A 144,179-nucleotide genomic window follows, 5' to 3' on the forward strand; every position below is an offset into this window, starting at 1 on the left:
GGTGTGTGTGTGTGAGTATAGCCCTCCCGGTCACACTTCCCCCTATCAGTAACTTCCTGGCACTCCGTAACGGCGTTGACTCGCCCCCTGCCTTTGCACTGTGCTGCCACCACGCCCACTCCCCCATCCCCTCCCTCAGTGCACTGGAGCTGAAGGTAATTACCCCTCTGCCCACCCACCACACTCCTTCCCCCCGCCCACCACCCTCCTTCCCCCCACCTTCATCTGGGCCCCCCTGGAGTTGGTGTTTGAAGGATTTCTGTGGTGCTGCACACTGCTGTTGATCAGCCTGCCTGGTTTGTACGGCAGCTCTATCTGTTCTTCTTATCCACCTCCCCGGTGGTGTAGGGCTTTAACGTTCTGCTGACTGCACCCACCATATATTTTCAGGCAAGGGTGTGGTGCTGGAAAAGCGCAGCAGGTCAGGCAGTGTCCGAGGGGCTGCGAAATCAACGTTTCGGGCAAAAGCCCTTCGTCGTTATGTTCTCAGGCGACTCAGCTCGATGTGTGAATTTGCTGCTATTTGTGGGGGTGGTGAGCTGTCTATAAGACCATGAGACCTAGGAGTGGAAGTAAGGCCATTCGGCCCATCAAGTCCACTCCGCCATTCAATCATGGCTGGGCATTTCAACTCCACTTACCCGCATTCTCCCCGTAGCCCTTAATTCCTTGTGTCAAGAGTCTGACAGCTCATCACATCTACTTGATGTCTCAAGGAATTAAGGGCAACGGGGAGAATGCGGGTAAGTTGAGTTGAAATGCCCATCAGCCATGATTGAATGGCGGAGTGGACTCGATGGGCCGAATGGCCTGCCTTCCACTCCTCTGTCTTAAGGACAGCAGGCTGTTGTCTCCTCATACTCTGTTTCTAACTCTCTCTCTTGTCTTTCAGTTACAGATACTGTAAAAACAAGCCTTACCCCAAGTCCCGCTTCTGTCGGGGTGTCCCAGGTGTGTATTCAGCTTCCCCCACCCACATCAGTCTGTTATCTTACATTCAGCACAAGTGGAACTGATTCGATTTGCAATCCAGGGGCGTGGGTGTGCCTCCTACCTCAGGAGGGGTGTTGGGTGGGGGTGGAGGGGACGGTGGGTGTAGAAAATGCCAGCATCGTGACTTTAATAGTTTGGACTCGAAGACCCATGAGGCCACTTTGCGGTTAATGGTTCACTTCTGTTTGTTTGTTTTCCCCTCCCACCCTCTCCCCGCTCTAGATCCCAAGATCCGGATTTTCGATCTGGGTCGTAAGAAGGCGAAGGTGGATGAGTTCCCACTGTGTGGCCACATGGTGTCTGATGAGTATGAGCAGCTGTCTTCAGAAGGTAAGTGTTTCCCCTTCCCTCGTGGGATGAGGGTGTCTGTGGCTAGGCCGACGTGAGGACTGTAGCTGCTGGAGATTAGAGTCGAGAGCGTGGTGCTGGAAAAGCACAGTGAGTCAGGCAGCATCCGAGGAGCAGAGGAATTGACGTTTGGGGCAGAAGCCCTTCACCATGCTGCTTGACTTGTCTCTGGCTAGGCGAAGGTTTATTAGCCATTCCTACCTGAGCAGTGAAGAGTCGACCACATTCCTTCGGCGCTGGAGTTGGGAAGGATGGCAGTGCCATGAAGAACGGCGATGCACGAGAGAGATCTTTCTTGATGGTGGAAATTGGATTTATGGTCATTGTTAGACTCTTAATTTTGGATATTTACTTAATTCGGATACTACCATCTGTTGTAGCAGGTTTCAAACTTGGGCCCCTAGAACATTACCTGGGTCTCTGGGTGAGTGTGCCACTGGGGTCTTCATGTGTGCCAACCTAAGGGAGGCGTCTGAGTTCAGGATGGTGCTCCTGCAGAGTGGAGCCTCCTCTGCACTGATACCAGGGTCCGGACCCCAGCAGCTTGCTCATGGCTTGGGGGGGGCGGGGGTGGTGGTATTTGTATTTGGGGTTTTGCACTGTGTACCTTGTGGTTCTCACCGTTTTCTCTGTCCCCCCACAAGCTCTGGAAGCTGCCCGTATTTGTGCCAACAAGTACATGGTGAAGACCTGTGGTAAAGATGGCTTCCACATCCGGATGCGCCTCCATCCGTTCCATGTGATCCGCATCAACAAGATGTTGTCGTGTGCCGGCGCTGATCGGTGAGGGGTTGACCGTCTGCCGTCTCTTCCTGGGTCTGGCCAACTTATTGTGGGAGGGCAGCAAGTGCTACAGAAGGGCCATGGAGCATTGGCAAGGGGGGGGGGGGGGGGGGAAGAGAAAGACTGGCACTGGAGGCTGTACAGGGAATGTTCTCCTGGCGGATTGCTGGGATGGAGGGTGGTCCCAGTGACTGGGTGGGTGCTGAATGACCCCTCCTTCCTGTGTGACAGATTTGATCTTACTTTGAGGATAGTTGTGAAATGGTTTCTCTCTAACCCATTCCCTCCCCCCTCCACCCTGTGCTTCCTACAGGCTGCAGACTGGGATGCGAGGAGCCTTTGGCAAGCCCCAGGGCACAGTTGCCCGGGTGAACATTGGGCAGGTTATCATGTCAGTAAGGACCAAGACCCAGCACAAGGAGCATGTCATTGAGGCCCTGCGCAGAGCCAAATTCAAGTTTCCCGGTCGTCAGAAGGTAAGGGTGAGGTTTCCGGGGTCAGGGGGCTGAGCTGATGGGGATGGCTCCCCTTCTCTTCCCCACGTAGCTGGGCCCAGCTCCCTCTTTGCAGTTAATTAAGCCGACCGACTCCTCCTTTTGTGGAAGTCTTGGTGTGCAATGGCTGCATACAGTAAAGCCCTCTCTGGTTGTGTATGTGTTCTGTTGGTCTGTACAGAGCACACTAAGGGACCTTTGAGACAGATGGTCATCTGGTACCTTGTCCTGACCGTGCACCATCCTTGCTGGATTAATGCTGCTGAACAGTCGCGATGATGCAAGTGTGAGCGACTGACGGTGTCTGTGTGTGTGTCCAGTATCTCTCCTCCCCCCCCACCAATCGCTGACCCTCGTTTCTCTGTTCTCCTCAGATCCACATCTCGAAGAAGTGGGGTTTCACCAAGTTTAATGCGGAGAATTTTGACGACATGGTGGCGGAGAAGCGACTGGTCCCTGATGGGTGTGGGGTGAAGTATGTGCCGGAGCGTGGACCCTTAAATGTCTGGCGAGCCCTGCACGCAGTCTGAGCTCTCGCTTTTACCATTAAAAGGAGTATCTTGATCCCCAGAACCCTGGTGTCTGAGTCTATGCTGTGGGTTGGAGATGATGTGTCTGGGTCTGTCTCCCGTGTGTTCTCCAAGGGAGGGGTTAGGATGGAGAAGAGAGTTAGGGTGTGGGGGTGCAGACTGTCGCAGTGGGGGCATTTGGGTGTGAGTCACCTCACCAGGTGATGTGGTGGATCTGATCTGACTGACCCTCTACCTCCAATAAACGCACAACGTGTATGGGATCTACCTCCGTGACTCTCCCCCACCCCATCTCTGCGTTGGGATCGACCTATGTTCCCCACCTTCCAGGTGATCTTGTGCCTGCTCTGAGGTTGTAATCCTGAGAGTGGACTAATCTGTGCAGCAGCTACGTACCAAATCAACCCCGCCTTCTACATCAATAAACGTTGTTTTAGTTTTACTTTTAATCATCCAAGGAGCAGAGTCCATTCTCCTTTGTGTCATGGTCTTGTGTTCCTCTTGATATTCTCGAACTGCCCAGGCGAGGGGCAGGATCAGATGTTTCCTTGCTTACAGAATGGCCATCAGCAAAGGCGCTCCCCACAGCCCCTACATTGCCAGGTGAATGAGAGTAGCGAAGAAAGCTTTGACTGTTGGTGTCATGGTAGAGACTCTGGGTAATTGTCGCCTGCGGGTCAGAGTTCACTGTGGTCAGTTCGGTCCAGTTTAATCTCCACCTCCACTGGGTAGTGGTCACTCACCTCCCCAGCCTGTGGGATTGAAACAGGAGGGACTGGTTTAAAACCGGTTGGTCACACTCACTCAGTCAGTGTAGAGGTTGTTGAAGTCTGTTATGTCCTCACCTGGCTCTCGGACAGTCTAAACTCTGCCTGGAAATGGAATGCCTTGGCTGACCCAGGCACGATAGCGCTGTAAAACCTGGAGCCGTGCACAATCATCCTGCAGATAAGGGGAAGGAGGTGGAAACCAGTCAGAAAGGGCAGTTAGGTCTCCCCATCTGGTTCACACGAGGTCATTCAGCTCTCGGAGCTCCATACAATCGTGGCGCAGCTATCGGCAAAGAGACTAGTCTTAGAGGAGGTCCCATAAGGTCCACTTTGGCTGATCCTGGGGTTGGATGGACCCTCCGAGGAGACTATGTTGGTCCATTGGGTCTGTACGGAGTTTGGATGACCTGAGGTGTGTCCTTATCGAAAGACAAATTCTTAAAGAGCTTGAAAAAGGGTGGGGGAGCCGGTTGTGTGGTATGTTTTGGGGGCTCTGTATCCCAGCAAGGATGTGTTGGAGGGAGTCTGGAGGAGGTTAACGAAAGGTTCTCTCCCTGTGGAATGGGGGAAAGTGAAGATGGGTTTGCTGGTGGGGTTGGTGTTGGTGCTGTTGTGATGAAGAGGGGGCTAGAATGAAGGGTGAAGGCTGGCATGGACTGGATGGACTCTGTCATCATCAGTACCTGTGCTTGGTGCCCCCAGGAGCTCCCTAATTGCCATCCCTCAGCCCGTTTCCCCCCTTGTACCCCTGCCCCCATCACCATTCTTCCCTCCCTCTTGTGTTCCAACCCACCACTCTGTCCGACCTGTCGTACGCGCAGTGGGTCCTCTTGCAGACGGTAGTGTCTTCCTCATCACCGATAAGCCAATGGAAGCTGGGATCGCTGCGCACTCTGATAGTTTCCCAGTCGCTGTGAGAGACGTAGTTACAGCCTGCATTCAGATCCCCCAGCAGCATCACGTCCTGGGGTGGGGGAAGAGATGACAATCACGTTGGGTTGGGTGGATGGGGGAAGAGGGGACATGGTTTTGGGAGATGTGAGGGAGAGGGGATGGGGTCACGTCTTTGGCGGGGGGGGGTGGGGGCGAGGGAGTGGGGTCAGGTCAGGGGTAGGGTTGCGTCAGGGGATGGTGGGGGGAGAGGGGGGAACGGGGTCATGTCGGAGAATGTGTGCAGCCCTTGTCCACACTCCTGCCTTGAATGCCCATCTCCTGACCTTACCTCAATGCCCCACTTCTTCCTGACCTCCAGGAAGACGTTGTAAAGTTCCTCCATCTCCTGCACAGCATCACTGGGTGCAGTGTGTAGACCAACCAGGGCAAAGTCTTTAATCACTGAGGAGACAGAAATGATTAAGGGTTGTAACTAACGGCACAGGTCAGACAGCTCAGGGACAGGCCCTTTGACCCACTGTCCTTTGGCCGTTTGATCTATACACATGCCACTCTCTGGAAGATGTTGCCTCTCAGGCCCCTTTTTAGATCTTTACCCTCCCACCTTAAACCTACACCCTATAGGACATAGAAAAATACAGCGCAGTACAGGCCCTTCGGCCCTCGATGTTGCGCCGACCGAAGCCTATCTAACCTACACTAGCCCAATAACCTCCATGTGCTTATCCAATGCCCACTTGAATAACCATAAAGAGGGAGAGTCCACCACTGATACTGGCAGGGCATTCCATGAACACTCAACCCGCTGCGTAAAGAATCTACCCCTAACATCTGTCCTATACCTACCACCCTTAATTTAAAGCTGTGTCCTCTAGTAACAGCTGACTCCATTAGTGGTAAAAGGTTCTCACTGTCAACCCTATCTAAACCCCTAATCATTTTTGATTAGATTACTTAGTGTGGAAACAGGCCCTTCGGCCCAACAAGTCCTCACCGAAGTGCAACCCACCCATACCCCTACATTTACCCTTACCTAACACTACGGGCAGTTTAGCATGGCCAATTCACCTGACCCGCACATCTTTGGGCTGTGGGAGGAAACCGGAGCACCCGGAGGAAACCCAACAGACACGGGGAGAATGTGCAAACTCCACACAGACAGTCGCCTGAGGCGGGAATTGAACCTGGGTCTCTGGCGCTGTGAGGCAGCAGTGCTAACCACTGTGCCACCGTGCTGCCCTAATCTTGTACACCTCTATCAAATCTCCCCTAAACCTTCTTTTCTCCAATGAGAACAGCCCCAAGTGCCTCAGCCTTTCCTCATACGATCTTCCTACCATGCCAGGCAACATCCTGGTAAACCTCCTCTGCACCCGTTCCAGTGCTTCCACATCCTTCCTATAGTATGGTGACCAAAACTGCACACAATACTCCAGATGCGGCCGCATCAGAGTCTTCTACAACTGCAACATGACCTCAGGACTCCGGAACTCAATTCCTCTACCAGTAAAGCCCAGTACACCATATGCCTTCACAGCGCTAAATTTGAAAAACTGTAGATTTGAATTACCTGACCCTGGGGAAAAGGCTTTGGCTATTTACCCTATGTATGCCCCTCATGATTTTATAAATCTTTAAGGTCACTTCCCCATAGCACCCAGGGGAATAATTCCTAGCTGATCCAGCTTCTCGAACTCAAGACCTGGAAATCTTGCAGTTTAATAAAACCTTCCTATAACTGGGTGACCAGAATTGTCCATGATACTCAAAAGTGGCCTTAACATTGTCATGTACAGCTGTAACATGACATCTCCAACTCCTGAACTCAATGCTCTGACCAATGAAGACACATACCAATTGCCCTGCCTACCTGTGACGCCACTTTCAAGGAGCCATTAACTGTGTAAGTCCAGCTCTGGTTTGACTTGCCAAAACACAACACCTCCCATTTCGGGTGGCATGGTGGCTCAGTGATTAGCACTGCTGCCTCCCAGCACCTGGGACCCAGGGTCGATTCCAGACTGGTGACTGTGTGGAGTTTGCCCGTTATCCCCATGTCTGCATGGGTTCCTGCCACCATCCAAAGTTCTGCAGGTCAGGTGAGTTGGGCATGCTAAATTGAAGGGAGGAGTTAAATACAGGGTAGGAAAACTGGTCTGGGTGGGTTATTCTTTGGAGGGTCAGTGTGGACTTGGGCTGAAGGGCCTGTTTCTATACTAATCTAATAAACATTTATCTAAATTAACCTCCATCTGCCATTCTGCCCATTGGTTCAGTCGATTAAGATTCCATTGTGATCTTGGATATCTTCACTGTAAACTGCACAAGTCGTTATATTGTCACCTACAAATTTATTAACCATATCTCCTGTATTCTCATCCAGCAGTGGACCCAGCACCGATACCTGCGGCACACTGCTGGTCACAGGGCTCCCGTCTGCATGACAACTCTCCATCGCCAACCTCTGTCTCCTATTGTCAAACCAGTTTTGTACCCAATTGGCTAACTCTCTGGATCTACTCTTACTAACCAGTACTTCATGTAGGACCTTGTCAAAGACCTGGGCACTGCTGCCTCACAGTGCCAGAAACCTGGGTTCACCATGTCTGTGTGGGTTTCCTCCCACAATCCAAAACAAGTGCCGGTCAGGGTGAATCGGCCATGGGAAATTACCTGTAGTGTTAGGTACATCAGTCAGAGGGAAATGGGAGGGTCGGTGTGGACTGGTTGGGCCGAAGGGCCTGTTTCCACACTAATTAATCTAATCTAAAACCTTGCTCAAGTCTCCGATAACAGTACCTATCACTCTGCCTTCATCTATCTTGGTCACCTCCTCAAAAAAAAACCTCAAATCAAGTCAGTGAGATATGATGACTATCCTGAGTCGCTCTTGCCTTTCCAAGTACATGTAGGTCCTGCCTGAGAATTCTCTCCAACAATTTGTTCCCCACAGATGTCAGACTCATGGGTCTTGGTTCCCTGGTGTTTCTTTGCAGACTTTATTTTTTGAAATAAATAGTGATACAATATTTGCCACTTTCCAGTCCCCTGGCACCTTACTGGTTGTTGGTGCCAATATCTCTTCTTTCTTTCCTAATTCCTGCAATGGCCTGGGATTTGGACGCATCCTGAGCATTTCTTTAAGACAGTGCCCTGCAGTGCAACTGAGCTACAGGGTTAGAAGTTGCTCATTTGCAGAGGGCCCGTACGGAGGTGAGACTGACCATGTCTTGTGCACAGGGAGTATTCTCTGATGGATCCCAAGCTGTATCTCCCCAGGTGAGAAAGGGGTCACATCACAATTAGCTGCTGTCTGGAAAGCAGTCTGTAATCCTTACCGGTTCTTGGCGAATGGAACACAACAACGAATGGAGCTCGAGCGAAGATGGCTGCGTTGCCTTTCTTGTCTTCATACTGGTAACTGTCTGTGATCTTCACCACGTCTGACCTTTGGAAAGCAGAGGCAATGAGTTGAGGATCAAATGCCTTCAAAGTCTCTGGCCCTCCTGACCTGTAGTTCCCCGGGAGTAAAGGCCAGTGTTCCCTTTGGCTTCTCTCTTTGCACTGCGTTGAGTCTCCCAGGTCCCACCATACCCTCAAGCTTAATGGATTGCTTCCGGTCAGCTGCCGCTAGCAGAGGTAGACTGTCGATGGGTTCCAGCACACAACTGGGAAGCTCGTTCAGCTAATTCCTGGAGTGTGGGGCTTGCCCTGTTAGGAGACATGACAGAATGGGACCCCTCCACCTTCCCTGGAAGAGTGGGGTGGGGGAGGGTGGTCTTCCCCTGCCCTCAGGAGGGGATTGAGAATGGAGGCTAAGGAAGTGGGATGGTAGAGTAAAGGCTACAAAAATAAGATTAGGCCATTTGGTTCATCAAGCCTGCTGATGGATCATGGCCAGTATGTTTCTCAACCCCATTCTCCTGCCCCCACCCCCATAATCCTCTAGCCCTAGCAGGGGAGGGTGGGAGTGGACTCTTGTTCTGATGTCTGGTGATGGAGGCCGCATGGCCCATCTCGATTGGTGTGTTCCCACCCAACGCCCCCCGCTTAGTGAGTGTTCAGTGCTGTCAGGTACCTGTAGACAAAAACGTACTGCTCCTTGTATTGGCTACGCCCCAGCCTCCTGCTCGCTGTGTAAGTGTAATGGTGTCCCACATTCAACCTGTGGAGAGAATGGGAAGGCAATGAGTTAGCCCGACCCTCCCGGGGTGCAGATCTCTCCCAGGCCCAGTGGGCAAAATTCCAAATAGCACCATGGTTCAGGACACTGGCCTGACTCAATATGCAGCTGCTCAGGAGACTAACCAGATAAACTGTTACGTTGGCATATCTCCTGACCCATCCCAACCCTCCCTGGGAGTGTCAATCAGACCAAAGGGGGCACAGGCCCCCTGTCAGCAGATGTCAGGTTAGTTTTTGAGGGGGTGAGGGGTTACGGGGAGGAGGGAACAATTCCAACCCACTGCATGCACTCCTCCTAAGCCCACACCCAGTGATGGGATGGGAATCTGGGGGATTGGCTGAGACATTGCGAAAGGAGGAGTGCAGGGCAATGGGAGGTGATGGAGATAGGGAGGGGTTGTAGGGGCTGGAGGAGGGGACGGAGATGGGGAGGGGGTGCAGAGACTGGTGGGGGACGATGGCGATAGGTACTCGGAAGCTATGGAACTTGTGGGGAGTGGTACCTGGAAGAGTAGCTGGTGTGCAGTGGAACGCTTGCATATTGAGGGCGTGTGCGAGGCCTTCTGCAGTCAATGAGCTGAGATGGAGTTTGTGGGTGGCAGCGTTGAATGGGGTTGATGGAGGTGGGAGGGGGTGGGACCGGCAACAGATATGACATCCAGGTGGGGTGAAGCAAAACACCAAGGCTGTGATATAACATTGTTCAGGAATAGGGTTAGGGTCAGTGTGAGGCTGCGATATAACACTGTTCAGGAATAGGGTTAGGGTCAGCGTGAGGCTGCGATATAACATTGTTCAGGAATAGGGTTAGGGTCAGTGTGAGGCTGCGATATAACACTGTTCAGGAATAGGGTTAGGGTCAGCGTGAGGCTGCGATATAACACGGTTCAGGAATAGGGTTAGGGTCAGTGTGAGGCTGCGATATGACGTTGTTCAGGAATAGGGTTAGGGTCAGTGTGAGGCTGCGATATTACACTGTTCAGGAATAGGGTTAGGGTCAGTGTGAGGCTGCGATATAACACAGTTCAGGAATAGGGTTAGGGTCAGTGTGAGGCTGCGATATAACAGTGTTCAGGAATAGGGTTAGGGTCAGTGTGAGGCTGCGATATAACGTTCAGGAATAGGGTTAGGGTCAGTGTGAGGCTGCGATATAACATGGTTCAGGAATGGGGTTAGGGTCAGCGTGAGGCTGAGATATGACGTTGTTCAGGAATAGGGTTAGGGTCAGTGTGAGGCTGCGATATAACGTTGTTCAGGAATAGGGTTAGGGTCAGTGTGAGGCTGCGATATAACATGGTTCAGGAATAGGGTTAGGGTCAGTGTGAGGCTGCGATATAACACTTCAGGAATAGGGTTAGGGTCAGTGTGAGGCTGTGATATAACAGTGTTCAGGAATAGGGTTAGGGTCAGCGTGAGGCTGCGATATAACATTGTTCAGGAATAGGGTTAGGGTCAGCGTGAGGCTGAGATATGACGTTGTTCAGGAATAGGGTTAGGGTCAGTGTGAGGCTGCGATATAACACTGTTCAGGAATAGGGTTAGGGTCAGTGTGAGGCTGCGATATAACATTGTTCAGGAATAGGGTTAGGGTCAGCGTGAGGCTGAGATATGACGTTGTTCAGGAATAGGGTTAGGGTCAGTGTGAGGCTGCGATATTACACTGTTCAGGAATGGGGTTAGGGTCAGCGTGAGGCTGCGATATAACGTTGTTCAGGAATAGGGTTAGGGTCAGTGTGAGGCTGCGATATAACATGGTTCAGGAATAGGGTTAGGGTCAGTGTGAGGCTGCGATATAACATGGTTCAGGAATAGGGTTAGGGTCAGTGTGAGGCTGCGATATAACACCGTTCAGGACTAGGGTTAGGGTCAGTGTGAGGCTGCGATATAACACTGTTCAGGAATAGGGTTAGGGTCAGTGTGAGGCTGCGATGTAACAGTGTTCAGGAATAGGGTTAGGGTCTGTGAGGCTGCGATATAACGTTCTTCAGGAATAGGGTTAGGGTCAGTGTGAGGCTGCGATATAACATGGTTCAGGAATAGGGTTAGGGTCAGTGTGAGGCTGCGATATAACATGGTTCAGGAATAGGGTTAGGGTCAGTGTGAGGCTGCGATATAACACCGTTCAGGACTAGGGTTAGGGTCAGTGTGAGGCTGCGATATAACACTGTTCAGGAATAGGGTTAGGGTCAGTGTGAGGCTGCGATGTAACAGTGTTCAGGAATAGGGTTAGGGTCTGTGAGGCTGCGATATAACGTTCTTCAGGAATAGGGTTAGGGTCAGTGTGAGGCTGCGATATAACATGGTTCAGGACTAGGGTTAGGGTCAGTGTGAGGCTGCGATATAACACTGTTCAGGAATAGGGTTAGGGTCAGTGTGAGGCTGCGATGTAACAGTGTTCAGGAATAGGGTTAGGGTCTGTGAGGCTGCGATATAACGTTCTTCAGGAATAGGGTTAGGGTCAGTGTGAGGCTGCGATATAACATGGTTCAGGAATAGGGTTAGGGTCAGTGTGAGGCTGCGATATAACATGGTTCAGGAATAGGGTTAGGGTCAGTGTGAGGCTGCGATATAACACCGTTCAGGACTAGGGTTAGGGTCAGTGTGAGGCTGCGATATAACACTGTTCAGGAATAGGGTTAGGGTCAGTGTGAGGCTGCGATGTAACAGTGTTCAGGAATAGGGTTAGGGTCTGTGAGGCTGCGATATAACGTTCTTCAGGAATAGGGTTAGGGTCAGTGTGAGGCTGCGATATAACATGGTTCAGGAATAGGGTTAGGGTCAGCGTGAGGCTGAGATATGACGTTGTTCAGGAATGGGGTTAGGGTCAGTGTGAGGCTGCGATATAACGTTGTTCAGGAATAGGGTTAGGGTCAGTGTGAGGCTGCGATATAACGTTCAGGACTAGGGTTAGGGTCAGTGTGAGGCTGCGATATAACATTGTTCAGGAATAGGGTTAGGGTCAGTGTGAGTCTGCGATATAACATGGTTCAGGAATAGGGTTAGGGTCAGCGTGAGGCTGAGATATGACGTTGTTCAGGAATAGGGTTAGGGTCAGTGTGAGGCTGCGATATAACATTGTTCAGGAATAGGGTTAGGGTCAGTGTGAGGCTGCGATATAACGTTCAGGAATGGGGTTAGGGTCAGTGTGAGGCCGCGATATAACATGGTTCAGGAATAGGGTTAGGGTCAGTGTGAGGCTGCGATATAACGTTCAGGAATAGGGTTAGGGTCAGTGTGAGGCTGCGATATAACATGGTTCAGGAATAGGGTTAGGGTCAGCGTGAGGCTGAGATATGACGTTGTTCAGGAATAGGGTTAGGGTCAGTGTGAGGCTGCGATATGACGTTGTTCAGGAATAGGGTTAGGGTCAGTGTGAGGCTGCGATATAACATGGTTCAGGAATAGGGTTAGGGTCAGTGTGAGGCTGCGATATAACACTTCAGGAATAGGGTTAGGGTCAGTGTGAGGCTGTGATATAACATTGTTCAGGAATAGGGTTAGGGTCAGTGTGAGGCTGCGATATAACGTTCAGGACTAGGGTTAGGGTCAGTGTGAGGCTGCGATATAACATTGTTCAGGAATAGGGTTAGGGTCAGCGTGAGGCTGAGATATGACGTTGTTCAGGAATAGGGTTAAGGTCAGTGTGAGGCTGCGATATTACACTGTTCAGGAATGGGGTTAGGGTCAGCGTGAGGCTGCGATATAACGTTGTTCAGGAATAGGGTTAGGGTCAGTGTGAGGCTGCGATATAACATGGTTCAGGAATAGGGTTAGGGTCAGTGTGAGGCTGCGATATAACATGGTTCAGGAATAGGGTTAGGGTCAGTGTGAGGCTGCGATATAACACCGTTCAGGACTAGGGTTAGGGTCAGTGTGAGGCTGCGATATAACACTGTTCAGGAATAGGGTTAGGGTCAGTGTGAGGCTGCGATGTAACAGTGTTCAGGAATAGGGTTAGGGTCTGTGAGGCTGCGATATAACGTTCTTCAGGAATAGGGTTAGGGTCAGTGTGAGGCTGCGATATAACATGGTTCAGGAATAGGGTTAGGGTAAGTGTGAGGCTGCGATATAACATGGTTCAGGAATAGGGTTAGGGTCAGTGTGAGGCTGCGATATAACACGTTCAGGAATAGGGTTAGGGTCAGTGTGAGGCTGCGATGTAACAGTGTTCAGGAATAGGGTTAGGGTCTGTGAGGCTGCGATATAACGTTCTTCAGGAATAGGGTTAGGGTCAGTGTGAGGCTGCGATATAACATTGTTCAGGAATAGGGTTAGGGTCAGTGTGAGGCTGCGATATAACGTTGTTCAGGAATAGGGTTAGGGTCAGGGTGAGGCTGAGATATGACGTTGTTCAGGAATGGGGTTAGGGTCAGTGTGAGGCTGCGATATAACGTTGTTCAGGAATAGGGTTAGGGTCAGTGTGAGGCTGCGATATAACGTTCAGGACTAGGGTTAGGGTCAGTGTGAGGCTGCGATATAACATTGTTCAGGAATAGGGTTAGGGTCAGTGTGAGGCTGCGATATAACATGGTTCAGGAATAGGGTTAGGGTCAGCGTGAGGCTGAGATATGACGTTGTTCAGGAATAGGGTTAGGGTCAGTGTGAGGCTGCGATATAACATTGTTCAGGAATAGGGTTAGGGTCAGTGTGAGGCTGCGATATAACGTTCAGGAATGGGGTTAGGGTCAGTGTGAGGCCGCGATATAACATGGTTCAGGAATAGGGTTAGGGTCAGTGTGAGGCTGCGATATAACGTTCAGGAATAGGGTTAGGGTCAGTGTGAGGCTGCGATATAACATGGTTCAGGAATAGGGTTAGGGTCAGCGTGAGGCTGAGATATGACGTTGTTCAGGAATAGGGTTAGGGTCAGTGTGAGGCTGCGATATGACGTTGTTCAGGAATAGGGTTAGGGTCAGTGTGAGGCTGCGATATAACATGGTTCAGGAATAGGGTTAGGGTCAGTGTGAGGCTGCGATATAACACTGTTCAGGAATAGGGTTAGGGTCAGTGTGAGGCTGCGATATAACATTGTTCAGGAATAGGGTTAGGGTCAGCGTGAGGCTGAGATATGACGTTGTTCAGGAATAGGGTTAGGGTCAGTGTGAGGCTGCGATATAACACTGTTCAGGAATAGGGTTAGGGTCAGTGTGAGGCTGCGATATAACGTTCAGGACTAGGGTTAGGGTCAGTGTGAGGCTGCGATATAACATTGTTCAGGAATAGGGTTAGGGTCAGCGTGAGGCTGAGATATGACGTTGTTCAGGAATGGGGTTAGGGTCAGTGTGAGGCTGCGATATAACATGGTTCAGGAATAGGGTTAGGGTCAGCGTGAGGCTGAGATATGACGTTGTTCAGGAATAGGGTTAGGGTCAGTGTGAGGCTGCGATATAACATTGTTCAGGAATAGGGTTAGGGTCAGTGTGAGGCTGCGATATAACATTGTTCAGGAATAGGGTTAGGGTCAGTGTGAGGCTGCGATATAACGTTGTTCAGGAATAGGGTTAGGGTCAGCGTGAGGCTGGAATATGACGTTGTTCAGGAATGGGGTTAGGGTCAGTGTGAGGCTGCGATATAACGTTGTTCAGGAATAGGGTTAGGGTCAGTGTGAGGCTGCGATATAACATTGTTCAGGAATAGGGTTAGGGTCAGTGTGAGGCTGCGATATAACGTTGTTCAGGAATAGGGTTAGGGTCAGCGTGAGGCTGAGATATGACGTTGTTCAGGAATGGGGTTAGGGTCAGTGTGAGGCTGCGATATAACGTTGTTCAGGAATAGGGTTAGGGTCAGTGTGAGGCTGCGATATAACGTTCAGGACTAGGGTTAGGGTCAGTGTGAGGCTGCGATATAACATTGTTCAGGAATAGGGTTAGGGTCAGTGTGAGGCTGCGATATAACATGGTTCAGGAATAGGGTTAGGGTCAGCGTGAGGCTGAGATATGACGTTGTTCAGGAATAGGGTTAGGGTCAGTGTGAGGCTGCGATATAACGTTGTTCAGGAATAGGGTTAGGGTCAGTGTGAGGCTGCGATATAACATGGTGCAGGAATAGGGTTAGGGTCAGTGTGAGGCTGCGATATAACGTTCAGGAATAGGATTAGGGTCAGTGTGAGGCTGCGATATAACATTGTTCAGGAATAGGGTTAGGGTCAGTGTGAGGCTGCGATATAACGTTGTTCAGTAATAGGGTTAGGGTCAGCGTGAGGCTGAGATATGACGTTGTTCAGGAATAGGGTTAGGGTCAGTGTGAGGCTGCGATATAACGTTGTTCAGGAATAGGGTTAGGGTCAGTGTGAGGCTGCGATATAACAGTGTTCAGGAATAGGGTTAGGGTCAGTGTGAGGCTGCGATATAACATGGTTCAGGAATAGGGTTAGGGTCAGTGTGAGGCTTCGATATAACACTGTTCAGGAATAGGGTTAGGGTCAGTGTGAGGCTGCGATATAACATTGTTCAGGAATAGGGTTAGGGTCAGTGTGAGGCTTCGATATAACACTGTTCAGGAATAGGGTTAAGGTCAGTGTGAGGCTGCGATATGACGTTCAGGAATAGGGTTAGGGTCAGCGTGAGGCTGAGATATGACGTTGTTCAGGAATAGGGTTAGGGTCAGTGTGATGCTGCAATATAACAGTGTTCAGGAATAGGGTTAGGGTCAGTGTGAGGCTGCGATATAACGTTCAGGAATGGGGTTAGGGTCAGTGTGAGGCCGCGATATAACATGGTTCAGGAATAGGGTTAGGGTCAGTGTGAGGCTGCGATATAACGTTCAGGAATAGGGTTAGGGTCAGTGTGAGGCTGCGATATAACATGGTTCAGGAATAGGGTTAGGGTCAGCGTGAGGCTGAGATATGACGTTGTTCAGGAATAGGGTTAGGGTCAGTGTGAGGCTGCGATATAACAGTGTTCAGGAATAGGGTTAGGGTCAGTGTGAGGCTGCGATATAACGTTCAGGAATGGGGTTAGGGTCAGTGTGAGGCCGCGATATAACATGGTTCAGGAATAGGGTTAGGGTCAGTGTGAGGCTGCGATATAACGTTCAGGAATAGGGTTAGGGTCAGTGTGAGGCTGCGATATGACGTTGTTCAGGAATAGGGTTAGGGTCAGTGTGAGGCTGCGATATGACGTTGTTCAGGAATAGGGTTAGGGTCAGTGTGAGGCTGCGATATAACATGGTTCAGGAATAGGGTTAGGGTCAGTGTGAGGCTGCGATATAACACTGTTCAGGAATAGGGTTAGGGTCAGTGTGAGGCTGCGATATAACATTGTTCAGGAATAGGGTTAGGGTCAGTGTGAGGCTGCGATATAACACTTCAGGAATAGGGTTAGGGTCAGTGTGAGGCTGTGATATAACATTGTTCAGGAATAGGGTTAGGGTCAGCGTGAGGCTGAGATATGACGTTGTTCAGGAATAGGGTTAGGGTCAGTGTGAGGCTGCGATATAACACTGTTCAGGAATAGGGTTAGGGTCAGTGTGAGGCTGCGATATAACGTTCAGGACTAGGGTTAGGGTCAGTGTGAGGCTGCGATATAACATTGTTCAGGAATAGGGTTAGGGTCAGCGTGAGGCTGAGATATGACGTTGTTCAGGAATGGGGTTAGGGTCAGTGTGAGGCTGCGATATAACATGGTTCAGGAATAGGGTTAGGGTCAGTGAGGCTGAGATATGACGTTGTTCAGGAATAGGGTTAGGGTCAGTGTGAGGCTGCGATATAACAGTGTTCAGGAATAGGGTTAGGGTCAGTGTGAGGCTGCGATATAACGTTCAGGAATGGGGTTAGGGTCAGCGTGAGGCTGCGATATAACGTTGTTCAGGAATAGGGTTAGGGTCAGTGTGAGGCTGCGATATAACATGGTTCAGGAATAGGGTTAGGGTCAGTGTGAGGCTGCGATATAACATGTTCAGGAATAGGGTTAGGGTCAGTGTGAGGCTGCGATATAACACCGTTCAGGACTAGGGTTAGGGTCAGTGTGAGGCTGCGATATAACACTGTTCAGGAATAGGGTTAGGGTCAGTGTGAGGCTGCGATGTAACAGTGTTCAGGAATAGGGTTAGGGTCTGTGAGGCTGCGATATAACGTTCTTCAGGAATAGGGTTAGGGTCAGTGTGAGGCTGCGATATAACATGGTCAGGAATAGGGTTAGGGTCAGTGTGAGGCTGCGATATAACGTTGTTCAGGAATAGGGTTAGGGTCAGTGTGAGGCTGCGATATAACGTTCAGGACTAGGGTTAGGGTCAGTGTGAGGCTGCGATATAACACTGTTCAGGAATAGGGTTAGGGTCAGTGTGAGGCTGCGATATAATGTTGTTCAGGAATAGGGTTAGGGTCAGCGTGAGGCTGAGATATGACGTTGTTCAGGAATAGGGTTAGGGTCAGTGTGAGGCTGCGATATAACATGGTTCAGGAATAGGGTTAGGGTCAGTGTGAGGCTGCGATATAACAGTGTTCAGGAATAGGGTTAGGGTCAGTGTGAGGCTGCGATATAACGTTAAGGAATAGGGTTAGGGTCAGTGTGAGGCTGCGATATGACGTTGTTCAGGAATAGGGTTAGGGTCAGTGTGAGGCTGAGATATAACGTTGTTCAGGAATAGGGTTAGGGTCAGTGTGAGGCTGCGATATAACGTTCAGGAATAGGGTTAGGGTCAGTGTGAGGCTGCGATATAACACTGTTCAGGAATAGGGTTAGGGTCAGTGTGAGGCTGCGATATAACAGTGTTCAGGAATAGGGTTAGGGTCAGTGTGAGGCTGCGATATAACATTGTTCAGGAATGGGGTTAGGGTCAGTGTGAGGCTGCGATATAACACTGTTCTGGAATAGGGTTAGGGTCAGTGTGAGGCTGCGATATAACACTGTTCAGGAATAGGGTTAGGGTCAGTGTGAGGCTGCGATATAACGTTGTTCAGGAATAGGGTTAGGGTCAGCGTGACGCTGAGATATGACGTTGTTCAGGAATAGGGTTAGGGTCAGTGTGAGGCTGCGATATAACATGTTCAGGAATAGGGTTAGGGTCAGTGTGAGGCTGCGATATAACACTGTTCAGGAATAGGGTTAGGGTCAGTGTGAGGCTGCGATATAACAGTGTTCAGGAATAGGGTTAGGGTCAGTGTGAGGCTGCGATATAACATTGTTCAGGAATAGGGTTAGGGTCAGCGTGAGGCTGAGATATGACGTTGTTCAGGAATAGGGTTAGGGTCAGTGTGAGGCTGCGATATAACACTGTTCAGGAATAGGGTTAGGGTCAGTGTGAGGCTGCGATATAACACTGTTCAGGAATAGGGTTAGGGTCAGTGTGAGGCTGCGATATAACACTGTTCAGGAATAGGGTTAGGGTCAGTGTGAGGCTGCGATATAACACTGTTCAGGAATAGGGTTAGGGTCAGTGTGAGGCTGCGATATAACATTGTTCAGGAATAGGGTTAGGGTCAGTGTGAGGCTGCGATATAACGTGTTCAGGAATAGGGTTAGGGTCAGTGTGAGGCTGCGATATAACGTTGTTCAGGAATAGGGTTAGGGTCAGTGTGAGGCTGCGATATAACATGGTTCAGGAATGGGGTTAGGGTCAGTGTGAGGCTGAGATATGACGTTGTTCAGGAATAGGGTTAGGGTCAGTGTGAGGCTGCGATATAACATGTTCAGGAATAGGGTTAGGGTCAGTGTGAGGCTGCGATATAACACTTCAGGAATAGGGTTAGGGTCAGTGTGAGGCTGTGATATAACAGTGTTCAGGAATAGGGTTAGGGTCAGCGTGAGGCTGCGATATAACATTGTTCAGGAATAGGGTTAGGGTCAGCGTGAGGCTGAGATATGACGTTGTTCAGGAATAGGGTTAGGGTCAGTGTGAGGCTGCGATATAACACTGTTCAGGAATAGGGTTAGGGTCAGTGTGAGGCTGCGATATAACATTGTTCAGGAATAGGGTTAGGGTCAGTGTGAGGCTGAGATATAACGTTGTTCAGGAATAGGGTTAGGGTCAGTGTGAGGCTGCGATATTACACTGTTCAGGAATGGGGTTAGGGTCAGCGTGAGGCTGCGATATAACGTTGTTCAGGAATAGGGTTAGGGTCAGTGTGAGGCTGCGATATAACATGTTCAGGAATAGGGTTAGGGTCAGTGTGAGGCTGCGATATAACATGGTTCAGGAATAGGGTTAGGGTCAGTGTGAGGCTGCGATATAACACTGTTCAGGACTAGGGTTAGGGTCAGTGTGAGGCTGCGATATAACATGTTCAGGAATAGGGTTAGGGTCAGTGTGAGGCTGCGATGTAACAGTGTTCAGGAATAGGGTTAGGGTCTGTGAGGCTGCGATATAACGTTCTTCAGGAATAGGGTTAGGGTCAGTGTGAGGCTGCGATATAACATGTTCAGGAATAGGGTTAGGGTCAGTGTGAGGCTGCGATATAACATGGTTCAGGAATAGGGTTAGGGTCAGTGTGAGGCTGCGATATAACACCGTTCAGGACTAGGGTTAGGGTCAGTGTGAGGCTGCGATATAACACTGTTCAGGAATAGGGTTAGGGTCAGTGTGAGGCTGCGATGTAACAGTGTTCAGGAATAGGGTTAGGGTCTGTGAGGCTGCGATATAACGTTCTTCAGGAATAGGGTTAGGGTCAGTGTGAGGCTGCGATATAACATGGTTCAGGAATAGGGTTAGGGTCAGTGTGAGGCTGCGATATAACATTGTTCAGGAATAGGGTTAGGGTCAGTGTGAGGCTGCGATATAACGTTGTTCAGGAATAGGGTTAGGGTCAGCGTGAGGCTGAGATATGACGTTGTTCAGGAATAGGGTTAGGGTCAGTGTGAGGCTGCGATATAACGTTGTTCAGGAATAGGGTTAGGGTCAGTGTGAGGCTGCGATATAACGTTCAGGACTAGGGTTAGGGTCAGTGTGAGGCTGCGATATAACATTGTTCAGGAATAGGGTTAGGGTCAGTGTGAGTCTGCGATATAACATGGTTCAGGAATAGGGTTAGGGTCAGCGTGAGGCTGAGATATAACGTTGTTCAGGAATAGGGTTAGGGTCAGTGTGAGGCTGCGATATAACATTGTTCAGGAATAGGGTTAGGGTCAGTGTGAGGCTGCGATATAACGTTCAGGAATGGGGTTAGGGTCAGTGTGAGGCCGCGATATAACATGGTTCAGGAATAGGGTTAGGGTCAGTGTGAGGCTGCGATATAACGTTCAGGAATAGGGTTAGGGTCAGTGTGAGGCTGCGATATAACATGGTTCAGGAATAGGGTTAGGGTCAGCGTGAGGCTGAGATATGACGTTGTTCAGGAATAGGGTTAGGGTCAGTGTGAGGCTGCGATATGACGTTGTTCAGGAATAGGGTTAGGGTCAGTGTGAGGCTGCGATATAACATGGTTCAGGAATAGGGTTAGGGTCAGTGTGAGGCTGCGATATAACACTTCAGGAATAGGGTTAGGGTCAGTGTGAGGCTGCGATATAACAGTGTTCAGGAATAGGGTTAGGGTCAGTGTGAGGCTGCGATATAACATTGTTCAGGAATAGGGTTAGGGTCAGTGTGAGGCTGAGATATAACGTTGTTCAGGAATAGGGTTAGGGTCAGTGTGAGGCTGCGATATAACACTGTTCAGGAATAGGGTTAGGGTCAGTGTGAGGCTGCGATATAACATTGTTCAGGAATAGGGTTAGGGTCAGCGTGAGGCTGAGATATGACGTTGTTCAGGAATAGGGTTAGGGTCAGTGTGAGGCTGCGATATTACACTTCAGGAATGGGGTTAGGGTCAGCGTGAGGCTGCGATATAACGTTGTTCAAGAATAGGGTTAGGGTCAGTGTGAGGCTGCGATATAACATGGTTCAGGAATAGGGTTAGGGTCAGTGTGAGGCTGCGATATAACATGGTTCAGGAATAGGGTTAGGGTCAGTGTGAGGCTGCGATATAACACCGTTCAGGACTAGGGTTAGGGTCAGTGTGAGGCTGCGATATAACACTGTTCAGGAATAGGGTTAGGGTCAGTGTGAGGCTGCGATGTAACAGTGTTCAGGAATAGGGTTAGGGTCTGTGAGGCTGCGATATAACGTTCTTCAGGAATAGGGTTAGGGTCAGTGTGAGGCTGCGATATAACATGGTTCAGGAATAGGGTTAGGGTCAGTGTGAGGCTGCGATATAACATGGTTCAGGAATAGGGTTAGGGTCAGTGTGAGGCTGCGATATAACACCGTTCAGGACTAGGGTTAGGGTCAGTGTGAGGCTGCGATGTAACAGTGTTCAGGAATAGGGTTAGGGTCTGTGAGGCTGCGATATAACGTTCTTCAGGAATAGGGTTAGGATCAGTGTGAGGCTGCGATATAACATGGTTCAGGAATAGGGTTAGGGTCAGTGTGAGGCTGCGATATAACATGGTTCAGGAATAGGGTTAGGGTCAGTGTGAGGCTGCGATATAACGTTGTTCAGGAATAGGGTTAGGGTCAGCGTGAGGCTGAGATATGACGTTGTTCAGGAATGGGGTTAGGGTCAGTGTGAGGCTGCGATATAACGTTGTTCAGGAATAGGGTTAGGGTCAGTGTGAGGCTGCGATATAACGTTCAGGACTAGGGTTAGGGTCAGTGTGAGGCTGCGATATAACGTTGTTCAGGAATAGGGTTAGGGTCAGTGTGAGGCTGCGATATAACATGGTTCAGGAATAGGGTTAGGGTCAGCGTGAGGCTGAGATATGACGTTGTTCAGGAATAGGGTTAGGGTCAGTGTGAGGCTGCGATATAACATTGTTCAGGAATAGGGTTAGGGTCAGTGTGAGGCTGCGATATAACGTTCAGGAATGGGGTTAGGGTCAGTGTGAGGCCGCGATATAACATGGTTCAGGAATAGGGTTAGGGTCAGTGTGAGGCTGCGATATAACGTTCAGGAATAGGGTTAGGGTCAGTGTGAGGCTGCGATATAACATGGTTCAGGAATAGGGTTAGGGTCAGCGTGAGGCTGAGATATGACGTTGTTCAGGAATAGGGTTAGGGTCAGTGTGAGGCTGCGATATGACGTTGTTCAGGAATAGGGTTAGGGTCAGTGTGAGGCTGCGATATAACATGGTTCAGGAATAGGGTTAGGGTCAGTGTGAGGCTGCGATATAACACTGTTCAGGAATAGGGTTAGGGTCAGTGTGAGGCTGCGATATAACATTGTTCAGGAATAGGGTTAGGGTCAGCGTGAGGCTGAGATATGACGTTGTTCAGGAATAGGGTTAGGGTCAGTGTGAGGCTGCGATATAACATTGTTCAGGAATAGGGTTACGGTCAGTGTGAGGCTGCGATATAACGTTCAGGACTAGGGTTAGGGTCAGTGTGAGGCTGCGATATAACATTGTTCAGGAATAGGGTTAGGGTCAGCGTGAGGCTGAGATATGACGTTGTTCAGGAATGGGGTTAGGGTCAGTGTGAGGCTGCGATATAACATGGTTCAGGAATAGGGTTAGGGTCAGTGTGAGGCTGAGATATGACGTTGTTCAGGAATAGGGTTAGGGTCAGTGTGAGGCTGCGATATAACATTGTTCAGGAATAGGGTTAGGGTCAGTGTGAGGCTGCGATATAACATTGTTCAGGAATAGGGTTAGGGTCAGTGTGAGGCTGCGATATAACGTTGTTCAGGAATAGGGTTAGGGTCAGCGTGAGGCTGGAATATGACGTTGTTCAGGAATGGGTTAGGGTCAGTGTGAGGCTGCGATATACCGTTGTTCAGGAATAGGGTTAGGGTCAGTGTGAGGCTGCGATATAACATTGTTCAGGAATAGGGTTAGGGTCAGTGTGAGGCTGCGATATAACGTTGTTCAGGAATAGGGTTAGGGTCAGTGTGAGGCTGAGATATGACGTTGTTCAGGATTTGGGTTAGGGTCAGTGTGAGGCTGCGATATAACGTTGTTCAGGAATAGGGTTAGGGTCAGTGTGAGGCTGCGATATAACGTTCAGGACTAGGGTTAGGGTCAGTGTGAGGCTGCGATATAACATTGTTCAGGAATAGGGTTAGGGTCAGTGTGAGGCTGCGATATAACATGGTTCAGGAATAGGGTTAGGGTCAGCGTGAGGCTGAGATATGACGTTGTTCAGGAATAGGGTTAGGGTCAGTGTGAGGCTGCGATATAACGTTGTTCAGGAATAGGGTTAGGGTCAGTGTGAGGCTGCGATATAACATGGTGCAGGAATAGGGTTAGGGTCAGTGTGAGGCTGCGATATAACGTTCAGGAATAGGATTAGGGTCAGTGTGAGGCTGCGATATAACATTGTTCAGGAATAGGGTTAGGGTCAGTGTGAGGCTGCGATATAACGTTGTTCAGTAATAGGGTTAGGGTCAGCGTGAGGCTGAGATATGACGTTGTTCAGGAATAGGGTTAGGGTCAGTGTGAGGCTGCGATATAACGTTGTTCAGGAATAGGGTTAGGGTCAGTGTGAGGCTGCGATATAACAGTGTTCAGGAATAGGGTTAGGGTCAGTGTGAGGCTGCGATATAACATGGTTCAGGAATAGGGTTAGGGTCAGTGTGAGGCTTCGATATAACACTGTTCAGGAATAGGGTTAGGGTCAGTGTGAGGCTGCGATATAACATTGTTCAGGAATAGGGTTAGGGTCAGTGTGAGGCTTCGATATAACATTGTTCAGGAATAGGGTTAAGGTCAGTGTGAGGCTGCGATATAACGTTCAGGAATAGGGTTAGGGTCAGTGTGAGGCTGCGATAACACGTTGTTCAGGAATAGGGTTAGGGTCAGTGTGATGCTGCAATATAACAGTGTTCAGGAATAGGGTTAGGGTCAGTGTGAGGCTGCGATATAACGTTCAGGAATGGGGTTAGGGTCAGTGTGAGGCTGCGATATAACGTGGTTCAGGAATAGGGTTAGGGTCAGTGTGAGGCTGCGATATAACGTTCAGGAATAGGGTTAGGGTCAGTGTGAGGCTGCGATATAACATGGTTCAGGAATAGGGTTAGGGTCAGCGTGAGGCTGAGATATAACGTTGTTCAGGAATAGGGTTAGGGTCAGTGTGAGGCTGCGATATAACATGTTCAGGAATAGGGTTAGGGTCAGTGTGAGGCTGCGATATAACATTGTTCAGGAATAGGGTTAGGGTCAGTGTGAGGCTGCGATATAACATGTTCAGGAATAGGGTTAGGGTCAGTGTGAGGCTGCGATATAACATGTTCAGGAATAGGGTTAGGGTCAGTGTGAGGCTGCGATATAACACGTTCAGGAATAGGGTTAGGGTCAGTGTGAGGCTGAGATATAACATTGTTCAGGAATAGGGTTAGGGTCAGTGTGAGGCTGCGATATAACATGTTCAGGAATAGGGTTAGGGTCAGTGTGAGGCTGCGATATAACGTGTTCAGGAATAGGGTTAGGGTCAGTGTGAGGCTGCGATATAACATGGTTCAGGAATAGGGTTAGGGTCAGTGTGAGGCTGCGATATAACATGGTTCAGGAATAGGGTTAGGGTCAGTGTGAGGCTGAGATATAACACTGTTCAGGACTAGGGTTAGGGTCAGTGTGAGGCTGCGATATAACACTGTTCAGGAATAGGGTTAGGGTCAGTGTGAGGCTGCGATATAACATTGTTCAGGAATAGGGTTAGGGTCAGTGTGAGGCTGCGATATAACATGTTCAGGAATAGGGTTAGGGTCAGTGTGAGGCTGCGATATAACTGTTCAGGAATAGGGTTAGGGTCAGTGTGAGGCTGCGATATAACGTTGTTCAGGAATAGGGTTAGGGTCAGTGTGAGGCTGCGATATAACATGTTCAGGAATAGGGTTAGGGTCAGTGTGAGGCTGCGATATAACGTTGTTCAGGAATAGGGTTAGGGTCAGTGTGAGGCTGCGATATAACACGTTCAGGAATAGGGTTAGGGTCAGTGTGAGGCTGCGATATAACATGTTCAGGAATAGGGTTAGGGTCAGTGTGAGGCTGCGATATAACATGTTCAGGAATAGGGTTAGGGTCAGTGTGAGGCTGCGATATAACGTTGTTCAGGAATAGGGTTAGGGTCAGTGTGAGGCTGCGATATAACGTTGTTCAGGAATAGGGTTAGGGTCAGTGTGAGGCTGCGATATAACGTTCAGGACTAGGGTTAGGGTCAGTGTGAGGCTGCGATATAACATGTTCAGGAATAGGGTTAGGGTCAGTGTGAGGCTGCGATATAACATGGTTCAGGAATAGGGTTAGGGTCAGTGTGAGGCTGCGATATAACATTGCTCAGGAATAGGGTTAGGGTCAGTGTGAGGCTGCGATATAACGTTGTTCAGGAATAGGGTTAGGGTCAGTGTGAGGCTGAGATATAACGTTGTTCAGGAATAGGGTTAGGGTCAGTGTGAGGCTGCGAAATAACGTTGTTCAGGAATAGGGTTAGGGTCAGTGTGAGGCTGCGATATAACATTGTTCAGGAATAGGGTTAGGGTCAGTGTGAGGCTGCGATATAACGTTGTTCAGGAATAGGGTTAGGGTCAGTGTGAGGCTGAGATATAACGTTGTTCAGGAATGGGGTTAGGGTCAGTGTGAGGCTGCGATATAACGTTGTTCAGGAATAGGGTTAGGGTCAGTGTGAGGCTGCGATATAACATGGTTCAGGAATAGGGTTAGGGTCAGTGTGAGGCTGCGATATAACATTGTTCAGGAATAGGGTTAGGGTCAGTGTGAGGCTGCGATATAACGTTGTTCAGGAATAGGGTTAGGGTCAGTGTGAGGCTGAGATATAACATTGTTCAGGAATGGGGTTAGGGTCAGTGTGAGGCTGCGATATAACGTTGTTCAGGAATAGGGTTAGGGTCAGTGTGAGGCTGCGATATAACGTTCAGGACTAGGGTTAGGGTCAGTGTGAGGCTGCGATATAACATTGTTCAGGAATAGGGTTAGGGTCAGTGTGAGGCTGCGATATAACATGTTCAGGAATAGGGTTAGGGTCAGTGTGAGGCTGAGATATGACGTTGTTCAGGAATAGGGTTAGGGTCAGTGTGAGGCTGCGATATAACATTGTTCAGGAATAGGGTTAGGGTCAGTGTGAGGCTGCGATATAACGTTCAGGAATGGGGTTAGGGTCAGTGTGAGGCCGCGATATAACATGGTTCAGGAATAGGGTTAGGGTCAGTGTGAGGCTGCGATATAACGTTCAGGAATAGGGTTAGGGTCAGTGTGAGGCTGCGATATAACATGGTTCAGGAATAGGGTTAGGGTCAGTGTGAGGCTGAGATATGACGTTGTTCAGGAATAGGGTTAGGGTCAGTGTGAGGCTGCGATATGACGTTGTTCAGGAATAGGGTTAGGGTCAGTGTGAGGCTGCGATATAACATGGTTCAGGAATAGGGTTAGGGTCAGTGTGAGGCTGCGATATAACACTTCAGGAATAGGGTTAGGGTCAGTTTGAGGCTGCGATATAACAGTGTTCAGGAATAGGGTTAGGGTCAGTGTGAGGCTGCGATATAACATTGTTCAGGAATAGGGTTAGGGTCAGCGTGAGGCTGAGATATGACGTTGTTCAGGAATAGGGTTAGGGTCAGTGTGAGGCTGCGATATAACATTGTTCAGGAATAGGGTTAGGGTCAGTGTGAGGCTGCGATATAACATTGTTCAGGAATAGGGTTAGGGTCAGTGTGAGGCTGAGATATGACGTTGTTCAGGAATAGGGTTAGGGTCAGTGTGAGGCTGCGATATTACACTGTTCAGGAATGGGGTTAGGGTCAGTGTGAGGCTGCGATATAACGTTGTTCAGGAATAGGGTTAGGGTCAGTGTGAGGCTGCGATATAACATGGTTCAGGAATAGGGTTAGGGTCAGTGTGAGGCTGCGATATAACATGTTCAGGAATAGGGTTAGGGTCAGTGTGAGGCTGCGATATAACACCGTTCAGGACTAGGGTTAGGGTCAGTGTGAGGCTGCGATATAACACTGTTCAGGAATAGGGTTAGGGTCAGTGTGAGGCTGCGATGTAACACTGTTCAGGAATAGGGTTAGGGTCTGTGAGGCTGCGATATAACGTTCTTCAGGAATAGGGTTAGGGTCAGTGTGAGGCTGCGATATAACATGGTTCAGGAATAGGGTTAGGGTCAGTGTGAGGCTGCGATATAACATGGTTCAGGAATAGGGTTAGGGTCAGTGTGAGGCTGCGATATAACACGTTCAGGAATAGGGTTAGGGTCAGTGTGAGGCTGCGATATAACACTGTTCAGGAATAGGATTAGGGTCAGTGTGAGGCTGCGATGTAACAGTGTTCAGGAATAGGGTTAGGGTCAGTGTGAGGCTGCGATATAACGTTCTTCAGGAATAGGGTTAGGGTCAGTGTGAGGCTGCGATATAACATGGTTCAGGAATAGGGTTAGGGTCAGTGTGAGGCTGCGATATAACATTGTTCAGGAATAGGGTTAGGGTCAGTGTGAGGCTGCGATATAACGTTGTTCAGGAATAGGGTTAGGGTCAGTGTGAGGCTGAGATATAACGTTGTTCAGGAATGGGGTTAGGGTCAGTGTGAGGCTGCGATATAACATGTTCAGGAATAGGGTTAGGGTCAGTGTGAGGCTGCGATATAACGTTCAGGACTAGGGTTAGGGTCAGTGTGAGGCTGCGATATAACATTGTTCAGGAATAGGGTTAGGGTCAGTGTGAGGCTGCGATATAACATGGTTCAGGAATAGGGTTAGGGTCAGCGTGAGGCTGAGATATGACGTTGTTCAGGAATAGGGTTAGGGTCAGTGTGAGGCTGCGATATAACATTGTTCAGGAATAGGGTTAGGGTCAGTGTGAGGCTGCGATATAACATTGTTCAGGAATAGGGTTAGGGTCAGTGTGAGGCTGCGATATAACGTTGTTCAGGAATAGGGTTAGGGTCAGCGTGAGGCTGAGATATGACGTTGTTCAGGAATGGGGTTAGGGTCAGTGTGAGGCTGCGATATAACGTTGTTCAGGAATAGGGTTAGGGTCAGTGTGAGGCTGCGATATAACGTTCAGGACTAGGGTTAGGGTCAGTGTGAGGCTGCGATATAACATTGTTCAGGAATAGGGTTAGGGTCAGTGTGAGGCTGCGATATAACATGGTTCAGGAATAGGGTTAGGGTCAGCGTTAGGCTGAGATATGACGTTGTTCAGGAATAGGGTTAGGGTCAGTGTGAGGCTGCGATATAACATTGTTCAGGAATAGGGTTAGGGTCAGTGTGAGGCTGCGATATAACGTTCAGGAATAGGGTTAAGGTCAGTGTGAGGCTGCGATATAACATGTTCAGGAATAGGGTTAGGGTCAGTGTGAGGCTGCGATATAACGTTCAGGAATAGGGTTAGGGTCAGTGTGAGGCTGCGATATAACATGTTCAGGAATAGGGTTAGGGTCAGCGTGAGGCTGAGATATGACGTTGTTCAGGAATAGGGTTAGGGTCAGTGTGAGGCTGCGATATGACGTTGTTCAGGAATAGGGTTAGGGTCAGTGTGAGGCTGCGATATAACATGGTTCAGGAATAGGGTTAGGGTCAGTGTGAGGCTGCGATATAACACTGTTCACGAATAGGGTTAGGGTCAGTGTGAGGCTGCGATATAACATTGTTCAGGAATAGGGTTAGGGTCAGTGTGAGGCTGAGATATGACGTTGTTCAGGACTAGGGTTAGGGTCAGTGTGAGGCTGCGATATAACATTGTTCAGGAATAGGGTTAGGGTCAGTGTGAGGCTGAGATATAACGTTGTTCAGGAATGGGGTTAGGGTCAGTGTGAGGCTGCGATATAACATGGTTCAGGAATAGGGTTAGGGTCAGTGTGAGGCTGAGATATAACATTGTTCAGGAATAGGGTTAGGGTCAGTGTGAGGCTGCGATATAACATTGTTCAGGAATAGGGTTAGGGTCAGCGTGAGGCTGGAATATGACGTTGTTCAGGAATGGGGTTAGGGTCAGTGTGAGGCTGCGATATAACGTTGTTCAGGAATAGGGTTAGGGTCAGTGTGAGGCTGCGATATAACATTGTTCAGGAATAGGGTTAGGGTCAGTGTGAGGCTGCGATATAACGTTGTTCAGGAATAGGGTTAGGGTCAGCGTGAGGCTGAGATATGACGTTGTTCAGGAATGGGTTAGGGTCAGTGTGAGGCTGCGATATAACGTTGTTCAGGAATAGGGTTAGGGTCAGTGTGAGGCTGCGATATAACGTTCAGGACTAGGGTTAGGGTCAGTGTGAGGCTGCGATATAACATTGTTCAGGAATAGGGTTAGGGTCAGTGTGAGGCTGCGATATAACATGGTTCAGGAATAGGGTAAGGTCAGCGTGAGGCTGAGATATGACGTTGTTCAGGAATAGGGTTAGGGTCAGTGTGAGGCTGCGATATAACGTTGTTCAGGAATAGGGTTAGGGTCAGTGTGAGGCTGCGATATAACGTTCAGGAATAGGGTTAGGGTCAGTGTGAGGCTGCGATATAACATTGTTCAGGAATAGGGTTAGGGTCAGTGTGAGGCTGCGATATAACGTTGTTCAGTAATAGGGTTAGGGTCAGCGTGAGGCTGAGATATGACGTTGTTCAGGAATAGGGTTAGGGTCAGTGTGAGGCTGCGATATAACGTTGTTCAGGAATAGGGTTAGGGTCAGTGTGAGGCTGCGATATAACAGTGTTCAGGAATAGGGTTAGGGTCAGTGTGAGGCTGCGATATAACATGGTTCAGGAATAGGGTTAGGGTCAGTGTGAGGCTTCGATATAACACTGTTCAGGAATAGGGTTAGGGTCAGTGTGAGGCTGCGATATTACATTGTTCAGGAATAGGGTTAGGGTCAGTGTGAGGCTTCGATATAACACTGTTCAGGAATAGGGTTAAGGTCAGTGTGAGGCTGCGATATAACGTTCAGGAATAGGGTTAGGGTCAGCGTGAGGCTGAGATATGACGTTGTTCAGGAATAGGGTTAGGGTCAGTGTGATGCTGCAATATAACAGTGTTCAGGAATAGGGTTAGGGTCAGTGTGAGGCTGCGATATAACGTTCAGGAATAGGGTTAGGGTCAGTGTGAGGCTGCGATATAACATGGTTCAGGAATAGGGTTAGGGTCAGTGTGAGGCTGAGATATGACGTTGTTCAGGAATAGGGTTAGGGTCAGTGTGATGCTGCAATATAACAGTGTTCAGGAATAGGGTTAGGGTCAGTGTGAGGCTGCGATATAACGTTCAGGAATGGGGTTAGGGTCAGTGTGAGGCCGCGATATAACATGGTTCAGGAATAGGGTTAGGGTCAGTGTGAGGCTGCGATATAACGTTCAGGAATAGGGTTAGGGTCAGTGTGAGGCTGCGATATAACATGGTTCAGGAATAGGGTTAGGGTCAGCGTGAGGCTGAGATATGACGTTGTTCAGGAATAGGGTTAGGGTCAGTGTGAGGCTGCGATATGACGTTGTTCAGGAATAGGGTTAGGGTCAGTGTGAGGCTGCGATATAACATGGTTCAGGAATAGGGTTAGGGTCAGTGTGAGGCTGCGATATAACACTGTTCAGGAATAGGGTTAGGGTCAGTGTGAGGCTGCGATATAACATTGTTCAGGAATAGGGTTAGGGTCAGTGTGAGGCTGCGATACAACACTTCAGGAATAGGGTTAGGGTCAGTGTGAGGCTGTGATATAACATTGTTCAGGAATAGGGTTAGGGTCAGCGTGAGGCTGAGATATGACGTTGTTCAGGAATAGGGTTAGGGTCAGTGTGAGGCTGCGATATAACACTGTTCAGGAATAGGGTTACGGTCAGTGTGAGGCTGCGATATAACGTTCAGGACTAGGGTTAGGGTCAGTGTGAGGCTGTGATATAACATTGTTCAGGAATAGGGTTAGGGTCAGCGTGAGGCTGAGATATGACGTTGTTCAGGAATGGGGTTAGGGTCAGTGTGAGGCTGCGATATAACATGGTTCAGGAATAGGGTTAGGGTCAGCGTGAGGCTGAGATATGACGTTGTTCAGGAATAGGGCTAGGGTCAGTGTGAGGCTGCGATATAACAGTGTTCAGGAATAGGGTTAGGGTCAGTGTGAGGCTGCGATATAACGTTCAGGAATGGGGTTAGGGTCAGCGTGAGGCTGCGATATAACGTTGTTCAGGAATAGGGTTAGGGTCAGTGTGAGGCTGCGATATAACATGGTTCAGGAATAGGGTTAGGGTCAGTGTGAGGCTGCGATATAACATGTTCAGGAATAGGGTTAGGGTCAGTGTGAGGCTGCGATATAACACCGTTCAGGACTAGGGTTAGGGTCAGTGTGAGGCTGCGATATAACACTGTTCAGGAATAGGGTTAGGGTCAGTGTGAGGCTGCGATGTAACAGTGTTCAGGAATAGGGTTAGGGTCTGTGAGGCTGCGATATAACGTTCTTCAGGAATAGGGTTAGGGTCAGTGTGAGGCTGCGATATAACATGGTTCAGGAATAGGGTTAGGGTCAGTGTGAGGCTGCGATATAACGTTATTCAGGAATAGGGTTAGGGTCAGTGTGAGGCTGCGATATAACGTTCAGGACTAGGGTTAGGGTCAGTGTGAGGCTGCGATATAACATTGTTCAGGAATAGGGTTAGGGTCAGTGTGAGGCTGCGATATAACATGGTTCAGGAATAGGGTTAGGGTCAGTGTGAGGCTGCGATATAACATTGCTCAGGAATAGGGTTAGGGTCAGTGTGAGGCTGCGATATAACGTTGTTCAGGAATAGGGTTAGGGTCAGTGTGAGGCTGCGATATAACGTTGTTCAGGAATAGGGTTAGTGTCAGCGTGAGGCTGAGATATGACGTTGTTCAGGAATGGGGTTAGGGTCAGTGTGAGGCTGCGAAATAACGTTGTTCAGGAATAGGGTTAGGGTCAGTGTGAGGCTGCGATATAACATTGTTCAGGAATAGGGTTAGGGTCAGTGTGAGGCTGCGATATAACGTTGTTCAGGAATAGGGTTAGGGTCAGCGTGAGGCTGAGATATGACGTTGTTCAGGAATGGGGTTAGGGTCAGTGTGAGGCTGCGATATAACGTTGTTCAGGAATAGGGTTAGGGTCAGTGTGAGGCTGCGATATAACATTGTTCAGGAATAGGGTTAGGGTCAGTGTGAGGCTGCGATATAACGTTGTTCAGGAATAGGGTTAGGGTCAGCGTGAGGCTGAGATATGACGTTGTTCAGGAATAGGGTTAGGGTCAGTGTGAGGCTTCGATATAACACTGTTCAGGAATAGGGTTAGGGTCAGTGTGAGGCTGCGATATAACCTTGTTCAGGAATAGGGTTAAGGTCAGTGTGAGGCTGCGATATAACGTTCAGGAATAGGGTTAGGGTCAGTGTGAGGCTGCGATATAACATGGTTCAGGAATAGGGTTAGGGTCAGCGTGAGGCTGAGATATGACGTTCAGGAATAGGGTTAGGGTCAGTGTGAGGCTGCGATATAACGTTGTTCAGGAATAGGGTTAGGGTCAGTGTGAGGCTGCGATATAACATGGTTCAGGAATAGGGTTCAGGTCAGTGTGAGGCTGCGATATAACACTGTTCAGGAATAGGGTTAGGGTCAGTGTGAGGCTGCGATATAACATTGTTCAGGAATAGGGTTAGGGTCAGTGTGAGGCTCGATATAACACTGTTCAGGAATAGGGTTAGGGTCAGTGTGAAGCTGCGATATAACATTGTTCAGGAATAGGGTTAGGGTCAGTGTGAGGCTGCGATATAACATGTTCAGGAATAGGGTTAGGGTCAGTGTGAGGCTGCGATATAACATGGTTCAGGAATAGGGTTAGGGTCAGTGTGAGGCTGCGATATAACATGGTTCAGGAATAGGGTTAGGGTCAGTGTGAGGCTGCGATATAACACTGTTCAGGAATGGGGTTAGGGTCAGTGTGAGGCTGCGATATAACGTTCAGGAATAAGGTTAGGGTCAGTGTGAGCCTGCGATATAACACGGTTCAGGAATAGGGTTAGGGTCAGTGTGAGGCTGCGATCTAACACTGTTCAGGAATAGGGTTAGGGTCAGTGTGAGGCTGCGATATAACACTGCTCAGGAATAGGGTTAGGGTCAGTGTGAGGCTGCGATATAACATTGTTCAGGAATAGGGTTAGGGTCAGTGTGAGGCTGCGATATGACTTTCAGGAATGGGGTTAGGGTCAGCGTGAGGCTGCGATATAACACTGTTCAGGAATAGGGTTAGGGTCAGTGTGAGGCTGCGATATAACATGGTTCAGGAATAGGGTTAGGGTCAGTGTGAGGCTGCGATATAACACGGTTCAGGAATAGGGTTAGGGTCAGTGTGTAGCTGCGATATGACGTTCAGGAATAGGGTTAGGGTCAGTGTGAGGCTGCGATATAACACGGTTCACGAATAGGGTTAGGGTCAGTGTGAGGCTGCGATATGACGTTCAGGAATGGGGTTAGGGTCAGTGTGAGGCTGCGATATAACATTGTTCCGGAATAGGGTTAGGGTCAGTGTGAGGCTGCGATATGACGTTCAGGAATAGGGTTAGGGTCAGTGTGAGGCTGCGATATAACTTTGTTCTGGAATGGGGTTAGGGTCAGTGTGAGGCTGCGATATGACGTTCAGGAATGGGGTTAGGGTCAGTGTGAGGCTGCGATATAACATTGTTCAGGAATAGGGTTAGAGTCAGTGTGAGGCTGCGATATGACGTTCAGGAATGGGGTTAGGGTCAGTGTGAGGCTGCGATATAACACTGTTCAGGAATAGGGTTAGGGTCAGCGTGAGGCTGCGATATAACACTGTTCAGGAATAGGGTTAGGGTCAGTGTGAGGCTGCGATATAACACTGTTCAGGAATGGGGTTAGGGTCAGTGTGAGGCTGCGATATAACACTGCTCAGGAATAGGGTTAGGGACAGTGTGAGGCTGCGATATAACATTGTTCAGGAATAGGGTTAGGGTCAGTGTGGGGCTGCGATATGACGTTCAGGAATGGGGTTCTGGTCAGCGTGAGGCTGCGATATAACACTGTTCAGGAATAGGGTTAGGGTCAGTGTGAGGCTGCGATATCACGTTGTTCAGGAATAGGGTTAGGGTCAGTGTGAGGCTGCGATATAACGTTGTTCAGGAATATGGTTAGGGTCAGTGTGAGGCTGCGATATGACGTTCAGGAATAGGGTTAGGGTCAGTGTGAGGCTGCGATATAACACGGTTCACGAATAGGGTTAGGGTCAGTGTGAGGCTGCGATATAACACGGTTCAGGAGTAGGGTTAGGGTCAGTGTGATGCTGCGATATGACGTTCAGGAATGGGGTTAGGGTCAGTGTGAGGCTGCGATATAACATTGTTCAGGAATAGGGTTAGGGTCAGTGTGAGGCTGCGATATGACGTTCAGGAATAGGGTTAGGGTCAGTGTGAGGCTGCGATATAACTTTGTTCAGGAATGGGGTTAGGGTCAGCGTGAGGCTGCGATATAACACTGTTCAGGAATAGGGTTAGGGTCAGTGTGAGGCTGCGATATAACACTGTTCAGGAATGGGGTTAGGGTCAGTGTGAGGCTGCGATATAACGTTGTTCAGGAATAGGGTTAGGGTCAGTGTGAGGCTGCGATATAACACTGTTCAGGAATAGGGTTAGGGTCAGTGTGAGGCTGCGATATAACACTGTTCAGGAATAGGGCTGGGGTCGGCGTGAGGCTGCGATATAACACTGTTCAGGAATAGGGTTAGGGTCAGCGTGAGGCTGCGATATAACACTGTTCAGGAATAGGGTTAGGGTCAGTGTGAGGCTGAGATATGACGTTGTTCAGGAATAGGGTTAGGGTCAGTGTGAGGCTGCGATATAACATGGTTCAGGAATAGGGTTAGGGTCAGTGTGAGGCTGCGATATAACACTGTTCAGGAATAGGGTTAGGGTCAGTGTGAGGCTGCGATATAACACTGTTCAGGAATAGGGCTGGGGTCGGCGTGAGGCTGCGATATAACACTGTTCAGGAATAGGGTTAGGGTCGGCGTGAAGCTGCGATATAACACTGTTCAGGAATAGGGTTAGGGTCAGCGTGAGGCTGCCATGTAACACTGTTCAGGAATATGGTTAGGGTCAGTGTGAGGCTGCGATATAACACTGTTCAGGAATGGGGTTAGGGTCAGTGTGAGGCTGCGATATAACGTTGTTCAGGAATAGGGTTAGGGTCAGTGTGAGGCTGCGATATAACACTGTTCAGGAATAGGGTTAGGGTCGGCGTGAGGCTGCGATATAACACTGTTCAGGAATAGGGTTAGGGTCAGTGTGAGGCTGCGATATAACACTGTTCAGGAATAGGGTTAGGGTCGGCGTGAGGCTGCGATATAACACTGTTCAGGAATAGGGTTAGGATCGGCGTGAAGCTGCGATATAACACTGTTCAGGAATATGGTTAGGGTCAGTGTGAGGCTGCGATATAACACTGTTCAGGAATAGGGTTAGAGTCAGCGTGAGGCTGCGATATAACACTGTTCAGGAATAGGGTTAGGGTCAGCGTGAGGCTGCGATATAACACTGTTCAGGAATAGGGTTAGGGTCAGCGTGAGGCGGCGATATAACATTGTTCAGGAATAGGGTTAGGGTCAGTGTGAGGCTGCGATATAACGTTCAGGAATAGGGTTAGGGTCAGTGTGAGGCTGCGACATAACACTGTTCAGGAATAGGGTTAGGGTCAGTGTGAGGCTGCGATATAACAGTGTTCAGGAATAGGGTTAGGGTCAGTGTGGGGCTGCGATATAACACCGTTCAGGAATATGGTTAGGGTCAGTGTGAGGCTGCGATATAACACTGTTCAGGAATAGGGTTAGGGTCAGTGTGAGGCTGCGATATGACGTTCAGGAATGGGGTTAGTGTCAGTGTGAGGCTGCGATATAACACTGTTCAGGAATAGGGTTCGGGTCAGTGTGAGGCTGCGATATGACGTTCAGGAATAGGGTTAGGGTCAGTGTGAGGCTGCGATATAACACTGTTCAGGAATAGGGTTAGGGTCAGCGTGAGGCTGTGATATAACAGTGTTCAGGAATAGGGTTAGGGTCAGTGTGAGGCTGCGATATAACACTGTTCAGGAGTAGGGTTAGGGTCAGTGTGATGCTGCGATATGACGTTCAGGAATGGGGTTAGGGTCTGTGTGAGGCTGCGATATAACACTGTTCAGGAATAGGGTTAGGGTCAGCGTGAGGCTGCGATATAACAGTGTTCAGGAATAGGGTTAGGGTCAGTGTGAGGCTGCGATATAACACTGTTCAGGAATAGGGTTAGAGTCAGCGTGAGGCTGCGATATAACACTGTTCAGGAATAGGGTTAGGGTCAGCGTGAGGCTGCGATATAACACTGTTCAGGAATAGGGTTAGGGTCAGCGTGAGGCGGCGATATAACATTGTTCAGGAATAGGGTTAGGGTCAGTGTGAGGCTGCGATATAACGTTCAGGAATAGGGTTAGGGTCAGTGTGAGGCTGCGACATAACGTTGTTCAGGAATAGGGTTAGGGTCAGCGTGAGGCTGAGATATGACGTTGTTCAGGAATGGGGTTAGGGTCAGTGTGAGGCTGCGATATAACATGGTTCAGGAGTAGGGTTAGGGTCAGTGTGAGGCTGCGATATAACATTGCTCAGGAATAGGGTTAGGGTCAGTGTGAGGCTGCGATATAACGTTGTTCAGGAATAGGGTTAGGGTCAGCGTGAGGCTGAGATATGACGTTGTTCAGGAATGGGGTTAGGGTCAGTGTGAGGCTGCGGAATAACGTTGTTCAGGAATAGTGTTAGGGTCAGTGTGAGGCTGCGATATAACATTGTTCAGGAATAGGGTTAGGGTCAGTGTGAGGCTGCGATATAACGTTGTTCAGGAATAGGGTTAGGGTCAGCGTGAGGCTGAGATATGACGTTGTTCAGGAATGGGGTTAGGGTCAGTGTGAGGCTGCGATATAACGTTGTTCAGGAATAGGGTTAGGGTCAGTGTGAGGCTGCGATATAACGTTCAGGAATAGGGTTAGGGTCAGTGTGAGGCTGCGATATAACATTGTTCAGGAATAGGGTTAGGGTCAGTGTGAGGCTGCGATATAACGTTGTTCAGGAATAGGGTTAGGGTCAGCGTGAGGCTGAGATATGACGTTGTTCAGGAATAGGGTTAGGGTCAGTGTGAGGCTGCGATATAACGTTGTTCAGGAATAGGGTTAGGGTCAGTGTGAGGCTGCGATATAACAGTGTTCAGGAATAGGGTTAGGGTCAGTGTGAGGCTGCGGTATAACATGGTTCAGGAATAGGGTTAGGGTCAGTGTGAGGCTTCGATATAACACTGTCCAGGAATAGGGTTAGGGTCAGTGTGAGGCTGCGATATATCCTTGTTCAGGAATAGGGTTAAGGTCAGTGTGAGGCTGCGATATAACATGGTTCAGGAATAGGGTTAGGGTCAGTGTGAGGCTGCGATATAACACTGTTCAGGAATAGGGTTAGGGTCAGTGTGAGGCTGCGATATAACACTGTTCAGGAATAGGGCTGGGGTCGGCGTGAGGCTGCGATATAACACTGTTCAGGAATAGGGTTAGGGTCGGCGTGAGGCTGCGATATAACACTGTTCAGGAATAGGGTTAGGGTCAGTGTGAGGCTGAGATATAACGTTGTTCAGGAATAGGGTTAGGGTCAGTGTGAGGCTGCGATATAACATGGTTCAGGAATAGGGTTAGGGTCAGTGTGAGACTGCGATATAACACTGTTCAGGAATAGGGTTAGGGTCAGTGTGAGGCTGCGATATAACACTGTTCAGGAATAGGGCTGGGGTCGGCGTGAGGCTGCGATATAACACTGTTCAGGAATAGGGTTAGGGTCGGCGTGAAGCTGCGATATAACACTGTTCAGGAATAGGGTTAGGGTCAGCGTGAGGCTGCGATGTAACACTGTTCAGGAATATGGTTAGGGTCAGTGTGAGGCTGCGATATAACACTGTTCAGGAATGGGGTTAGGGTCAGTGTGAGGCTGCGATATAACGTTGTTCAGGAATAGGGTTAGGGTCAGTGTGAGGCTGCGATATAACACTGTTCAGGAATGGGGTTAGGGTCGGCGTGAGGCTGCGATATAACACTGTTCAGGAATAGGGTTAGGGTCAGTGTGAGGCTGCGATATAACACTGTTCAGGAATAGGGTTAGGATCAGTGTGAAGCTGCGATATAACACTGTTCAGGAATATGGTTAGGGTCAGTGTGAGGCTGCGATATAACACTGTTCAGGAATAGGGTTAGAGTCAGCGTGAGGCTGCGATATAACACTGTTCAGGAATAGGGTTAGGGTCAGCGTGAGGCTGCGATATAACACTGTTCAGGAATAGGGTTAGGGTCAGCGTGAGGCGGCGATATAACATTGTTCAGGAATAGGGTTAGGGTCAGTGTGAGGCTGCGATATAACGTTCAGGAATAGGGTTAGTGTCAGTGTGAGGCTGCGACATAACACTGTTCAGGAATAGGGTTAGGGTCAGTGTGAGGCTGCGATATAACAGTGTTCAGGAATAGGGTTAGGGTCAGTGTGGGGCTGCGATATAACACCGTTCAGGAATATGGTTAGGGTCAGTGTGAGGCTGCGATATAACACTGTTCAGGAATAGGGTTAGGGTCAGTGTGAGGCTGCGATATGACGTTCAGGAATGGGTTTAGTGTCAGTGTGAGGCTGCGATATAACACTGTTCAGGAATAGGGTTAGGGTCAGTGTGAGGCTGCGATATGACGTTCAGGAATGGGGTTAGGGTCAGTGTGAGGCTGCGATATAACACTGTTCAGGAATAGGGTTAGGGTCAGCGTGAGGCTGCGATATAACAGTGTTCAGGAATAGGGTTAGGGTCAGTGTGAGGCTGCGATATAACACTGTTCAGGAGTAGGGTTAGGGTCAGTGTGATGCTGCGATATGACGTTCAGGAATAGGGTTAGGGTCTGTGTGAGGCTGCGATATAACACTGTTCAGGAATAGGGTTAGGGTCAGCGTGAGGCTGCGATATAACAGTGTTCAGGAATAGGGTTAGGGTCAGTGTGAGGCTGCGATATAACACTGTTCAGGAATAGGGTTAGAGTCAGCGTGAGGCTGCGATATAACACTGTTCAGGAATAGGGTTAGGGTCAGCGTGAGGCTGCGATATAACACTGTTCAGGAATAGGGTTAGGGTCAGCGTGAGGCGGCGATATAACATTGTTCAGGAATAGGGTTAGGGTCAGCGTGAGGCTGCGATATAACACTGTTCAGGAATAGGGTTAGGGTCAGCGTGAGGCTGAGATATGACGTTGTTCAGGAATGGGGTTAGGGTCAGTGTGAGGCTGCGATATAACATGGTTCAGGAGTAGGGTTAGGGTCAGTGTGAGGCTGCGATATAACATTGCTCAGGAATAGGGTTAGGGTCAGTGTGAGGCTGCGATATAACGTTGTTCAGGAATAGGGTTAGGGTCAGCGTGAGGCTGAGATATGACGTTGTTCAGGAATGGGGTTAGGGTCAGTGTGAGGCTGCGAAATAACGTTGTTCAGGAATAGTGTTAGGGTCAGTGTGAGGCTGCGATATAACATTGTTCAGGAATAGGGTTAGGGTCAGTGTGAGGCTGCGATATAACGTTGTTCAGGAATAGGGTTAGGGTCAGCGTGAGGCTGAGATATGACGTTGTTCAGGAATGGGGTTAGGGTCAGTGTGAGGCTGCGATATAACGTTGTTCAGGAATAGGGTTAGGGTCAGTGTGAGGCTGCGATATAACGTTCAGGAATAGGGTTAGGGTCAGTGTGAGGCTGCGATATAACATTGTTCAGGAATAGGGTTAGGGTCAGTGTGAGGCTGCGATATAACGTTGTTCAGGAATAGGGTTAGGGTCAGCGTGAGGCTGAGATATGACGTTGTTCAGGAATAGGGTTAGGGTCAGTGTGAGGCTGCGATATAACAGTGTTCAGGAATAGGGTTAGGGTCAGTGTGAGGCTGCGATATAACATGGTTCAGGAATAGGGTTAGGGTCAGTGTGAGGCTTCGATATAACACTGTTCAGGAATAGGGTTAGGGTCAGTGTGAGGCTGCGATATATCCTTGTTCAGGAATAGGGTTAGGGTCAGTGTGAGGCTTCGATATAACGTTCAGGAATAGGGTTAGGGTCAGTGTGAGGCTGCGATATAACATGATTCAGGAATAGGGTTAGGGTCAGCGTGAGGCTGAGATGTGACGTTGTTCAGTAATAGGGTTAGGGTCAGTGTGATGCTGCGATATAACGTTGTTCAGGAATAGGGTTAGGGTCAGTGTGAGACTGCGATATAACACTGTTCAGGAATAGGGTTAGGGTCAGTGTGAGGCTGCGATATAACACTGTTCAGGAATAGGGTTAGGGTCAGCGTGAGGCGGCGATATAACATTGTTCAGGAATAGGGTTAGGGTCAGTGTGAGGCTGCGATATAACGTTCAGGAATAGGGTTAGGGTCAGTGTGAGGCTGCGACATAACACTGTTCAGGAATAGGGTTAGGGTCAGTGTGAGGCTGCGATATAACAGTGTTCAGGAATATGGTTAGGGTCAGTGTGAGGCTGCGATATAACACTGTTCAGGAATAGGGTTAGGGTCAGTGTGGGGCTGCGATATAACACCGTTCAGGAATATGGTTAGGGTCAGTGTGAGGCTGCGATATAACACTGTTCAGGAATAGGGTTAGGGTCAGTGTGAGGCTGCGATATGACGTTCAGGAATGGGGTTAGTGTCAGTGTGAGGCTGCGATATAACACTGTTCAGGAATAGGGTTAGGGTCAGTGTGAGGCTGCGATATGACGTTCAGGAATGGGGTTAGGGTCAGTGTGAGGCTGCGATATAACACTGTTCAGGAATAGGGTTAGGGTCAGCGTGAGGGTGTGATATAACAGTGTTCAGGAATAGGGTTAGGGTCAGTGTGAGGCTGCGATATAACACTGTTCAGGAATAGGGTTAGGGTCAGTGTGATGCTGCGATATGACGTTCAGGAATGGGGTTAGGGTCAGTGTGAGGCTGCGATATAACACTGTTCAGGAATAGGGTTAGGGTCAGCGTGAGGCTGCGATATAACAGTGTTCAGGAATAGGGTTAGGGTCAGTGTGAGGCTGCGATATAACACTGTTCAGGAATAGGGTTAGAGTCAGCGTGAGGCTGCGATATAACACTGTTCAGGAATAGGGTTAGGGTCAGCGTGAGGCTGCGATATAACACTGTTCAGGAATAGGGTTAGGGTCAGCGTGAGGCGGCGATATAACATTGTTCAGGAATAGGGTTAGGGTCAGTGTGAGGCTGCGATATAACGTTCAGGAATAGGGTTAGGGTCAGTGTGAGGCTGCGACATAACGTTGTTCAGGAATAGGGTTAGGGTCAGCGTGAGGCTGCGATATGACGTTGTTCAGGAATTGGGTTAGGGTCAGTGTGAGGCTGCGAAATAACATGGTTCAGGAGTAGGGTTAGGGTCAGTGTGAGGCTGCGATATAACATTGCTCAGGAATAGGGTTAGGGTCAGTGTGAGGCTGCGATATAACGTTGTTCAGGAATAGGGTTAGGGTCAGCGTGAGGCTGAGATATGACGTTGTTCAGGAATGGGGTTAGGGTCAGTGTGAGGCTGCGAAATAACGTTGTTCAGGAATAGTGTTAGGGTCAGTGTGAGGCTGCGATATAACATTGTTCAGGAATAGGGTTAGGGTCAGTGTGAGGCTGCGATATAACGTTGTTCAGGAATAGGGTTAGGGTCAGCGTGAGGCTGAGATATGACGTTGTTCAGGAATGGGGTTAGGGTCAGTGTGAGGCTGCGATATAACGTTGTTCAGGAATAGGGTTAGGGTCAGTGTGAGGCTGCGATATAACGTTCAGGAATAGGGTTAGGGTCAGTGTGAGGCTGCGATATAACATTGTTCAGGAATAGGGTTAGGGTCAGTGTGAGGCTGCGATATAACGTTGTTCAGGAATAGGGTTAGGGTCAGCGTGAGGCTGAGATATGACGTTGTTCAGGAATAGGGTTAGGGTCAGTGTGAGGCTGCGATATAACGTTGTTCAGGAATAGGGTTAGGGTCAGTGTGAGGCTGCGATATAACATGTTCAGGAATAGGGTTAGGGTCAGTGTGAGGCTGCGATATAACATGGTTCAGGAATAGGGTTAGGGTCAGTGTGAGGCTTCGATATAACACTGTTCAGGAATAGGGTTAGGGTCAGTGTGAGGCTGCGATATATCCTTGTTCAGGAATAGGGTTAAGGTCAGTGTGAGGCTGCGATATAACGTTCAGGAATAGGGTTAGGGTCAGTGTGAGGCTGCGATATAACATGTTCAGGAATAGGGTTAGGGTCAGCGTGAGGCTGAGATGTGACGTTGTTCAGGAATAGGGTTAGGGTCAGTGTGATGCTGCGATATAACGTTGTTCAGGAATAGGGTTAGGGTCAGTGTGAGACTGCGATATAACATGGTTCAGGAATAGGGTTCGGGTCAGTGTGAGGCTGCGATATAACACTGTTCAGGAATAGGGTTAGGGTCAGCGTGAGGCTGCGATATAACACTGTTCAGGAATAGGGTTAGGGTCAGTGTGAGGCTGCGATATAACACTGTTCAGGAATAGGGTTAGGGTCAGTGTGAGGCTGCGATATAACATTGTTCAGGAATAGGGTTAGGGTCAGTGTGAGGCTGCGATATAACACTGTTCAGGAATAGGGTTAGGGTCAGTGTGAGGCTGCGATATAACATTGTTCAGGAATAGGGTTAGGGTCAGTGTGAGGCTGCGATATAACATGGTTCAGGAATAGGGTTAGGGTCAGTGTGAGGCTGCGATATAACATTGTTCAGGAATAGGGTTAGGGTCAGTGTGAGGCTGCGATATAACGTTGTTCAGGAATAGGGTTAGGGTCAGCGTGAGGCTGAGATATGACGTTGTTCAGGAATGGGGTTAGGGTCAGTGTGAGGCTGCGATATAACGTTGTTCAGGAATAGGGTTAGGGTCAGTGTGAGGCTGCGATATAACGTTCAGGAATAGGGTTAGGGTCAGTGTGAGGCTGCGATATAACATTGTTCAGGAATAGGGTTAGGGTCAGTGTGAGGCTGCGATATAACGTTGTTCAGGAATAGGGTTAGGGTCAGCGTGAGGCTGAGATATGACGTTGTTCAGGAATAGGGTTAGGGTCAGTGTGAGGCTGCGATATAACGTTGTTCAGGAATAGGGTTAGGGTCAGTGTGAGGCTGCGATATAACAGTGTTCAGGAATAGGGTTAGGGTCAGTGTGAGGCTGCGATATAACATGGTTCAGGAATAGGGTTAGGGTCAGTGTGAGGCTTCGATATAACACTGTTCAGGAATAGGGTTAGGGTCAGTGTGAGGCTGCGATATATCCTTGTTCAGGAATAGGGTTAAGGTCAGTGTGAGGCTGCGATATAACGTTCAGGAATAGGGTTAGGGTCAGTGTGAGGCTGCGATATAACATGATTCAGGAATAGGGTTAGGGTCAGCGTGAGGCTGAGATGTGACGTTGTTCAGTAATAGGGTTAGGGTCAGTGTGATGCTGCGATATAACGTTGTTCAGGAATAGGGTTAGGGTCAGTGTGAGACTGCGATATAACATGGTTCAGGAATAGGGTTCGGGTCAGTGTGAGGCTGCGATATAACACTGTTCAGGAATAGGGTTAGGGTCAGCGTGAGGCTGCGATATAACACTGTTCAGGAATAGGGTTAGGGTCAGCGTGAGGCGGCAATATAACATTGTTCAGGAATAGGGTTAGGGTCAGTGTGAGGCTGCGATATAACGTTCAGGAATAGGGTTAGGGTCAGTGTGAGGCTGCGACATAACACTGTTCAGGAATAGGGTTAGGGTCAGTGTGAGGCTGCGATATAACAGTGTTCAGGAATAGGGTTAGGGTCAGTGTGGGGCTGCGATATAACACCGTTCAGGAATATGGTTAGGGTCAGTGTGAGGCTGCGATATAGCACTGTTCAGGAATAGGGTTAGGGTCAGTGTGAGGCTGCGATATGACGTTCAGGAATGGGGTTAGTGTCAGTGTGAGGCTGCGATATAACACTGTTCAGGAATAGGGTTAGGGTCAGTGTGAGGCTGCGATATGACGTTCAGGAATGGGGTTAGGGTCAGTGTGAGGCTGCGATATAACACTGTTCAGGAATAGGGTTAGGGTCAGCGTGAGGCTGTGATATAACAGTGTTCAGGAATAGGGTTAGGGTCAGTGTGAGGCTGCGATATAACACTGTTCAGGAGTAGGGTTAGGGTCAGTGTGATGCTGCGATATGACGTTCAGGAATGGGGTTAGGGTCTGTGTGAGGCTGCGATATAACACTGTTCAGGAATAGGGTTAGGGTCAGCGTGAGGCTGCGATATAACAGTGTTCAGGAATAGGGTTAGGGTCAGTGTGAGGCTGCGATATAACACTGTTCAGGAATAGGGTTAGAGTCAGCGTGAGGCTGCGATATAACACTGTTCAGGAATAGGGTTAGGGTCAGCGTGAGGCTGCGATATAACACTGTTCAGGAATAGGGTTAGGGTCAGCGTGAGGCGGCGATATAACATTGTTCAGGAATAGGGTTAGGGTCAGTGTGAGGCTGCGATATAACGTTCAGGAATAGGGTTAGGGTCAGTGTGAGGCTGCGACATAACGTTGTTCAGGAATAGGGTTAGGGTCAGCGTGAGGCTGAGATATGACGTTGTTCAGGAATGGGGTTAGGGTCAGTGTGAGGCTGCGAAATAACATGGTTCAGGAGTAGGGTTAGGGTCAGTGTGAGGCTGCGATATAACATTGCTCAGGAATAGGGTTAGGGTCAGTGTGAGGCTGCGATATAACGTTGTTCAGGAATAGGGTTAGGGTCAGCGTGAGGCTGAGATATGACGTTGTTCAGGAATGGGGTTAGGGTCAGTGTGAGGCTGCGAAATAACGTTGTTCAGGAATAGTGTTAGGGTCAGTGTGAGGCTGCGATATAACATTGTTCAGGAATAGGGTTAGGGTCAGTGTGAGGCTGCGATATAACGTTGTTCAGGAATAGGGTTAGGGTCAGCGTGAGGCTGAGATATGACGTTGTTCAGGAATGGGGTTAGGGTCAGTGTGAGGCTGCGATATAACGTTGTTCAGGAATAGGGTTAGGGTCAGTGTGAGGCTGCGATATAACGTTCAGGAATAGGGTTAGGGTCAGTGTGAGGCTGCGATATAACATTGTTCAGGAATAGGGTTAGGGTCAGTGTGAGGCTGCGATATAACGTTGTTCAGGAATAGGGTTAGGGTCAGCGTGAGGCTGAGATATGACGTTGTTCAGGAATAGGGTTAGGGTCAGTGTGAGGCTGCGATATAACGTTGTTCAGGAATAGGGTTAGGGTCAGTGTGAGGCTGCGATATAACAGTGTTCAGGAATAGGGTTAGGGTCAGTGTGAGGCTGCGATATAACATGGTTCAGGAATAGGGTTAGGGTCAGTGTGAGGCTTCGATATAACACTGTTCAGGAATAGGGTTAGGGTCAGTGTGAGGCTGCGATATATCCTTGTTCAGGAATAGGGTTAAGGTCAGTGTGAGGCTGCGATATAACGTTCAGGAATAGGGTTAGGGTCAGTGTGAGGCTGCGATATAACATGTTCAGGAATAGGGTTAGGGTCAGCGTGAGGCTGAGATATGACGTTGTTCAGGAATAGGGTTAGGGTCAGTGTGATGCTGCGATATAACGTTGTTCAGGAATAGGGTTAGGGTCAGTGTGAGACTGCGATATAACATGGTTCAGGAATAGGGTTCGGGTCAGTGTGAGGCTGCGATATAACACTGTTCAGGAATAGGGTTAGGGTCAGTGTGAGGCTGCGATATAACATTGTTCAGGAATAGGGTTAGGGTCAGTGTGAGGCTGCGATATAACATGGTTCAGGAATAGGGTTAGGGTCAGTGTGAGGCTGCGATATAACATTGTTCAGGAATAGGGTTAGGGTCAGTGTGAGGCTGCGATATAACATGGTTCAGGAATAGGGTTAGGGTCAGTGTGAGGCTGCGATATAACATTGTTCAGGAATAGGGTTAGGGTCAGTGTGAGGCTGCGATATAACATTGTTCAGGAATAGGGTTAGGGTCAGTGTGAGGCTGCGATATAACACTGTTCAGGAATAGGGTTAGGGTCGGCGTGAGGCTGCGATATAACACTGTTCAGGAATAGGGTTAGGGTCAGCGTGAGGCTGCGATATAACATTGTTCAGGAATAGGGTTAGTGTCAGTGTGAGGCTGCGATATAACACTGTTCAGGAATAGGGTTAGAGTCAGCGTGAGGCTGCGATATAACACTGTTCAGGAATAGGGTTAGGGTCAGCGTGAGGCTGCGATATAACACTGTTCAGGAATAGGGTTAGGGTCAGCGTGAGGCGGCAATATAACATTGTTCAGGAATAGTGTTAGGGTCAGTGTGAGGCTGCGATATAACGTTCAGGAATAGGGTTAGGGTCAGTGTGAGGCTGCGACATAACACTGTTCAGGAATAGGGTTAGGGTCAGTGTGAGGCTGCGATATAACAGTGTTCAGGAATAGGGTTAGGGTCAGTGTGGGGCTGCGATATAACTCCGTTCAGGAATATGGTTAGGGTCAGTGTGAGGCTGCGATATAACACTGTTCAGGAATAGGGTTAGGGTCAGTGTGAGGCTGCGATATGACGTTCAGGAATGGGGTTAGTGTCAGTGTGAGGCTGCGATATAACACTGTTCAGGAATAGGGTTAGGGTCAGTGTGAGGCTGCGATATGACGTTCAGGAATGGGGTTAGGGTCAGTGTGAGGCTGCGATATAACACTGTTCAGGAATAGGGTTAGGGTCAGCGTGAGGCTGTGATATAACAGTGTTCAGGAATAGGGTTAGGGTCAGTGTGAGGCTGCGATATAACACTGTTCAGGAGTAGGGTTAGGGTCAGTGTGATGCTGCGATATGACGTTCAGGAATGGGGTTAGGGTCTGTGTGAGGCTGCGATATAACACTGTTCAGGAATAGGGTTAGGGTCAGCGTGAGGCTGCGATATAACAGTGTTCAGGAATAGGGTTAGGGTCAGTGTGAGGCTGCGATATAACACTGTTCAGGAATAGGGTTAGAGTCAGCGTGAGGCTGCGATATAACACTGTTCAGGAATAGGGTTAGGGTCAGCGTGAGGCTGCGATATAACACTGTTCAGGAATAGGGTTAGGGTCAGCGTGAGGCGGCGATATAACATTGTTCAGGAATAGGGTTAGGGTCAGTGTGAGGCTGCGATATAACGTTCAGGAATAGGGTTAGGGTCAGTGTGAGGCTGCGACATAACGTTGTTCAGGAATAGGGTTAGGGTCAGCGTGAGGCTGAGATATGACGTTGTTCAGGAATGGGGTTAGGGTCAGTGTGAGGCTGCGAAATAACGTTGTTCAGGAATAGGGTTAGGGTCAGTGTGAGGCTGCGATATAACATTGTTCAGGAATAGGGTTAGGGTCAGTGTGAGGCTGCGATATAACGTTGTTCAGGAATAGGGTTAGGGTCAGCGTGAGGCTGAGATATGACGTTGTTCAGGAATGGGGTTAGGGTCAGTGTGGGGCTGCGATATAACATGGTTCAGGAATAGGGTTAGGGTCAGTGTGAGGCTGCGATATAACATTGCTCAGGAATAGGGTTAGGGTCAGTGTGAGGCTGCGATATAACGTTGTTCAGGAATGGGGTTAGGGTCAGTGTGAGGCTGCGAAATAACGTTGTTCAGGAATAGGGTTAGGGTCAGTGTGAGGCTGCGATATAACATTGTTCAGGAATAGGGTTAGGGTCAGTGTGAGGCTGCGAAATAACGTTGTTCAGGAATAGGGTTAGGGTCAGTGTGAGGCTGCGATATAACGTTGTTCAGGAATAGGGTTAGGGTCAGCGTGAGGCTGAGATATGACGTTGTTCAGGAATGGGTTAGGGTCAGTGTGAGGCTGCGCTATAACATGGTTCAGGAATAGGGTTAGGGTCAGTGTGAGGCTGCGATATAACGTTGTTCAGGAATAGGGTTAGGGTCAGCGTGAGGCTGAGATATGACGTTGTTCAGGAATGGGGTTAGGGTCAGTGTGAGGCTGCGATATAACGTTGTTCAGGAATAGGGTTAGGGTCAGTGTGAGGCTGCGATATAACGTTCAGGAATAGGGTTAGGGTCAGTGTGAGGCTGCGATATAACATTGTTCAGGAATAGGGTTAGGGTCAGTGTGAGGCTGCGATATAACGTTGTTCAGGAATAGGGTTAGGTTCAGTGTGAGGCTGCGATATAACGTTGTTCAGGAATAGGGTTAGGGTCAGCGTGAGGCTGAGATATGACGTTGTTCAGGAATGGGGTTAGGGTCAGTGTGAGGCTGCGAAATAACGTTGTTCAGGAATAGGGTTAGGTTCAGTGTGAGGCTGCGATATAACATTGTTCAGGAATAGGGTTAGGGTCAGTGTGAGGCTGCGATATAACGTTGTTCAGGAATAGGGTTAGGGTCAGCGTGAGGCTGAGATATGACGTTGTTCAGGAATGGGGTTAGGGTCAGTGTGAGGCTGCGATATAACGTTGTTCAGGAATAGGGTTAGGGTCAGTGTGAGGCTGCGATATAACGTTCAGGAATAGGGTTAGGGTCAGTGTGAGGCTGCGATATAACATTGTTCAGGAATAGGGTTAGGGTCAGTGTGAGGCTGCGATATAACGTTGTTCAGGAATAGGGTTAGGGTCAGCGTGAGGCTGAGATATGACGTTGTTCAGGAATAGGGTTAGGGTCAGTGTGAGGCTGCGATATAACCTTGTTCAGGAATAGGGTTAAGGTCAGTGTGAGGCTGCGATATAACATGGTTCAGGAATAGGGTTAGGGTCAGTGTGAGGCTGTGATATAACATGGTTCAGGAATAGGGTTAGGGTCAGTGTGAGGCTGAGATATGACGTTGTTCAGGAATAGGGTTAGGGTCAGTGTGATGCTGCGATATAACGTTGTTCAGGAATAGGGTTAGGGTCAGTGTGAGGCTGCGATATAACATGGTTCAGGAATAGGGTTCGGGTCAGTGTGAGGCTGTGATATAACATGGTTCAGGAATAGGGTTAGGGTCAGTGTGATGCTGCGATATAACGTTGTTCAGGAATAGGGTTAGGGTCAGTGTGAGGCTGCGATATAACATGGTTCAGGAATAGGGTTCGGGTCAGTGTGAGGCTGCGATATAACATGGTTCAGGAATAGGGTTAGGGTCAGTGTGAGGCTGCGATATAACATTGTTCAGGAATAGGGTTAGGGTCAGTGTGAGGCTGCGATATAACACTGTTCAGGAATAGGGTTAGGGTCAGTGTGAGGCTGCGATATAACACGGTTCAGGAATAGGGTTAGGGTCAGTGTGAGGCTGCGATATAACGTTGTTCAGGAATAGGGTTAGGGTCAGTGTGAGGCTGCGATATGACGTTGTTCAGGAATAGGGTTAGGGTCAGTGTGAGGCTGCGATATAACGTTCAGGAATAGGGTTAGGGTCAGTGTGAGGCTGCGATATAACACTGTTCAGGAATAGGGTTAGGGTCAGTGTGAGGCTGCGATATAACAGTGTTCAGGAATAGGGTTAGGGTCAGTGTGAGGCTGCGACATAACGTTGTTCAGGAATAGGGTTAGGGTCAGCGTGAGGCTGAGATATGACGTTGTTCAGGAATGGGGTTAGGGTCAGTGTGAGGCTGCGAAATAACGTTGTTCAGGAATAGGGTTAGGGTCAGTGTGAGGCTGCGATATAACATTGTTCAGGAATAGGGTTAGGGTCAGTGTGAGGCTGCGATATAACGTTGTTCAGGAATAGGGTTAGGGTCAGCGTGAGGCTGAGATATGACGTTGTTCAGGAATGGGGTTAGGGCCAGTGTGAGGCTGCGATATAACATGGTTCAGGAATAGGGTTAGGGTCAGTGTGAGGCTGCGATATAACATTGTTCAGGAATAGGGTTAGGGTCAGTGTGAGGCTGCGATATAACGTTGTTCAGGAATAGGGTTAGGGTCAGTGTGAGGCTGCGAAATAACGTTGTTCAGGAATAGGGTTAGGGTCAGTGTGAGGCTGCGATATAACATTGTTCAGGAATAGGGTTAGGGTCAGTGTGAGGCTGCGATATAACGTTGTTCAGGAATAGGGTTAGGGTCAGCGTGAGGCTGAGATATGACGTTGTTCAGGAATGGGGTTAGGGTCAGTGTGAGGCTGCGATATAACATGGTTCAGGAATAGGGTTAGGGTCAGTGTGAGGCTGCGATATAACATTGCTCAGGAATAGGGTTAGGGTCAGTGTGAGGCTGCGATATAACGTTGTTCAGGAATAGGGTTAGGGTCAGCGTGAGGCTGAGATATGACGTTGTTCAGGAATGGGGTTAGGGTCAGTGTGAGGCTGCGAAATAACGTTGTTCAGGAATAGGGTTAGGGTCAGTGTGAGGCTGCGATATAACATTGTTCAGGAATAGGGTTAGGGTCAGTGTGAGGCTGCGATATAACGTTGTTCAGGAATAGGGTTAGGGTCAGCGTGAGGCTGAGATATGACGTTGTTCAGGAATGGGGTTAGGGTCAGTGTGAGGCTGCGATATAACGTTGTTCAGGAATAGGGTTAGGGTCAGTGTGAGGCTGCGATATAACGTTCAGGAATAGGGTTAGGGTCAGTGTGAGGCTGCGATATAACATTGTTCAGGAATAGGGTTAGGGTCAGTGTGAGGCTGCGATATAACGTTGTTCAGGAATAGGGTTAGGGTCAGCGTGAGGCTGAGATATGACGTTGTTCAGGAATAGGGTTAGGGTCAGTGTGAGGCTGCGATATAACGTTGTTCAGGAATAGGGTTAGGGTCAGTGTGAGGCTGCGATATAACAGTGTTCAGGAATAGGGTTAGGGTCAGTGTGAGGCTGCGATATAACATGGTTCAGGAATAGGGTTAGGGTCAGTGTGAGGCTTCGATATAACACTGTTCAGGAATAGGGTTAGGGTCAGTGTTAGGCTGCGATATAACCTTGTTCAGGAATAGGGTTAAGGTCAGTGTGAGGCTGCGATATAACGTTCAGGAATAGGGTTAGGGTCAGTGTGAGGCTGTGATATAACATGGTTCAGGAATAGGGTTAGGGTCAGCGTGAGGCTGAGATATGACGTTGTTCAGGAATAGGGTTAGGGTCAGTGTGATGCTGCGATATAACGTTGTTCAGGAATAGGGTTAGGGTCAGTGTGAGGCTGCGATATAACATGGTTCAGGAATAGGGTTCGGGTCAGTGTGAGGCTGCGATATAACATGGTTCAGGAATAGGGTTAGGGTCAGTGTGAGGCTGCGATATAACATTGTTCAGGAATAGGGTTAGGGTCAGTGTGAGGCTGCGATATAACACTGTTCAGGAATAGGTTTAGGGTCAGTGTGAGGCTGCGATATAACACGGTTCAGGAATAGGGTTAGGGTCAGTGTGAGGCTGCGATATAACGTTGTTCAGGAATAGGGTTAGGGTCAGTGTGAGGCTGCGATATGACGTTGTTCAGGAATAGGGTTAGGGTCAGTGTGAGGCTGCGATATAACGTTCAGGAATAGGGTTAGGGTCAGTGTGAGGCTGCGATATAACACTGTTCAGGAATAGGGTTAGGGTCAGTGTGAGGCTGCGATATAATGTTCAGGAATAGGGTTAGGGTCAGTGTGAGGCTGCGATATAATGTTGTTCAGGAATAGGGTTAGGGTCAGCGTGAGGCTGAGATATGACGTTGTTCAGGAATAGGGTTAGGGTCAGTGTGAGGCTGCGATATAACATGGTTCAGGAATAGGGTTAGGGTCAGTGTGAGGCTGCGATATAACAGTGTTCAGGAATAGGGTTAGGGTCAGTGTGAGGCTGCGATATAACGTTCAGGAATAGGGTTAGGGTCAGTGTGAGGCTGCGATATGACGTTGTTCAGGAATAGGGTTAGGGTCAGCGTGAGGCTGAGATATGACGTTGTTCAGGAATAGGGTTAGGGTCAGTGTGAGGCTGCGATATAACACTGTTCAGGAATAGGGTTAGGGTCAGTGTGAGGCTGCGATATAACAGTGTTCAGGAATAGGGTTAGGGTCAGTGTGAGGCTGCGATATAACATTGTTCAGGAATAGGGTTAGTGTCAGCGTGAGGCTGCGATATAACACTGTTCTGGAATAGGGTTAGGGTCAGTGTGAGGCTGCGATATAACGTTGTTCAGGAATAGGGTTAGGGTCAGTGTGAGGCTGCGATATAACACTGTTCAGGAATAGGGTTAGGGTCAGTGTGAGGCTGCGATATAACACTGTTCAGGAATAGGGTTAGGGTCAGTGTGAGGCTGCGATATAACGTTGTTCAGGAATAGGGTTAGGGTCAGCGTGACGCTGAGATATGACGTTGTTCAGGAATAGGGTTAGGGTCAGTGTGAGGCTGCGATATAACATGGTTCAGGAATAGGGTTAGGGTCAGTGTGAGGCTGCGATATAACACTGTTCAGGAATAGGGTTAGGGTCAGTGTGAGGCTGCGATATAACAGTGTTCAGGAATAGGGTTAGGGTCAGTGTGAGGCTGCGATATAACATTGTTCAGGAATAGGGTTAGGGTCAGCGTGAGGCTGAGATATGACGTTGTTCAGGAATAGGGTTAGGGTCAGTGTGAGGCTGCGATATGACGTTGTTCAGGAATAGGGTTAGGGTCAGCGTGAGGCTGAGATATGACGTTGTTCAGGAATAGGGTTAGGGTCAGTGTGAGGCTGCGATATAACACTGTTCAGGAATAGGGTTAGGGTCAGTGTGAGGCTGCGATATAACATTGTTCAGGAATAGGGTTAGGGTCAGTGTGAGGCTGCGATATAACGTTGTTCAGGAATAGGGTTAGGGTCAGCGTGAGGCTGAGATATGACGTTGTTCAGGAATGGGGTTAGGGTCAGTGTGAGGCTGCGATATAACGTTGTTCAGGAATAGGGTTAGGGTCAGTGTGAGGCTGCGATATAACGTTCAGGAATAGGGTTAGGGTCAGTGTGAGGCTGCGATATAACATTGTTCAGGAATAGGGTTAGGGTCAGTGTGAGGCTGCGATATAACGTTGTTCAGGAATAGGGTTAGGGTCAGCGTGAGGCTGAGATATGACGTTGTTCAGGAATAGGGTTAGGGTCAGTGTGAGGCTGCGATATAACGTTGTTCAGGAATAGGGTTAGGGTCAGTGTGAGGCTGCGATATAACAGTGTTCAGGAATAGGGTTAGGGTCAGTGTGAGGCTGCGATATAACATGGTTCAGGAATAGGGTTAGGGTCAGTGTGAGGCTTCGATATAACACTGTTCAGGAATAGGGTTAGGGTCAGTGTGAGGCTGCGATATAACCTTGTTCAGGAATAGGGTTAAGGTCAGTGTGAGGCTGCGATATAACGTTCAGGAATAGGGTTAGGGTCAGTGTGAGGCTGTGATATAACATGGTTCAGGAATAGGGTTAGGGTCAGCGTGAGGCTGAGATATGACGTTGTTCAGGAATAGGGTTAGGGTCAGTGTGATGCTGCGATATAACGTTGTTCAGGAATAGGGTTAGGGTCAGTGTGAGGCTGCGATATAACATGGTTCAGGAATAGGGTTCGGGTCAGTGTGAGGCTGTGATATAACATGGTTCAGGAATAGGGTTAGGGTCAGTGTGAGGCTGCGATATAACATTGTTCAGGAATAGGGTTAGGGTCAGTGTGAGGCTGCGATATAACACTGTTCAGGAATAGGTTTAGGGTCAGTGTGAGGCTGCGATATAACACGGTTCAGGAATAGGGTTAGGGTCAGTGTGAGGCTGCGATATAACGTTGTTCAGGAATAGGGTTAGGGTCAGTGTGAGGCTGCGATATGACGTTGTTCAGGAATAGGGTTAGGGTCAGTGTGAGGCTGCGATATAACGTTCAGGAATAGGGTTAGGGTCAGTGTGAGGCTGCGATATAACACTGTTCAGGAATAGGGTTAGGGTCAGTGTGAGGCTGCGATATAACAGTGTTCAGGAATAGGGTTAGGGTCAGTGTGAGGCTGCGATATAACATTGTTCAGGAATAGGGTTAGGGTCAGCGTGAGGCTGCGAAATAACACTGTTCACGAATAGGGTTAGGGTCAGTGTGAGGCTGCGATATAACACTGTTCAGGAATAGGGTTAGGGTCAGTGTGAGGCTGCGATATAATGTTCAGGAATAGGGTTAGGGTCAGTGTGAGGCTGCGATATAATGTTGTTCAGGAATAGGGTTAGGGTCAGCGTGAGGCTGAGATATGACGTTGTTCAGGAATAGGGTTAGGGTCAGTGTGAGGCTGCGATATAACATGGTTCAGGAATAGGGTTAGGGTCAGTGTGAGGCTGCGATATAACAGTGTTCAGGAATAGGGTTAGGGTCAGTGTGAGGCTGCGATATAACGTTCAGGAATAGGGTTAGGGTCAGTGTGAGGCTGCGATATGACGTTGTTCAGGAATAGGGTTAGGGTCAGCGTGAGGCTGAGATATGACGTTGTTCAGGAATAGGGTTAGGGTCAGTGTGAGGCTGCGATATAACACTGTTCAGGAATAGGGTTAGGGTCAGTGTGAGGCTGCGATATAACAGTGTTCAGGAATAGGGTTAGGGTCAGTGTGAGGCTGCGATATAACATTGTTCAGGAATAGGGTTAGTGTCAGCGTGAGGCTGCGATATAACACTGTTCTGGAATAGGGTTAGGGTCAGTGTGAGGCTGCGATATAACGTTGTTCAGGAATAGGGTTAGGGTCAGTGTGAGGCTGCGATATAACACTGTTCAGGAATAGGGTTAGGGTCAGTGTGAGGCTGCGATATAACACTGTTCAGGAATAGGGTTAGGGTCAGTGTGAGGCTGCGATATAACGTTGTTCAGGAATAGGGTTAGGGTCAGCGTGACGCTGAGATATGACGTTGTTCAGGAATAGGGTTAGGGTCAGTGTGAGGCTGCGATATAACATGGTTCAGGAATAGGGTTAGGGTCAGTGTGAGGCTGCGATATAACACTGTTCAGGAATAGGGTTAGGGTCAGTGTGAGGCTGCGATATAACAGTGTTCAGGAATAGGGTTAGGGTCAGTGTGAGGCTGCGATATAACATTGTTCAGGAATAGGGTTAGGGTCAGCGTGAGGCTGAGATATGACGTTGTTCAGGAATAGGGTTAGGGTCAGTGTGAGGCTGCGATATGACGTTGTTCAGGAATAGGGTTAGGGTCAGCGTGAAGCTGAGATATGACGTTGTTCAGGAATAGGGTTAGGGTCAGTGTGAGGCTGCGATATAACACTGTTCAGGAATAGGGTTAGGGTCAGTGTGAGGCTGCGATATAACATTGTTCAGGAATAGGGTTAGGGTCAGTGTGAGGCTGCGATATAACGTTGTTCAGGAATAGGGTTAGGGTCAGCGTGAGGCTGAGATATGACGTTGTTCAGGAATGGGGTTAGGGTCAGTGTGAGGCTGCGATATAACGTTGTTCAGGAATAGGGTTAGGGTCAGTGTGAGGCTGCGATATAACGTTCAGGAATAGGGTTAGGGTCAGTGTGAGGCTGCGATATAACATTGTTCAGGAATAGGGTTAGGGTCAGTGTGAGGCTGCGATATAACGTTGTTCAGGAATAGGGTTAGGGTCAGCGTGAGGCTGAGATATGACGTTGTTCAGGAATAGGGTTAGGGTCAGTGTGAGGCTGCGATATAACGTTGTTCAGGAATAGGGTTAGGGTCAGTGTGAGGCTGCGATATAACAGTGTTCAGGAATAGGGTTAGGGTCAGTGTGAGGCTGCGATATAACATGGTTCAGGAATAGGGTTAGGGTCAGTGTGAGGCTTCGATATAACACTGTTCAGGAATAGGGTTAGGGTCAGTGTTAGGCTGCGATATAACCTTGTTCAGGAATAGGGTTAAGGTCAGTGTGAGGCTGCGATATAACGTTCAGGAATAGGGTTAGGGTCAGTGTGAGGCTGTGATATAACATGGTTCAGGAATAGGGTTAGGGTCAGCGTGAGGCTGAGATATGACGTTGTTCAGGAATAGGGTTAGGGTCAGTGTGATGCTGCGATATAACGTTGTTCAGGAATAGGATTAGGGTCAGTGTGAGGCTGCGATATAACATGGTTCAGGAATAGGGTTCGGGTCAGTGTGAGGCTGTGATATAACATGGTTCAGGAATAGGGTTAGGGTCAGTGTGAGGCTGCGATATAACATTGTTCAGGAATAGGGTTAGGGTCAGTGTGAGGCTGCGATATAACACTGTTCAGGAATAGGTTTAGGGTCAGTGTGAGGCTGCGATATAACACGGTTCAGGAATAGGGTTAGGGTCAGTGTGAGGCTGCGATATAACGTTGTTCAGGAATAGGGTTAGGGTCAGTGTGAGGCTGCGATATGATGTTGTTCAGGAATAGGGTTAGGGTCAGTGTGAGGCTGCGATATAACGTTCAGGAATAGGGTTAGGGTCAGTGTGAGGCTGCGATATAACACTGTTCAGGAATAGGGTTAGGGTCAGTGTGAGGCTGCGATATAACAGTGTTCAGGAATAGGGTTAGGGTCAGTGTGAGGCTGCGATATAACATTGTTCAGGAATAGGGTTAGGGTCAGCGTGAGGCTGCGAAATAACACTGTTCACGAATAGGGTTAGGGTCAGTGTGAGGCTGCGATATAACACTGTTCAGGAATAGGGTTAGGGTCAGTGTGAGGCTGCGATATAATGTTCAGGAATAGGGTTAGGGTCAGTGTGAGGCTGCGATATAATGTTGTTCAGGAATAGGGTTAGGGTCAGCGTGAGGCTGAGATATGACGTTGTTCAGGAATAGGGTTAGGGTCAGTGTGAGGCTGCGATATAACATGGTTCAGGAATAGGGTTAGGGTCAGTGTGAGGCTGCGATATAACAGTGTTCAGGAATAGGGTTAGGGTCAGTGTGAGGCTGCGATATAACGTTCAGGAATAGGGTTAGGGTCAGTGTGAGGCTGCGATATGACGTTGTTCAGGAATAGGGTTAGGGTCAGCGTGAGGCTGAGATATGACGTTGTTCAGGAATAGGGTTAGGGTCAGTGTGAGGCTGCGATATAACACTGTTCAGGAATAGGGTTAGGGTCAGTGTGAGGCTGCGATATAACAGTGTTCAGGAATAGGGTTAGGGTCAGTGTGAGGCTGCGATATAACATTGTTCAGGAATAGGGTTAGTGTCAGCGTGAGGCTGCGATATAACACTGTTCTGGAATAGGGTTAGGGTCAGTGTGAGGCTGCGATATAACGTTGTTCAGGAATAGGGTTAGGGTCAGTGTGAGGCTGCGATATAACACTGTTCAGGAATAGGGTTAGGGTCAGTGTGAGGCTGCGATATAACACTGTTCAGGAATAGGGTTAGGGTCAGTGTGAGGCTGCGATATAACGTTGTTCAGGAATAGGGTTAGGGTCAGCGTGACGCTGAGATATGACGTTGTTCAGGAATAGGGTTAGGGTCAGTGTGAGGCTGCGATATAACATGGTTCAGGAATAGGGTTAGGGTCAGTGTGAGGCTGCGATATAACACTGTTCAGGAATAGGGTTAGGGTCAGTGTGAGGCTGCGATATAACAGTGTTCAGGAATAGGGTTAGGGTCAGTGTGAGGCTGCGATATAACATTGTTCAGGAATAGGGTTAGGGTCAGCGTGAGGCTGAGATATGACGTTGTTCAGGAATAGGGTTAGGGTCAGTGTGAGGCTGCGATATGACGTTGTTCAGGAATAGGGTTAGGGTCAGCGTGAAGCTGAGATATGACGTTGTTCAGGAATAGGGTTAGGGTCAGTGTGAGGCTGCGATATAACACTGTTCAGGAATAGGGTTAGGGTCAGTGTGAGGCTGCGATATAACACTGTTCAGGAATAGGGTTAGGGTCAGTGTGAGGCTGCGATATAACACTGTTCAGGAATAGGGTTAGGGTCAGTGTGAGGCTGCGATATAACACTGTTCAGGAATAGGGTTAGGGTCAGTGTGAGGCTGCGATATAACATTGTTCAGGAATAGGGTTAGGGTCAGTGTGAGGCTGCGATATAACGTCGTTCAGGAATAGGGTTAGGGTCAGTGTGAGGCTGCGATATAACGTTGTTCAGGAATAGGGTTAGGGTCAGTGTGAGGCTGCGATATAACATGGTTCAGGAATGGGGTTAGGGTCAGCGTGAGGCTGAGATATGACGTTGTTCAGGAATAGGGTTAGGGTCAGTGTGAGGCTGCGATATAACATGGTTCAGGAATAGGGTTAGGGTAAGTGTGAGGCTGCGATATAACACGTCAGGAATAGGGTTAGGGTCAGTGTGAGGCTGTGATATAACACTGTTCAGGAATAGGGTTAGGGTCAGTGTGAGGCTGAGATATGACGTTGTTCAGGAATAGGGTTAGGGTCAGTGTGAGGCTGCGATATAACACTGTTCAGGAATAGTGTTAGGGTCGGCGTGAGGCTGCGATATAACACTGTTCAGGAATAGGGTTAGGGTCAGTGTGAGGCTGCGATATAACACTGTTCAGGAATAGGGTTAGGGTCAGTGTGAGGCTGCGATATAACACTGTTCAGGAATAGGGTTAGGATCGGCGTGAAGCTGCGATATAACACTGTTCAGGAATAGGGTTAGGGTCAGCGTGAGGCTGCGATATAATAATGTTCAGGAATATGGTTAGGGTCAGTGTGAGGCTGCGATATAACAGTGTTCAGGAATAGGGTTAGGGTCAGTGTGAGGCTGCGATATAACACTGTTCAGGAATAGGGTTAGGTTCAGTGTGAGGCTGCGATATGACGTTCAGGAATGGGGTTAGGGTCAGTGTGAGGCTGCGATATAACACTGTTCAGGAATAGGGTTAGGGTCAGCGTGAGGCTGCGATATAACACGGTTCAGGAATAGGGTTAGGGTCGGCGTGAAGCTGCGATATAACACTGTTCAGGAATAGGGTTAGGGTCAGCGTGAGGCTGCGATATAATAATGTTCAGGAATATGGTTAGGGTCAGCATGAGGCTGTGATATAACAGTGTTCAGGAATAGGGTTAGGGTCAGTGTGAGGCTGCGATATAACACTGTTCAGGAGTAGGGTTAGGGTCAGTGTGATGCTGCGATATGACGTTCAGGAATGGGGTTAGGGTCTGTGTGAGGCTGCGATATAACACTGTTCAGGAATAGGGTTAGAGTCAGCGTGAGGCTGCGATATAACACTGTTCAGGAATAGGGTTAGTTTCAGCGTGAGGCTGCGATATAACACTGTTCAGGAATAGGGTTAGGGTCAGCGTGAGGCGGCGATATAACATTGTTCAGGAATAGGGTTAGGGTCAGTGTGAGGCTGCGATATAACGTTCAGGAATAGGGTTAGGGTCAGTGTGAGGCTGCGACATAACACTGTTCAGGAATAGGGTTAGGGTCAGTGTGGGGCTGCGATATAACGTTGTTCAGGAATAGGGTTAGGGTCAGTGTGAGGCTGCGATATAACACTGTTCAGGAATAGGGTTAGGGTCAGTGTGAGGCTGCGATATAACACGGTTCAGGACTAGGGTTAGGGTCAGTGTGAGGCTGCGATATAACGTTGTTCAGGAATAGGGTTAGGGTCAGTGTGAGGCTGTGATATAACATTGTTCAGGAATAGGGTTAGGGTCAGTGTGAGGCTGCGATATGACGTTCAGGAATGGGGTTAGGGTCAGTGTGAGGCTGCGATATAACACTGTTCAGGAATAGGGTTAGGGTCAGCGTGAGGCTGTGATATAACAGTGTTCAGGAATAGGGTTAGGGTCAGTGTGAGGCTGCGATATAACACTGTTCAGGAGTAGGGTTAGGGTCAGTGTGATGCTGCGATATGACGTTCAGGAATGGGGTTAGGGTCAGCGTGAGGCTGTGATATAACATTGTTCAGGAATAGGGTTAGGGTCAGTGTGAGGCTGCGATATAACACTGTTCAGGAATAGGGTTAGGGTCAGTGTGATGCTGCGATATAACTTTGTTCAGGAATGGGTTTAGGGTCAGTGTGAGGCTGCGATATAACGTTGTTCAGGACTAGGGTTAGGGTCAGTGTGAGGCTGCGATATAACACTGTTCAGGAATAGGGTTAGGGTCAGTGTGAGGCTGCGATATAACACTGTTCAGGAATAGGGTTAGGGTCAGTGTGAGGCTGCGATATAACACTGTTCAGGAATAGGGATAGGGTCAGTGTGCGGCTGCGATATAACACTGTTCAGGAATGGGGTTAGGGTCAGTGTGAGGCTGTGATATAACACTGTTCAGGAATAGGGTTAGGGTCAGTGTGAGGCTGCGATATAACACTGTTCAGGAATAGGGATAGGGTCAGTGTGAGGCTGCGATATAACACTGTTCAGGAATGGGGTTAGGGTCAGTGTGAGGCTGTGATATAACACTGTTCAGGAATAGGGTTAGGGTCAGTGTGAGGCTGCGATATAACACTGTTCAGGAATAGGGTTAGGGTCAGCTTGAGGCTGCGATATAACACTGTTCAGGAATAGGGTTAGTGTCAGCGTGAGGCTGCGATATAACACTGTTCAGGAATAGGGTTAGGGTCAGTGTGAGGCGGCGATATAACACTGTTCAGGAATAGGGTTAGGGTCAGTGTGAGGCGGCGATATAACACTGTTCAGGAATAGGGTTAGGGTCAGTGTGAGGCTGCGATATAACACTGTTCAGGAATAGGGTTAGGGTCAGTGTGAGGCTGCGATATAACACTGTTCAGGAATAGGGTTAGGGTCAGCGAGGCTGCGATATAACATTGTTCAGGAATAGGGTTAGGGTCAGCGTGAGGCTGCGATATAACATTGTTCAGGAATAGCGTTAGGGTCAGTGTGAGGCTGCGATATAACACTGTTCAGGAATAGGGTTAGGGTCAGCGTGAGGCTGCGATATGACGTTCAGGAATGGGGTTAGGGTCAGTGTGAGTCTGCGATATAACAGTGTTCAGGAATAGGGTTAGGGTCAGTGTGAGGCTGCGATATGACGTTCAGGAATGGGGTTAGGGTCAGTGCGAGGCTGCGATATAACACTGTTCAGGAATAGGGTTAGGGTCAGCGTGAGGCTGTGATATAACAGTGTTCAGGAATAGGGTTAGGGTCAGTGTGAGGCTGCGATATAACACTGTTCAGGAGTAGGGTTAGGGTCAGTGTGATGCTGCGATATGACGTTCAGGAATGGGGTTAGGGTCTGTGTGAGGCTGCGATATAACACTGTTCAGGAATAGGGTTAGGGTCAGCGTGAGGCTGTGATATAACATTGTTCAGGATTAGGGTTAGGGTCAGTGTGAGGCTGCGATATAACACTGTTCAGGAGTAGGGTTAGGGTCAGTGTGATGCTGCGATATAACTTTGTTCAGGAATGGGCTTAGGGTCAGTGTGAGGCTGCGATATAACGTTGTTCAGGACTAGGGTTAGGGTCAGTGTGAGGCTGAGATATAACACTGTTCAGGAATGGGGTTAGGGTCAGTGTGAGGCTGCGATATAACTTTGTTCAGGAATGGGGTTAGTGTCAGTGTGAGGCTGCGATATAACGTTGTTCAGGAATAGGGTTAGGGTCAGTGTGAGGCTGCGATATAACACTGTTCAGGAATAGGGTTAGGGTCAGTGTGAGGCTGCGATATAACACTGTTCAGGAATAGGGATAGGGTCATTGTGAGGCTGCGATATAACACTGTTCAGGAATAGGGTTAGGGTCAGTGTGAGGCTGCGATATAACACTGTTCAGGAATAGGGTTAGGGTCAGTGTGAGGCTGCGATATAACACTGTTCAGCTATGGGGTTAGGGTCAGTGTGAGGCTGCGATATAACACTGTTCAGGAATAGGGTTAGGGTCAGCGTGAGGCTGCGATATAACACCGTTCAGGAATAGGGTTAGGTTCAGCGTGAGGCTGCGATATAACACTGTTCAGGAATAGGGTTAGGGTCAGCGTGAGGCTGCGATATAGCACTGTTCAGGAATAGGGTTAGGGTCAGTGTGAGGCGGCGATATAACACTGTTCAGGAATAGGGTTAGGGTCAGTGTGAGGCTGCGATATAACATTGTTCAGGAATAGGGTTAGGGTCAGTGTGAGGCTGTGATATAACACTGTTCAGGAATAGGGTTAGGGTCAGTGTGAGGCTTCGATATAACACTATTCAGGAATAGGGTTAGGGTCAGTGTGAGGCTGCGATATAACACTGTTCAGGAATAGGGTTAGGGTCAGTGTGAGGCTGTGATATAACAGTGTTCAGGAATAGCGTTAGGGTCAGCGTGAGGCTGCGATATAACATTGTTCAGGAATAGCGTTCGGGTCAGTGTGTGGCTGCGATATAACACTGTTCAGGAATAGGGTTAGGGTCAGCGTGAGGCTGCGATATAACATTGTTCAGGAATAGGGTTAGGGTCAGTGTGAGGCTGCGATATAACATTGTTCAGGAATAGGGTTAGGGTCAGCGTGAGGCTGCGATATAACATTGTTCAGGAATAGGGTTAGGGTCAGTGTGAGGCTGCGATATAACGTTGTTCAGGAATAGGGTTAGGTTCAGCGTGAGGCTGCGATATAACGTTGTTCAGGAATAGGGTTAGGGTGAGACCGTGTCTGTGTCTTTGCTGAGCAGGTGACGGAATGCTTGACCATGACTGAACAGTTTCACTGAGCATGGAGAAATTGGTGTGACGTGGGAGAATAAAGCCCTGCAGTTGGGCGTAACTCTGACGTGCCACATGGACTGCTAAATGAAACCCGATGTCAGCCTTCTGCCGGTGACTGGTGCCTCTGCATTCAGGGCCAGGGGACCTCGGAAAGCCTCTCACCTGTTCAGCTCCTCGATGAGATGTTCAACCACTTTCCCCTTGGTATCGCGAACCTCCATGATCAGGCAAATATCACAGCGGCTTATAATCTAACGTGGAATGCAAGCATATGGGGGTTGTTATTGTAATGGGTGACAGGGCCAGCCCTGGGGAAGCAGGGGGTCTGAGGATGGGCACTGTCAGTGCGCCCTGATCTTTAACACCTTGACAGATCTGGACGTGTGAAGCAGGGAAGGAGGTAGACCTTGCTGCGAACCCTCCTGGTACCTCATTGTGTGCAATGTTGGCACTGCTGCTCTGGCCCAGCAGTGCAGGAGGTTGTACGACAGCAACTTTGGTTGTTTGTTCCTGACCACGTGGGGAGGGCGAGAGCCTTACTGCCCTCCTGCGTCAGTGGTGGACTCCTGAACACTATAGCAACCCTCCCAAAACTGGCAATGAACATGGCAACGGGGGTCAACTGGTGAGCGTAGAACCCAGGGAGATAGAGTCCAAGCCGGTACCTGGTGTGTGTAGACAGCAGGATAGGAGGCTCGAGGTGGGGGAGTAGGCGTGTTGGGGGATCTTCGTCTTTAATGTTCAAAGCACTGAATACAATTGGACGGATGTTAATGAAACTACGTAATGGTAGTTAGGCCGCAGCCAGTGTTCCATGTATAGGGAAGGGGGTGATTGCTGCCGGAGGTGGAGCAACTCCACTCTGATGGGAAAGCGGAAAGACTGGGGGTGTTTACCTCCGAGCAGGGACGCTCAGTGGGAGGGGGGAGTGATCTGATGGAGGTGTACAACACTCTGAGAGGCACAGGCAGAGTAGGGGAGAGAAGAAACCACATTCCTTCCTTAATCAGGGGCTCAGTGACCAGAGAGGACACAGTCTGAAGGTCAGGAGTGGGAACCTGAGAGAGAGTTTGAGGTAAACCACTTTTCCCACCCAGAGGATGTGTGTGTGTGTGTGTGTGTCTGCACGTGTGCATGTGTGAGTGGATGCATGTGTGTGTGTGCATGTGAGTGTGTGTCTGCGTGTGTAACTCACTGCTGGAAGGGATGGGAGAGGCAGAGAGACGGTGGTACAGCGATGAAACATCACAGAACACAAGGCTATGGGCCATGATCTGCGAATGGGGTTAGAGAAGAGAGGTCCTTAATGATCAGCACAATCACAATGGGGCCGAAGGGCCTCTTTCTGTTATAAAACTCTGACTCTGTTGAAAGCCCCCTTCCAAAACCAAACCCAACCCAACATTGATAAATTAAAGCAGCTTTCATTTCCGCAGAGTCTGACAAAACCACAGGACGTTGCAAAGCTCCTTATAGCAACTGACGATGCACTCACTTCTGTAACATTCTGTGGTTTAACGCTCCTCTCCCTCAGCACTGACCCTCCGAAAGTGCGGCACTCCCTCAGTACTGACCCTCTGACACTGCGGCACTCCCTCAGCACTGACCCTCTGACACTGTGGTACTCCCTCAGCACTGACCCTCCGACAGTGCCCTCTCCCTCAGCACTGACCCTCCGACAGTGCGGCACTCCCTCAGCACTGACCCTCTGACAGTACGGCACTCCCTCAGCACTGACCCCCTGACACTGCGGTACTCCCTCAGCACTGACCCTCCGACAGTGCCCTCTCCCTCAGCACTGACCCTCTGACAGTGCGGCACTCCCTCAGCACTGACCCTCTGACAGTACGGCACTCCCTCAGCACTGACCCTCTGACAGTGCCCACTCCCTCAGCACTGATCCTCCGACAGTGCGGCACTCCCTCAGCACTGGCCCTCCGACAGTGCGGCACTCCCTCAGCACTGACCCTCCGACAGTGCCCACTCCCTTAGCACTGTGCAGGGTTGGGAAACGCAGCGTTACAGGAATAGAATGGGATGGGGTGAGTCTGGGCATTGGATGACTTTTGGTGGGGCAGTATGGGCTCAATGGGCTGAATGGCCTGCTTGCACATGTTGAGATTCTGAGATTCTCTGAAGGTGAGGGTGCTGGGAGAGGGGAAAGTTTACATACCTTGATGATGATGTCCATTACCCTGGGTTTGGAAGCTTTGGAAGGTCCCAGATATCGGACATTGAAGGAGCAGAGTCTGAAGGAGACGATACTGTGGTAACTGGCCAGTGTATACAGCAACAGGCAACACCGCATTGTCTGTATGGGTAGGAATGGACTTCACGTTCAGTTCAGAAACACATGGGAATCCCACTTGTAACCTCTACCATCTCCCTACCTCAACCCTAACACTCATCCTATCCCTGACCCTGACCCTATCCCCGACCCTGACCCCACCTCAACCTAACACTCATCCTACCCCTGACCCTGACCCTGACCCTATCCCCGACCCTGACCCTACACCCAACCCTGACCCCATCTCAACCTAACACTCACCCCACCCCTGACCCTGACCCTGACCCTGACCCCATCTCAACCTAACACTCATCCCACCCCTGACCCTGACCCTGACCCTATCTCCGACCCTGACCCTAACCCTACCTCAACCTAACACTCATCCTACCCCCGACCCTGATCCTGACCATATCCCCGACCCTGACCCTACACCCAACCCTGACCCTGACCCTACCTCAACCCTAACACTAATCCTACCCCCGACCCTGACCCTGACCCTGACCTTATACCCAACCCTGACCCTAACTCAACCCTAACACTCATCCTACCCCTGACCCTGACCCTGACCCTACACCCAACTCTGACCCTGACCCCATCTCAACCTAACACTCATCCTACCCCTGACCCTATCCCTGACCCTACACCCAAACCTGATCCTGACCCTACCTCAACCTAACACTCATCCTACCCCTGACCCTGATCCTAACCCTACCTCAACCCTAACATTAATCCTACCCCTGGCCCTACCCCTGACTCTGACCCTACCCCCTGACTCTGACACTAACTTATCTCTGACCTTGACCCTAACCGTAACCCTGACACTAACATACCTCTGACCCTGACCCTAACACTAACCCTACCCCTGACCCTGGCTCTTAACTTACCTCTGACCTTGACCTTGACCCTAACCCTAACCATGACCTTAACCCTATCCAAGACCATGACTCTAATCCTAACCCTGACCATGACCCTACACCTGACTCTGATCCTATCCTTGACTCTGACCCTAACCCTACCCCAAACTCTACTCTAACCCTACCCCTACCCCTAAACCTAAACCTGACCTGACCCCTGACCCTACCCACTGACTCTGATCCTACCCTTGACTCTGACCCTAACCCTACCCCTAACTCTACTCTACCCCTACCCCTACCCCTACCCCTACCCCTACCCCTACCCCTACCCCAACCCCTACCCCTACCCCTACCCCTACCCCTACCCCTAAACCTGACCTGACCCGACCCCTAACCCTACCCTGACCCTGACCCTACCCCTGACTCTGATCCTACCCTTGACTCTGACCCTGACCCTACCCCTAACTCTACTCTAACCCTACCCCTGACCCTGAACCTGAGCCTAACCCTATCCCTGTCCCTAAAACTCCAGGCACCTGTCTGGCCTCCAACAAGGACAGCTGCTTGGCTATTCAGCGACAGGAGACATCACCCAATTGGACCGTCGGCGTGCCAGAGCGTGCCTCAGGGTGGAGGCTGTGTCGCAGGGCGGACACAGGAGTTTTTTGGGAATTCATTGCTATTGACCCTATCCTTCCTCCCAGCCACCCCACTCCTGTCCCCTCACTAACAGCATGGTGCTGGGGGTGGGGGGAGTAGTATGATGGTTCTCTGAGCCCACTCCATTCCCCTCCCCGGTGCTGACAGAGCATCTGACCCCAGCCAGTTTCCCACAGCCTCTCAGTCACCAGCTGGCTATTCAGCTGAATACCTTTCCCTGAGGCCAGGCCATCAAATAGGGATAGTATTGCCCTTCTCCCCCTACAGAGTGAACAATGCCTCCCCTCCAACTCACTCCCTGTCTCTCTGGGCTGGAACTTACCGCCAGCTGTTTTCCCAAGCCCTAAGAGAAGCGAGGTGCCGCTCCTGAGGATATACAGCCTGTGCAGAGTGTGTTTGTCTGTGCAGAGACTATTCAGTGTTCCTGACAGTGAACAAATGCTGACGCAATGCACAGTCAGCAGAGTAAGCTGCACAATGTGTTTCCACTAGTATCGTGTCCCTGTGTGAGTGTGTCTGTATGTATATGTATGTATGTGTGTGTCAGTGTGTATCTCTGGTGGTGAGTGTCTCTGAGTTTGTATATGTCAGTGTGTGTTTCTGTGTGAGTGTGTGTTTGTGTAAGAGAGAGAGAATGTGTGCCAATGTGTGTCTGAGTGTGTGTGTGTGTGTTTCAATGTGTATCTCTGTATGAGTTGTGTATGTTGGTGAGTGTGTGTGTGTGTACATTGGTGAGTGTATGCGTGTTAGAGAAGGAAAGTGTGTCTCAGTGTGTGTCCCTGCGTGTGTATGTTAGTGAGTATCTGTGTGTGTGTTGGTGAGTGTCTGTGTGCGTGTGTGTGTTGGTGAGTGTGTGCGCGTGTTCTTGAGTGTCTCTGAGTGTGTGCGCGTGTGTGGACTCAGCACTGACCGTGTGGCACACTGCTGGTCACTGGCCTCCAGTCTGAAAATCAAACCCCCATCACCATGCTCTGTCTCCCACCTTCGAGCCGGTTCTTAATCCAAATTGCTAGTTCTCCCTATATTCCTTGTCATCTAACGTTAACCATTCTATCATGAGGAATCCTGTTGAAAGCCTTACTGAAGTTGCTCATCTCTTATCAATCCCTTCATTACTTCTTCAAAAAAATGCAACCAATTTAGTGAAATACTATTTCCCATGCACAAAGGCCATTTCGATTATCCCTAATCAGTCCTTACCTTTCAAGTCCATATAAATTCTACCCCTCAGGAATCCCTCCATCAACTTACCCACCAGGGCCAGGCTGACTGTGTGGGTTTCCTCCGGGTGCTCCGGTTTCCTCCCACGGTCCAAAGATGTGCGGGTCAGGTGAATTGGCCAGGCTGAATTGCCCGTAGTGTTAGGTAAGGGGTAAATGTAGGGGTCTGGGTGGATTGCACTTCGGCGGGTCGGTGTGGACTTGTTGGGCCGAAGGGCCTGTTTCCAGACTGTAAGTAATCTAATCTAATCTAAAAAAAATTCTCACTGTGTCTCGGTAAACGTGACAATAAATTCAATTCAATTTATCTAACTGCAGACTGCGGTCCAGTGGTGGGATTTACTTTATCTTATATGTACGGAACAGAAGCAGGAAAATGTGATTTTTGGGAAGATGTGTGCCTCAGATTGAGGTTCCGGTTGTAAGTTTGTTCGCTGAGCTGGTAGATTTGTTCTCGTATGTTTTGTCACCGCACTAGGTAACATCGTCAGTCAGCCTCCAGTGAAGTGCTGGTATTCAGTCCTGCCTTGCATTTGGGTGTCTGGGTCTGTTAAGGAGCAGGAAACATGGTGAATAATTATACATGCAAGCCACTTCACTTAGTGCAACTGTGCTAAGAAATGAAATCTCTGCTTCTCAACTAATTCCAGTGGCACAACATTGGGAGAGGGCATTTGGAAATGATAGAAACTACATAGTTTAATGAATTAATCAGGGGAAACTGAAGACATGCTCTGTACCCAAACTCTTAAACCATTTCACAAAAGGAATGCTTCATTCAAACAATTAAATCTGTCTCCATCATTTTTTAATCTCTGGGCCACTGTCTACATGCAGTTTCCTTTCCAGCCCCAGTATGGCCTCATGCCTGCCCTTTCCCCCCCCCCCCCCCAGGTATGGAACTATTTCTTATGATTTCTGGGGTACATGCTGCCGCAGTTGTGACTGGATCAGCTCGCTGGACCTCCTAGATCATGAGTTCTCTGATTGAGACTGGGAAGCAGGTAAATCCATCAGGAAGGTGAATCGAGCAGAGAGTCCTGGCTGACAGATTAGGAGGGGGGGTCACTCTGATAGCTGTCTCTGAAGGAGGCAGTATTAAAGGTAAGGACCGGTCATGTGTGATTTGGAGATGGCCATAAGCCTCAGTGTAGTTATTCCACACACCTCTCCAGCACTGGGTTTGAACGTTCCCATTATTGTCAAACGTCTCTGTGTGCAGTGATGAGCGGGGGTAGAAGAGAAATGGGATGGGGAATGTGGAAACAGTATTGGTTTGCAATTGGAAGAAGCGTTGATGGATTGGAAAACAGATTTTGGGAATGGAACTGATCTTGACTGTGAGGGATTCTTGAATTGATTGAGTTGATGATTGATTTTTTTTTCCTCTAGTGGCATTTTGTAGGTTTCATTGATTGAGAATGAGAAAGGATATTAGCGTGTGTTGGTAAATTCAGATGGCAAATTATTCTGATTTGACTTGTGATAGAGGTATTCGAATAGGCATAGCCCTTTTACAGAAACTCACAGATCCCTGAATATGTTTGTTAAATCCTTGGTACCTTGTCGATGCAGTATACTGGTGTGGAGCATTCTGTACACAACCTACATCACACCGTCTGGCAGGGAAGTCAGTATTATCCACAACAATCAGCCTATTACAGATTTTCTGATGTCACCTCTGATCTACATCACGTAGACATGTTTTACTGAAGACAAAATAATTCTGAGTGTCTGGTTCATATCCCGAAATGGGGAACGTTGCAATTCAATGTTCCCGAAATGGGCCATCGGTAGAGAACGATAACAGCTCACTGGCTGGTTATTGTGTGTTGGCTTCTGTTACTCAACAGATTCTGGAAAAGTGCGTAACTGCAATTTACTTTCTGGGCAACGACTGCTGTGGGTTGGGAAGACAGTGATGTAATTTGCAGCTGGATAGTTGCATCGAAGATGGTGAAAGGATGTATTGATATGCTGGACTTCAAGTCTACATCTCCATCAGATTTTCCACACCGGGAAACAGGTGAAGCCGTCAGGAAGGTTATGGCTACTTTCTATAATCAGGCATCAGGTAAGGAACGTTCACCAACTAGCCACGAAACGACACGACCAGCTATCCCTAGTAGCCACACACTCAGACAACAAGCAACATGAATTCGACTGGGAAAACACTACTATCATAGGGCAAGCCGGACAGAGAACAGCCAGGGAATTCCTAGAGGCATGGCATTCATCCACAAACTCCATCAACAAACACATCGACCTGGACCCAATATACCAACCACTACAGCGGACAGCTGAAACTGACACCCGGAAGCGGCAAGGACAGACCACTATAAATACCGGAAGAAACATCAAAGAAGCGCTTCGCAGGAGGGTCCAGAGCACTGATGATGTCTCCTAGCCAGGGGACGAAACGTTTGCAGCAAAAACTTCCAGCTCGGCGAACAGAACCACTACAACAAGCACCCGAGCTACAAATCTTCGCACAAACTTTGAGGTAAGGAACGTGAAAGGGGTAAAGTCAGGGTGTGAGTCAAGGGGTGGCCTTTGGGTTAAAACATCTCTTTGGGGGGGGGGGGGGGGGGGGTCAGTGAGCCTAGATGGAGATAACGTTACTTAGCAACATATTTTCTCGAATATGAGAGGTAGTGAAACTCTCCAATTCCCAATTCAAATCCTTGAATGAGAAAGGTCAATGTTGATGTAATGTGTGTTTTTTATTCCCTTTCTCAGTGAACTGTGACTGAGAGGTTTAAAGAGAGAGTTCGGGCGACAGGTAATGTGACGGTGAGGAATGGAGAGATAAGTGAGCGTAACCACAGCGGAAAAGGTCAAGTGGTTACGTTTGAGGACAGGGAGGAAATAATGGAGTGTGTGAGGGATATTGTGTGAAGAACGAGAGATGTAGACTGATCTGAGACACCTCACACCCACTTTCCCGCGCTTTCCCCCTCTCCCTTGACTCACCCACTGATCAAGAGTCTATCTATCTCAGTCAAGAGTGTGGTGCTGGAAAAGCACAGCAGGTCAGGCAGCATCCAAGGAGCAGGAGAATCGATATTTCGGGCATAAGCCCTTCATTAGGAGGACTCTATCTATCTCAGCCTTAAACATACACAAAGGCTCTGCCCCCCCCCCCCATAGTTCTGTGTGAGAAAGACACATAAAATAAACCTAGAACCCTCTTGCAGAAGACGTTCCTCCTCACCCCTGTCTTAACTTGTCCAGAAAGATGGTGTGCTCCATTAGCAACAGTCATGTTGACTGATGCACTACTTGAGCTGAAAATGTGTTGCTGGAAAAGCGCAGCAGGTCAGGCAGCATCCAAGGAGCAGGAGAATCGACGTTTTGAGCCTGAAGAAGGGCTAATGCCCGAAACATCGATTCTCCTGCTCCTTGGATGCTGCCTGACCTGCTGCGCTTTTCCAGCAACACATTTTCAGCTCTGATCTCCAGCATCTGCAGTCCTCACTTTCACCCTGATGCACTACTTGATAAAAACAGTGACTGCAGATGCTGAAAACCAGATTCTGGATTAAAGTCGTGCTGGTGCTATCCCAGTTTCCTCATTTCCCCTTCCCCCACCTCACCCCAGCTCCAAACTTCCAGCTCAGCACTGTCCCCATGACCTGTCCTACCTGCCTATCTTCCTTTTCACCTATCCACTCCACCCTCCTCTCTGACCTATCACCTTCATCCCCACCTCCATCCACCCATTGTACTCTTTGCTACCTTCCCCCACCCTGCTCCCCGACCTATCACCTTCATCCCCTCCCCCACTCACCTATTGTACTCTATGCTACTTTCCCCTCACCCCCACCCTCCTCTCATTTATCTCTCCACCCTGCAGGCACTCTGCCTCTATTCCGGATGAAGGGCTTTTACCCGAAACGTCGATTCTCCTGCTCCTCGGACGCTGCCTGAACTGCTGTGCTGAAGCACTACCCGATGCCCCATGCCATACGTGATCGTTAGAAATAGAAGGAAAAGAGAGAGAGAGAGTGAGAGAGAGTGAGAGAGAGAATGAGAGTTACATAAGCAGTGAGCCGGAGCTTGAGGTAGAGAGAATCCTGGAAGAAAGGGCTTGGAGCATAAGGACAAGGTGAAGGATAAGTAAAATCCAAGAGACAGAGAGGGAAACATTGTGGACAGACAGGAAATGTGAATAATGGTGAAGGAAGCACAGGGCGCTAGCTAGATGAAGGCAGGTGAGAGGTGAGTTTGATGATATAGTGAACAGTAAAATGTCTCCTGATTGTGGGATTTGAGCATTTCCTTTAAGCATCACTCTGATGTATTTAGCTGTCTCCTTTATTTCGGGATCATTCCTGATGGAGGGTTTTTGCCTGAAACATTGATTTTCCTGCTGCCTCGGACGCTTCCTGACCTGCTGCGCTTTTCCAGCACCACACTAATCTTGACTCTGATCTCCTGCATCTGCAGTCCTCACTTCTGCCCAGCAGACGCTGTCGCTTTCACTCTTAGCGCTGTGACCCTAGAAACCTGGCAATCCCTCCCTCAGGCAGGAGTGCAAGTCCTGGGTGGTGTGTTGAGCCTTATTTCCCACAGCTAGAGAGCACTTCGTCCAGCTATCATGTCCTCTCCCTTAAATAAAAGCTTGCTCCAGACAAGGCCAGTTAGATTTGAGCCAAGCTTGTAGAGTTGGGCGGGTCAGATCTGATTCAGTTACACTTACCGAGAAACAACGTTGGTTAACCAGTTCAGTCTCATCTGACATGGAAGCATGGACAGCAACAACAGGAACAGGCAGGGTGCCCTCATTTCGAGAATTGCCAGCAATCTTTAATCATACTGTAGGAGAATGACAAAACTGAAAAGGGAAAAAAGACTTGTTTAATTCATAACTTCATTGGTGAGAGAGAGAGGCAGACACACAGGGACAAACATGTAGGCAAACAGAAAATATCTTTCTATCATCACAGGTTGACAATCTATTAAACTGAGGTTCTATGAGTATAATTTGCAAACGAAGATTTTAGTTTTTTCCAGGAGTTACAGACAGCCGGCGGTTCTCTGGGAGGCAGCTGGAGGGGATTGTGGACTTAGTCTCCAACTGCGACTAAAAATTGACAAACTCCATAACAATTAGCACTCAACAGCACCCTATAAAATTCACACGTCCCATAGTATGTTCCTCAGTTTCTCAGCACTGTGAACGAACCCCAAACTGATGTGGTTCCAGATGTTCACAATGTAGGTCAACAATTTTGATGAGTTGAATCAAGCACAAAATATTCAGGTTTAATGAAAATCAAAAGCTGTGCATCATTTTGACGGATGTAAAGGTGTTTAGGAGGCTTTGCAATGATCTAAACAAGGTCAGTAAATCGGTAAACATGTGGAAGATGAGGACTCCAGATGCTGGAGATCAGAGCTGAAAATGTGTTGCTGGGAAAGCGCAGCAGGTCAGGCAGCATCCAAGGAGCAGGAGAATCGATGTTTCAGGCATGAGCCCTTCTCCTGATGAAGGGCTTATTGGAAATTGGAAGCAGTCCACATCTATAGAACAAAAGGAAACAGATTGTTCAAATGGCAGTAGAATGTGGCAATATTGACATCCATAAGGAGAAGACAGAATAGGCTGGGACATTTTTTTCACTCAAGCATAGAAGATTCAAGGGTGACCTTTGTAGACATTTGTAAAAAAACATGAGAGACGTAGATGGTGTGAAAAATAAAAGTTAGTTTCCCGGGGCGAGGGGAGTGCAAAGCCAGAGGCATGGTGTTCAGATGGGAAGGCAGAGATTTAAATGGTACCCGAGGACCAACTGTTTTATCCAGAGGGTGACTTGCATTTGGCCGGAGCTGCCAGAACATGTGGTGGGTGCAGGTACAGTGTCAATAATTAAAACACATTTCAACCGGTATAAAAATATGCAAGACTCAGAGATATTTGCGTCAAACCTCTGCAAGCGGGGATAGTTTAGTTGGACTTGGTCTGTTTCCACGCTGTGTGACTCTATCACTCCATGGATGTCCTTTTCCAGCAGTAACTGAATTCAAAATGAAAGTGTAAGACGGTACGACATAAGAGCAGAACTTAGGCCATTCAGCCCATCAAGTCTGTGCTGCTATTCTGGCTGGTAAGTTTCTTAACTGGATTGGCCCACTTTCTCCCTGTAACTCTTGATCACCCTGATGTTCAAGAACCTAATAATCTCAGCCTTAAATACACTCGAGGACCTGGCCTCCACAGCCTTTTGTGGTAATGAATTCCATCTATTCACTGCTCTCAGGCTGAAGACGTTTCTCCTTATCTCTGTTCTGAAAAGTTTTCCCTTAATTCCAAGGTCACGTCCTCGAGTCCTACTCTCTCCTACCAATGGAAACATCTTCCCATGTGTAGTCTGTCCAGGCTATTCAGTATTCTGAATTAGACCCCCTCAGGTGTCTGTTTTTCTTGAAGGGTGGGACCTTGGACCAGGGGATGGTCGGGAGTGGTGAGTCACTGCCTTGAGTCTTTACATCTAACATCTGAGAGCAGAGGTTTCTGGGAAAGGAGGGACTTTTTTCATTTCCCTCCTGAAAGTGAGTGTTTTCTAAATCCGAGACCCTATCTTTGTAGGCCCCCCCCCACCCCCCAATCTATCTCCTCTAATCTTAAACAGTGGGGACACATCAGGTAAGCTTCTCTGCTGTTAGATTCTGACTAGGGGACTAACAGGGATGGCAGTGCAGGGAGGGGAATGTTCCTCCTGTATGATGTTTGAGGTAAGGGACGTCATTGGTGTCCCATCCAAGTACATCTGCAGGAAGTGTACCCAACTCTCGTTCCTCCAAGACCACGTTAGGGAACTGGAGCAGGAGCTGGATCAACTTTGGATCATTTGCGAAGCAAAGGCTGTACTAGATAAGAGTTACAAGGGAGTAGTTACTCCTTGGAACAAAGAAAGCTGGGTACCTGTTCGAGAGGAAAACACAACCAGTGCAGGGATCCCCTGTAGTCATTCCCCTGAAAAATGAGCCATACCATTTTGGATACGATTTGGGGGGATCTTACCAGGAGTGTGCAGTAGGGCCCAGGTCTCTGTCACAGAGCCCATCCCTCAATAATTAGAGGGTCAAATAGAAGGTTTGTTAGGAATGAACGAGACTCACTGTTGGTGTGTTGCCTCCCAGGTACCAGGGTCCATGATGTCTTAGAGCGTGTCTTTGGGGTCCTGAAGGGAGATTGTGACCAGCCCCAAGTCGTGGTCCATGTATGTACCAACGACATCGGTAGAAAGAGGGATAGGGTTGTAAGGCAGGATGTCAGGGAGGTAGGGTGGAAGCTGAGAGCTAGAACAAACAGAGTTGTTATCTCTGGTTTGTTACCCGTGCCACGTGATAGCGAGGCAAGGAATAGGGAGAGATATCAGCTGAACACGTGGCTGCAGGGATGGTGCAGGAGGGAGGGTTTCAGGTACATGGATAATTGGGACTTATTCTGGGGAAGGTGGGACCTTTACAAACAGGACAGTTTTCACTTGAACCAGAGGGGTAATAATATCCTGGGTGAGAAATTTGCTGGTGCTATTTGGGTGGGTTAAAACTAGCTCAGCAGGGGGATGGAAACCTGAGGTGTAGTTCCAGTGCACAGGAGGATGAGAGTAGAGAGGACAGGGACAGGATTTCATGGTCACAGGAATGTGTTGGCAGACTGCAAGCTGTTGTGACGTGTGTCTACTCCAACACCTGAAGTATCCAAAATAAGGTAGGTGAGCCTGCAGGATGGATCGGTACCTGGGACTTCAATGTTGTGGCCATTTTGGAGACATGGGTAGAGCAGGGTCAGGAATAGATGTTGCGGGTTCCAGGGTTTAGAGCTTTCATTAAGAAAAGGGAAGGCACTAAAAGAGGGGGAGGTGTAGCCTTGTTAGTCAAGGACAGTATAACGGTGGCTGAAAGAACTATTGACAAAGACTTGTCTACTGAGGTGATATGGGCTGAGGTTAGAAACAGGAGAGGAGCGGTCACACTCTTGGAATATTTTATAGGCCTCCGCAGAATTCCAGGGATGTCGAGGAGAGGATCGGCAAAATGATTCTGGGTAGGATGAAAGGAGCAGGGTGGCTATTATGGGAGACTTTAACTTCCCCAACATTGACTGGAAATGTTATAACTCTAGTACATCAAATTTTGTACTCAAAGTTATCTCTATTTACTGTAATAACAACTTCATCCTTTAATATAATTACCTGAATAAAGGAACCATTATTTGACTCGACCATAAGCAAATAATTTGGTAAATGCTGTCTTTGGAAGTGCACAGATGAGAACAAATTGCTGCATAAAATTGATGAGGGAGGTGAACTGTAACATTATCCGACTAAAGTGCTGAGTGACAGCTTCATTGTTTAAAACAAGTTTGAATCAAACACAACAAAGTAGAAAACCTCCTGTCCTGACAGGTGGGCAAGAATACAATATTCCCAGGAAGAGAGTTTTGAGAAGGATTGTAGCTCTGATTGAGATTCTGGATGGAGGATTGCTCGCTGAGCTGGAATGGTCATTTCCAGACGTTTCGTCACCTTACTAGTTAACATCTTCAGTGGGCCTCCAGGTTAAGCACTGTTGATAATTCCTGCTTTCCATTTATATGTGTGGGTTTCTTTGAATTGGTGATGTCATTTCCTGTGGTGACATCATTTCCTGTGGTGATGTCATTTCCTGTCCTTTTTCTCATGGGGTGGTAGGTGGGGTCTAACCTGATATGTTTGTTGATAGATTTCCTGTTGGATTGCCATGCTTCTGGGAATTCTCGTACTTGTCTCAAAAACATCTGATAGAGGTAAATTTGATTACAAACGGTAATTGGACATCAGAACAATTCACGAAGTCAGGTCATATAACCAAAGCAGTGCCAGTTTAAAATAGCTATAAAAATAGATAAAATCTATTCTCAATTTTGTGCAATGTATAATAACGTGTGTGGCAACTCATGTTCCAAAACATCTCGAAACCCACATGGCAGATGTAGTATTAATTAACAAAACCAAAGAAAATCAGGAATACTTTCATTGCTTACACGAGCCATTAGTTATGATCCTGACTGGATATTATGTCAAATTCAAAGAACCACAGAGTTATGGACCAGGCCAGACCCCTCCAAACCTTACACGAAAATAGCCCGGACCTGAATTTTACTAGTTGCTTTAAACAAGTGCAATGCAGATTTTCCAGGAGTGATGCAGATGGTGAAACCACTTAGTTTTAAACAAAACTAAATGTATTTCCAAGGTTACCGAATGAAGCACAAACAAAAGGGAACAGAATACTGAATAATTTAGCCTATCCAGAAACCCAACAGCCTATCCCCACGTAATCATACTGTTCCAAATACTTGCAACAATCCCCATAAACATGCCTTGGCAAAATTGTTAATATCAAACTCAGTGTCTGACAAGAGATAAGTCACATAGGAGCATGGAACAAACACTGCCTGGCTGCTTTCAATGAATCAAGACAGAGAAAAGCTGAGGTGGGATAACTGGTGAATCTCCTTTCATCATCCAATTACTTTAAACCTGAAAGCCCTTTTCCTGAGGCGGTGTCTGTTAGCTGTAATCAAATTGGCCCCAGAACATATTCGAGCCAGAGTTTTCAGAACCTGTCTGCAAGAAAAAACAAAAGTCAAGAACAACATATCCTTGTTATAGGAGCCGCAGCATCACAACAGATTACCAAAAATCACTGTTGTTCATGATTCAGGAGCAGTTTCTTGGAATAATGGTAGAAATGTAAAACATAGAACATAGAAAATAGAACAAAGAATGGTACCATACAGTACAGGCCCTTTGGCCCTCAATATTTTGTTGGCCTTTAGTCCTACTCTAAGGTCGGACTAAGCTACATACCCTACATTGCATAACTTCCATGTGCCTAACCAAGTGTCACTTAGATGTCTGTAATGTATCATACTTTACTATGACTGGTGGCAGTGCACTACATGCATGTACCTCTCTCTGAGCAAAGAGATGAGCTCTGATACCTCCCCTAAACCTTTGCTGCAATTACCTTAAAATTATCTGTCCTCATGATAGATATTTCTGCCATGGGACAAAGTCTCCAAATACTCATTCTATCTGTGCCTAGCAACATCCTGTAGACTTCTATCACATCACATCTTATCCTTATTCACTCCAATGAGAAAAGCCCTAGCTCCCTCAACCTTTCTTCCCATGCCTTCCAGCCCAGGCAGCATCCTGGTAAATCTCCTCTGCACCCTCTCTGAAGCTTCCACATCCTTCCTATAATGAGGCAACCCAGAACTGAACACAATCTTCCAAGTGTGGTCTAACCAGGACTCTATAGAACTGCAGCATAACCTCATGATTCCTAAACACAACCCCCACAAATGAAAGGCAGCACCTCATATGCGTTCTGAAGAATCCCATCAACCTGGATGGTAACTTTGAGGGATCCAGCGAGATTGACCCCAAGATCCCTCTGTTCCTCCACACTGCCAAGAATCCTGCTTCTAACCCAGTGTTCTGCATTCAATTCGACCTTCCAACGTGAGTCACATTTTTCCAGTTTGAATACCATCTGCTACTTCTCAGTCCAGTTCTGCATCCTGTCAATGTCCTGTTGGAACCCACAATAGCCTTCCACAGTAACCACAAGTCCACCAACCTTTGTGTCATCGGCAAGCTTACTAACCCACCCTTCCACTTCCTCATGCAAGCTATGTATAAACATCACACAGAGGAGAGGTTCCAGAACAGATGCCTGTGGAACACCACTGGTCACTGAGCTCCAGGTAGAACAATTTTCATCTCCCACTTCCCTCTGTTTTCTGTGGATCAACAAAGTCCGGATCCAGATGGACAGGTTTCCCTGTATCCTTTACCTCCTTATTTTATGAATGAACCTACTATGAGGAACTGTATCAAATGTTTTGCTAAATTCCATGTACAAGACATCAACTGTTCCACCTTCACCAATGTATTTTGTTGCATTCTCAAAGAATCCAATAAGGTTGGTGAGGCATGATCTGCCACTTAACACGCCATGCGATCTATCTCTAATCAACCTATGGTTTTCCAAGTAATCAGAAATCCTGTCTTTCAGAATCCTCTCCAACATTTTGCCTACCACTAATGTAAGCCGATGAGGTATGTAATTCCCTGGATTTTCACCTTTCCCTTTCTTGAACAATGGAATAACGTTTGCTGATTTTTAATCATTTGGCACTACTCAGGTAAATAGTGAGGATGCACAGGTCATCTTCAAAGGTGTGGAAATCTTTTCCTTCATCTCCTGTAGTAATCTCAGTTATATTCTGTCTGGCCCAGGGGATTTATCTATCCTTCTGATTTTTTTGTGATTTTCAGCACATTCTCATTCCTAACATCAACTTGTTCCAGCATATCAGTGTGTTTCAAGATTTTCTCAGGAATGTCAAGGTCACTCTCAATACTGAAGTAAAGTATTCATTCCTATGGCCTCCAACTTCAGACACAAGTTCCCTCCAATGTCCCTCTCTCTCTGGGCATCCTCTTGTTCCTCACATCAGTCTAAAACGCCTTAGGGTTTTCGTAATGCCTACACGCTAAAACATTTTCATGCCCCCATCTAGCTCTTCGAAGGCTATGCTGCAGTTCCTTCCTGTTATGAAGATATTCAAAAATTGTTACAACCAGTTACTCTTCTTTAAAAACATGAGGTGTTTTTTTTATCGCTCCCAATCTTGTTGTCTTGTGTGACTGTTTTCGCTGTCCTTCACTCCTCTGTTTCTTGTCCTAAGGCTACAGAAGATTTGCAAATTAATGCTGAATACAGACAAAACAATCTTTCCCACTTTCACTGGTATAGGTTGCTTCAGGATCTGCAGTTTTCACCAGTTTTGTAACCAACTCAAATGGTATTATTTGTTTCATTTTAATTTTACAGTATTGAGATCTATCATAGTCTTCTTTGCAAAACCTTTTTCTCTAATACAGCACAATACAATCGACTCAAAGAAAACCTCTAGATAGTATGCCAGCTTATTTCTCTATTCAGACACCACTCCTCCTACACAGGGAAAATCTTACACTCTTGCCCCAATATACTGATAGTATTCCGTTATGTTTTCCTTTATTAACTGAGGCCAGCTTTACTCTTGCCCTAAAGTTTTGTTCTCAGTATCACCTATACTGAAATATTCGAGGGGTTTCGAGATCTAATTGCAATTATTTTCCCTGCCCAGTCCTGTAATCTTGTAAAAACAAGGCAATGTCCCTCACTACCATAAGCTGATGATCATCTCCTTCAGGCAGAGTTGGTAATCTTTCACAACTTGTATATATATTCAGGGGCATACGTACACATTCAAAGAAACCGTGATATAATGGCCAAAGGTGACATTGCCCTCCCTCTGAAGTGAAACCAAACTGATTATTTCAGGAGTAGGAACAGTTAGTGGCCATGCTGGTGTGGAACCCAGCTCTCCTCGCCATCTGTTCATGGATTCACTAAACGTTGCAAAGTTCCTTTTTGCTTTCTGGAAACCATAGAAGGTGTCAAGCAAAACTATCCAGGAACCAGAGCCGAATTGAAATTTTTCGTTTGTTTTTCACTCAATACCATAAGACATAGGAGTGGAAGTAAGGCCATTCAGCCCATCGAGTTCACTCCGCCATTCAATCCATTTGTCATTTGCAGACAATTTATTTATGATCCAGTTTCGATCGCTCATCAGTGCTCCAGTGACCTCGCCCTTTAGGTAGTCAACACAAAACTTCACGGCAAACATCTAAGCCAACTCACTTAACTCTCCCATCCCACCTGAAAGCCCAAAGCTGATCCGTTGCCAGTTTGAAGCCTCACTGCCCACAACAGGACAGAAAATGATTCGCCATGTTTCGAACCCTGACTTTTACTTTGTGTTGACTCAGTTGGATGGCCAAGTGATTTGCAGTGCAATAGATGGTTATAGCATTGTGCCAATTCCTGCATCAGCTGTAGTGAACACAAAGAGCTGTCCTTCTCATACTCTCCCCTTTTCGTTGAGGGTGGCACACATAAGTCTATGTGGTTGGAACATTTTGGCCAATTTCTGGGACTATAGAATTCATGCAAATATGTGCTGCATACTTCATAACTTGAGAGTTTCATTTTTTCATGTGCAACATTGATAAACACAGCATTGAGGCTGGTGAGAAACGGGGTGAGATATGGTTTTATTGTCACAGATCATTAAACAAATACTGTACTGTTAAGACAATGAGCACAATGTTTGAATTGAATGTATGACATTTTGAGCAGAAAGAGCCATTAGGTATTGAAACACAAAAATGGCATTATAATAAACGGAGATCCAGCCAGATCCAGAAATCTATAAGTTCCATGATGTCAATGCATGAATGTGATCTGTTCCAAATTAATATCTGGGCAACGCGGTTTTGGATCTGTTGAGGTCGATGGATTTTTGTTAAGCGTTGCATTGGAATAGTAGTCCAGCTCAAATTGCGAGAGACAGAGGACAAAACCATAATAACGTTGACTTGCCTGTTGCCAGACTTAGTGAACGAGATGATAAGAAGAGCAAGCGAGTACAGAGGATAAAAAACAGCCCGTTTTATCCACACATACAGCTCAGTGAGAACAGTAGAATCTGACAAAGCATGGTGCTACAACAATCACAAAAGGTCAGGCAGTATCCGAGCAGTGAGGGAGTTGATGTTTCAGACACAACCCCTTCTTCAGGAATATGGACAGTGGAAGAGAGTTCCAAACTTTGGATATAGAAGTGCTTTATAACATCTCTCCTGAATGATCCAACCCGAATTCTCAGAGTGTGCCCCCGAGTTCTAGAATTCACGTCCATTTGAAATAGTTTATAGTTCATGTGTTCTCTTTTAAATATCTCGATGATTTATGTCATATCACCTCTTGACATGGACACGGCCAGAGAAACCAAGCCTAATTTCGATAATCTCTATAACATCTCTGTATAACTTAAAGGTAATTTTTGTTTAAACCCAGGATGAAATCCTACCAATGCCAGCACATTCATTCTAAGGGGTGATGATTAGTTCTGCCCATAGAACTCCGAGTGAGATTCACATAGGGTCCTGTGTAACTGCAGAACAACATCAGACAACTCACCTGTTGTCCGAAATAGTTTTACACCAACCAAGGATCTCAGTGAAGGAGGGAAGCACGAATCTGCAATTCTTAACATTTCCCACAGGCCTGTCTGAGATTGGTATAAGTCGTAAAATATTCACGTTCTAATGAACTGAACCAGAGAAATAAATGGACATTGAATCAAATTCTTGAACTGTTCTCTGAACCTCTGCTGGGTCATAGCATAAATGCACGTATTTGTACAACAGCTGAGGAGCTGCAGCATGCATCCTATTTCTTGTACAAAGGGATGTAGAAACATACGGGTTAGTTCCAAACCTGACATACGGTTCCATATGGAATATAACATAAAGACAAACCAGAGCAGTATGAAATTGCCTGAAACAACAAACAGCAGAATGATGGACTTCTTTCGATTCTCCATCTCTGTGTCTCTGGGAGGCCCCCTATTACTTTGACCCTGCAGCCTTTTGCGAGCTCTGCTGGCCACGATGATGTGCCTCACTGTGAAAATATTGAACATCACTATTAGTACAAAGGGGACACTTGTAGTCAGTATGTAGTGGAGGAACTCGATCGATGCCCACACTGGTGAGGTCCAATTACTTGCTGAAATCCAACAAAACCAGCCTGTATTCAGGAGCAAATAACGGCCCTTTAGCATAAAATACCAGAAAATATTTTTTAAGAAACTGAGTACAGTCACGATTCCTAGAACAAGAATTGCATTTTTTGCAGAGCAATATTTAGGTTTCAGCTTCTGGGAGCAAATAGCCACAAATCGATCCATTGTGAAAGTTACAGTGAACCAGACAGAACAATCCGTGACTGCATACAGGATGACAGCATGTATATTGCAAATGTGGATGGAAGCAAAGAAATTAAATTGATGTGGATAACGAATTGGAATCTGCCTCAATATCAGGTCGAAGATGACAACCAGAAGATCTGCTGCTGCCATGGCCACGAGATAACGGGTGACACATTTGGATAGACCACAGTTTCTCCGAGACAGGATCCCGATCGTTACACTATTTACTGTCAGCAAAAATACCAAAAGAAAGTATCAGTTTGTAACCTCCTGACCTATACACAATTTGTGGCTGTTTCTTGAGAAAAGACGATGATGATGTTCGCAGGACATTGGGAATCATCATGTAGAGCGTGGAAGCCTAACTTTAGCTCTAACTGTGTACAAACAGCCCTGTGAGGAGTGTCCTAACTGATCCCTGCATTTCTCTTGGCTGACCCACGTTCAGGCGATTTAGCATGGCTGACCTGTCTACCTTCTGCACTTTGAGCACCTGTGGAAGCTTGAATAGTCAAGGAGTGAATGTGCAAACCCACCATCGACAGTCACACATCACGAGTTGGCCCTTGGTGCTATGAGGCAGTTCTGCTAATCACGGAACCACCTTGCCTTCCTTAAAGCTAAACCAAACGGAAGGATCTTGGAATGGTTGTGCACACTTCCACGAGGGCGGAAGTACGGGTTAACAAGTTAGGTTTTTTTCAGTTGAGACACAGATTACAAAATCAGGGAAGATATGTTGGAATTGCACAGACATTGGTGGGGTCACATCTGGAATACTGTATCCAGTTCTGGTCTCTATACTACAGGCCTTTGCAATGGGCGAGCTGCAGGGGAAATATAGGAGGATGTTTTCTGGAATGGAACATTTCATTGACAAACACAGGCTCGATAAGTTTGGGGCCATTTGTTTGGAATAGAGAAGTGTGTGTGTGCGTGTGTGTGTGTGTGTGGGACCTGTGATAGGTATATACAATTAATATATACAGATAGGTATATACGATTAATATATACAATTAATATATACAGATAGGTATATACAATTAATATATACAATTAATATGAGCATAGACCAATTAATACAATTAATATGACAATTATACAATTAATATGAGATAGGTAGCCAAGGTCAGAAACAAGGCAATATCATTTTAATGTAAAGGCAATAGTTTTCAAGTTGAGGAAATTATTTTCACCCAGACGTTGATCAGAGTCTGGGATACACGACCTCGGAGGGCATTGTCATTGGGAAGTCTCAAAACCTTTTTAAAAGAAGGTTTTTGGATGGGCCCTTGGATATCAGAAGATTTAAGTCGAGGAGTGTGGCCTTGGAAAAGCACAGCAGGTCAGGCAGCATCTGAGTAACAGGAGAGTCAGAAACCCTTCAATAGGAATGTCAGGCTTATCTTCGAAATGTTGATAATCCCGCTACCCGAATACTGCCTGACTTTCTCTGCTTTTTCAAACCTCCCGCATCTACAGACCCCACTTTCTCCTGTCATACGATTTAAGGCTATGGACAGAGTGCAAGAAAATGGGAGTAGTATAGGTCGTCATTTATTTTTGGATTTATAGGCTCGATAGACAGAACAGCCTCCTTTATATTGTGTGGTCCCTCGATTGTAAGACATTTGTTCAGTGTAATGGAAGTACCAGCTTTCCTCATCTGGGTGATTGCTAAGTGACTTGAGTTCATTGTGATAAACTAAGGCCATTTTATACCCATGAACATTGATTATTGAGATTTGATACAGTTACCTGTGAACCATTGACAATACATAGTCAGGAGCATGATGGAACCCTCCACATTTACCTGGATGGGTCTGTGTATGCCAAACTACACTTTGGAAACTCGGCAATCTCCTGGAGAGCACAATCTGTACTCTCTGCAGCATCGATGCAATATGGTAGCAGTGCGTATTTTAATAGAAAAGCAATTTATACATAAATAACACGAACAAGCAATGCCACAGAGGTTTCCTGAAACAGGCAAACGTGCCTGACAAATTGACTGTGGAGATAACAGGGATGTCAATAAAAAGGAACCAGTGAATGTTAAAAACAAAACTAAACTTCCACAAAGCAATTGATAAGGTCACCCTCCTGAATAATATAAGACCCAGGATTTTGCATGCTGCACATTCGCTTTGAGAACTGTGTATCTAATAGAAAGCAGAGAATCGGAATAAAGGGGATATTTTCGCTGTGCCAAACTGGCAATAGCAGAATACCACAGGGATCAGTCCTTGGCTGTGACTATTTACAAAACATGTTAACGACTTGGAAGAGGGACACCAGAAGAAACTTATTGATTTCATGCAAATATGTTGGACGATAAATGCCAAAAAGTAGACACAATATGGACAGAAACAAGGCCCAGATAGAATTGAAGTGATTGGGCAAAAACAATGATGAAAGTAATGTAATCAGGATAGACGGGAGGCTGTGTACTGGAGGGTGGGGATAAAAAACACCCAGCACGATTTAAATAGAGATAGTCTGCAGTAAGTCGGCAGAACTGAAGTTTTGAGACTCCTGGTACAGAAATCACAGAATGCTAGAATTTAAGACCAACGGGGAACAGGGAAGGCAAAAGAAACAAAATATAGATCTTTATTTCATAGTGAATAGGGTAAAAAAGATGCAAATCTGTGCAACACGCTATTTGAACCACACCAACAATTTGGTCCACTAACGTAATGAAAGGTATATTGGCAGGGCAGGCCGTCCAGTGAACACTAGCTGGGATCCTATCAGGAATGGAGGGATTGCCTTACAACAAAAGGTTAAGTTGTCTGGGCGTCTAATCAGGAATTTGGAAGAATGAGAGGGAACTTCATTGAACCAATCAAGCTGCTTTAGGAGCTTGATAGGCCAGCTCAAGGGTATTTGTCCCGTTTTGGAAACAATAGCAGCAAAGACATTAACTACAATACGGGGTCGCCCGTTTTAGGCAGAAATAGGAAGGAATTCATGCTCTCAGTGGGGAGAGAGTTTGTGCATGTTCATTTTGCCATGGAGGACAATCGAGGTTGGGTGACTAAGCATGTTCAAGAGTAAAGTAAATGAATCTGGAAGGGAATGGAGGGTAATGCGGGAAAGGCAGGTATAATCTCATTGAGTACTCGAGTAGACTCGATGGGCAGAAAGGACTGCCTTTGCTCTTGTGGCTTTTGACCTTGCAATCTTTGTCGGGCAGAATGAGAAAGCTTTGCTGAAGATTGACCAGGAAATGAGTTGCTTATATTTATCTTTCTAACTATCATTTACTATGATCCCAGGTGATCGTGCAGAACAGGTTAATGTGTTTGTAGTCACACACAGCAGCTGAATATCGTCTTTCTTGCAAATAAAATATCAATGTTGTGGTAGGATTGCAAACAACTTACACAAAAAGTTATAGCACCAATTTACCAACAATTTCCGTTAACCAAGACACAGCATACTGATGTCTGAGATAACATGTGGATTGTGGTAAGTTTACTTTCTGGGACACACGGTCCACTCTTCTATCCCAACACACCCAAGGCATCTCTTCATGCCGTCTCAGAAGATGCAATACTTGCCCTTATTTATCATCACTTCCAAAGCCTCATATGGAACATAGAACACAGAACAGTACAACACAGTACAGGCCCTTCGGCCCGCGATGCTGTGCTGAGCATTTATCTTAATCTAAGATACAACATAACCTGCACATCCGTCAATTACCTCCCGTCCATGTCTTTCTTCAGCAGCCCATTAAATATCCCTAATGTCTCTGAATCTACTACTGCTGCTGGCAGTACACTCCACGCACTGACCATCCTCTGTGTACTATCCCTGACATCTCCCCAATACCTTTCTCCAATCACTTTAAAATTAAGGTTCCCCGTGACAGCCATTTCTGGCCTGGGAAAACGTCTCTGGTTATCTACTCTATCTGTGCCTCTCATTACATTATACACCTCTATCAATTAATCTGTCTTCCTTCCTCTCTCCAATGTGAAAAGCCCTCCTTCAATCAACCTCTCTTCATAAGACAAGCCCTCCAATCTCCAGCATCCTGGTAAATCTCCCCCGCACTCTCACTTAAGCGTTGACATCCTTCCTATAACGAGGCAATGAAAACTGGGCACAATATTCCAAGGATGGTCTATCCAGGGTTTTATAGAGCTGCAGCGTAACCTCGCAGCTCTCAAACTTAATTCCCATGTTAATGAAAGCCAAGACACCATACACTTACTTAACAACTCTATCAGCTTGGATAGCAACTGTGAGGAATCTGTGTACATAGATCCCAATATGCCACTGTCCCTCCACACTGCCAAGATCCTATCTTTAATCCTGTATTCAGCATTCACGTTCGATCTTCCAAAACGAATTACTTCACATTTTTCCAGGTTGAACTCCATCTGCCACTTCTCAGCCATCCTGTCACTGTCTTGCTGTAGTCCGCAACAACCCTGGACACTATCTACAACACCACCAATCTCTGTGTCATCGGCAGACCGACTAACTCACCCTTCCACTCTCCATCCAAGTCATTAAAAAAAAGACAAAGAGCAGAGGCCCAAGACCAAATCTCAGCGGGACACCACTGGCCACCAACTTCCAGGCAGAATACTTTCCATCCACTATGACTCGCTGACCTCTCTTGGCTAGCAAATTCTGCACCCAGACAGCCCCATTTCCCTATGTCCCATACCTTCGAAGTTTCTGAATGAGCCTACCATGGGGAACCTTATCAAATCTATATACATCACATCCACTGCTTGGCCTTCTTCAACTTATCCCGTCACATCTTCAAAGAATTCAATCAGGCTTTTGAGGCATGACCTTCCTCTCACAAAGCCATACTGGCTGTCTTTAATAAAACTGTTTTTTTTTCCAAATAGTCACCAATTCTATCTCTCAGAATTCTTTCTGGGACCTTGCTTATGACAGATGTAAGCCTGAAAGACCTGTGATTCCCAGGGATTTCCCTGTTTTCTTTCTTGAACATTCACTTCCCCACAGTCAACTAGTACAACTCCCGTGGAGAGTGAGGATGCAAAGATAATTACCAGAGACACAGCAAACTCATTCCTCGCTGCCCATAGTAATCTTGGATATATTTGGTCCGGCTCTGGAGTTTTTATCTATCTTGATGCTTCCCAGAATTCCCAGCACATCCACTTCCTCCTTATCAATCTGTTCAAGCCTATTAACCTGGTCCACGGTGTTCTCACTATGAACAAGGTCCCTGTTTCTAGTGAATACTGAAGCATATTCATCTTCCTGGTGAAACAATGATTCACCTGCAAGTCAATCAATGCACTACCTACGTTGGACATGCTGCGGTCCATTCTGCATTAGTATACTAAAACATATACTGAGTCAATGCCTTGCAGATCACTTGTGTTCTGTTTATATTAATGACCCTGCGCTTCCAGTTTCCTGTGAGTTCAACCACCTTGTTCCTTACCCAACATTTCTGTCACAGTTCTGTTTAGTTATCCACCGAGGCTCAATGCAACTTGAGTAATCAGACCTAATTTGGCCCTTGGGTACCGCTGCAGTTTCAGAATTTAATATCGTGTTGAATAATTGTATGGACTGAACACCTTCTCCCATGTCCTTTTCCCCTCCCTAGACCCCTTCATTTTATGGACTGATTTCAGCACACTCAACCCACCTGCACCGAATTATCCTTTCCATTAGCAACTTTCATACTTTCCTGGTTCATCATCATCTATGCCTTTGATGGTCCGTCTTGCTTGCTGTCTGCTCTCTCTCTCTGGTGACTTGTCTATACCTTTCCTCTCCCCCCTTGTCTTTAGCAAATACTCTCGACCTGATGCTCTTCTCCACGAACTTTAACTGTCTATATCACATCATTCCCACCATACAGCCAAAGGAACTGTACACAGTGCACTAACCATTGCCATCCCGAAGTATGGCAAACTTCCAACATAACCACCCTACCCTTAAACCTCACGTCATGCCTGAGAACGGAAAGCATTTTACTAGATTTCTCCAGTACCCTGCTAGTTTGCCTTGTTACATTCGGCTGTCTGTGGACAGGCAGCTCGAAATGGGCACTTACCAGGAACAGCAAAAGCAGCCAGTAAAGGGTAATAGAAATCTTGCACTTTGAAGAGGTAGGCATCTATATGCCACAGTATTGATTTTCCAGAATACATTTTTTCTTCTTCTTGGTAAAGTTAAAGACCCCAGTCAATAAATTGATGGACTCTGGCAAACACATTGGAATAACTGATTGAAAACGCGGCACCCTTTATTAATGCAGTGTGACAATTCACCAGGGGACCAATTCTATGCCCGGAGAGGCTGGTAATAACTGAAGTCAATGAACAATTATGTTCTGCGCAGCGACTCCAAAACAACATCTTTTTTTAACCAAAAAAGCACAATGGACTACATATGATTGAATGATAATTTGCCAACCTGAATGCATTACACTTAGAGACACATAGCTTTAAAAGTACCTACACGTTAGCATGATTAATTGGGGATATTAAGGCTCGGTAGAAATGACACGAGGAATGCGTACACGATAACATCAGCAAGGTCACATATCAAGAAGTTAAATTAAAGCAGACTAAATTACGCAAAGAACCAGGTCAGTTAAATAAAGTAACGAAAAAGGCATGTGGAATATATGCTTTCTTACCGTTCAAGAGCAGGGAATTGATGTTGGAACTGTCCGAAACATTAGTTAAACAACTGCTGGAATGTTATTTATGGTTCTGGAATCAGCATTTTAGGAGAGATAACACTACAGTCGCGGGAGTGTGGAGGACAGTTACCAGAATGTACACCTATAAAGTCAAACATTATAAGTGTTTATGCTTCCAAAACACTTCTTGGGAGTGTGTTCCACATTCCCACCACTCTCTGCAACAAAATGTTTGCCCTCACGTCCTCCCAAATTCCTCCCCCTTGTTTTAATCCTATTCGGTTTGAAGCAGCTTATGCACCAAGCATGAAGTTCCCAGTTGTCCTGTTGCGGCTTCTGATGATGAACTTTGACCTTCGTTCTCAAATCTTTGCGGTCACGGTTCACTGTGGGAGCGCTGACATTCCAGAGGGGGTTCCGTTAATTTCTTCTGTCTTCAGATGATGACTGTCAGGTGGAATAGGTTTTCATCAGAATGCAATGTGTCCCAACACGCTGGGCTGAAACTTTGGATGTGAAGTACATACCTGATTAACCAACAAAATATGACTGACAGTAAATGCATTCAGGAGCAGAATTAGAGCAAATGGGAGAATTAGTGTTAATATAATATCTCGCCAGTCAAAAGTCAACCATCCATGATTAATGTAAAAGATTGGCTTTCCGTAACAAAACTATGGCATTTTATCAACAATCCTTCTAGATCCCTACACAAAGTAGAAGGGTATATTTTATTTTAAAGAAAGAAAACACATTTTTAATGAAACAAAATCTGCAGTTTAAAGACCATAAGACATTGGAGTGGAACTTATACCATTCGCCTCATTGAGTCCACTCCACCAATTGATTATGCTGATGGGGATTTCAAATCCACTTCCCCACACTCTCCCAATATCCCTTAATTCCTTGTGAGATGAAGAGTTTATCAATCACTGACTTGAAGACATTTAACTTCCCGGCCTCCACTGCACTCTGTGGCAATGAATTCCACAGGCCCACCACTCTCTGGCTGAAGAAATGTCTCCACACTTCAGTTCTAAATTGATTTCATTGAATATTACAATAGCTCATCTTCAGCTTCTGGCAATAAATGACCATAAATCGGCCAATGGTAAAAGTGACACTGAAGCAGACAGAGCAGCCTGTTGCTTGCTGAGCCAGAAAACATGTGACACTACAGACAGGCATGATTTGCAGGAAACATAGTGGGTAATGTTGAAAACCTGAGCTGTCCCAATATGACCTCGGTGGTAATGATGATTAGATTCACTGCTGCCATGGCCACCAGGTAGCAAGTGGTACAAATAAAGAGACCACACTTTCCCTTGGCATCATCACAATTGCTAGCAAGAGATGGATGAGGAAAGGGAAATGAAATTACTGATCAGAATATTTGTGAATGAGCAAGTACTGCCATTTATATAATTACCATTCAAGAGTTAAAAAAAGCACTCAGTCCAATCACAACCTCATCTGCTTCGTTACCTGTCCATGTCTAGATTTATTATATACTGATATTTTCAGTGGAACATTTTAAGAGGAAACAACATAAAACTCTCAGCTGCATCAGAGGGCAACGATTACAATAAGGATGAAAGTGAAGATATATTGTCTACAGGATGTAGGTTTGAGCACTGAGCTGGAAGGCTTGTTTTGAAATGTTTCATCACCATACTAGTTAACATATTTTTTAATAATATATTTTTATTAAGAAAAAATAGATTCTTAAATATTACAATAAATACAAAACAATGCAATTCTCAGTTTTGTAGTGCACCATATTTATTAGAAAATCCAGGGGAATATGCTCCATTACAATATTCCGCCAACCCGACAGGCCTGGGATTTTTTTTGGATATCCAACCTAATTCTTCATTGCACAGAACGTAAGAATATTGAAAAGTTTTTCCTTATGCGAGTCTGCAGGAAATACAATGGGTTGGCCTAAAAGGAGCGAAATAGGGCCCTTCTCCACCCCTACACCTAAAATCCCCTCCATTGCACCCACCACAGCGCTCCAATATGTTTGAAGCCTGTCACAAGGCCAAAGACAATGGGTAAGAGTGCCCGTAGAGACCTTGCACTTGGGGCATGCTGAAGATACCCCTGGTTTAAATTTTGACAAACGGTCTGGGGCTAAGTGGACCCTGTGGAGAATCTTCAACTGTAAAGCATGGGTCCTATTGCTAACTGATATCTTCCTTGCATTCTCCCAAATATCCTCCCATGCCTCTGAAGAAACTTCAACACCCAGCTCTCTTTCCCACATCTTGCAGAGTCGATCAGACTCATCTGAGGTGGCACCCCACAATTGGTGATATAGAGTACTGACAGAGAGTGTACTCTTAGCCCTTAGTACCTCTCTTTCTATGTAAGATTTGTAGGGATCAGTCAAAAGTGTGGTCTTTTTTTGAATAAAATCCCTAACTTGAAAAAAACGAAAGAGGTCTCTATTAGGTAACTCGTACTTCCATATGAACTGATCGAAGGACATCATTACATCTCCCTCAAATAAATCACTCATGCAAGATATACCCCTAGCTGCCCAACGTTTAAATCCTGAATACCCAGTTGAAAACCCAGCATACCCACTAAAGTTATACAAAAATGTTTTGCCAATATTACCTTCCCTCTGCCGAATTGCCCTCCTTGCTTTAACAGTATTGATGACTATTGGGTTATGGCAATATTCCCTCACTGTCCTCACCTTGTCCAAGGCGTACCTTGCCTGGGAGACTTCGATATCTAGCCATATTGAAAGAGAGTCCCTACAAACCCAATCACTCATGTAGGTCAAAAGCGAGCTTAATTAGTAATTTTTAATGTCCAGAAGGTCTACTCCCGCTAATCTGTGAGGCAACTGCAGTTTAGCTAATTCAATGAGGGGCCGTGTACGGGGCCAGATAAAGGAGCTGAACCAACTGTTCAGCCTCCTGAGTGCCTGTTTATTGAAAATCAGGGGGAGCATCCGTATAGGGTATAGCAACCAGGGAGAATATTCATCTTAATAAGCGCTCTCCGGCCCAACCATGAGACTGGAAGTGCCTCCCATCTTTGGAGATCTTGTTTAATTTTTTCAAATAATTGAGTAAAATTGGCTTTGAACAGCCAATCCAGAACTGGAGTAATGAATATGCCCAAATACATAACCCCCCCCCCGTGACCACCTAAATGGGAATCTGTAGTCTCCCTCAAGAGCCAACTCTTTCGTAAGACCACCCATGGGCCTCTGATTTAGCAAAATTAATCTTACACCCTGAAAAAGCACAAAGTGCGTGAATGCATTGTATCAGGCAGGGCACTGAAACTGCTGGATTTGTTAAGAAAATTAGAACATTATCTGCATACAGTGAGATCTTATGTAATTTTGACCCCACTCCTGGAGCTGATATATTGAGATCCCCACGAATGGCCTCTGCCAACGGTTCAATCACCAACGTAAAAAGTAATGGTGAACAGGGACAGCCCTGCCGCTGCCCCTAGAAATATTAAAATTACTTGATCATACCCCATTGGTAATGACCGCAGCAAGAGGTACACTGTAGAGAACCTTTACCCATCTTATGAAAACTTCGCCCAGACCAAACTGATCTAGAGTATTGAAAAGGTACGGCCACTCACCTCGGTCAAATGCCTTCTCTGCATCTAAAGAAATCACCAGTCCCTGTATTGACTGCTGTTGGCATGCTTGAATTACGTTAAGCAGCCTAAAATCTGATTGAAGATTTGTGGCTCGGGTGTCCGTTGTTGTGGTTCTGCTCGCCGAGCTGGAAGTTTTTGCTGCAAACGTTTCGTTCCCTGGCTAGGGAACATCATCAGTGCTGTTGGAGCCTCGTGTGAAGCGCTGCTTTGATGTTTCTTCCGGTATTTATATTGGTTTGTTCTTGCCGCTTCCGGGTGTCAGTTTCAGCTGCAGTGATTTGTATGTGGGGTCCAGGTCGATGTGTCTGTTGATGGATGTTCTTGCCGTTTCCGGGTGTCAGTTTCAGCTGTAGTGGTTTGTATATGGTGTCCAGGTCAATGTGTCTGTTGATGGAGTTTGGGGATGAATGCCATGCTTCTAGGAATTCTCTGGCTGTTCTCTGTCTGGCTTGTCCTATGATAGTGGTGTTTTCCCAGTCAAATTCATGTTGCTGGTTGTCTGAGTGTATGGCTACTAGAGATAGCTGGTCGTGTCATTTTGTGGCTAGCTGATGTTCATGGATGCGGATTGTTAGCTGTCTTCCTGTTTGTCCTATATAGTGTTTTGTGCAGTCCTTGCATGGTATTTTGTAAACTACGTTAGTTTGGCTCATGCTGGGTATTGGGTCCTTTGTTCTAGTGAGTTGTTGTCTGAGCGTGGATGTTGGCTTGTGTGCTGTTATGGGTCCTAAGGGTCGCAGTAGTCTGGCTGTCAGTTCTGAGACGCTCCTGACGTATGGTAGAGTGGCTAGTCCTTTTGGTTGTGGCATGTCCTCGTTCCTCGGTCTATCTCTTAGGCATCTGGTGATAAAGTTGCGTGGGTATCCGTTTTTGGCGAATACCTTGTATAGACGTTCCTCTTCCTCTTTTCGCAGTTCTGGTGTACTGCAGTGTGTTGTGGCCCTTTTGAATAGTGTCTTGATGCAGCTTCGTTTGTGTGTGTTGGGGTGGTTACTTTCATAGTTTAAGACTTGGTCTGTGTGTGTCGGTTTCCTGTGTACCCTTGTGGTGAATTCTCCGTTGGGTGTTCTCTCTACTAACACGTCTAGGAATGGGAGTTGGCTATCCTTTTCCTCTTCTCGTGTGAATCGGATTCCTGTGAGTGTGGCGTTGATGATCCGGTGTGTTTTTTCTATATCTGTGTTTTTGATGATTACAAAGGTGTCATCAACATATCTGACCCAGAGTTTGGGTTGGATTTGTGGTATGGCTGTATGTTCTAACCTTTGCATAACTGCCTCTGCTATGAGTCCCGAGATTGGTGATCCCATGGGTGTTCCGTTGATTTGTTCATATATCTGATTGTTGAATGTAAAGTGTGTGGTGAGGCACAGGTCCAGTAGTTTAAGTACGCCGTCCTTGTTGATAGGTTCGGCCTCCTGTGTTCTGTTCTATATGTCCAGTAGGTTGGCTATTGTTTCTCTGGCTAGGGTTTTGTCAATTGAAGTGAACAGTGCCGTCACGTCGAATGATACCATGGTTTCTTCTTTGTCTATGTGTGTATTCCTGATGACGTCCAAGAATTCCTGTGTTGATTGTATGGAGTGTTTGGATCCGCTGACTAGGTGTTTCAGTTTTTGTTGTAGTTCTTTGGCCAGTTTGGATGCTGGTGTCCCTGGTAGTGATACTATGGGTCTGAGTGGGATGTCTGGTTTGTGTACTTTGGGTAGTCCATAGAATCTGGGGGTGTTGTTGCTTTCAGGTTTCATTCTTTGCTGGTCCGCTTTGGTTATCTGTCCGTTTTTTGTAGATTCCTTAGTGTGTTGTTTATTCTATTGGTGAGTTGTGGTGTGGGGTCGGAATCCTTCATTTGGTAGGTGTTGGTGTCAGCGAGTAGTTGTTGTGCTTTACTGATGTAGTCTGATTTATCTAGGATGACAGTCATTCTGCCTTTATCTGCCGGTAGTATGATTATGTTTTTGTCATTTTTCAGTGCTTTCAGTGCTTCCCTCTCCTTGGTGTTGAGGTTATGTGTTTGTCGTTTTCTTATCATCATGGGTACTACCGTTTGTCTCACTGTTTGTTGTGTCTCTTCTGTCAGTCCATTGTTCCTGAGTGTGCTTTCTAGTGCTGCTAGGAAGTCTGCTGTGTTGGCATCCCTGTGGTTGTAGTTGAGTCCCTTGGTCAGTATAGTTCTTTCCGTGTCTGTGAGCTGTCTGTGGGAGAGGTTTTTAACCCAGGTGTGTGTTGTAGTGTCCTCCTTTTTGTGTGTTAGTTTGTCCATTTTTTCTCTTAGTGCTGTTTTTTTGCGGAGTGTTGTCCTGTTCTGTCCTATAGTGATAGCCTGTTCTATGGTCCGGTTCCATTCCTGATTAGTGGTTTTTGAAATTAACGACTTTTGGCGCGCAATTTCTTGCTTGTATCTGTGCAGTCGGTTGTGAGCGTCTGTGATCATTACCTGGACCATCCTGAATCCTGAAGCCTCCTAACGTTATTGGAGGATCTGCGACCCTTTATGAAGCCCGTCTGATCCTCTTTAATGATAGAGCGTAACACAGTCTCTAGCCTTAACGCAAAAGCCTTAGAGAGGATCTTAAAGTCCACATTTAAGAGTGAGATGGGCCTGTATGAAGCACAGTCTTCCGGATCCTTCCCTTTGTTTTAAGGATAAGTGAAATATTGGCCTCTCTCAGAGATGGTGGGAGACAAACATGACTGTATGAATCATTAAACATATTCAGCATCGGGCCTGACAGTGTACTTATAAATTCCTTATAGAATTCACTGGGAAGTCCATCAGGACCGGGTGCCTTTCCACACTGAAGCTGCCTCACAGCTTCCTGCACTTCTTGCTCTGACATTGGGGCATTGAGAAAGGACTGTTGTTCGGGAATCACAGCCGGGAGCTTCAGAGCTCTAAAAAAGGATTCCATTTTGTCTGCCCCTCCTCACAATTCTCAGACTGATATAATTTAGAGTGGAATCTCTGTAACGCCACATTAATCTTTTTAGCATCACATGTTAGGTTCCAGATCCTTCCCTAATCTGTAATGGTTTGTGGGGCACTTCTCTTTCTGCCTAAGTATTGCCTGGCTTGTCACCATGCTCATATAACCTTTGCTTTGCAAAAGCCAGCTCCTTCTTGGCCGTCTGTGTGAGCATGGAATTTAGTGCAGACCGCAGCGCCGTAATCCTCTGTAGTTTGACCAAGGAGGGTCTGTCAAAGTAGGCCTTCTCGGCTGCCTTCACCCGTGCTTCAAGGAGATGATGCTGCTCACCCTTCTGCCGCTTCCTACTGGTGGAATATGAAATAACTACCCCCTCGGCATAAGCTTTGGCAGTTTCCCAGGGAACAGATAAGCTATCAACGGAGCCTATGTCGATGTCTAGGAGTGCCCGAAATTCCCTAGAGAAATACTCCACAAACTTGCTGTCCATGAGAATAAAGGGGTCCATTTACCAGTACTTTGAATCCACTGTAACACTCTTAATTTTAACCATGAGGTACACTGGAGCATGATCAGAGATGGCAATATTACCAATCGTACAGGATGTCACCAGGTCCAGGGTTACTGCAGGGGTCAGAAAAAAAATCAATCCTCGTGTGACATCTATGTGGATTGGAGAAATCCCCACCTGTCGGGTGGAGACACCTCCAGACGTCCACCAACCCTAATTCCCCACATAAACCCAATAACTGTTTAGTTTGTGCAGAGGGTATCAAGGGACCTTTAGGCAACCTGTCTACTGTGGGGTCCATGAGGCAGTTAAAATCTCCCCCTATAATGAAGTGCCGAGACTTGAGACTTATCTGTTTAGAAAAAGCATCTACCAAGAATTTACGAGGATGAGCTGGGGGAGAATAAACATTTAAAATACCATATTCTTCCCCAGTTATCAAGGCTTTAAGAATTACAAACCTCCCGTATATGTCTTTAACACATTCCAACAACTTAAATGAGAGATTTTTCCTAACCAATATAGACACTCCCCCACTTCTGGTATTAAATGATGAAAAATAAACTCGGTCAAAGCCATTCTGCTGTAATTTCAGATGCTCCTTGTCATCCAAATGTGACTCCTGTAACAAAGCAATATCCACCTTCTCCTTTCTAAGTCTCAAGAGTACCTTCTTCCTCTTAATTGGTGAATGACTTCCCTTGATATTCCAGCTACACCATTTAATCAAATCATTAGCCATAATCTTCTGCAATTACACTTAAATTCCAGACGGGGGAACCCGAACCACAAATTGCTGAGCCTTAGTGTCGCATGGTCCACCAAATATAAAAACTACATAAACTAAAACCACTACATTTAACAAACATACAAAATTATTAAAAATAAAAAACAACAAAACCCAGAAAACAAACCAACATATAAAGAGCCAATAGCGCTGAGTAGGGGAACTCACCTGGAGGGAGCAACTACCCATCCCAAACTGCCCATAAATAGGCAGCTAACCATCTCAACCACCTTCACCTCTCCCAGCGAGAGCCGCATCACCAGCACAAGCTAAAAAGAATAAACGCCCCATAGAATATCAATATGAATAAAAAAGCACTTCTTATAAAAAAAGAGGAATAAATACCCCACCCATCCATTGGTATGTCCTAACTTAGAAATTTAAAATGTACATTTTAACCACCACCAGCCATAGTTTGAACCAAATTTATATCAAAAGAGGGAAAAAAAGGGGACAAACAAAGCTCAAACCAGATTTCCTCCATTTCTTTTACAGAATGATAAACACATACCCAAGCAACAATATTTATAAATACTACAATTGTTTAAATTAGGTTAGTTTGTCCACAAAGTCTCTTGCCTTCTCCAATGTGTCAAAGTGATGCATGGATCCATCTAAGGTGATCTGTAGCACTGCCGGATATCTCAGGGAGTTCTGAATCCCAAGCTCCTTCAATCTTCTCTTGACACCATCATGCGCTTTTCGTTTCTGGATCACTGCCGCTGAAAAGTCCTGAAAAAACATGATCTTAGACCCCTCGTAATTTAGGGCCTTTGGATCCTTCCCCTGGAGTCTGGAAGCCTCCATGACTCTCTCCTTATCCCAGAACCGCACCAGGAAAGGACGAGAGCGTTGAACCAGACCCAACCTCCGTGCTGCGACCCAGTGAGCCCTCTCTATCTTCAATCCTCTCATGCCAGTCTCGAAGTCAAGGAATTTTGGAAGCCAATCTTCAACAAATTCCGCAGGCTGCTCACCTTCCTTACCCTCAGGCAGACCGATGATCCGAATGTTTTTTCTCCTGCCCCTGTTTTCAGGATGATCCACTTGGTGACGCAAATTACGAACCTGCGTCTTCAGGGCTTGGATCTCTTCCTTGAACGAACTGGCATCAGCTTTCACCACTGTGACCCTATGCTCCACCTCATCCATTCTCTTCTCCAGGTCTCCCAGCTGCTGCTCATGCTTCTGCAGCATGTGAGAGACTGGAGCCAGCTTCTCTTCAATCTGTTTCCCCAACATCTCGCGAGATTTCAAGAGCGGGTTCACCAGGTCCTGGAGAGTAATCTGCTCCGAGGCTGCTGCACCCTGAGCTGCAGGCCCTGCCTCAGATGCTCCTCCTCCCTTTTTAGTCATTTCTGAACAGCTGAAAATACAGGTCAGTCAATTGTTAGATGTTTCTTGGGGCGTTGGAAAGATTGTGGAGCCCCAAGAAATCCCGATGACCTGGGTTGGGCGGGTTAAAGGACCGTCCTGCTCCTGCTGTGATGTGAAGCTCTGCAGTGTGATCTTCTCAGATCACCACCATCTTAGATCCTCTAGTTAACATCTTTAGTGAGCCTCCAAATGAAACACTGCTGCTGTAGCCCACCTTCTATTTGTCTGTTTGAGTTTCCTTGGGTTTGTGATGTCATTTCCTGTGGTGACATAATTTCCTGTGGCGTTGTCATTTCCTGTTCTTTCTCTCAATCATGTCATAGAGAGCAGGCTACACCACCAGTGCTTCATTCAGAGGCTCACTGAAGATGTTACCTGGCGTGATGATGAAACGTCTGAAATGAACCATCCAGCTCAGCAAGCAAATCTAGATCCAGAACCTCAACCTGAGCTACAAATCTTCTCAAAACTCGCTAATATTAACATTTTTATGTTAATCCTTGCATGGGTGGATTTTCCCAACCTTGTGAAGCCGCAGTAGTCAAGAATAAAGAGCACTGCCTCAGAAATGCCTCTCCGGGATATCTTGTCCAATAGTCGGAAAATCATGTTTTAATAGACACGACCTTGAACCCCTTGGCAGTCCTGAATCTTCGAAGGAGCAGCACTCCAAAAGCTAGTGCTTCCAATTAAACCTGTTGGACTATAACTTGGTGTTCTGCGATTTTTAACTTTGTACACCTCAGTCCAATATTGGCACCTCCAAATAGATAATACTCCAAAATGTTTGAACTTGCTGAGAATCTGCACACCGTGGATGATTGAAATCCGAAATGAAAACAGAAAATCTCATGGATATCTCATAGATCAGTCAGCAACAGCGGGGAATGTGAATGTGAATTCGTGTCACTTAGATATCGCTGGATGAACCAGTGTACATTATTGCTTTAGATGGTGTTGGTGTTGGAGTGATGACCTTCAATCTCATTGTGGTATTCATATAAAGATAAATGACTGATTCAGTAAAGTCTTTACTGTGTTGCATTAATATTAAAGAATTAACAGGTTCGAGGAGAGAAATTACAAAATTAAGTCGAATTAAATGTCTAAATGATTGAATTTCGTGGTTGTGATGGCAGATGTCAGAGAGAAGGGCAATGCCAAAGCCAAGTCCTTCTGCTACATCTCCAATGTACAACGATGTCATTACAGATACTAAATACAACATCCCAATTAGATGATGCAAAAGAAAACCATATCATCAGCATAAGAATGTGCTGGAGGAATAACAATAAAATCAGAGAATAATGGTTCATTTGTCTAGGAGCTTTTGGGAGAGAAAATCAAGTTAATGTTTTGTGTCGAGTAACCTCTTTTCAGGCCAGGGGATGGTAAGAAACGACAGAGGGAGAGAATGGTCACGGGTGAATAACTTTTATTTTATACTGGACTTAAGGGAGCCTGTGGTATGGAAAGATATTCTCCCGTTGAATAATTGTAAATTTCAGTCTTGAAATGGAGCCAGCGATCCTGTAAATAAAGAGAAGGAAACAGGTGATAAATGTATCTGCACGGATTCCATTGTTTTTGTTTGGTGACGATGGTACAGGGTGAGGTGTTTAATGAGTTAGCATTTCAAATCACCGTGTGTACAATGGACAGCTGCCAATGCTGGGTGAGGGAAGGATGAATAAGCATAAGATGTCATACAACAAAGGCAAGAAAAAAAATCATACACAGATTTGAAATTTTAGGCTTGTCGACAGCAATTACCTGGAACACGGATTGTAGCAAGCACTATGTAATATGGTTTAATTATCAATGCATATTGCAAGTGGAATATTTGTCCCCTTGTAGTTAAGCGTATCTCTCCATGATAAACTCCAAAGCAGTGCGTTCTCAGATAACTTTATTTTTTAACTAGGAATTTCGTTGTGATAACAATGTGTCAAACAATGTGTCATTTTTCTCACTGATTGGCAAACAGGCTATGTTATCCCTGATGTAACCCGCTTTGAAATTCCCTGTTGGAATGCCAGTAAAATAGGGCCGTTTGGAAGAGGGAATGAGGAAAGTGGTCACATTACAATGATATCGACTCCTGCACAGCACTCCTTTCACCCTCTTGTGCTATCCTCTGATCCTCCCAAAAATGTCCCTCAGGTCACGATTCACTTGATATGTGATGGCATCCATCGATTCCTGTTCAAAGTCCTCATTGGCAATGAGTTGAAGCTTTGTTTCAGTTACATATTTCCATAAGGAATATGTAGCACAGTCAATGTCGATCATTTTCCCACAAAACCTGTTGGGAACATTTTGTCAATGTATTTCAAATTATCCTAAAACTGACTCTCAGAATTGTAACCTTCTTACGAGGAGATGCACTTGATGCTGTTCTCCTGTATCTTCAGATTGGTTGCATTGTCAGCTGCGAGCCACTCCAAAGATGTAGCCCATAAAATGTACGCAGTCCGTCAAAAAGATCTCCCCCACCAAGAAAATACAGTGCTCCAAACTATCACAGATGCACCACTTAAACGTCGTGTTCATTGTTTAATATCCAGGATCTGAGAGTGCAGTGTTGGATTCTGGGGTGTATTTGTTAGCATCAAGGTTATGGGACCGTGTTGGGAGTAGTTGGTTGTGTGGATTATCCTGGAGGCTCTGATACTTTCTGAGGAAGGCTGGATAAATCGAGTGAGCTGGGAGTGGGAAGGCAGGGCTAACTAAGTTAGTTATACATTGGACAGCCTACACAGCGTCAGTGCCTGCATGAGGGTGTGAGGGATTTAAATTGAAGATATAGCCACTGGGTTATGTCTATCTACAATACAGAAAATTCCCTTTGGACCGTCATTTCTGTGCCAATCATGAATGATCACTGAATTATTCACATCTCATTTCCTGAGCAAGTGTGTACCTGAAGACTTCTTGGAATATTTTGTCTTTATTGTCCAAGGAGGTGATGAATTCCACATTCCCACCAGCCGCAGGCTAAAACAGTTTCCCGCACATCTTCTCTGTCTCTTGCATGGAATCTATTCTGCCAAGTCATCGATCCTTCCACCTATAGACAAAATTTTCTCCTCTCCTACTGACCTCAGCTCCTCTTAACCTCACAATCATGACGCCTCTCAATCTCCCCTGTTCTAAGATAAATGACAATAGTCTGTCCAATCTCTCTTCATAACTCATTCATAGAACTTGCCACGTCAGACATCAGTTGCTTGTGGAACTCTGTTTACGTCTCCTGTCTCCGTATAATTTGGCGAGACCGTGTGGCATTTCTGCGTTTAGTTTTAAACACCCTATGACTTATCTATAGCAAAGTTGTGGAATGGGAACAAAATTTGTTCTCCATATACCTTTGATTAATCACATTCTGAGCACTATGCTGGATCTGATCTCCTTCAACATTAGTTAGACTGAACTTGGATAATTCTGCACTGTTCTGACCTGCAGATCTCCTGGACAGATCATGATCACTAATGTGCATCGAAATCGATTCAATATAATGCACCATTTATGGAGCACTAACAAAATCATTCAAACTTCAATTGATGAAGTACAACGTGGGTAAGTGTGATGTCACTCACTTTGGTAGGAAGGATAAAGGCATGGGCTACTTTCTAAATGTGAAGAAAATTCAGAAGTCTAAAGTGCAAAAAGACTTGGGAGTTCTAGTCCAGGATTCTCTCAAGGTAAACTTGCAGGTTGAGTTAGTAGTTACGAAGGCAAATGCAATAATGGCATATATACTTTAGAGGACCTGAATATAAAAGAAAGCATGTACCTTTGAGGCTCTGTCAGGCTGTGGTTAGGACAGGTTTGGAGTATTGTGTACAGTTTTGGGCCCCACATGTCAGGAAGCATGTACTGGCCTTGGAGCACGTTCAGGGGACGTTCATGAGAATGTTCCCAGAAATGAAACCTATAACATACACCGAACATTTGAGGACTCTGGGTCTGACTCATTAGGGTTTGGAAGAATGTGTGGGGATCCACCTGAAACATATAGAATACTGATGGCGGGGAGAGTGCAGATCTTGAGAAGGTGTTTCCACGAGTTGGAGAGGCTTGGACCCCAGGCATGGCCTTCATGTAAAGGGAAGACCTTTTAGAACAGAGGTAAGCAGAACCTTCTTCAGTCAGAGAGTGGTGAATCTATGGAATTTACTTCGACAGGAGCATGTGAAGGCCAGGCCATTAAGTATATTTAAGACAGATTTAGGCAAGTTCTTGAGTATCAAGGGTTACAGAGAGAAAGTGGGACAATTGGGTTGAGAAACATATCAGTTATGATCAAATGGAGTAACAAACTCGATGGGCTGAATGGCCTGATTGCTGCTCCTATGTCTTATGGTCTAACACAAGGTAGCACCGAGTTTAGAGAATGTTTGTAGCTCAGGTTGAGGTTCTGGATGTATGTTTGCTCACTGAGCTAGAAGGTTCATTTCCAGATGTTTCGTCACCATACTGTGTAACATCCTCAGCAGGCCTCCGGATGAAGCAGTGTTAATGAATACACGGTATCGGTAATTTCTCAGCAACAAACCCAAACAAGCAAACAAAACACATCCAGAAACCCTAGCCACTCTCACCTACATCAAAGACATCTCAGAAATGACTGCCAGACTACTCAGACCACTTGGCATCATGGTAGCCCACAAACCCACCGATACACTAAAACAGCAGCTAATGAACTTGAAAGACCCTATACAGACAACAAGCAAAACCAATGTCATTTACAACATACCGTGCAAGGACTGTAACAAACAATACATTGGACAAACAGGTAGAAAACTAGCCACCAGGATACATGAACACCAATTAGCCACAAAACAACATGACCCTCTCTCACTATGTATCCTTACATACAGGTAAGGAAGGACACCACTTCGACTGTGACAATATAGCCATCCTAGCACAAGCCAAAAAGAAACATACGTGAGAATTCCTAGAAGCATGGCATTCCAACCGGATATCTGTCAACAAACACATCGAGTTAGACCCCATCGGAAAAAGAACAGGAAATGACATCACCACCGGAAATGACATCACCAACCCAAAGAAACCCAAGCATATCAGTAGAAAGCATGAATTATCAACAGTTCTTCACCCAGAAGCCCACGAAGATGTTATCTAGTAGAATGACAAAACATCTGGAAATGAACCTACCAGCTCAGTGAACAAACCTACATCCAGAGGGACAAAAACTTATATTTCTCAGTTGGCTATGCTCACAGGATACTGGTAGGTGCATTTGTCAGAACGAGCAGTGGCAATTTCGGCTTTTGTAACGCCAAATAGACTGTACAAGTCTAAAGTCATGCCATTGAGCATGAAAATGCGCCGGCCACATTTCAGAGACTAACAAATGAGGTAATTGCTGGATTACCCAACTGTGTTGTCTATGTTGATGACCTGGTGATTTTTGGTCACGGGGAAGGAACATTTACGACATTTATCAGACTTGTTCAATCGACATTAGAAAGCAGGCTTGGCGACAAACCTGTCTAAAAGTGAATTTAGAGGGTCGTTGAGATCGGGTAGCAACTCAGCTTTTAGACAATACTTGCACAAGCAGTTGCAGCATCATAACATCCAAGGCTATTGGCCAAGTGCAAAAGTGGGACTCTTTTAGATATGGTAAAGCTAAGATAGAAGAGTTTAGATGGGCTGAAGTGCCTCTTCTCTACTATATTATTCTAAGATTCTCTGAAAGAGGTTGGGAGACATGAGATTGTGCATGAGCAAGGACTCACATAACATCAACAGAGATTGCAACGTATTTGGGGAAAACATGTTCAAAACCATAAATGTAAGTAATATTTGAAGGGGAAATAAATATAGTTATGAAAAAGAATAAAAAAGCAACAAAATATGTTTTGGACCACAGGAAAGAACATGCACACTTGGGCTCACAGACATTAAAATATTATCACAAAAAAAGTTGCACACAGAAGTCATGTGTGATTTTCTCTTACATTCAACTCAACGTTTCATTTGTTAAAAACTAGACTCAAGAAATGAGAATAACCTAATAAGAATAATTTATTTTTAAGTTGCCAAGTCACCACAGGAGTAAAAGAACCTGACAAGTCATTCTGAAGAGTAAGCATAATTGATCAGACGTTGGATCGATATTTTTAAATTGTATCCCCAGTATTACCCTTACCAAAAATATTCATCGATTTGACAACTGCCTGCCATACTTTGGAAGCTGTGATGTGGAATTGATAATTTGGTGAACATGTGTAATATTATTCTGCAACTTAAGTGAACACTCATTGAACCATATTGAAATGTCAATGGCGATTTCGTAGAGTTTCATGAATCTTTGGGCATTTATTTAATTTTGCTGAATAAATGAATGGAGTTGAAAGGTCAGTTCGGCAACTCACTTTGTTTTGGAATGACATTACTTGAATGGCGTGTTCGTGGATTTAAGAAAGACGTTTGGTAGGGTTTATGATGGTAAGCACATTCATAAAGTTAGGAAGCATGGGATACTGGGAAACCTGTCTGTCTGTCCGTGGGCAGCACGGTGGCATTAGTGGGCAGCACGGTGGCACAGTGGTTAGCACTGCTGCCTCACAGTGCCTGAGAACCGGGTTCAATTCCCGACTCAGGCGACTGACTGTGTGGAGTTTGCACGTTCTCCCCGTGTGTGCGTGGGTTTCCTCCGGGTGCTCCGGTTTCCTCCCACAGTCCAAAGATGTGCGGGTCAGGTGAATTGGCCATGGTAAATTGCCCATAGTGTTAGGTAAGGGGTAAATGTAGGGGCATGGGTGGGTTGCGCTTTGGCAGGTCGGTGTGGACTTGTTGGGCCGAAGGGCCTGTTTCCACACTGTAAAGTCTAATCTGGATACTGGATTGTCTTAGCCATGCAAGACAAAGGGTGGTGGTAGATGGAAAGTATTCAACCTGAATCTCAGTGACCAGTGGTCTTTTTCAGGGATCGATTGTGGGACCTCTGCTCTTTCTGATTTTATAAATGACTGGGATAATGAAGTGGAAGGGTGGGTTAGTAAATTGCCGATTGTGGGGAAGGCTGTTGTAGGTTGCAACGTGACATTGACAGGATGCAGACTGGCTGATAAGCGGCAGATGAAGTTCAACCTGGAAAAGTGTGAGGAGTTTCACTTTGGAAAGTTGAATTTGAATGCAGAATATAGGGTGAAAGGCGGGACTTTTGGCAGCATGGAGGAACAGAGGGATGTTAGGGTCCATGCCCATAAATCCCTCAAAGATGCCACCCAGGTTGATAGGGTTGTTAGGAAGGCATGTGGTGTGTTGGTTTTCATTAGCAGGGGGATTGAGTTTAAGAGCCGCAAAGTTACGCTGCAGACTACTGGTTAGACTGCCCTTGGAATATTGTGTTTGGTTCTGGTCGCCTCGTTTTAGGAAAGAGGTGGAAGCTTTAGAATGGGTGCAGAGGAGATTTACTCAGATTCTGCTGGGAATGGGGTCCATGTGTTATGAAGAAAGGTTGAGGGAACTTGGTTTTTTTTTCTCATTGGAGTGAAGAAAGATGATGGGTGACTTGATAGAGGTGTACAAGATGTTGAGAGGCATCGATAGATTAAATAGACAGAGACTCTTTTCCAGGCCAGGAATGTCTATCACGTGGGGAGAGAAGGCCTAATTTTAAAGTAATTTGTAGAAGGATTTCTGGAGATGTCAGAGATAGGATTTTTACGCAGAGTGGTGTGTGAGTGGAATACACTGCCAGCGGTGGTAATTGAGTCAGATAATTAGGAACATTTAAGCGACCCTTGGACCTGGAAATTGTGTGAAGGGTATATAGGTTAGACTGATCATAGAGAAGGGTAAAAGGTCAGCAAGGGTCGAAGGGCCTTTACTGTGCAGTACTCTTCTATGTTTTATGTTCTATGTTTGTCTAAATGAAGATTTTTATCCTCCTGTAATATGTTGTGACTCCTGACTGCAACCCCTACAAGGAGTTTATTATCGGGCTATATATGAACTCACAGTCCACGCTTCTTAGCTTAACATCCTGGGTCTGCCTGAGAAAGGCAGCAGCTGATGTCTTTTGCTGCTGCGTTATATCACCATCTTTCCAATCTGTCCCCAAGAGATGCAGTCCACATTGAGATGATTGAATTCCAACGGTGCAGTTTACAAAATCAGCGACACCCATGTGTCAAAGAGCCACAGCCGTTAACGGCCATATTCCAATTGTTTTTACGGGTGGACTGGTCTCTGTGAAGGGATGGGAACTGTCAATGGGAGGGATCTTTGAATGAGACGCTGCTCAATGAAAGCAGTACAATGAAGACAGAACAAACCATGCATTTATACAATACCGAGGACGCCCATTGGCTCAGGAAGTCAGAACCGATGAAGATTCAAAAATGTGAATGTGATCCACTTTCCAGAACTGGGCAATACCCTTGGATTTTCAGTCCATGCAAGTGCATGTTTGTAAGGCTTGTGAGGGAACTGATCTCAACATTCCTGTCAGGCAGGGCATTTCAGGCATCCAGCACCTCGGCTCACAAGTTATTTTCTTTAAATAAACCTGCTATCTTTCTCTTTTAAAAAAAATTCAACCTCTCATTATGTAATCTTTCCCCTCATTCTGTTAACCCTTGTCCACGCTCCTCAAAATGTCATATGTCTGAGATAGAATTGCAGGAGTCTGTGTTCCTGCATACTTCGTGCTCTGTTCCTTGTAGGCATTGGTGGGAGTGGCTTTGGACGTTGGGAAGATGGTGCACCGACTGTAGGTTTGTGCATCGCTGCAATTTCTGAACCTCCACCAGTTTAGATTAAATGAAGATTATGTTATCATCCTGCTGATGATGGAGAGGTTTGGGAAATTAATGAGGTGAGTTACTAGATGGCTCGCCTCACAAACGGTCTTGGACGACAGAACAAGGAACATAGTTCATGGGTAACCTCTGGTTGTATAACATCTGGAATTCCAGAAAGTTGCTGAATAAGTGATGCAAAAAAAATGATAACATGCAAACATTAAATTACTTGGGGTTTGGACTAATTTATGGTATTGTTTAGAGGATTGACACAGTATTAAAAAAAAAACAACCTGAAACTAGAAAATCGTGATCAGTCATTCAAGGGGTAACTAATAGCGTACCAGAGGTTCCAGTCTCGGGCACCAATTATAGGCAATTGATATTGTTAAATTGGACGAGGGAATAGAAAGTGTCACAGAGAGAGAGAGAGAGAGAGAGAATGCTGATGACACTAAAGCAGTGGGGAATTAAGCTGCAAGAAATAAACAGAACATTTACAAATAGGTTTGGATTGGTCACATGGTTGACCTAAAAAACTGGCAGATGGAGTTTAATGCGAATAAATGTGAGGCAGCATATTAGGTAAATCCATAAAAAAACCTTCCAGATTCCTTTAGTGTAGAGAAATGGGAATCATGCCATCCCTAAACTCCCTGTGCCTTGTGGATTCTGGAAAGTCTTTGGGAATCTGGAGGTGATCTGTGTGTCCTCGTGCACGTGTGTACAGGTGCAACATATACAATATTTACAACATATACAAGCTAAATGAAAGTCTAGCATTTATTTCTGAGTTGTTTAACCTGGGCAAGGCTTTAGTTTAACTGCGGTTGCAGTGTTAAGTGCAGTCTTGGGACCTGACCAGTTGTGTAGTTTTATCGGAGGCAAACCTGATTCCAGAGATGTGTGGATCTTTCTTACGAAGAGAGGTTTAATAGTTTAGACATCTAATCTCTGGATGAACAAGCTATGTGTGGAGATGATATTACTTCATATAGAAAGAGAAACCATAGACATTGGATGGGAGTGATCGACTAAAAACAAGTATGAGGAGAAATGTCTTCTCTAAAAGCAACATGAACATGCGGAATTTGCTGCCCCAGCGTATAATGAACTCTGAGACATTGTATAAATATAAAGAGGAGATTGACAGATGTCTAATTAGTTACTAGTTACAGAGGATGATCAGCAAAGTGGAGTTGATGCTGAGATTAAATGGATCACATTGATTGAACAGAACAGGCTTCAGGGTCTGGATTGTCCAATTTTGACCCTAACTGTCATTTTCTTATGTCCCAATGGTCATATGTATGCAACTACAAAATGAATTAAAAACCATAGAAAACAAAAGCCCGATAATTATGTTCAATCATGATTACTTTGATCAATTCGACCATTTGTTGTTGTTATTGAATGGTATTTTGAATCAATATTAGTCTTATTTGTTTTTCTCTATTTCACATGTTGTTATGATTCGAAGACAAACAGAGAAACTAAATCAACCTCCAAAACTCTGTATTCGCAACTGTATAAAATGGAAATACTCAAAGACTCAAATTTGAAGACAGGTTAAACATTTTACACAACATTTTCGAAATTCAGTTTCAGTGATATTTTCCATGAATCCTCATATCATGGATATTTGCAACAGATTTCAATGTTCTGCCAAGAATGGAATACGTTACAACTGGATGGAGACATCAAAAACAATTGAGATGAACTTGTGTTCTCGTACTAAAAATTGTTCATCATTTTTTTCGATTCTATTTTTCAGTTTTGATTCGTCTTACAAATGCTACAAAGGGATATTTCAGAACATTTTTCAGTTGTTCTCTGAACTTTGATTGTGTTACAGCATAAATTGCTGTGTTTGTGCAGCAACTCATGATTTGTAACATCAAACCCATTTCTAACACAAAGAAAGGTAATTTCAAAGAATAATAACCCAAATATTGCATTCGGTTCCAAATATTATAAAACATAATCTCCGACCATAACAGAATGAAATTTCCACTGATAACAAATAGCAAAATGATCGATTTCCTCCGGTTCTTCATTTCTGAGTCACTTGCACTCTCCCCACTGTTTTGACTTCGTAATCTCTTGCGAACTCTGCTGGTTGCCAAGATGTGTCTGACAGTGAAAATATTTAACAACAAAACCAGGATAAATGGAACACCCGGTGTTAGAATATGATGTATGAATTCAATTGTTCCCCAGAGCAGAGATACTTGAATAAGAAAGTGCATTTCACAAAACCATGGGGTGTTCATCAAAGAATACTTATTTGATAGCATGAAATACCAGAAAATATTCTTTAAAAGGCTCAGGACAGTTACTGTTCCCAGAACTACAGCTGCAGTTTCCTCAGTGCAATATCTCAGTTTAAACTTCTGGTAACAAATAGCTATAAATCGGTCGAAGGTGAAGGCGACAGTGAACCAGACAGAACAATCGGTGGCTGCATAAACCAAGATTGCATGGACGTTGCAAATGGGGATATCCCACAAGAAAGTTAGGTACTCCCGGTAAACAATAGTAATGTGTCTTAATATCAGATCGATGAGAAGCACCATTAAATCTGCTATTGCCATGGCTCCCAGATAACGGGTGATGCATTTGGATAGACCACAGTCTCGCTTATAAAGAACCACAATCGTCAACAGGTTAACTGTGAGCAAGCAAAACAACGATGAAAATTAAGTATGAATGAATGCAACATTTTCTATTTTTAATTTTGATTATCAGCAAAACAATTCTTGTTTCATTTTTTCCTAATAACCACAAAATTCTTGAGTACTTATGAGACTTTGTGGCGGTTATTGATATTTTGTTACAGTGAGGTATTGATGGATCGGTATTCTATTGGTCATTCTTTGTAAACTCACGAAAACTTATTTGGATCTGCGAATGTGGAATAAGATGTGATTGAAATCATTTTAAGAGATTAGAAAACGAAGCACTCCTAAGATTGAAAAGAAAATAAACAAATCTGGTGTACTAAGGTCCTTTCAGGAAGGAAATCTGCTGTTCTTACCTGGCCTGGTCTGAAGGTGATACCAGATCATTAACAACTTGTTTAGCGGTTAACATCTCTCTGAGCAGTTACAGACGGGCTATCACTTCTAGAATAAGCAATGACACCCATGTCCCAGCAATAAATAATGACACAAAGGAAATCATGGAACAAAAACGCACAGAAGAGGCACTACAGTCCCCAAGATGGATACTACCGAAGTTGCACTAAATCTTCACTCATTCAATTTTCCAGCACTAATCCCATGGGCTCGAATGCTTTTAAAGTGGTCATACAATTATTTTCACAGTAAGTCAGGTTTGCGCTTAGCGACTCACCTAACAACACATTCCACACACCCATCGCTCTCTGAGTGAAAGGACTTTCATCCAAAAACCGTCAAAACCTTCAGCCATTCATCTAAAACGATGTCTCCTTGTTATTCACCCTTCAAACAAGAGGAACAGTGCTTCCCATCCAATCTGTCATTACCCCTCATTATATTATCCTTCTGTATTAGGTCTCCATGTGCTCAGCTTCACTGTTCCAAAAAAAAAGCAAATCCTAATCTTATGTCACCTCTCTTAAGAGAAATCCCAGGCAAAAACTAGCTGCATTTTCTCTGCACTGCCCCAGTGCAATCGCATCTTTTCGATCATGTGGTTATCAGAACTGCACTAAATGATCCAACTGTTGCCCTTTCAACGCTCAAATATAATCTCGCTGTTTATAATCTACGTCTAATGGTGCAGGATAGGTTTACAAGGTATTATCTAGATTGGAGGAATTGAGTTATAAGGGGAAGCAGGATAGGTTGGGACATTTTTCTTCCAAACCACAGGAGGATTAGGGATGGTCTTATAGAGATTATAAATCATTAGACTTCTAATCTAAAAATAATCTAATCTAAATAGTGGAAAATCTAAAAATGTATGATAGATCTAGATTATTATTCTCAAACTGTGTGAGCTGCTGGTGAAGGTTCACTACGTTAATGCCAGAGCTGAGGGGCTAGTCTCATTGCAATGGAATTGAACAATTTGGGCCCATACTGTCTGGGGTTTAGAAGAATGAGAGAACATAAAATTGAGATGTATAGCGTGCTAAAGGAGTGACCATAATGTGATGACCTGCTTACACATCATATCTGCAAACCACACCATTAAGTGTTCATGGCTAAAGGTTAATTTTACATGACAACGATGGAAAATTCATGAAACTAATTCTGTTTGAGAAAATGAAGCAGTCTGTTTTCACTTTGACAGGGGGAGGGCCTGCAGCTGCATAATCTTGGTAATCCTTGGTCAGCTTTCTTTTCTGTATTTTTCACAGAGATAACTGGAGGAGATTTTGCGTTATTTCTGCACAACAGAATATCTGAAAAGGCTCTGAAAGTGAAACGAAATGGCAATAGAGCAGATATCGTGCTCTCGAGGGAGTGGTGGCTGAGGGAGTGCAGTGAAGTTTGACCAAACTGATTCCGGGGATGGAGGGACAGAAATATGAGGATAGATTGACTCGGTTAGGATTGCTAAAGTTCACATGAATGAGGGGGAATCTCAAAAGAGGTTTACAAGATTTTAACAAGACTGGACAGGGGAGATGGAGATGATCCCGATGGTGAGCCTGGCCAGAACCGGGGTCCCAGTCTAAGGATTCGAGTCAAACATTTAGTACAGAGATGAGTAGACATTTCTTCACCACAAGAGTGGTGAACCTGTGGAATTCATTACCACGGGAAGTCGTTGATGCCAAAACATTGTTTGTATTGAAGAGTCCACTAGATGTAGCATTTGGGCGAATGGGATCAAAAGTAATGGGGAGAAAGCAAAAGTAGGTTATTGAGTTGAATGATCAGCCATAATCGCGATCATTGGTGGAGGATCTTGAAGGCGGAATGGCCTCCTCCTGCTCCTGTCTTCCATGTTTCCATGTTTTTATACTGCATGAATTTCAGGCATTTGCAGTTTCCCTGACAGACCAGTTCCAAGCAACAAGGGCCATGGGCACACAGGACTGGGCCCAGTTCTACTTGGAAGCATTTTGAGCAGCAGTTGAAGAACATTAGGTCCTGTCAGCCTGGCAGTACACAAACTAGATGTAGAACGGATGTTTCCTTACACGAAGAAATCTAGAAAGGGTGATTTTAGTTTTGGCTAAGGACCGGGAGACTGAAAACTAACATGGGGATGAATTATTTTTCCAAGAGTCATAAAACTGTGGAACTCACCGATGCAGTCGATGGCGGATGGTGGAACATTGAATCAATAGGTGGAGGAGTTTGACAGATTTTCAATTAGCAGCTGGTTGGAGGGTTATGGTGCACAGGCAGGAGGGTGGAGTTGGGTCAAAGGTGAGATCAATCATGACCAAATGAAATGGTGGAATAGGCTGGATGGGTTTAATTGTCCACGCCCACTAATAACTTCTATATGGATACAGAGCCATAGAGATCTAGAAAACAAGAAATGCTCCTCCAATCCATCTCATCTGTGCCATTCAAAAATAATCATCTCACTATTCTAAGGTATTTCTCCAGCACTTGGCCGATAGTGTTATATGCCTAGACATTGCAAATAAACATCAGAATGGTTCCAAAATATAATAAGTATTTATGCTTTGTAACATGTTTACAAACAGTGAGTTCCGGATTCCCACCACACTTTGGGGGAAAAAGATTTTCCCATAAGTCTTCTCAAATCCTTCTATCTCTCACCTTAAATTTATTCTGAATAGTCATTAATCACTGCATCAAGAAGAAAATATTATCCCACTACCCCATCTACACCTCTCATACTTTTATACATCTCAATCATTCCCAATTTCAAACTCCTCTGCTCTGAGGAAAGTCTGCTCAATCAATCTCTTGAAAAATGGTACTCAAGAGCTCTGGCCAATATCACAATAAATTGCTTCTACACCCGCCCCAGTGCAATGATAGATCCTAGAACTGCATGCAATCTATGTGTCCTATGCTCCATTTTACCTAGCTCCATAATAAACACCCTGCCGTTAAATGTTATGCCTCGAATAATAAAAGCCATAACCCGATGTACTGCTTAAACAGTTTATTCGTCTGTCCGCACAGCTTCAAGGGCCAATATAAATACACAGCAGGATCCCATTGATCGTTTAGAGCACACTACTGCGGATTTTGGAATTTGTAATGAAAGCAACAAATGCTAGAGATCACAACGGGTCAGAGAGCATCCACGGTGAGAGATCAAGCCAACGTTTCCAGTCTAGATGACTCTTTTGATGAGACTCAACTAAACTCTAAACGTTATCTTTCTCTCTTTCCATAAGTGACCCACTGTTACCTCCAACATTTGTTGATTCCACTGATACTTGCCACTTCCCAGAATCGTACCATTAATCGTCTATTCTATTGCCTTACTGGACTAATGTTCAGATTTAATTGCACAGCTGAAATTCGGGCAGTTGTGAAGATATTGGACTGGGAACAGCAGGGAAGTTGCATCATTGGTCCACATACTGGGGGAGACTGACAGAGAATTACAAGTTAGCTTTTTGTGGAATGCACCACTTCGAACGATGTTGTTAATAAAATGGTGGACTGTGTAGCTTCATAGCTGGGAAGTTACATTATATGAAAAGGAAGTTTTCCAGTTGGGAGACTGGGAAGGAGAAAATAAAATAAAATGAACTGCTCTAAATAAAATGTCTTCCAACAGTGTCAAGTGTAAGTTGCCATCTCATGCGCCTTAATATTGGGGACCATTGGAAATCTAGAAATCTTTAGAACACCCCAGTTTGCGGTCTTCTAATAAATTTATTTTTTAGTCATCTAAGTTTGAAGGAGACCAAATCATTTGCCTTCATTCCCCGTCAGTTTGAGTGACTCTTCATAGTCACGTTTTGGTATCATGCTCTTCCGCAGACGATAGCTGCCTCAGATAGTCAGGAAATGTTTACTGAATTCAACAGAGTCAGGGAGAATCGAGGAGACAGGCGGGTACATGTCAAAACTGCAAATGTCAAGGCAGTTTGAAAGGTTTACAGTCAGATCCTGAGACTTACCAGGGACACCAACAATTGCCAGGATGGGATAGTAAAAATCTGGATAATCAACAGAGCCAATTCAATGCGATCTTCTAATGTCATCCAATCTGCCAAAAAATAATCACACAATGTGGAGACACTCCAGTATATTTCCCTGGAATCCAAGTTCACTGTTCTCAGATAGTGACCCATCGCATAAGTGTTGCAATTTATGGGCTTCCACGTTCCAATTCCACCCAAATACTGGAGTTGATGAGGTACCTAACACGATGTGAGATATTATTGCAAGAATTCTCCATAAATAGAAGAGTGAATCACTTCAAACAAATCAATCGAAAAGCTCAAAAGCTCATTTAACCACATTCCCTTGAGACCAGTAAATAAATGGTTCATCCAATAAATATTACTACTGTTGTAACGTGTAACATGTGCTTCCTTCTAGTGAAAACTAAGTAGATGTTTTTGCCAAGGGTTATTATTTGCGTTGGAAGTCGTAGTCAATAATTTTCACTTCATTGAATGTTCGAGTTGTCCTCTAGAAGTCAGGGTTTGCAAGAGTTAAAAGCTGCATAAACATGTAGGACGGGAAAAGTCTGGACATTGTGGACACAAAAGCCAAATTGAAAATGTTAACATAGACACTTAATAGATCAATAGCTAATGAAAAATGTTAATTAAATTACGTTACAATCTCCTATTAAAACAATTGTATCGCTGTTTTACTTGGTGCAAGGTATAACAGCAGGTTGAGAAATCAGAAGGAGAAAGCAGGATCGCAAAAAAAACCCTCATGTTTCAAAAGTATGAACAGTATTGTCAGGGGAGTATTAGTTGACCAGAAATTGAACTGAACAAGCGATCCCTTTTCTGAGGACACAGAGGCAGGTCAAAGGCGAGTAATTCTGTAGAATAAAATGATCGTTCTGGCTCCCACAAAGCATATACACAATCAGCAATTCATATACACAATTCATATACATAATCAGCAATTCATATACACAATTCATATACACAATCAGCAATTCATAAGCCAGCCCTTCCACATTCCACCTGGAACACAGCTCCAGTAACATTAAGGACTTGATACAATCTAAGTCAAAGCAGCAGCTTTATTGGAGCTGGATCTACAACATACACATCCTTGGCCATGGATGCTCAGGAGCAGCAGTGTTTCCAAACTACAATGAACTCTGCAGAAATTCGCCATTCCCAAACATGGTGACCACTTCCACATATTGAACAAGGGCAGGAGATAGATCATAATGTCACCATCTGCTAACTACACTCCATTCCACTCACCATTCTGTCTTGAATGTATATCGCTATTTCTTCACTGTCAGTTCATCAACATCATGGAATACCAACTCTAACGACATTTTGGAATCCCTCCCTCCTGCAACATCCTTGTAGCCACATGCTCAACTGCTGTCTCTCCCTATTCCTCACCTCACTAGCACACGGCATGGTAAAAAACGCTGAGATAACAACTCTGTTTGCTCGAGCACTAAGCTTCCACCCTGTCTTCTTGGATTCCTGCCTTACATCTGCATCCCTTTCGCTATGTCATTGCTGAGTATATCGTTGGTGCCGATGCGGACCACGACTTGGGGTTGCTGCCTCTCTCCATTAAGGATCCCGGGAAAGAAGGATGGGTTACACCTGAACTGGAGGGGCACCAATATCTGGGGCGGAAGGCTTTTGAGTGCTCCTCAGGAGCATTTAGAGTAGATTGGTGGAGTGATGGGAAGCGGAGCTACGGATTAGATGATGGAGCAGGTCGTGAACAGCCAGATACAGTGTGCACGTTCACAGCATCTGTGAGGAGGAAGAAACAGTTGGTAGCACAAAGGTGCAGTTAGTGTGATGGGTTTAATTGTGTATATTTTAATACAAAAAGTGACAACAAGTATGGTGATAAACTTAATCCACATTTGGAAATATGGTGTGGCCATGACTTGGATGTCAAAGATATAAAAATGGTTGTTGGATGTTCTAGGATTGAGATGTTTCATCAGGAATAGAGGAGAGGTGAAAGAGGTTGGGGCGTGGTATTACTGCTCAGGGATAGGATCACACATACAGACAGGAAGGTTGTTGACGAGGTTTGTCTACAGGGTGGAAGTCAGAAACAGCAATGGAGCAGTCACTTTATTGCAATTTTTCTACAGACCCCCAATAGCAACAGAGACAAGGAGGAGCAGAGTTAGGGCTGATTTTGGTAAAGTGAAGATGTAACAGGGTTGTTGTCGTGGGTGACTTTAAATGCCCGAAAATTGATTGGAAACTCCTTAGTTCAAATAAGCAGTTCATTATCAGGTGTGTCCACGAAGGGTCACTGATTCAGGATGTAGATAAGCCGACTCGCAGGGAAGCCATATTGGAATTGATGCTTGGCAACAGACCACGGCAGGTGGTCAATCTGTGGGGAGAGAGCATTTCCGTGATACTGATCATAACTCCATGACCTTCACTGCACTCATGAAGAGAGATAGGAACAGACAGAATGGGAAAGCATTTAAATGCGGAGGGGGAATGACACTGGTTATAGGCGGGAACTGTGGTGACTAAATTGGGAACAGATGATCTCTGGGAAACGCACAATAGAAATGTAGAGGTTGTTTCGGGAGCACGTGCTGATAGTGCCAGACGGGTTTGTCGCATTGAGGCAAGAATGTTAGGTTAAAAGAACTGTGGGTGACAAAGGATGTCAACGTCTAGTCAAGAGGAAGAAGGAAGCTGAACTCAAGTTTGAGGAGGCCAGGGTCAGACAGGACTCCAGGGTGTTACAGGAAGGAACCGAGGAATGGACTTAGGAAAGCTGGAATGAGGCAGGAAAACGCCTTAGCGGTTAGCATTAAGAAAAACTCGCAGTATTCTACGCTATGCTAAAAAACGGATAGCAGGGGTGTAGCAGGGATGCGTGTGGGCTCTTTAGCCTGAGGCTCATCTGCTCCCATCTGCTTTCTTCTTTTTTCTTTCCTTTTCTCTTGACCTTTGCTCTTTTCTCTCTATTGTTCCTTTGTCTGTTTTTCTTATCTTTTCGTTAAAACCTTCGTGGTGGATTAATCATGGCAGAATCGCTGCTCCCATCCTGACCTGCAAACTTACCTCGAAAGGCTGGGCATGACTGGGACCCGAGCTAGAGCCTCAGGCCTACTCCCTACAGCCACACTCCCTCCTTCCCTCCGGCCCTCCTTACATCATCCACACTTAACTGTCTATCAGTGGCCTCTCCTCCAGCTGGAGGTCCACGCCCAGGTCTCTGCTGCAGCCCCCAGATCCACACTCCGGACTCTCCCCTCCCTTCCCACATTCACATCCCTTCCCATTGTATATCCCCATCCTTCCTATATCCCCAATCCTCCTGTGTCCACATTCCCATCTCTCGTATAACCTCAATCCTCCTGCGTTCACATCCTCTTCCCGCATATACCAACGTCATGTGTCCACACCCCTCACCATCCTTCATATACCCATCATCCCACACATACGCTCACCCTCATATACTCACCAGAGAGTGAAAATTCTGACTTCAACCCTCCACTGTCTTGTGGCCATATCTCATCCTGGGAAAGGCTTCAGCAGTAAACCCGGAGGACAAATCCAGAGTTGCTGGCCAGAAGGCACTTGGACGTTGTCTTCAATCTTGTTCTGGTAATACCTTCAATAACACTGGTGCCAAGCTACATTGGCCCTTGCCCTTCTGTTGGATAACACCGGTGCCATGGAGAGGAGAGCCCTGCTGCATGGGCAACTGCTGGTGTTCCATGCAACCTTGCCCAGGTCTGCCCTGGAGAGGTTCCTCCCGTGTCCCTTCACCGTGACGGTACAACACGGGAAGCAGCAGTATACTGGTTATACGGCTGTGCTCGATTGGCACAGGCACCAGGGGTTCCTCTCAATGGAAGATGAGACCATCGCACCTCAATGTACAGCTACCATCTGCCTCAAGGTGGAAGCCCCCAGCAATGAGTTGCTGTCCTGCCACTGTCTGCCCACTCTGCTGGGTTTGTGGGGCTTAGTGATACAAGTAACCAGAACTGCAGACTGCAAACAGTGCACCAAGCACAACAAGAAGACAAAGGAAGACTCCAGCACTCAGACTAAGATGCTGGAAGATGACTATTGGTGTATCAGATGGCATTTGGGACACATGCAATACAGCAGTGATTAACAATGAACTGCCGAGACTCCAAGTGGATATCACAACTCTCCTAGAGACACGCCTCATGGAATGGGGAACCCTACGTGAGACAGAACCCTGGCAGGGGAACAGCTCAGATGTAATCAGAGAGCGTGGTGCCGGCTTTGCTGCTGAAGATAGTAGAGACTAGCGTGAACGGGGCAGAGTGGATTGTCGTACTTCGACTTCTGTGAGCAGCCTGCCAAACTCATCTGTGTCTACGCCCCGACCCTCTACTCTACATAAGACACAAAGGACGAGTTCTATAACCAGCTCTCAATGATAATACATGGGATCCCAGGTCAGAAGCTGTTTCTGTTACTTGGTGACTTCAAAGCCAGAGTCCACGCCCACAATGACTCCTGGGCGGTATAAGATTGTCATTGGTGTGAATGACAACGGGCGATAACTGCTCCAGCTTTGCATGCTTCATGAATTGTGCCTCACCAACACCTATTTCAAGACCAAAGTTCCAAACAAATCGTCGAGGCGCCATCACAGCTCTAAACAATGGCACCAGATAGACCTGATAATCACCAGACACTGACACCTGAGAAACGTACCCATGACACGATCCTTTCAGAGTGCTGACTGTGACACAGATCACTCTCTGGTTTGCTGCAAGATCACTCTTCGGCCAAAGAAGATTATCTATGCCAAGCCTCCAGGCAAGCAACGCATCAATGCCAGTAAGACCAAACACCCAGATAAAGTAGCGGAGCTCATCAAGTCATAGGAAGATGTGCTCCTTGCAGACCCACCAGAAGAAGATGCTCAGCAGGGATGGGACTTTTGGAGGGACGATATCCACAGCACTGCACTCAAGGCCTCTGAGTAGAAACACAAGACACAGACTGATTTGAAGCAACCTCAAGTCATCTCACCGCTGTTATTGAGGCAGAGTGTGTTGCACTACTAGAGCACAAACACCATCCCACCCAGGCAACAGTGCAAGCGCTAAGGACAGCAATTGGCAAGGCCCAGAAGACAGCCAGATGCTGCACAAACGATTGCTGGCGATAACTATGCGAAAGCATTCAGTCGTCATTTGACAGAGGCAACAGCCCCGTGGAGTGTACGAGGGGATCAAGAAATCCATCTGTCCAACCCAGAGCAAGACAGCAACACTGAAAAGCATAACAGAGGAGAGATCATCAACGACAAAGGAAAGCAGATGGAGAGATGGGTGGAACATTACTCTGAACTCGACTCTAGAGAAAACAGCATTTCAGACAGTGTGCTAGAGACCACAGAACGCCTGGCTGTCATGGAGGGATCGCATTGGTGATGGCCAATGAGCTGAGTAAAGGTATCAACAGCCTGCCCACTGGGAAGGCACCAGAATTAGACGGCATTCCACCAGAGGTCATCAAGTGCATAAAGGGCATCCTGCTAAACCACTTGTATGATCTACTGCACCAGTGCTGGAAAGAGGAAACAGTGCTGCAAGACATGAGAGACTGCAGCATTGTCACCCTATGTAAGAATAAAGGGGACAGAAGCGACTGTAACAATTACAGGGGAACCTCTTTGCTGAGGAGAAAGTGAGGACTGTAGATGCTGGAGATCAGAGCTGACAATGCATTGCTGGAAAAGCGCAGCAGGTCAGGCAGCATCCAAAGAGCAGAAGAATTGACGTTTCGGGCATAAGCCCTTTTTCAGGAATGAGGAAAGTGTGTCCAGCAGGCTAAGATAAAAGGTAGGGAGGAGGGACTTGGAGGAGGAGCGCTGGAAATGCGGTAGGTGGAAGGAGGTCAAGGTGAGGGTGATAGGCCAGTGTGGGGGTGGGGCCGCAAAGGTCAGGTGTTCCTCACCTACCACCCCACCAACCTCCATATACAGCGTATCATCTGCCGTCATTTCCACCACCTCCAAACGGATCCCACCACCAGGGATATATTTCCCTCCCCTTCCCTATCAGCGTTCCGCAAGGACCACTCCCTCCGTGACTCCCTTGTCAGGTCCACACCCCCCCCACCAACCCAACCTTCACTCCTGGCACCTTCCCCTGCAACCGCAAGAAATACAAAACTTGCGCCCACAACTCCCCCCTTACCTCCCTCCAAGGCCCCAAGGGATCCTTCCATATCCGCCACAAATTCACCTGCACTTCCACACACATCATCTACTGCATCCGCTGCACCCGATGTGGCCTCCTCTATATTGGGGGAGACAGGCCACCTACTTGCGGAACGTTTCAGAGAACACCTCTGGGACACTCGAACCAACCAACCCAACCACCCCGTGGCTCAACACTTTAACTCCCCCTCCCACTCCACCGAGGACATGCAGATCCTTGGACTCCTCCATCGCCAGACCATAGCAACACGACAGCTGGAGGAAGAGCGCCTCATCTTCCGCCTAGGAACCCTCCAACCACACGGGATGAACTCAGATTTCTCCAGTTTCCTCATTTCCCCTCCCCCCACCTTGCCTCAGTCAAATCCCTCGAACTCAGCACCGCCCTCCTAACCTGCAATCTTCTTCCTGACCTCCCCGCCCCCACCCCACTCTGGCCTATCACCCTCACCTTGACCTCTTCGACCTATCGCATTTCCAGCGCCCCTCCCCGAAGTCCTTCCTCCCTACCTTTTATCTAAGCTTGCTGGACACACTTTCCTCATTCCTGAAGAAGGGCTCAAGCCCGAAATGTCGAATCTCCTGTTCCTTGGATGCTGCCTGACCTGCTGCGCTTTTCCAGCAACACATTTTCAGCTCCAACCTCTTTGCTGAGCATCATTTGGAAGGAATTCTCCCACTTGGTGCTGAACAGACTGCAGAAAATCGCCAAAAGTGTATATCTCGGGTCTCAGTGCAACTTCAACTCAGAAGGCCTCACAGTCGACACAATCTTCTCCCTTCAACAGCCACAAGAGAAATGCGGAGAGCAAAGACAACCATTAAAAATTGTCGTCATAGACATCAGGAAGGCCTTTGGTCCTGTGATCAGAGATGGCGTGTTCAAAATCCTCACCAGGGTTAACTGTCCCCCAAGGTTCCTCAGGATAGTTCAGTCATTGCAAATAACCATAAAGTGTGTCGTTCAGTTTAATGGCCTTTCATCAGGGGCCTTCAACGTTTGCAGCAGTGTGAGGCAGGTCTGTGTGCTCAATTCCACACCCCCCCCAACTGATGCTGTCTACCTCCACACCAGATCGGACGGGAGGATGTCCGGCCTGGCCCGGCTGAGGGCAGAAATCAACGTTCGTGAAGTACTCATCAGGGACATGTTTTTTGCAGACGACACAGCACAGACAACACACTGGCAAGAGTAATGGTAAAGCCTCATAGTCAGCTTCTCAAGGGCCTTCAACTTGACCGTCATCCTGAAGGAGAGTGGTAAGGTATATGTCCACTAGCTTGACGATATTGTCCTTGGTGATGAAGTTGGTGGTGTTTGGTGCATGTGTCCTTGGTTCTTCTAATAGTGTTGTTAGTGGTTCCTTGGCCAGGTTGATGTTGATGGATGTATATTCAAAAAGAACAGGTACCCAATGAGCACAATCCGCAGATTTCTCAGCAACTAACCCAAACAAGCAGACAAAATGCATCCAGAAACCCTAGCCACCCTCCCCCACATCAAAGACATCTCGGAAATGGCTGCCAGACGACTCATAACATCCCCGAGATAAAGATCAGGAAATGACATCACCACAGGAAATGATGTCACCAACCCAAAGAAACGTAAACGCATAAATAAAAAGTGGGCCATACCACCATTGCTTCAGCAGAGGCTCACTTATGATGTAACATAATATGGTGATGAAATGTCTGGAAACAAACCTTCCAGCTCAGCGAGCTAACTGACATAGAGAACAATTGTCTCAGGCGCATTACTGGTAATATTGCACTGGAAAGATTGCGATGCCGATGCTAAGCCAAAAATCTCTTTCTTGGTGGTGGAATATTTCTGTTGGGGGTTATTTAACTTTTGGTAAAATATTCGAAAGGTCTTTGTATTTACTCGTTGTCTACATGCAAGAATGCAGCACTGACATCAGATCACTCACATCGATAACCACATTGAATGGCTTTGTGTAATTAGATGTGACTACGACTGGCACAGTGGTGATCACTGCTTTCAGGCTGTTAAATACTTTCAGAAATTCTTCAGTCCGATAGAATGTTTTGCACTTCTTCAACAAGTCAGTCAATGGAGCAACCACACTGCTAAAAGTGTCCTATAAAAACGACTCAAATCCCGGAGACATAGTAATACTCTCTTTATCGATGGGAAATTCCCCCAAAACATTTAGCTTTTCACAACCCGTGGGGCCACCTGTCCATGTCAAAAAATGGCTGAGGAACGTGACTTGGGATTTTACAAACTCGCTCTTTGCCAGGTTTATCACCAAACCTACACTCCCAAAGTGAATTCAACAATTCTGATCGATGCTGCAAATGTTCCTTCCGAGCTTGACTATAAACACCAGGTCAGTGATGTATACCACAAACTTGGGTATTCCTGAAGTGACTTTATTCATTATTCTTTGAAATATGGCAGGAGCATTTTTCATATCAAATAGCATGATTTTAAAGTAGTAAAATAGTAAATAATTCTAAAAAGCTGAAATGATTTTTGTTTTGTTTTGGATGAAGTTAATATCTGGTATCGTCTTAGTCAGTCCAACTTAGAAATATAAATTATTTATCTCACCTTTTCAATACAGTCTTTCAATTGTGGAATAGGAAACAAATCAGACTTTTTAATGGCATTGACTTCTTGATAGTTCATACATAATAATTGGGGACTAACCGCCTTTGGCGCCATTACTATGGGTGAGCTTTTTTCACAGCAACTCACTTGGGTTGTGTTGTCTTTGAGTATATGTTCGATCTGTTTTTCAAACTGTACCAACTTTAGAGGGTCGTGTCTATAAGGATGCTGCTTACTGGAACAGGATTTTCCAAGTCTGTACCATCCATAACTTTATTTCTCAGTTTATTCCCACATATCTCTCCCCCTGACTGTTTTAAATCTTTCAAGGTCATTTCGATTTTCCTCCAAAGACTAACTTAGTAATTTTCCCAATTCTTAAAAACTGCCTCATTGTCTAATGTGATTTGAGGAATGTAAAAGTCAGAATCACCTGAACTTGCTTCCTCACTGTGTTCTAACCATTTATACATTGTCCTTTTGCATTTCTTCCCTATCAACAAAATTATTCTGCATATTCACATGACATTTCTTCCGAGATTTCTTTCTATCTAGTGTTCTTACTAAGTAGTTCACCTCATTCAATTTACTTTCAATTTGATAAGGCCCAATAAATGTTGTTTTTAAATGTTCACCTGCCACTAATAGCAACACTTTGTCTCCAATCACAAATTTGTGAATGTTTGCTTTCTTGTCTGTTTCCTGTTTCGCCACATATTGGGCAACTTTCAAATGCTGTCTCGCCATCTCACCTGCTCAATGCAATCTTTTCCGAAAATTTGACATTTGCCACATCGTCTCTGACCTCTGACTCACCAAATTCTTTTTAGTTAATATCAGAGATGCTCTCACCTCATTCCCAAAAACTAATTCAAATTGACTGAAATTTGTTGATTTATTAGGTGCATCACTTATTGCAAAAAGTATGAATGCAATCCCCTGGAAGGCTTTACTATGTAGCCCCAACTTGGTCTTTAAAGTTTGATGCAACTTTCGTTGATGTAATGTAAAATTTGACCCGTGGTCTGATTGTATCTCGGTGGATCGTCTGTATCTAATTAAAAATGGTTAACACTTCGACAATCCTTTGAGACCAGATACTGCATAATGTAACATGCTCTGGAAATCTAATAGACGCGTCTAATGTGGTCACCAAGTCCTGATTCCAACTAATTTAGATTGGCACCGCACACAATCAATTAAGGTCCTTGTAAAGGTATCCATGAGTGTGGATGCTGGCTTTATTAATGCTTGAGGTTTTCCAATTATTTGACACAAATGACATCTCCAGGGAATCTCAACCACATCTGGATGCAGTCCAGTCCAAAAAAAATTCTTTTTATTCAGGCTTGAGTTTTCCTGACTTTCAACAGACCTCCTATTGGTGATGCATTACTACCTGCAACCCCTCCTTTCTGTAAGACCACCTGTACGATCACCTGGTGAACTTTGTCTATTTCTCATCTTTTTGAATATTTTATGGTCTCCATGTCCTCATCAGGAGGTTATTATTAAGGTAGTAATGTTCTGATGTACACTGACATTTTTCTGTGCATGATGTTTGATACAAATATTTTAGCTGTTCATCTTTCCATTGCAAGTTTCTCTGAACTAAGGGTATTCACTTTGTCCTCCACCTTTTCTTGTTTCTTCTTCACCATTTAATCAAATATAGTCTCTGACAATTTAACTTCAAATGTTTGATCTTTTTTTTGGTTTGTGACCTTGTTTTCCCATAGCGAGGAAAACTGACAGGACATGTTTTTGAAACAGCTCAGTTTTCTGATTTTCCACTGACTTCTCAACCATGGAGCCATCAAGCCTACCGTGATCCAGCAACATCATGAGCAAGGATAGACTGTATTAATGGATCTGTGAATTCTTGTTACTCGTACCATCAACAGCACATTTCACCGGGCTCTCCAACCTCATTTCATATCCTGTAACAGTGCTCTTCCCACCACAATTTCCACATAGTGATTTTTTTTTCTGGCAAAATCTTCTTATCTCTCTTTATCAAGCATTCACTTGCTCTGATACCTTTTAAAGTTTTGATTTCTTTACTTGCTACTCCTGGTATACACTATTAAACTTTACCCTTACAAGTAAATGCCTGAAGTAGATCTGGCACTTGCTTCTCAACCAACCACTGAGGAGACTGTATATTCTTTTGCAGTTTTTTAGCTTTCACTGTGTTTTCCTTTGTCACCTCAACAAACCTCACTGGCTTATTATGTTTTCCGATGTACATCTATCCAGTGCTTTTCCTAAACCACTAACATCACGACTTCACGTAGCCTATTTTATTACAATGAAAACACCGGATCTTTTTTATTTCTGTTTTACCCTCACGGCTTTCCTTTTTACATTGTGGTAAACTATTTTAGTTAACCTCAATGACCTCTCATTTTCCCTCACCAAATGAGGATTTCTCCCCCCCCCATCCCAGTTTCTCTCTCACACATATTAAAATTGATGTCAGAAGCCAAACATTTATTTATGAACTCAGTTCCTAATAATCTGCCATTTCAGCTACAAATCTTGCGGTTTTAACTCTCTGCTCTCCCACGGGAGTTCTCATTACTTCAGACAGTGAATACTTGAACTGCTTCAAAATAATTGGCTCTCTAAGAGAGTCATATGTTTGATCTATTTTCAATACCTTTATCCACCTATCAAATTATTGTGTCGATTGATTCAAACTCAGCGTACGTTTGACCAGGTTCCCTCCTTAGATCATTAACGTTGTCTGCAGGCTTCTGGTACGAGCTCATCTGTACTTAAGATGGCATTTTCGCCTCATGATATTCCCCAGATACCTCCTCTGATAGGAATGCAAATACCTCACTAGGTTTCTCAACCAGCAGCACCCGCATTGTCACTTGCCAATTCATTTGTCTAGCCACTTGCTCAATTGAAATGAAAGATACTTCTATATCGTTCTCATCTAACGTAGGCAACATTTGGACACAGAGCAGATTCTCACCAGGCGTTTGGCTACGACGAGATTTCTCTGCATCACTATCTTCATCAATGCTCTTATTTTTCTTACTCTATATCTCTTCCATTTTAAGCTGTCTTTGAGTTTTCGTTGCAAGCTCCAAAGTTCAAAACACACTGTCTTTCTTCTGCCAGAGCTAGCCTTGACTGTTTTTTCTTCTACTAATGCTAATTGTTCCTTTTCTTATCCCACTTTGAGATATTCTGTCTTTCTGCTTTTCCTCTGCTTTCAATCGTAACTAAGACGTTTTCATTTCCTTTTCAGGATCAACTGCCTCATTTTTAATGGCATTTTAGTCATTTCCAAAGATTGTGATGGCATTGCTGTCAATTGTAATTGCTACAGGATCCCCACAAATATCTCCCCTTGTCTTACACATGAAGCCAACATTAACCCCAAATTGTTTACCGATTCTGAAAGCTTGCTCACTTTCTGTAAAACTTTCGGCTTGATATCTGACATCCCCAGGAAACTCTTACTGCCTGTAGAGCCATTATTAAACAAGGCACATCCTGCTTAAACCAACTGAATTCAAGACCGAAATAAAACAATTTAATACTTACGTTCAATGATCATAAACTCAAGCTGGAAGTAGAGATTTTGATCTCAGATGAACTCCAATTTGTTGCTGAATAGATCACATCCCCAAATATGATAAGACGATAGTCTAGCTTTATTTGTCTGATTTTAAAGGCAATTGTATGGTCTTGAGTTGCAGATGCAATTCGACTGTTCAAACTTAAAGAGATTGAGATATCTGGTCAGTATGGGGGAGTTGGGTCGAAGCGTCTGTTTCTGTGCAGTACATCTCTATGACTCTATGTCCCTATTTGAAGCAAAACACACTTTATTCATTTCTATAGTTAACATACATAAACAAAGAAAGAATAAAGAAAATAATTGGCGTAGCCATAGCTCTATTGAATTGTTTAACAGAAAAAACAATAATGCAGTAGTGATTACAAATTCACTGTTCCAACGTAGTCATATCCCATAAACACATTCTTGTCAAAGGCAAAGTTAACAAATGAGCTTTTGTCACATTCAATTCTAGCAGCCCGGAAGGAAAAGCAGCAAGGTGCAACTCTGAGCAAGTCTAGACTAGAGTGGTGCTGGAAAAGCACAGCAGGTCAGGCAGCATCCGAGGAGCAGGAAAATCGACGTTTCGGGAAAAAGCCCTTCATCAGGAATAGAGGCAGAGTGCCTGAAGGATGGAAAGATAAATGAGAGGAGGGTGGGGGTGGGGAGAAAGTGGCATAGTGTACAATAGGTGAGTGGGGGAGGGGATGAAGGTGATAGGTCAGGGAGGAGGGTGGAGTGGATAGGTGGAAAGGAAGAGCAAGTCTAGCAGAGTAAGATGTCCCGCAGCTTCCAAATCCTGCTGAGACCTCATCCACAACTATTGCTAACGAAAATTCAAAACCCAAACATCCTGATTATGTGAAAGTTTGAACATACCAATACAGGCTGCTCCTATTGTTCCCAGTCAAACAAGAAGGCCTCACAATCTGTCCCCTTTACGTGTTTGGAATATATCTCTGGGTATCTGTGCCTTAAAGCCGCTCTACCAAAATACCCAGGACGAAATAAATCTTTTAAAAGCATGGTACTGTCATATTGATTATTGCCTCAACGCAGACACTGAAATAATTTGTACATATTTACAAATAGACAACTTTCCTACTGAGGTGAGTAGTGGAAGTAAATGTGACTGGAATCAATCTGCCCGGAAATACACATTTCCAAGTACAGAGAATCTAATTGGCTCCCCTTAAATATTCCAAGTTATAAAATCAGTGCTACCAAAACTTCTCAGGTTGAACATTGAACAAAAACTAAATGGAAGCCACCATATGAGTAAGGGTTCCACGGCCACTCGGAGACTGACCAGTAACTTGTCTGGTCAGCAACTTACCTCCTGATTCGCTCAATCCTAAACATCATGTGCACCACACAAATTGAGCATTATAATATTCTTCAATTGCCTGAAAACACAATTCAAAAGTTGCTCAACAACCACCCAAAGCAAAACTATCGGCTTTCGTGACCATTTCCACTAAGTGTTGCGTTCCCTTCCAAAACCAACAATAACTCAGAGTAACAGCAATATTTTCGGTTTGACATATACATTGCAGAAACATTACAAATGTCCTTCGACTGCAACACTCACTGCCAACAAACCGCAGTCATTAAAAAACAAAGAGAAGATGCAAGTGAACGCCGTAACCAGCAAAGTTATCCTCAAAATCACAATGTCACTTCAGTTTGAAATATACTGCCAATCCTTCATCGCTGAAACATGCGTTCCATTGATCCCACTTCTTTAAAAAAATTATTTGTTTACACGATTACCCATTTCTAAGGGGAGCCAGTTAGATTCACTGTACTTGGAGTGGAATTTCCAGGCAGATGGATTCCAGGAACATGTATTTCCACCACTCTGCCTAAGTCGCTGCCCAGACGTCAGTTAGGATTTAACCTGTGTCACATAGAGGTAAGGATGGCAGTTTTCTTCCCGAACTGGCATTAGTGAAACAGATAGGATTTTACAACAATTGGTAATGGATTTCAGTACATCATTAGACTCTTAATTCCAGATTTTCATTCAGCTAAAATTCCACCACCTGTCATCGTGGGATTTCAACCCAGGAGCCTAGAACACTACTTGTGTTTCCAAATTAACTGACTAGCAATAATAGCAGTAGGGTTACCGCCTCCTTCCAAATATGAAGCAATAAAATCTAAATACAGTAGCTGTAACCTCAAATTAAACTGAAAAAAATTGGAAATAATAATTAGGCATTTTAAGACTTGCAGCAATTGTCATTGAGAGATCTGTTTTGAACTTACAGCTAAATATACCCGATTCTCAATCCAAACATACTTTTACCAGTGGCCTAACACTTTAACTCCACTAAACAACCCCACCACCTCCCTGTAGCCGAACACTGTAACTCACTCTCCCACTCCTGAAAAGACATGCAAGTTCTGGATCTCCTCCACCATCAAAGTTCAGCTACCGACGCCTGAAGGGAGAACACATCATCTTCTACCTTGGGACCCTCTAACCACACTGTATCAATGTATGTTACACCAGTTTCTTCATTTCCCCTCCCCCCACCTTGTCTCAGACCCAACCTTCCAACTTGGCATCGTCCTCTTGAACTGTCCTACCTGCCCGTCTTCCTCCCACCCTCCACTCAGATCTATCACCACTACCCCACACCTGCATCTACCTCTCGCATTCCCAACTAACTTTCCCCCCTCCTCCCCAGCTCCATTGGGATACCCCCTCCTTCTTGATGGCACCTGGGACATCGCTGTTGTGGCCATTCCTGGGACATGGTTAGAGCAAGAACAGGAATGGTTGTTCCAGGTTTCAGTAGGAACAGAGTATCTGGTAAAAGAGGAGGAAGTGTGGCATTGTTGGTCAAGGACAGTATTACAGTTGCAGAAAGGGTGTTTGGGGACTCGACAACTGAGGTAGTATGGGCTGAAGTTAGAAACAGGAAAGGAGAGGTCACCTTGTTGGGAGTTTTCTATAGGCCTCCGAATAGTCCCAGAGTTCCAGGAAAGGATAGCAAAGATGATTCTCGATAGGAGTAAGAGAGACAGGGTAGTTGTCATGGGGTCTTCAACTTTCCAAATATTGCCTGGGAACACTATAGTACGAGTACTATAGATGGGTCAGTTTTTGTCCAGTGTGTGCAGGAGGGCTTCCTGACACAGTATGTAGACAGGCCAACAAGGGGCGAAGCCACATTAGATTTGGTACTGGGTAATTGCAGGAAATTGCAGTACCATTGGCAATGATCTTTTCATCTTCATTGTCAACGGGGGTGGTACCAGGGGACTGGAGAGTAGCGAATGTTGTGCCCCTATTCAAAAAAGGGAATAGGGATAACCCCGGGAATTACAGGCCAGTTAGTCTTACTTCCGTGGTAGGCAAAGTAATGGAAAGGGTACAAGGGATAGGATTTATGAGTATCTGGAAAGACACTGCTTGATTAGGGACAGCCAGCACGGATTTGTGAAGGGTAGGTCTTGCCTTACAAGTCTTATTGAATTCTTTGAGGAGGTGACCAAGTATGTGGATGAGGGTAGAGCAGTGGATGTAGTGTACATGGATTTTAGTAAGGCATTTGATAAGGTTCCCTATGGTAGGCTTATGCGGAATGTCAGGAGGCATGGGATAGAGGGAAATTTGGCCAGTTGGATAGAAAACTGGCTAACCGGTCGAAGTCAGAGAGTGGTGGTAAATGGTAAATATTCAGCCTGGCGCCCAGTTAAAAGTGGACTTCCGCAGGGATCAGTTCTGGGTCCTCTGCTGTTTGTAATTTTTATTAATGACTTGGATAAGGGAGTCGAAGGGTGGGTCAGTAAATTTGCAGATGATACGAAGATTGGTGGAGTTGTGGACAGTGAGGAGGGATGTTGTCGGCTGCAAAGGGACTTAGACATGATGCAGAGCTGGGCTGAGGAGTGGCAGATGGAGTTCAACCCTGCCAAGTGTGAGATTGTCCATTTTGGAAGAACAAATAAGAATGCGGAATACAGGGTTAATGGTGGGGTTCTTAGTCAGGTGGAGGAACAGAGGGATCTTGGGGTCTATGTACATAGATCTTTGAAAGTTGCCACTCAGGTGGATAGAGCTTGTAAGAAGGCCTATGGTGTATTAGCGTTCATTAGCAGAGGGATTGAATTCAAAAGTCGTGAAGTGATGTTGCAGCTGTACAGGACTTTGGTTAGGCCATATTTGGAGTACTGTGTGCAGTTCTGGTTGCCTCACTTTAGGAAAGATGTGGAAACTTTGGAAAGGGTGTAGAGAAGATTTACCAGGATGTTGCCTGGAATGGAGAATAGGTCGTACGAGGATAGGTTGAGAGTTCTCGGCCTTTTCTCGTTGGAACGGCGAAGGATGAGGGGTGACTTGATAGAGGTTTATAAGATGATCAGAGGAATAGATAGAGTAGACAGTCAGATACTTTTTCCCCGGGTACAACAGAGTGTTATAAGAGGACATAAATTTAAGGTGAAGGGTGGAAGGTATAGGGGAGATGTCAGGGGTGGGTTCTTTACCCAGAGAGTGGTGGGGGCATGGAATGCACTGCCCGTGGGAGTGGTAGAGTCAGAATCATTGGCGACCTTTAAGCGGCAATTGGATAGGTACATGGATGGGTGCTTAATCTAGGATAGATGTTCGGCACAACATCGTGGGCCAAAGGGCCTGTTCTGTGCTGTATTGTTCTATGTTCTAATGAGCCCGGCCAGGTGTTAGACTTGGAAGTAGGTGAGCACTTTGGTGATAGCGATCACAATTCTGTTATGTTTACTTTAGTGATAGAAAAGGATAGGTGTATACCACTGGGCAAGAGTTACAGCTGGGGGAAAGGCAATCACGATGCGATTAGGCAAGATTTAGGAAGCATAGGAAGGGGAAGGAAACTGCAGGGGATAGGCATATTAGAAATGTGGAGCTTGTTCAAGGAAACGCTCCTATGTGTCCCAGATAAGTATGTACTTGTCAGGCAGGAAGGAAGCTATAGAGCGCGGGAGCCGTGGTTTATGAAGGATGTTGAATCTCTGGTCAAGAGGAAGAAGAAGGCTTATGTTAGGATGAGACGTGAAGGCTCAGTTAGGGCGCTTGAGGGTTACAATACAGCCAGGAAAGACCTAAAGAGAGAGCTCAGAAGAGCCAGTTGGTGGTGAGGATCAGGATAAACCCTAAGACTTTCTATAGGTATTTAAGGAATCAAGAATGACGAGAGTAAGATTAGAGTCAATTAGGATAGTAGTGGGAAGCTGTGTGTGGAGTCTGAGGAGATAGGGGAAGCACTAAGTGAATATTTTTCGACAGTATTCACTCTAGAAAACGACAAAGTTGTCGAGGAGAATACTGAGATACAGGCTACTAGACTAGGTGGGATTGAGGTTCACAAGGAAGAGGTATCAGAAATCCTGCAGAGTGTGAAAATAGATAAGTTCCCTGAGCCGGATGGGATTTATCCTAGGATCCTCTGGGAAGTCAGGGAGGAGATTGCCAAGCCTTTGGCACTGATCTTTAAATCGTCATTGTCTACAGGAATAGTGCCAGAAGACTGGAGAATAGCAAATGTGGTTCCCCTGTTCAAGAAGGGGAGTAGAGACAATCCTGGTAATTATAGACCAGTGAGCCTTACTTCAGTTGTTGGTAAAGTGCTGGAAAAGGTTATAAGAGATAGGATTTATAATCATCTAGAAATAATAATTTGATTAGGGATAGTCAACACGGTTTTGTGAAGGGTAGGTTGTGCCTCACAATCCTTATTGAATTCTTTGAGAAGGTGACCAAACAGATAGATGAGAGTTGATGTGGTGTATATGGATTTCAGCAAGGCGTTCGATAAGGTTCCCCACAGTAGGTTTTTGTACAAAATGGGGAGGAATGGAATTGCAGGATAAATAGCAGTTTGGATCAGTAATTGGCTCGCTGAAAGAAGACAGAGGGTGGTGGTTGATGGGAAAGATTCATCCTGGCGTCCAGTTACCAGTGGTGTACCGCAAGGGTCGGTGTTGGGTCCACTGCTGTTCGTCATTTTTATAAACAACCTGGATGAGGGCATGGAAGGGTGGGTTAGTAAATTTGCAGATGACACTAAGGTCGGTGGAGTTGTGGATGGTGACAAAGGATGTAGTAGGTTACAGAGAGACATAGATAAGCTGCAGAGCTGAGCTGAGAGGTGGCAAATGGAGTTTAATGCAAACAAGTGTGAGGTGATTCACTTTGGTCGGAGTAACTGGAATGCAAAGTACTGGGCTAATGGTAAGATTCTTGGTAGTGTAGATGAGCAGAGAGATCTCGGTGTCCAGGTACACAGATCCTTGAAAGTTGCCACCGAGGTTGACAGGGTTGTTAAGGTATACAGTGTTTTAGCTTTTATTAATAGAGGGATCGAGTTCCGGAACCATGAGGTTATGCTACAGCTGTACAAAACTCTGGTGTGGCCGCACTTGGAGTATTGTGTACAGTTCTGGTCACCGCATTATAAGAAGGATGTGGAAGCTTTGGAAAGGGTGCAGAGGTGCAGACCTGGACAAGTTAGGTGAGTGCTCAGATGCATGGCAGATGCAGTTAAAATGGATAAATGTATGGTTATCCACTTTGGTGGCAAGAAGAGGAAGGCAGATTACTACCAAAATACAATCAATTTAGGTAAAGGGGCAGTACAGAGAGATCTGGGTGTTCTTGTACACCAGTCAATGAAGGTAAGCATGCAGGTACAGCAGGTAGTGAAGAAGGCTAATAGCATGCTGGCCTTCATAACAGGAGGGACTGAGTATAGAAGCAAAGAGGTTCTTCAACAGGTGTACAGGGCCTTGGTGAGACGACACTTGGAGTACTGTGTGCAGTTCTGGTCTCCAAATTTGAGGAAAGACATTCTGGCTATTGAAGGAGTGCAGCGTAGGTTCACGAGGTCAATTCCTGGAATGGCGGGATTACCCTACACTGAAAGACTGGTGCGACTGGGCTTGTATACCCTTGAGTTTAGAAGTCGGAGAGGGGATCTGTTTGAGACATATAAGATTATTAAAGGATTGGACACTCTGGTGGCAGGAAACATGCTTAAAAATACGGGGTAGACCATTTACTACAGATATGTGGAGAAACATCTTCACCCAGAGAGTGGTGGCTGTGTGGAATGCTCTGCCCCAGAGGGCAGTGGAGGCCCAGTCTCTGGATTCATTTAAGAAAGTGTTGGATAGAGCTCTCAAGGATAGTGAAATCAAGGGTTATGGAGATAAGGCAGGAACAGGGTTCTGATTGAGGATGATCAGCCATGATCATAATGAACGGTGGTACAGGTTCGAAGGGCAGAATGGCCTACTCCTGCACCTATTGTCTATTGTCTATTGTATCACTAAGCTCAGCGTTTTAATCTCCTTTCGAATACTGAAGCTTTTGTTTTATGCTGAAGCTGCCAGTTGTCTCTCTCTCTCTCTTTGTCTCTCTCTCTCTCCTTCCCCCTCACTCCCTCTCTGTGTCTCTCCACTGCTGTTTACTAGTTTCTCCAAGTGTTGCTTTCTCCTGGACTGGTGGACATGGCAATTGGAGGAAACCTGTTTTACTGGATTTACCAAGGATATATTTCTCGGATGCTGCTGTGTTGGTCTAAGTGATGAATAGAAGTTGATCAATACATTGTTTTGCTACGTATTTCAATGTAGTTAAAGTTGTTGCAATTCTTTTTTATTTTGCATGTGTTTTAACTGTGGTGTAAGAAGTAATGTGCCTTGCTTCAACCCAGTCGTGTGACAAATAAAAGTCCACCCAGAACACAGTTCCTTTGTCCTCTCCACAATACTACAGGCGACGTCTTACTAAGGTTCAACATGACTGTTCTCAAAAACATTTGAAATATCGACCAACAGAGTTATCCACACTCTGGTGGAATTTCACTGCACTGGAGAGGGGTCAGTCGAGATTTATCCGGATGTTGCCTCTGCTGGAGTGTTTCAGTGCTGAAGAGAAATTGGACAGACTGGGATGGTTTTAATTGTATCAGAGACAATGGAGATAGGGCACCATTGAGATTTATAGAAGTATTATATGTATGGATAGAGAATCCAGGAAGAAACATTCCCCACTGATAGATGCATTAATAACTCGGGGCATAGATTTAAGTGACGGAAATGTAATCCTTTAGTTGTGGGAGGAATAAATGGCTAGTGGATAAGAGCAAAGAAAGTAATGGGGGTAACTAGAACTCACTGCCTCAATGAGTGGTCACTCGAGACGTTTTGGAAATATTTGATCGACAATTCAAAATGCCACAGTAGACAAATCTACAGACTGGTAGACACAACGATGCAATAGGGTTGGGCAGAGCCAAGTCGAGAAACACATCCTTTTCTGTACCGGGCCGCAGAACTAGATCCTTTCTAGTCTCACCCCTCCATAACCCTTAAACCGCTGTATTATATCATCAGTCAGCTGTTTTGGGTTTCATCACTGAACCTGTCTAGCGCACTGCAAAGAACAAACAAAATTCACTCTCATCAGCTGCTGCACGAATTGTCTGTGTCTCAGAGTCATTTCTGAAATATCTCCGGGTCAGACTCATCCTGTATCGGTGTAACTCTGGCGCTGTGTCACTGTGCATCACTCGTACACCTGAATGCCTTTGTCTGGAGCTGTTTTGTGTGTTCTATAATATTAGCATATTATAATCTGAGATTTTAGTAACTCGCTATGTGAAACAGAACAAAGGTGACCTCACCAATTACACCACAGAGAGGGACCAGACATCATAATCGGTTCGTAAACTGTCTTCGTCTGAGGTATGAGACTGCAGGGCAAAGCACACGGATGGCAAGGTCACTGAACTCACAGTATTTCTGGTTGATCAGGCAATAGACATTGAGGTTTGAAAGGTTCATCCTTTCTTTCCTCAAGTACGGACTGAGCTTCTGGGTGGTTTGGGGAATTAATGTCCTAGATATTTATTCTGAGGACATTTAGAGGTTATTTAATGTGAACCCTCTAACCACAAGAGATGCCGCCTGGGAACCCTCCAACCACACGGTTTGAACTCAGATTTCTCCAGTTTACTCATTTTCCCTCCCCCCACCTTGTCTCAGTCCCAACCCTCGAACTCAGCACCACCTTCCTAATCTGAAATCTTCTTCCTGACCTCTCCACGCCCACTCCTCTCCGGCCTATCACCCTCACTTTAACCTCCTTCCACCTATCGCATTTCCAAAGCCCCTCCCCCAAGTCACTCCTACCTACCTATTATCTTAGCCTGCTTTGCACACTTGCCTCATTCCTGAAAAAAGGTCTCATGCCCGAAACGTTGATTCTCCTGCTCCTTGGATGTTGCCTGAACTGCTGCGCTTTTCCAGCAACACATTTTTACCTCTGATCTCCAGCATCTGCAGTCCTCACTTTCTCTTGGTACAGAGATAATGCCCTGCTTCACATTATCATTGCCCTTAATTCTACCAGCTGTGCCAATCTCAAGAGGTTGTACAAAGACTCGCCATATGTACAGTCGTGGTTTCCAATCCTCATCAACTTAAAAAAATTGTTTAATCGCAGGATTAAACAGTAGAAGGATTACTGGAGATGTCAGAGATAGGTTTTTTACGCAGAGAGTGGTGCGTGAGTGGAATACACTGCCAGCGGTGGTAATTGAGTCAGATAATTGGGCGGCATGGTGGCACAGTGGTTAGCACTGTTGCCTCACAGCGCCAGAGACCCGGGTTCAATTCCCGCCTCAGGCGACTGACTGTGTGGAGTTTGCACATTCTCCCCGTGTCTGCGTGGGTTTCCTCCGGGTGCTCCGGTTTCCTCCCACAGTCCAAAAATGTGCAGGTTAGGTGAATTGGCCACGCTAAATTGCCCGTAGTGTTAGGTGCAGGGGTAAATGTAGGGGAATGGGTCTGGGTGAGTGCGCTTCGGTGGGTCGGTGTGGACTTGTTGGGCCAAAGGGCCTGTTTCCACACTGTAAGTAATCTAATCTTTAAGTGGGCGGCACGGTGGCACAGTGGTTAGCACTGCTGCCTCACAGCGCCTGTAGATCCGGGTTCAATTCCCGACTCAGGCGACTGACTGTGTGGAGTTTGCACATTCTCCCCGTGTCTGCGTGGGTTTCCTCCGGGTGCTCCGGTTTCCTCCCACAGTCACAAAGATGTGCGGGTCAGGTGAATTGGTCAAGCTAAAATTGCCCATAGTGTTAGGTAAGGGGTAAATGTAGGGGTATGGGTGGGTTGCGCTTCGGCGGGTCGGTGTGGGCTTGTTGGGCCAAAGGGCCTGTTTCCACACTGTAAGTCTAATCTAATCTAAAAAAAGGTACAAATTGATGTTTTCAGCTCAGATCATGAAGACAACATATTCTGGAAGTCCGGCTCCTATCGTCTTTGTTTTATTACCCCAGACCCAGCCTCCAGGTTGTGTTTAATCCCTAATCAGTGTCTATGTTGTGATATTTGCCTTACTCTCAGTTCTCGAAACTTATCTGTCTGGTGTGCTGAGTAACAGACCATATACTCTCTCTCTCTCTTTCTCTCTGTCATTCTCTCCGTTTGTCCAACTGTTTGCTCCTGAATCTACCCCAACACGATTCAGGCTTAACTCTTTATATTAATTTTCATTCTCAGTTTGAGCTTGACGCTGAGGTTACTGCTGCTTCAGGCTCCAGACCAAAGCAGCATAAATGTTTCTTTCCAAAAATAATAAAAAAATGAAATTAAAAAGGACAAGTTCCACAGACATTTAGGAACCCATCAACTGACGACATCGCACAAACATGAATTCAATCTAAATGGCATTTACACCAATGTCATTCAGTCGAAAAATCCCAGAAATTCCTCCCAGGGATTATGTACATCAGTGAGTTCACATCCCTTCACAAAGAAGGATTTTCTCATCTTAGTATATCTCAAAGAGATTCACAGAAGGGGAAGTTACTTAAGCCAATGAATTGTGGTCCCTGTTGCAACGTAGTAAAATGACAGCTGCATTACAAACACCAAATTACTGCACACAGTAATGCATTCAGAACCAGATAATCATTCGTTTATTTAAGTGATGTGATGTGACGAAGAACGACTGGTCAGAAGACACTGGCGATATTTCTGCTATTTTCCTTTCAGTAGTGAGACTGATCAGGTTAGTCTGAGAGAACAGACTGCATCTTTTATGAAATTGTTGAGACAATGCAACAGCTCCTCTGTGGTGACCTTCCAATCATGCAAAATTTCCTCATTCATGATCATTCCACTTTCGGCACTGTCTGAACCCATAATCTGTTCTTTGATTATCACTGAACATCAAGTAAATTCACTCAGCTCTGCACACCAACCCGAATAGTGTTTCAGAAAGTGAGACCTAACTGATTATAGTGCAGCTCTCTTTCACGACTGACCTCCCCACGCACATCACACCACAACAATGACTGCCACAAACAGAGCGCTCTGTCATTATAGTATCTCTGACTGTGTTCACACCCCCTCAGTATTGCTCCTTGAATGGCAACTTTGATTGTATCATATGCTGTGTCACAAACATGATTGTTCAGCACAGATTCACAACGATCACAGCCAGTGAAGTATTACAATGATTATGAGATAGTGTTGTACTGAAATCTATCAGGTTTTGTCAGAACTGAGGATAAGAATGATCTTGAGGTTTTAATATCAGCAAAGTGATTGTGAAGTGGAGATAGTGAACAATGGATCTGGAGTAAGTGTTTAGAAACAAGTTGGGTTCGTAATGACAGTGAAACTTGACAGTTTTTTCTCAGTATTATTTGTAACATGTGTGAACAGAGATGCACACTGTACACTTGTCACTGTTTTCGGCGATGATCGGGTTATTACCACAGGTACAGGAAATGTGAATTCGAACACATGTTACAACTCAACAAATGTCTTGATAATTACAGTTAATATCAATTAAGGGAGAGAAATTAGACATTGCTACCAAATTTGGTTCAATGGGTTGTGCAGGATAAAATCAAACGTTCACTGCTTGCACTGACATTTAGTCTTGCTCTTCAAAAATGCCAAAAAATATCTAAATTAAAGCAAGATCCCTACAAAACCTCCACTGAAACTATCCCATTTCAGATACATTATGGTCTGTTCATAGAGAAAAACCTCTCCTGCGCTGTCGCTATCAGAATCACGAGGAGAGGCACAGCTCTGGTTTGGATATAGAACAAACCAAGCATTCCTAAGACAGGCATTTGCTGTAAACTTGCCACATGGAAAGCAGTAAATGTTTATGAAGTTAAATAACGCCTCTGCACTGTATCATTGAAGCAGCTACAGTGGAGGGACAGCAAGAGACTGACAGAGCTCAAAGCGGTGATCTCATAGAGAGTGAGTTTGGTGGTTGATGGATTGAGCGAGAGAGGAAATCAACTATTCTTTGCAGCTTTTCAATTACTTTCATTGAGTTGACAACGTCCAGGGCTTGATTCCTAATATGATGCAGCGGAAGGATACAATTTTGAATTAACTGGTAATCTGTACAACATGGAATAATAGGTCCATAATAATAACTTTAAAATAAAGCAAGACAGCATTGCAGCCTTCAGGCTGGGATTAGAAATATGTCAGAATGAAGCATGTCTGCAGGAAATGTCATAGTTTGCACAAAGTGAAGATTTATCTTCCGTATTCTGAGGAACTGTGGGCTATCACGGGGCTGAGGATGAGGGCAATAGTACATTTAAGGACGTGGACACACCATAGTTGAGGGGTGTATGGGCAAGTAAGGAATATTTGACAGATAGGTAGTCCAGGAGTCCCCTGAGATGATTATACATCATTTTCTGGCATTGGACACGTGTGATAGAAAGGATTCATCAGAGAAATACTGACAGATATACGTCATTCACTGCATGTACGGCTCAGCTGGACAGGAAGGTATGAAGGAGAGTGGGTAACAGTGCTGACAGTGTATTCTTTATTTAGGGCAACAGAGTGGAGTTTCTACAGCTATAAATATCTCTTCACGGTGTTGTGATAACTAGTCTGCTGTCAGTGTGAGGGATAATACACAACGGCTGCAGGAACAAAGATAGAAATCGCACTCCATACTGGCGAAAAAAACCTTGATTGGAAGGTGGAGTTGTCGTCTATAAAGCAGATTTGCGACAACAAGAAATAATACTGAAAAGCAGGATGTGTAACCCCGTGATTTCCGAATCAATGTCAGTAGCATGTGCTGGAGAGAATGAAAGTGGAATAATTTAATGGTTGACAATATGGTTGTTTCAGTGGGAAGGTTACATGTTGCAGAGGCTTTCGCATGAGCTCTGGAGCAGGCTGGACCTCAACAGTAAGCATATTTTACATCTTGACAGACTGGAATTAACATCCTCACAAATAGGTTAGTGTGTGCTGTTGTGGAGCAGACAAATGAGATTAGGATGGCTTGGAAAGGTCAGAAGAATCTTGACTTCAAGGGAAGTCTGCATTTATATTCTCAACACCCCAAACTGTTTCAGGGTATTGTGTTGCTGAATCCTAAGTTACTCTGAACCGTCAGAGTTGTGACTGTTATTTTGGCACTGTAATCTGCCATTTCATTTGATTTATTGCAGTGCAATCTGCAAGTTATTTCACCATCGCAGCAGCTGGTAATATTTACGCAACTGCAGGATATCGAACAATTTCGTTGAGAGTATATGAAACAAGATTCACACGAGTCCGAGAAAATGAATAAATCATTAGATGAACATGGAAATATTTTGAATACACGAGTGAGAATTGACAATCGAGAATTCGGAGAGCAATGCGCCTGTGATGATACTTGCAGTTGGTCAGATGATCAGGGAGAATATTGATTTTTCTTTAAAGATAAGCAAACCAGGATAAAGAAAGGCATTTGGACAAAGGAAATGTATAGAGTTTACAATTCAGTATGCAGCTGATGTAGCACTATTATACAAGGGTGCAGACTTAACAATGGAACGACTGTTTGACCAATTATGAGCTGAGGCAGGGATCCCGGAGCTGTTTTGCAGGAAGAAACTTTTTAAAAATTATGGTTTAAATATCTTTTTGAATCCACCATACCCTTCGTTATGAAGCCGCAATGGAATCAGGGTTCTTCCAGAATCAGTGAGAGACACAAGTCTTTTTCATGGAAGCAGAAAGGATGTCGGGTCATCTGCAGGCTCCAACTCCATTCGCGACCTTTGGATCCCACATGCCACCGAGCCCTCTGACTGGGTCCTGTGTTCCCTATCAACAGAGCAACTGATGTGTGGAAAGGTATAGTGTAAGAAGGGAGTGGGATCACCTTCAGGGCAGTGTGAACTGAATTTAACCAGAAAAATTAAATAATTGCTAAAATCATTTTTCAGCCAAAGATATTTTTAAGGTATATTATTTAATCTTGGCAAGACGAAACTTCTCTCCTTTTTTTAACTTTTGTCCAAGTGAGTGTATCAGAGAATTCAGTGAATAAGAATGGTCAGCAGCCAGTTGTTGCTTTTCCCATTCTTGCCTGCAATGAACGATGATGCTTTCCTACACGCCATTTAGATTTCTATTTGCTTCACTCACTGAGAACGGATTACTTCGGATGAATGCATTTTGTGCATATCTCACTCTGCTTTCAGGTATTTTTTGCTGTTCACTTTTCTACTAAAGTTTGCTCACTATGAAAAATTATTTCGCACTACTTTGCTCCTCTACACTCTTTCTTTTTGTTCCACAGATGGGGTCATTCCTTGCACATTCGGAAAGCAGTGTTACCACCTTGCTTTTCTTCGCTTGCTTTTGCCACTTCTTCACATGGACTCCACGTTCCATGGTCTGCTGGATCTAATTTTGGTAGTCAGGTTTATTAGTTAATTGAATTATTTTGATAACTGGGTATTTCACGGCGTACACTAACTGATTTCTGAAGTTTGTCTGTATCACCACATAAATAAAAGCATTTGTGCAACAACTTAGGTTCCGGAGCATTAGTGCGGCTTGTAGAAAGAGACGAAAAGCAGTGTGATGCAAGAAATGACCGACATTAAAGATATATAAAATATACATCAACCAGAGAAGTATGAAGCTGGCAGATATGGAAAAGAGTAAAATCACAGAATTCTGTCTGCTCTCTATCTCTGGGTCATTCTCTGTTTGTCTCTGACCCCTCAATCCCTTCCGCAACTTATTGGCCTCAGAGATGTGTCTGACTGTCAGAGCGTTGAGAAAGAGAATGAAAGTGAATGGGAGCATTGGTGTTAAAAATTGTTCAAAATATTTAAAACTTGCCCACTGAAGTCCAACATAATAACTGGACTTGGTATAACAGTCCCATGGAACATTGTTGATGATCTCTCTCGGATTATATCGAAAGTAATTGGGAACATTCTTAAAAGAAAAGAAAATACAGATTGTTGCTATAACTCTCATGGCAGTTTCCTCTGTGCAATACCGAGACTTCAGCTGATGAAAACAAATGGCGACAAATCGATCAAAAGAAAAAGCAACAGTTAGCCAAACAGAACAATCAATGGTCAAACGACTCAAGACATACATAAGACAACAAATAGGAGTGACGTCCAGGAAGCACCGGGGATAATAATAATATGTAAATCGGAGAAGTACGACCTCAAAAATAATGAACAGTAGATCAGACGTTGCCATGGCCACGAGGTAGCGAGTACTGCATCTAGAAAGACCACACTTGTCCAGAGCCAAGAATAAAATCGTCACTAGGCTAACTGTAAGAGAGAGAAAGGGAAAAGTGAGGCTTAAAGTCACTGATCAAGCATTTCTGTGCCTGATCCCAGACTATCAGTGCAATACGAAATTTACAGAATCTGTACTCTGGAAATTAGTCATTTGTTCTTTTACATTACATAGAGAAGAACATGAGGAGCAGATTTGTCGCAAAAATGCAATCTTGCACTCAAACTTTATTTGGGATGGACAACAGATGATTTCAGCTGCTTTTTTTGTTACTCTGTTTGGCTGGAGTTGCCCATAACACCATAATATTCACACAAAGACAACAAGCATATAATAATAAGACTTTCTGTACTATGAAATTTTTTAGCAGTCAAACCAAGTGCCATGTCCCAGGTTGCGTATCCACTGCAATCAGAAGACCTTCCACATTTGACACAGATTCCCCCAGCCACTCCCTGACCAAGACTGCACACCACAGCTGCCATCGAATCAAAATCTGAATTCATGCAGAATTGTTCATTGCAAATTTCCTTTTCAGAAGTGGCACAATTTCTCTGTGATACAGCAAAGCTTCCTGCCTGATATCCAGGTTCAAGCTCCCAAACTCGGCTACTTCTGAACATAGATCCTTCTCGCAGATTCTGTGCACACACTGAGATTAGTAATCCCCATTGTGCAATCAGCACAACCCATCACAACAATTGGAACGCAGCTTGTTCGAGGAGATCGAAACATTTGATTAATACCTGAATACTGAGGCTGCCTTTCGGGAGTTTGGCAGAACTCTTAAGATTAGGGATGTGATGGCCTAACAGTTTGATCACTTAATTATTAATTCACAAATGGCATGATTTCATTTTCTGGGTAACTGGGTTCGATAACTGTCGTGGCAGATAGGGGAATTTCAGTTCAGTAATAATTTAGACTTCCAATGTCGAAGTATTACAGTGGAACTACTGGCATGTGTTGAGAAAAAAATCCTTCATATCATTCACGGGAGAATACCTTTACGGGGAATCTGTCATTCTTAACTGGTCTGGTGAACATGTGGCTCCATATTTAAACATAGCCAGGTTTACTCTTAACAGCTCTCTGGGAAATTAGGGAATCGTGGCAAATTTCTGGAGCATTAACCAATATACGTGGAGAGCGTTCCATCCCACTTTCAGACATGTTCTCATGTTGGGGACATAGATGGGAAAGGCATGGAGTTTATTGCCACAGTGTAATAAGCACAGCAAGATTTCCTCGCTTGTCAATCATAACCCACGCCAGATGCTTTCTTACTGTATGTGGACAAATAACAATGAACGTAGAAACATAGAACATAGAACATAGAAACATACAGCGCAGTACAGGCCCTTTGGCCCTCGATGTTGCGCCGACCCAAACACACCTAACCTACACTAGCCCACTACCCTCCATATGGCTATCCAATCCCTGTTTAAATGCCAATAACGAGGGAGAGTCCACCACTGCTATTGGCAGGGCATTCCATGAACTCACGACGCGCTGAGTAAAGAATCTACCCCTAACACCTGTCCTATACCTACCTCCCCTTAATTTAAATCTACGCCCCCACGTAATAGCTGACTCCATGCGTGGGAAAAGGTTCTCATTGTCAACCCTATCTAAACCCCTATTCATCTTGTACATCTCTATCAAGTCACCCCTAAACCTTCTTTTCTCCCATGAAAATAGCCCCAAGTGCCTCAGCCTTTCCTCATACGACCTTCCTACCATGCCAGGCAACATCCTGGTAAACCTCCTCTGCACTCGTTCCAGTGCCTCCACATCCTTCCTATAGTATGGCGACCAAAACTGCACACAGTACTCCAGATGTGGCCGCACCAGAGTCTTATACAACTGCAACATGACCTCCGGACTCTGGAACTCAATTCCTCTACCAATAAAAGCCAGTACACCATATGCTGTCTTCACAGCACTATTTACCTGGGTGCAACTTTCAGAGACCTGTGTACATGGACACCAAGATCCCTCTGCTCATCCACACTACGAAGTATTCTACCATTAGCCCAGTACTCCATCTTCTTGTTACTCTTACCAAAGTGAATCACTTCACACTTAGCTATCTAGAACTCCATTTGCCACCTTTCTGCCTAGCTCTGCAGCTTATCTATATCCCGCTGTAACCTGCCACATCCTTCCTCACTGTCAACAACTCCACCGA

The 144,179-nt window shown here is 45.9% G+C and overlaps 2 protein-coding genes and 1 non-coding gene across 3 annotated transcripts; 2 read left to right on the forward strand and 1 right to left on the reverse strand.

Moving 5' to 3' along the window:
* Positions 1 to 892: 892 nt before the first annotated feature.
* rpl10 (ribosomal protein L10) lies at positions 893 to 3,191 on the forward strand (the record flags this gene model as incomplete). Its single annotated transcript, XM_060822517.1, has 5 exons — positions 893 to 951; positions 1,216 to 1,323; positions 1,986 to 2,124; positions 2,438 to 2,600; positions 2,993 to 3,191. Coding segments are annotated over 5 exons (625 nt in total), but the record flags the coding sequence as incomplete, so codon positions are not given.
* On the forward strand, positions 2,689 to 2,827 carry LOC132809148 (small nucleolar RNA SNORA70). The gene has a single exon (XR_009642227.1). It is a non-coding gene; the product is annotated as a small nucleolar RNA SNORA70 (small nucleolar RNA).
* Positions 3,192 to 3,825: 634 nt separating the features above from the next.
* On the reverse strand, positions 3,826 to 97,915 carry LOC132809146 (deoxyribonuclease-1-like). Its single transcript, XM_060822518.1, has 9 exons — positions 97,832 to 97,915; positions 64,495 to 64,632; positions 62,484 to 62,572; positions 8,891 to 8,977; positions 8,151 to 8,260; positions 5,141 to 5,253; positions 4,725 to 4,882; positions 3,994 to 4,090; positions 3,826 to 3,900 (listed from the first exon to the last, which is right to left on the reverse strand). The coding sequence occupies exons 1-9, from the start codon at positions 97,913 to 97,915 to the stop codon at positions 3,826 to 3,828; spliced, it is 951 nt and encodes a 316-aa protein (XP_060678501.1).
* Positions 97,916 to 144,179: the final 46,264 nt, after the last annotated feature.

The sequence above is a fragment of the Hemiscyllium ocellatum genome, unplaced genomic scaffold (genome assembly GCF_020745735.1).
Source record: "Hemiscyllium ocellatum isolate sHemOce1 unplaced genomic scaffold, sHemOce1.pat.X.cur. R2, whole genome shotgun sequence".
NCBI classification, from domain to species: Eukaryota; Metazoa; Chordata; class Chondrichthyes; order Orectolobiformes; family Hemiscylliidae; genus Hemiscyllium; species Hemiscyllium ocellatum.

Coding starts and splice junctions, on each gene's coding strand:
- LOC132809146 (XM_060822518.1), bottom strand. CDS start 97,915: ATGGATGAGGTGGAGCATAGGGTCACAGTGGTGAAAGCTGATGCCAGT. Junction 8,261..8,890: donor CAGTACGTTTTTGTCTACAG/GTACCTGACAGC, acceptor TGCTTTCCAAAG/GTCAGACGTGGTGAAGATCA. Junction 4,091..4,724: donor ACCCACTGCGCGTACGACAG/GTCGGACAGAGT, acceptor CCTTATCTGCAG/GATGATTGTGCACGGCTCCA.